Below are 135,767 nucleotides of genomic sequence, written 5' to 3'. Positions count from 1 at the left end.
AGGAACTTTGTCATTTCACTGTGGCCACTTTAGAAGAAATGAACAAAGATTCTTGGTAATACTGGTTTACTGGAGTTTTGTATGTTAGAGAAACACTTATTTTCATCATTTATTTGCCTGTCAATGTTTTTTGGTTAATAAATTCCACTCGGTTCTTTAAATAGCTTTGTTTTACTGACTTTCCAAATCCTAAAGATGTTTAATTTATAGTGTTACAAACCTCAGAAAACCAACAAATTCTCACATTGTAGAAGCAAGAATTGGAAACTAAAAATGACAAAAAAATGACAAATTCATCAACAAAAATATTGATTTATGTACTAATTATTTTAGCACTAAGGTGTAGTTTACAATGTTCACTCTCCATACACTCTGTTCAAACAGGACATGTTCAGCCATGTTTTTAAGTCGTCCATCCAATCAAATATGCTTCTATTTTATTCAATGCAACTTATTCACTGGCCGCACGATGGCCCACTTTCCATCTGCACACTTGCTCGACCCACTGTGTTTTTTTAGCTTTCAAGTCAGTGTCCCACCCCCGGCGGATCCAGTGTAATACACATAAAAACATGCATATGAAGTTACACACAGCCCTCTGCTAACTCAGTGGGTCACGTATAGAGCTGACACACGAGGACGGCACAGATGCACTCTGGCCTCCTGCAGAGATTTTATGAAGCTCAGTCAAACCAGAAAGTGGAATCAAAACCTGCTTTCAACTTTTAATGGATTTACTCAGCAGGAGTAGCCTGTACATGTGTTTATTCAACTATGTTTTGCTTTTATTCGGCTGAAGATGGGTTGGCATAACAAAATAGATCAAGAATGACTCATATTTGTTACTGCATAAACAATTAATTGGCTAGTCAGTCAACATATTCAGCAGCTATTTTAATAATCAATGATTTATTTGAATTATTTCAAGCTAAAATGCCAAACATTCCCTACTCCCAGCTTCTCAATTGTGAGGATTTTCTGCTTTTTGTGATATAAAGTTAAAATATTTGAGTTTTGGAGTGTTGGTCGGATAAAAAGATTGTGATGGGCATTTTTTAGCCATTTTGTGCCATGTCAGGTTAATTGGTAACGAGAATAATACTTAGTTGCAGCCCTAGAGCATAATGTGATCAGCTTAGCCCAAGACCTCATGTAGGTTGAATCTTAATAATGCATGTCACACACACCTTAGTGCTTAGTTTGTTATATAAACCCTTCAGCAGTCTCAACCTGAAATGAAAAATACAGCTAGAAATTGTGTTCTGTCATCAGCTTCAACATACCTTTGTTTGTATTAGTCAAATATTTGTATTTAATAACAGTATTAGTGCTAATATATTCTTTTGCTTGTTCATGTCTTGTTTTCAGGTACTGTGGTGACCTTCATATTAGTTCCTGTTTCTACCACACTTGTTGGTTAAGACACTTCACCCTTCATTTGGTTTTTCACCATCATCTCAGGCAAATAAATCAGTTATTTAACCTCTCAGTGCGATGTGATATGAACACAAACCCATCAGTTTCATTACGAACCTGCATCTTATTTCAGTTGCAAGTAAAAGTTCAAAAATCTCTTACAAAAAAAGACAACTAAAGGAAAATAGTAAAATGAGCAGTTTTTATTCCAGTCCTCAAGGTGGTGAAACAACAGAAAATTTGAAGGCCCATGTAGATATTTTTTAATGTTTGATATCCATCATGTATATTTCTGTTTTTCGCCCTATTTGCTTGTCTGTCTTCAACGTCTGAAGCTCTCAGTCTGGTTGTCAGTCATCTAGCTCAGTGTTTTTCAGTCCTGGTCCTGGAGCAGCCCTGCTCTGCATGTTTTTAGATGTTTCCCTGCTTCAACACACCTGATTCAAATGAATAGGTCATTAGAAGGCTTCTGCAGAGCTTGATGACAAGTTGATCATTTGAATCAGGTGTGGTGGGAGAGGGAAACATCTGAAACATGCAGGGCAGAGGTGCCCCAGGACCAGGATTGAAAAACACCGGTCTAGCTGTCAAACTGTCTATTTGTCTGCAGTTGGGTGTTGAAAGGAGCGAGGAGCTGAAAAACAAGTGAGGGGCTGGAAACAAAGACTGAAGGAGAGAGAGAGAGAGAGGGAGAGAGAGGGAGAGAGCAATAATTGCTCTGGGGGATTGTATCCACATTCTACCACTACTGGGGAGATTGGTGACATCCACCATATTGATCAGTGCATTTAACACCGACACACAAATACTTACACACACACACACACACATCCATGCTGGTATGGCAAGTGATCCCATAGTCAGATCTTCCCATTGTAAACATGGCACGTTTCAATCATCATTATTCCTGTATTCCTTTTTTTCCTCGCCCTCCTCTTCCTCACCACATCTTCATCTGTCCATTTCTTCCTTCTCAAATGTTTTTTTTTCTTTGTGCAGCTCTCAAGGTGACATGAAAAACATGATGTTGACCGACTTTTCTGGGTAAAATGGACATTTAGTTAAACTGTATTCTGTATTCCACATATATGCGACTGTGTTCATACAGACAGGATGACATTTCTAAAGCCGCAACAATTAGTCGATCAACAGAAAATTAATCAACCAACTATTTTGATAAGCGATTAATTGTTTTGAGTCATTTCTTAGAAAAAATACTAAAATTCTCTGGTTCCAGCTTCTTAAATGTGAGTGTTTTCTGGTTTCTTCAGTCTTCTGTGATAGTGTAGACTGTTGGTTGGGACAAAACATTTTAGGTTCCATCTTGGGCTTTGGGAAATGGTGATCAACATTTTTCAACATTTTGACATTTTGTGGACCAAACAATCGATTGATTAATCAAAGAACTGATTAAGAGATTAATTGATAATGACAATAATTGTCAGTTGAAGACCTAGACATTTTGACACATCATGGCAGTAGTGTTAAATGTCAACTGGCTGTTGACACACAACAGAAGGTACTAACAAACCAATATAGATGGCTTCCAGATAAAATAATTATTATTATCAGGTAAACTTCATATAGACTAGTCTATATAATAATATGTGTTCATAAAGTGAGACACATGACATGCTGGATTCAACAGTTTTTGATAATATGTGCGCCAGTCAAAAGACTTAAATATTGTGCAGGAATGTTGTATTTTTTAGTGCTTAAATATAATATATAGATAATATTAATTATATATTGTTGACTTGTACTTGTATTTTATAGATAATGCTGTCTGTACAGTTGAAACTTTAACATTACAAACATAAAGCAATGCTCTGTGTTTCTGTGAGGTACTTTAAGTATATTTGAAAAGTCCTGTTGTTTAACTTTGAGATGTAAAATGTTGATCTTTCAGAAATCAGACAGGATAATTACTGGTTCAGAGTGAGTTACATACAAGTTAGAGATTGTTGAAGCAACAAAAAAGTGAGAGGTGTGGTTGTGCTGCTGTGTTCCTGTCCTAAAGCTTTTATGATTGATGGCACATTTGTCCCCTTCTTTTTGTTTGCCCTGTCTGACTGCTCACAGCAGGCTCGTATTTATAGACACTCCAGGACAGGAGGGGAAACAACTCTTCTCAAATGGTTGAGAAATGTTTCAGATGCTTTGTTCAAACTTTGATTTTACTGAACTCATAGTACTCCTCTACCATTTTTTAACCATTTCTATATTTTCATTATGGCTGGCAAAATTTGTATAAGACTTCTTGTCTAAGGATTTTGAATATTATTATGCATTTGTATGTTTGGGCTTCTGTTACATTAATATGTTTCTCAAAATTATTAGGCTACTTTTATAGTATTTTATTTTATGAAGCTAGCTACTTTAATTTAAAGCTGCATTAATCAATATTTTTATATCAACTAAAGATAAAAACACTGTTTAATGTGAAAAGGGATGATGATTATCACCTGACTCTGTAGTTTCCCTCATTTCTACAGACCGTTTTAACATCTTTCGGCTCATTGTTTTGGTTTTATGCCTTGCAACTTTACTTTTTTGACTTAGTCAAAAAAGCTCTCTGATAACTGTACACTACCTGCTCGGGACTCAATGGCAGACAAAATGTGTGACTAGTTTGATGGTGCATTAAGCATCCAAAGTGCTACATATACTGGATATTGGTGGAGACCAAAACAGAAAACAGAGCTAGAGGAAGAGTGAATATTGAACTTGGAATTGTCAGGGTGCCAGAAACAAAACTTCAGATGGATGCTAATGTTGTTCTGAGTCTGCTGGATGTGCAAATAAGCAACTGTTTGCTAACATATTCGCTATTACAACTTAATAAGGTTATATTATTTCAATGTTGTGCTTACAGCTTGTTCTGCTGCCCCCAAGTGGCTAAAACAACCATTTGTTTTTTCATTTGAAGAGTTCTGTAGCAGATGATGTGGTCACAACTGCAGGATTGTATTTTGTCCTTGTAAAAGAGATAAAAGGTGCAACAGTGAAGCATCTTTGAAATTATTCAATCGCACATTTGTCTGCTGAGTGTTTTTCAAAACCACATAATTATTATTATTACACCTGATCTTCACCCACTGGGCCCACAGCTAATGAATGGCGAGAGGTTGTAAACTGAGTAAGTGAGGGGGGAGTCACCTGACTCTCACATGCAGCTGGAATCATATTGACTGAGCTGTCATTGAGACATACAGACCTCCCATGCATTTGATATGCACATGTCAGGATCCACGCTGACTTACATGATTGTCTCTCTCCTTTCTTCCTCTCTGGTTTGGTGAAACTCCTCATGTATTAATGACGTGCCGATAAAGAGCTCTCCTATTACACCCACACCCATCTTTAACCTTGATGCTGATCTGTGTTTGTGTGTGTCTGTCCTCTGTCATAGCTCTTCTATTATTTACCACGCGTCTCTGTCTGGGAAAGGTTTGTGTGTGAGGCCAGCAATCGCCTCTGGGTAAACAACCACCGCCAATGACACAAGTGACCCTCAAACACACACACACTCATACCTTTCTAACCTCATCCCTCCTCCAACCACATCTCATTTCCAATCGATATGTTTTAAGCGAAGCACCATCCGCCCAAAACAAACTTTGCTTGCTTGGTTGGTGTGTGTTTGTTTTATTTTATGGGGGGAGAGGCAGGTGTCATTTTCAGGGTTGGTCCACGATACCCTTTAGGTTGTCTTCAGGCGACAGTGAGAGAGATCCATCATCGCTATCTTTGACACCTCAGCTTGCCTGGACTCAAATAAGTTAGTGTATGGTAGGAGAGGCTTTAGATGGTTTTATACACCGATGCAAATGCTTCACTGTTATCCACATCACCTGGGAAGCTCATTTTAAAGCTAGTATTGGATTCAGCAAGTCCTTGTACCTAATTGATAAAATAGATCTTTTGTGAATGCTTTCTAAAAAGGACCCACAAGAGCTTTTTAAGGATCTGACGATGGATCTAAGTAGCAGGTAAAGAGACGAATATTTATCCCAGGAGATGATAGAGACTATTGTGTCATAATAATCAAACAAAATCTAGAATCAAACAAAGAAAAATAAATTGAAGGTGACTGCAAATAAATTGGAACAAAAAACTTCAAAGGCAAAACTCACAATAAAACTATAGAGGATATAAACTGCAGAATTTTTCAGTTTTAGTTCTGATTTTTTTTTGTTTCAGCTCTGACACAAAGCACTGATGTGGGCAGATGTTACAGGGCTGCATCCCCATTGGCCGATTACTTTTGGAGGGACAGGTCAATGGTTCAATGTGAAATCTGCATACCATAATGCCTGGAACTCATTAGAACCAGTTTTATGTGAGGTAACATGAAGCCAGTGATTGCTGTGGCATTAATTGAACTGAATTGGTAGTCCACTGTGACTGTATAAATGTAACTCAAAATTTTTCACATTTATAAAGACACTATATTTAATCGGTCACATTATGGCCAATACCAGATCATGATCAATAAGGTCAGTATATGCACTGATAATGCTTCAGTCATATCTGTGCATTCCTCACATTCACTGAGTAATAACACCAAGCAGAGTTTGACTTTCTGTAATGCAGTTTTATTCATCGGGACATTTTGCAATAGCAAGCAATTACACATTTTTTTCAAAACCAATTGGAGCACAGCCAACAACCACTAACTACTGCTCTACATGACTCCTGCAAACATGAGACTACTGGTTTGTCTGTTGATCCATTTGCTTCTTTCTTTGCATAGCACAAAGCATTGTATTTAAGGGGCAATGACTCTCCTACCAAACCATAGCTTAAAATTTTGCACATTTCTATGAACTCTCAGCACTAATAAGTTGCAGGAGGCTCATCAGTGTCTGCAGGCTGTGAATAGCCGAGGCCTTGCTTCCAATTAGGTCCATACTTAGGTGGAGTTAGGATACAGAATTGAGTTTGCTGAATCCAGATCGGTCTTGTTGTTTAATGTACTAATAATAACTGTAATTATTAGTCAAGAGTCTTTACTTTTTTGGCCATCCTGTACATGTCACGGTTGTATTTGTATTCTAAAGATACAACATAAATAACATAAAAACAACATTATATTGTTATATTATTACTAATGATTATTTAGTCATGTTAAAAATAATCGGTACATTAAGGATGTTCTCTGTGCCTTCTGTAACATATCTTGTTAAAGTGCTGAATTAACTGAATAAAACACAGAGAAAAACTACTGCACAAGGTATATTTCTTACTTTGTAATACATTTAATAATTGAAGCTTTCCAAGCTCATAATTTATCATTATACTTGCATGCATTGCAATGCATTTAAGGCTGACTGTGTTACATTACATTCATGCATGTTTTATACAATTGCTTTGTCAGAAGAAGCCTGTTTACATTGACGGAAGTCTTTCTTATTCAAGTCTGAACTGAATGTTTGTTGAGTTGTGATTGACCTTTATAAGCAGGTCTTCCACCTCTCCACATGGCTTTCAAACCTCCAAACAAACTCTCCCCAGGTTCAGCCATGAGGACAACCAACATCAACACAAGAAAGATCATAACACACTTCATCCTGAAAAACAAAACACATCGCAGCGTGCACATATATAGAATCATCTCTCTTCATTCACTTCATGAATTCACTGAACAATAATAACAAGACATTTCTTACATTTCCACAGATGTGTCAGAGACAAAACAACTGTTGTCGAAGAGAGCAAGGTTTAGAAACAGATCCATAGATGATGTCAGTCTCTGTGCCTAATGGTTGTGAGATATCTGTCTTTTTATACTGTAAGGGCATGGATGAATTCATTTTCCCAGCAAGTATAGTATTTGGTAATTTTGCATCTGTTATTGTATGTTGTAATATCAAGTTCTGTATATGGATGACAAAGTGTTGATTTAATCTCAATTTGTAATTTCATGTCTCAGATTTTTGAGACTTGAGGAAGTTATCAGACTAAAGATATTAGGGGAAGACACCTTTAAATAGAACAAAATGTTTCAAAAGGTCCATTTAACTATATTATTACATGTATTGAATGCAAAGCTGAAGGTTTAGGATCAATGAGTTTCTCTCATTTCTACTGTTAAATGATTTGACTATTACAAGTCTACAGCATTAACAGGTTACAAAAGTTTAGGAGTAACAGTATGAACTTGATAATCATGTATATTAATCATTGTAAACAGTCCATTCACCATTAGTTAATATTCAATGACTATGACTTGATGCTTAATAAACAACTAATTTATGATATGATAATGTCTTTTTAAAATATTGTAAAAATTAATTCAATTAAATGTAGTGCCCGAATAATACCTCACTGTTTAGAAGATTCTTTAATGAATTAGAGCATTTAAAAATATCAACCTTGATGAAATGTAAAGTGTACTGTTTCTGCTAACACATTCACACCATCACATACAGTACTACTTCCTCCTGACGTGAGGGTGTGCACCACATGTCACATCAACACTAGTACACTCCTGGCCTCCTGCGTTATTGTTATTAAATGACAGCAAGTCCGCAGTTAAATTCATTAAAATCCTCTGTTTGTGTCACCATAGTCTCTTTATGTCCATCCACAGCAGAGAAATAAATGGTATTGCATTGTGCACTTGTTATTGACTTTTCAAAACAATTTCCTGCCTGCAGCTGTCTTGGTAATTATTGGCAATAAGAAGTATTTATTTTTAAAACCTAATTCCAGGAATTTTTATACTGTATGTCATATCTGTAATAGCAAATTATCTTTGATATGAAAATAAAAACTATATTAAGTAGGAATATCACTTTCTAGTTTAACACACTTTTTATGCTTTTAGACCTGATTATATGGGTTAACAAAATGGGAGTTCTGCCCCATAACTGTGTTTAAATTACTATACTAACAATTCATAATCTGCTTTATTTTGTCATCTGTTGCATTTTCAACAGCTGCAACAGCTGCAGTACCTGCAAATATGTCACACTTGGTTATTCTAGATTCAAAATGGTGTAGACAGCCAGTAGACGGCTCTAGGCTGCCACCTTTAACTTTTTTAACAGTCCTTTTTAAAATAAAAAAATCATTATTTGTTTTAAATATGCAACACTAGTCACTAGCATGTGTAACATACATTAAATATAAATCATTATTGCCAGGGGGAAATACTGCAACAGCTCATCTGGTGCAATAGAAACATCACCAGTGTAGCAGTGTATTGCTAACTCAAGATATTCACATGGCCACATTTTAGCCAATCAGCGTCCTCCAATCTGATTCATTAAGCCGAGTCAACCAGCAGAGGAGTAGTGACACTTACTGTCATGAGTGACTCAAGACTCAGGTCTTCAGCCTTCTAATTCAATAAAATCTCTTCTTGGCTAGACAAAAATGTGAAACATACATGGCTTGTAATTGGTACAGCAGATAGGCTTGGCTAGCTGGATCCAGTCATGTAAATCCCTTATTTTGCTTTCCTTGTGTACTTTTTAAAATGGTGGGACAGATACAACATGAATTCTAACAGGAATTAGGGACATGAAACATTTATCTTGAAAAACTAAACATGAGAGTGCCTATCAGAGCATGTTATCATTTCGTAACTTCTAGCTAGGGCAGATCACCAAATACTGTACATTATTCGACCAGTCAAAAGATTGAGTTCAGCTATTTGGTTTTTTTTAATATATTCTTTCCACAGTATGAAATGTCCCAGAAAAATGATATTGGCCCATATATCTCTACAGATAATTGTATAATTGTAAGTCATTTGTTTTCAACAAGATAATTTTTAATCTTGTAAATTCCTATGAGATAATTACCCAAATTAAAAAACAGGTAGCAAGCAGGTGTATTCAAACATTTTTATTGGTGTATATTTTTTCAAGTCATAACAATATGTGTGGACTATATTTGTTTGCATTTGTTTGATACCTTGCAGTTTACATTAAATGACATTGAGATGGATATTATGGATATTATGAGATGGATTGGATATTATACAGCCCTGTCTAGAAATGTTGTCACCAGTCACCACTGGCGTAGTCTTTATTCTTCAATACAGCCACTAAAACTGTGCTTTACTTGTCGTTTACAAGCAGTGGTTTATGTATAGTAGTTTCCTTTATACTATACACTCAGAAACAAACAGAAAGACTTTGCAGGAGGGATTATTTTATGAATTTATATTCAAAGTTAACACAGACATTTCCCAGGACTAAATGAACATCATTCCTAATTGTCATTGGCAATCGTGATATAACATTACAGGAACTCATTCACTTGAATAATAACACACAGTAGAGTTTGACTTTTTGAAGTGCAGCTTTATTGAGCAGGACAGTTTGCAATATCAAGCCATTTTACATTTTTAAAAACCAATTGGAGCTATACCAAAATTACTACATCTCAAGTGCTTCATGAAAACCTGAGACTGCTGTTTGTTAGCTGATCCACCTGTTTCTTGTGTTGCAAAGCCCAAACAGTATCTCCAAAATGAATAGATTCAGCCCTGATATTCTGGCTGATCATAGTCTGGTTGTTGTGAGCCACTTTGCAGTTTCAGCAGTCCTTTTGCAAGCCTAGTTAGAGAAGGGAATACAAATAATAAAAAATTAATTGATTCAATATCTGTTGGATTTGGTTTGGCCAGACAATATAAACTGAGGTTTAAAACAGCCTTTTTTTTTTTAAAGCTTTTTTAATTTTTTAATCTGTCTTGTTGATATCAACAGTAATTACTAGTCAGAATTCCTTACCGTGGAACCGCCTTCTTGACCCACCTTCTGCCTCCTAAACAAAGAGATTAAAATGACATAAAATAATAATATTATCTTGTTATTACAGTCAGTCCATTTATTTCTAAATATGTTTGAAATACTAACAGAACATTATGCTCACAGTACTTAGGGTTAGAGTTAATTCGTGCTTACAAATGCAGCTGAGATGCCCGGTGTAATAAAATATTTAATAAAAAAACAACTTAATGAAGTTCTATGTAGTTATTTAGGCTAGTACAGTTAGTGGTGAAACTGCTGTGTTTACAGTGTATTCATGCTCATGTTTTACACCAGTTTGTTGATGACAGACTGAAGTATCCCACTTTTTGCGTAAATCCGAGGTCTATCTATTGAAGTCGGCACAAAATGTATGTTATGATTTACCTTTCCAAGGCAACTTGAGCCCTCTCAATGGAGGCTTGGCATATTTCACTATTTTTTTCCAGCCTTTAAAGAAACCCTCCCCAGGTTCAGCCATGAGGACGACCAGCGTCAGCACAAGAAAGATCATAACACACTTCATCCTGAAAACAAGAACATCTGAAGTCAGCTCCAAAAAATTAAATATATATAAATATAAACAGCTACCCTGCAATTTTGTTCACAAAGTGAGCCATCATTTGTATATTGCACCTCACAGATATTCTCTGTGTAAATCTTTTTTCTAATTCCATTTTATTTTACTTTTTAAAGTGAAAAGTAATTATAATCTTATTTTAGCTGTCACAGATCTCTTCACTGACTTTATGAATTAATTCAACGATATAACCGTCATTGTCACATATCCTAAAGACTTTGCATTAAGTGAAGTTAGATATGAAATATTTGCTCCTTACCTGTCCACAGACTGATAGTCAGAGTCTAAAGAATGCTGTCAAAGAGAGCAAAGCCGGCAATATGAGTGAATTTCTGTGCCACATATTTATGTAATACCTGTCTCTTCAAGTGGGTGGGTCTGAATTCAGTTTTTTCAGTAATCATGTAACATTTAGCAATATTGTACTATGGCATTTTCTTACATTCAGTAGGTGGTGATCTTATCTCAGCCTCTAATCTCACATGAACAAAGTCAAGTTTTTCAAGCCTCAAGAAAGTGGTTAGTGGTCAAGTTACTTCATCTGCAAGGAAAAACAAAATGAAATATAAGTTACGGCTAGATGTGGTATGAGCCATATGTGTATGTTGAATGCAAAGCTTGTAATCACTAAGTCATGTATGTAAAGGTCAATAACTGGATCCAAAGCCCTCAAAATCAAAGACAAAACGTTTTTAAGCACAATTTCCTTGATGGGACGACTGGAAATATGAGGCCCATTAAAAAAAAAAAACTCTAAACAGTGGTGTTTTCCATTAGCTCTGAGGCCAAACACCTGCTGTGACATCACTGATTGGAGCAGACAATTGAGAGTTCTCATTTTATAAAACTCGATGCAGCGTAGCTTCATCCAATAACTGAAGGATTTTTTTTTTTTATCATATCATGTCAACAGCTTTATCTTTATTTAGTCAGGAAAAAAGGCAGCACCCCATAATTAAAAATCAGCAAAAAGAAATCACCTTATGTATTGATCTTTTAGATCAATTTATTTACAGTCAATAGGCTGACAAATCAGCTGACGTGTTTCGGCATAAAGCCTTCCTCAGGGCAGGAGGATCCATTTTAACTGTGGAGGGCCAACTTTTTTCCTGATTTTGTTGAGGAGAATATAAACACAGCTTTTTTTTTTTAAAAGGCAGAGCACCCAGCTGAATCTCAATCCAGGAGAAACACACCTGTTTTGATATCTCTATTCTAGGTCATGTTGTTAAAATTGACTGAAAATATGGTTGTACAACAAATAATTAGGTTTGAATGCTTCTTCGCTTGTTGTGGTCTGATTAGAATTTGGTGTTCTCTGTGTCTAGCAGTTATGATTAGTTTAGCCACATTGTAATCTAGCATACACACAGAAAAACCCCATTTACTATTCATGTAATAACTTAAAGGAATAGTTCAACATTTTAAGAAATACTTTTATCAGCTTTCTGACAGAGAGTTGGATGAGAAGATCTATACCATTCTCATGTTTGTACGTTAAATATAAGTAAAAGATAGTAAATAAAAAGGCTACAGCCAGCAGCTGGTTTGCTTATCTTATCACAAAGGCTGTAAACAGGGAGAAACAGCTAGCCTGGTTCTATCCGGCCCCCTTTTGGTATAATCTCTACAAACACTGAAGTATTGGCCCCACCAACGGGACCCCCCCGCCCCTCTTGAAAGAAACAAATACATTTATTGATATCATTTACATAATTTATGTGCGCTTGTTTCATTTTATCTCAGTGTATAGAAATACACTGATACGAACAAACACCTTACTGTGCATGTCTATGATGACACTTTTTTCACAGCGCTTAAGCTGAATGAACAGAACAAAACTATGCTGGGAGTCTCTGCTGCCTTTTAGTGTCATTTACAGTCGTGCCGCGTCTATCCTCCCCTGTTCAACAAGCATGAACATGTAGAAAAGCAATATTTTCAACTGCTTTGTCTGCATGTTCCAGCCATTGCTAATATGTTTTACACAACAACAGCGCACTGGTTAGGTTAACAGCGAATTGTTATGAACAAGCTAAAACCAAAGCTGTGTGTTTGTAGCCGAACTGTCAAACCCTCCCCTGCAACCGTGGCACTTAAGCCCTCCAGAAACCCAGGGAAAACCCTGCACTCCTGCCTCGTGACAATTTGTCCTGTCAAAGTAGAAAAAAACACAAGTGTAAATAATAAGATGAATCACATATATAGTATTCACTTGTGAGTTATCTTTTCATCCACTATTTGCACCTCTCCAGAAAGATTTGATACCTCCAAACAGGTTCAGCCATGATGATGACCGATGTCAACACAAGAAACACCAAAACACACTTCCTCCTGAAAACAAGAACATGGTGGCCACAGAATCAACTGTCACAGCTCTCTACATTCACTTTATTATTCATCCAACATTGTGATAACTGTGCAAGTCACAATTTTATTAAGTGCCAAATCTCATCACATATCCTAAGGATTTTGCATTAAGTGAAGCACAAGGAAGAGGAAATATTTGTCTTGCCTTTTTCCAACTGTTCGTACCAATTGATCGTCATCAAAAAAACATACAAACAAACAAACAGACAAACAAAAAAACTTTAGTCAAAGAGAACAAAGTGAGCAGTTGTGAAACCTACAGGTGATCTGTGTGTCTAATAGTTGTAAGGTACCTGTCTCTTTATAAAGCCAGTATTGAATTCATTTTCTCAGTACTGGTGAATCATTAATAATAATTGTATTTCTCAATGTATTTTGCAATGTCAAGTCCTGTAGACAGATGATAAGGTATTGATCTAATCTCAATGTCTCCTGTTGTCACTTCTACATGTTTTTTCAGCCGTGAGAAATTATTGAAAATTTTTTGTGGAAACAAAGTATTTTGTAACAAATATGAAGAACAGTCTAACCTAAATGTAGTGGTAAAATGACTTTGTTAATCACACACATGTGCCAAATACACTGCTGAAGGCCTAAGGCCATTGCTAATATGTTTTACACAACAACAGCGCACTGTTTAGGTTAACAGCGAATTGTTATGAACAAGCTAAAACCAAAGCTGTGTGTTTGTAGCCAAACTGTCAAACCCTCCCCTGCAACCATAGCACTTAAGCCCCCCAGAAACCCAGGGAAAACCCTGCACTCCTGCCTCGTGACAACACTAGTAGTTTGGGGGGGCCCACCACTCCCCCTGAAAAAAATCCTAGGATGCAATCAGTCACTGAATGAATCACTTAATTTTCATTAACAATACACAGGTGTTTTCACTTATTTTGTCTGATTAGATGTCTACTCAGGACTATGTGGGCATGTACAGACTCAGTTGATTGACATCTGTCTCATTTTTATGTTAGTGTTGCTGAACTTGTCATGGTGGAACAACTTACACATTTGTCATTCTTATTAGACATTTTGTCCTGTCAAAGTAGAAAAAACACAAGTGTAAATAATAAGATGAATCACATATATGGTATTCACTTGTGAGTTATCTTTTCATCCACTATTTGCACCTCTCCAGAAAGATTTGATACCTCCAAACAGGTTGAGCCATGATGACGACTGATGTCAACACAAGAAACACCAAAACACACTTCCTACTGAAAACGAGAACATGGTGGCCACAGAATCAACTGTCACAGCTCTCTACATTCACTTTATTATCCAACATTGTGATAACTGTGCAAGTCACAATTTTATTAAGTGCCAAATCTCATCACATATCCTAAGGATTTTGCATTAAGTGAAGCAAAAGGAAGAGGAAATATTTGTCTTGCCTTTTTCCAACTGTTCGTACCAATTGATCGTCATCAAAAAAACATACAAACAAACAAACAAACAGACAAACAAAAAAACTTTAGTCAAAGATAACAAAGTGAGCAGTTGTGAAACCTACAGGTGATCTGTGTGTCTAATAGTTGTAAGGTACCTGTCTCTTTATAAAGCCAGTATTGAATTCATTTTCTCAGTACTGGTGAATCATAATAATAATTGTATTTCTCAATGTATTTTGCAATGTCAAGTCCTGTAGACAGATGATAAGGTATTGATCTAATCTCAATGTCTCCTGTTGTCACTTCTACATGTTTTTCAAGCCGTGAGAAATTATTGAAAATATTTTGAGGAAACCAAGTATTTTGTAAGAAATATGAAGAACAGTCTAACCTAAATGTAGTGGTAAAATGACTTTGATAATCACACACATGTGCCAAATACACTGCTGAAGGCCTAAGGTCAAACCTAAGGTAAACTCTCTAACTTTTACTGAAAGCATTCTCTTTCCAACAGAGAAAAACAGAAATATATTCTTCTGTAGAGCTGCCAAGCACCAAATTGTCAAGTAGCTAAGTCTGTATAGCTAGCCTGAATCCAAAAGTGCACTCAAACATGCTTTTAAACACTATCTTGAAATATAAAGGAAGTTGGTTGTCTTAAAAGATGCCTGGTCACAGTAATTGTATAAGAACTTTTATCAGAGATCAACACATTGATGCTCATGAACACTGTGACACGTAACATCCAGATTGAACAAGAGAAACACACAGAAAGAGGCAGTAAGGACTCGTTCACACAAATTACAGCGCAGTTTTCATTTTCTTTGATCAGAATTGTGCCAGAAAAGGGAACAACTACTCCATGGGAGAAAACACAAAGGTTTATTTTGGTGGCAGACATCAGACATGCCGCACCTTTAGAAGGAAAAAACAGTTTAACTTCAGCAGCACTGTAAATGTCCATAAGAGTCAGTGAAACAGGTGTATTTCAGTTTTGTGTTTTTTTTTTGTTTTGTTTTGTTTTTTGTGTGCGTCTTTGATAGCAGTGAACTGACAGGAAAATGAAGCATTACATGCAGCAAATGTCCCGAGCCAGACCCGAACAGGGGACACTGCAATCACATGTTCAGTATCTAAACCTGTCACACACTAAGACACCCCTTCTTTGCAATCTCTGGAATTGTTCAGTGACTAATGCTCCTTGTTATGCTATCTGTTAATGCTGTATCAAATATAAAAACTCCTGAGTCTGGAATTATCTCATTGATTGTGTATTTATCAGGAGTTTGTGGTGCTATTTATGCAGCGCTGTTCCATTAACCTGTTTGCAAAATAATTGTACATATGGAGATAGGGAAAAGAATGAGGTGGAGACCTTATATGTTTTTTAACCAAGTGAATGCGCCACTCAACTATATATTATACACTACTCCACCAAGAGGGAGGGCGATGCATTAATATCAGAGCTGTGCTGTTACTTAAAAAGTCATCCAGTATCCAACCATCTCTGTGCCCAATGATTGAAAGGTCCACCTCTTTATAAACTGACCTCCCATCATGTACCTCTTATATTCTTTAATAAGTTTACTTAACAGAGTACCAGCAGCTCATAAACAGACAAGTGAAGGGCAGAGAATGAGAGAGGCTCACACTCAAGTTCTGCTCTTTTGTGGAGGGCTCTAGGTGATGATTGGTTCCTTCAGATTTTGAATCAGCCAATGACTTTTTGTACTGACACCCACAGCTGGAAATCAATTTGCTGACGGCACCTGGAGAGAGAGCAGGAGCAGGAGAGAGAGAGAAATTGAGGGAAGAATATACACACAAAAACACAGTGCCACTGACATAACATATTGTATGTACTCAAATGAAATGATGCAATCATGATTGGAGGTACAGTAATACAGAGATAACATCTGTGGTTTTACAAGACCTACAGTACATGGACCAGATTACTATAAATCTGAGGCATTTCACAACATCCTCATCTAATTTTAATCAGAAACTGACCACACTCTTTTTTCCCATTTGCCTTACTCACTGCAAGTCACAATCATGACTCTTAGTTATTAAAATGAAATTATGCAAATCTGTCAGTCCTATGAGAATGTCAGTTTCGGCAAAATTAATAAATAAGTAAACTTTTATTTTAAGTGATTTTGATATTGCCACAAGATGACAGAATGTGGCTTGACCACAAGATGTCTGAATTATTTACAGGTATGGATCCAATTTAAATCTAGAAACTCCAGGTGACTCATTTATTTATCATACTTTACACTTTTGCCATACCACATATTCTTTATGGATTTACTTGTGGCTGAAAATATAACTGTTCCCTTCTAGTAAGATATACCAAAGTAAGCCTGAGGGCAGAATCAGGGGTGAATCTTACTGGCAGAGACTGTGAAATGTTTGAGGCCCAAAACACAGCAGATGTGGAGTGTTTGTGCAACAACTCTTACTTTTGGTAGTCCATGTTAAATAATTGCGTGCATGCGTTGTAAAAACTGTTATTGTGGGTTACACACAGAACCAAATAACAGCTCTCAGAATAATAATATATATATTAATGTACAGACACACTGAATTCATAGAAGTCTGATTCAAGTAATTCTACAACACATATTAGTTAAATAACTGTGTATATCCCCAAGAACTTACACATGTGTACATGTAAGGGAGAAAGAGTGAATGAGTTAAGATAAGACACGCTTTATTTATTGTCCCACCCTTTTTGAATTGCCTTGACTTCATTGTTGTCTTCATATATAGTATGTCAAAAATAGTAGTTCATAATGTCACTGTGTTTGGTGGTGGCAGAAAAACAACACCAGGTTCTTCTGGTGTGGTGTAGTGTGATTATTAACAACTTTAACACTGAAATTAAAGCAATTAATTTGGTCATTTGGTGTCAGTGGTTGTACTTTGCTGTGTGATACAACTATTTTACCTGTCCTTGATATAATTCTGCCGTGTGCTCAGTTACCTCAGTGGAAGTGGGAGCTTTGTCAAAAAATATGCATTACGAAATTTGACAAAATAGTGTTTGTACTGGTCTGTACAGTACTAGCTAGTCTTAAAGGTTGGTTTGTCTATAGCAATCTATAGATTATTATAAGATATATACACTAAGATCCCTTTTGTAAAGTAATTTTAGAGAAAATGTATAAATGCCTTTCTACTGTTATTGACACTTACTGTAGGTATTAACTTAGAGAGGTCATGTATTAATTATACTCTTTAGTGACCAAAAGTTTTCTGAAATTGTTAAAAAATCTTTATAAATCTTTCAGTTTTACCTTTCTAATCCCCTTCAAAGCACTCTCCTTGAGATGTGAAACACTTTTCCCAGCACTTTTTCCATGTTGGTGAATCTTCTCCCTTTCGTCCCAAATTTTTTCCACAAGGCTGTAAGCATATGCTACCTAGTGACTGATAACTCCACCCTTGTCCCACACTATCAATGGCTTCTGGAAATTTTTGAATCTCCCTCGTACACGTAGCAGTATTTTCCCAGACTGTGAGACATGTATCTGTATGGTTTCCAAGATAACATTCTGTACATCATGGTCGCCTAGTGTTGAAAAAACATTTCACGTGTAGGTTAAAAAAAGAAGTATTCCAGTAGTACTTAGTGTATATACATACTTGAGTATATACACTAACTTGTGTGTCCTACATTAGGACTTTAAACATTTTCGCTTATAGTGCCAATATGATATCTGAGTTCTGATATCAAGTCAAGTTGAATCACATTTATTTATTGAGCACATTTAAAAGCAACGCAAGCTGACCAAAGTGCTGTACAGAACAAAATCTTGCAATAAAAACGGAATGGAAGACTAAAAACAAGACAACCACGTAACAAGTCGCACAAATTAACAAACATATTTGAGGCATAGAATGAGAGCCTATTTCAAGTGCATCAAAATGGTAAAGAATAAAAGTATGTTTTGAGTCTGGACTTCAAGGAATCAATGGAGGGGGGAGATCTGATAGAGAGGGGGGTGCTGTTTCACAGTCTAGGGGCTGCACGAGCAAAGGGGCAGCCCCTCCTGAGCTTAAGATTTGTTCACGAGACAGCCAGAAGCCCCAGGTTAGATGACCTGAGAGTCCTGGAGGTGGAATAAGGGGTTAAAAGGTCAGAAATATACAAGGGATATACAATTGATCCTGAACTGCACTGCAAGCCAGTGGAGAGTGGCCAGAATGGGGCTAATTTGGTCTGCCCCGTGTACAGGGAATTGCAGTAGTCTAAGCAGGAGGAAATTAAGGCATGGATGACTTTTTCAAGGTCTTCGAATGAGAGGAAAGACTGGATTTTAGCAATAGTATGGAGCTGAAAGCAGCTAGCTTTTACTACTGCATTGACCTGCTTGTCAAACTTTAAAGCGGAGTAAAATATCACCCTGAAGTTTTTAACATGGGGTTTGACAAAGGTGGACAGGTTGCCTAGGCTGTTGGAAATTGATTTGGTGGAGTCAGAGGGGCCAAATAGGACAACTTCAGCCTTGCTTTCATTTAACTGCAGGAAGTTTTGTGCAATCCAACACTTGATGTCCTCAAGGCAGTCCATAAGACTGAATAGATTGCACTGGTCATTTGGTTTCAGGGGGAGATACAACTGTGTGTCATCTGCATAGCAGTGGAAGGAAATGTGGTTCCTTTGGATGATTTGACCAAGGGTGTAAAGACAGAACAAGATGGGACCTAGGATGGAACCCTGTGGGATACTGCAGGAGAGACTAGCTGGGGGAGAGGAAGAATTGCCTATGCTGACAGAGAAGCTTCTATTGCAGAGGTAGGATGCGAACCAGTTTAAGGCAGAGCCAGTAACACCAACCCCATACCTGAGGCCGTTGATTAAAATGTTATGGTCTACTGTGCGCTGAGGTCAAGTGGAATCAGGGCGGCACAGTCACCTGAGTCAACAGAAAGGAGCAGATCATTGGATACTTTCAGCAAGGCAGATTCTGTGCTACAGCGGGCCCTAAAACCAGACTGGAATTTTTCCAAGATGTTATTTTGGTGTAAATGGGGCAGGAATAGATGTATGATAACCTTTTCAAGAACTTTTGATAACAATGGGAGTTCAGAGATTGGTCTGTAATTACTAGGCAGGGTTGGGTCTAGGTTGGGTTTTTTCAGGAGGGGCTTGAAGCAGGTTGGAACAGTACCAGTGGCCAGGGAGCTATTGATTATGGAGAGGATACTAGGACTAGCTGTGTCAAAGACTTCCTTCAGGAGAGAGGTGGGAACCATATCAAGGGGCAGCTTACGGGTTTCAAAACAATCTTTATAAGAGGAGGGTAACAAGATGGATTGAAAGCTGTCCAAGGTGGATGAACAGACCACTGAGAAAGCTAGGTCACGGGTGGAGGGGTCAAAGTTGGGCATGATATTTGAGAGAAAGTCAGCAAATTGTCAGATAAAATCTTTATGTATTCTTGGTGGATGATAGACAAGTGCAAATAAGAGGCAATTAATTTGCAGGCCTACTTTAATTAATTGCACCTCGAAGCTGGAGAAATGATCAGGATTTAATAGGTGACAGTTAAAATGTTTTTTGAACACAATGGCAAGACCCTCACCTTGTCTATGACAATGGATCTAGGTGTGCAGAAAAGGTACAGTCATCAGGACAGAGTTCAATAAATGGGGCAAGCTCATCAATGTTAAGGCAAGTCTCTGTCAGCAGGAACAAATTAAATTATTTACATTTGCTTTTCTGGGGGGTGGAATGTAGTTTTGATCTGCTGCAATTAATTCTAATGGGATGGTTGAATCCACTAGTGACAGAGATAGCAGAGAGTATATTGAGACCACCATACACATAAGGGGAGCTAAAGGGGGCAATAACTGTAAATGGCTGCATAGAAGAGGAACTGATGTCCAGTGAAGAGCGAGTGAGCTGAGCAGGGACACATGTGGTGGTGATTACAAATGGTCATGGACGTTGTGAGGACTGGACCACATGCTGAATATTTGCCAACAGCATTCGGCTACCCCACCTGTTGGGATGAATCCCGGATCCCAGAACAAGTTAAAACTGTCAACTGTTGTTTATCCCTACATGCAGCACTATTCTTGTGATGGAAGTTGGGAGTGAGGGCAGTAAATCAATGAGTTTGTCCAGAATGACAGGGACTGTGACACCAGGGAAACAGAGTGTGATAGCATTAATGAAATGGATCTCCCTGGTTATGGAATCTCCAATGATTAATGTGGTGGGGTGATGAGAGGATGAGGAGGTAGTGTGCAAGCTGGACTGCAGGGGCATCACCAGGATGGACTGGAGCCTCAACCATCAGGGATATGAAGTGGTTAGAGAGAGTTTAAGGAGGTGGTGGAGAAACTCTCCTCTAACCAAATCCCTCCTTCGGCTGCGATGAATCACCTTAGCCCAGGACAGCTGTGATGGCCTTGGAGTGGAGCTGTGAACCGGGGTTATTCCCATGCAGAGCTGGTGCTGGCAGCTTCAGTTTAGCGGTGGAGGTTGTGGTGTCCAATGCCCCTGCAACCAGCTCTCGTTTGGAGGAATGGCCGCTCACTTTAGTTGCAGGACTCTCCAGGAGGGCTGGCCCAACGCCAGTGTGTATCGAAGGCAGCCGGGGAAGAGTGGCTGCAGAGGCTGAGACTGATTATAGCCATGAAATCCTTTACTCATTGTTTGACCAATATTTTGCAATATAGGAAGGTTAAACAGACAGTGTAATTGCATATTGCAAGTCAGGGTGAAGATGCTGATCTAATATTACCAAGGAAGCTGAAGTCATTCCACACAGGGCTACATTTTTCAGTTTAGTTCAACCCAGAGAGTCGAAAAAGACACCCTAAATCATCTTAAATCTGAATAAAATGTGCTTTTTTCTCATTAATTGTTAACTGTTTTTATGAGATTTTTGAGGAATAAAGGGAAGGATGGAAGAATTACCAGGCTGCTATTAATCCATGGCATTAACACCATATTAAGACATCTTCTCAAGTTTGATGTAATTTTTTCTTCTCTCTAAATGTCAATGTGGATTCTGTAATCTTTGAGCAAACATTTTTTTCCCCCAATACACTTAGGTCACATAAAAACCTTTCAGTTTACTCCTGCTGGGTCTGACTGCTTGATTGGTTTGAGTGATGTGACAGTTTTAGTATTTCATCTGTATGGAAGGAAACAAGATGTTTCATATTTGGGTTCTGCAAAACCTTGCTTACATTATGGCAGTACAGGCAATGTTGGACATTAGCATCTACCCTAAAAACTAACCAGGTCTCTCTCCAGACTTGTACTTAGCACCAGCAGGCTAACAGTGTCTTTCTGTTGGAAGATGAGATTATTTGAGCAGCTATGGTGTCAGGGGTTTCCTGGCTTTATATTTTCAAACTGATTCTTAACACTCTCATGAGACTGTTGGTTTGCATCATACTGTGCTTTGGCACTGGACCCATCAGCCAGTTTGTCAGTTATTTAGACCAAAAACAAGTCATTTTTACTTTTTGTTATACCTTGTCTGTTATACCTACTGGTATAGACGCAACAGAGATGAGACACACTGATATACTGCAACAGGTAAATGGTCTGCCATTAGTATAATGCAAGGAGGGATGTACAGTGAAAGCATACATTCTGTTGATTCTAGCAGTGAATGATTACAGGCAATATTGGCTCTGCTTCCAGAGGTGCAAGGTTGAAAGAGATAATTGATTCACTCCCTGACTGACTCATTCATTCATTCATTCATTCATTCGTTGGATACACTGATCTGTATTACAGCTACACAACAGAACGCCCTATCTGCGCAGAAAGATGTATAGCTACTGATAAAAAATATGATCAGTTTATGAAACCACAGCATGCAACCCAATAAATAAGAAAATCACCATAAACTGTAGTCTTTAATGCAATCACATGTAAAGTACTTATGTATAGCCTTTCATTTAATATTTTCCAGACCATTTCTATTACTTGGAAAAATCAAAAATCAAAATGACAATGGGACGTAACAGCTGTTAACTGCCTGTCCCAATCCAAATCTAATATTTCATTTAGAATCAGCAGTTTAATAATAATAATAATACTAATAATAATACTAATAATAATAATAATACGAATAATAATAATAATAATAATAATAATGTATTTGTATAGCGCCTTGCATACAAAAAATGCAACTCAAAGTGCTTTACAAAGAAATTACATGCACTAAGTGCTTCACATCAAAAAAGACATAAAATGAACATAAGAACATGTAAATGTACATAAGATGGAAAATAAAACCCACTTGATAATATGACTAAACATAATATAAGATAAAGTGAAAATACAATACATAGAATGTGTACTTCTGTGGTGGTAATTTGAGAATTATTGAAGATTTTGCCATGTGTACACAATCTGTGAATTGGTGCCTAGATATTTGAAGCCATAAGCATTTGGTACAATTCAATACAATACCTGAATATCACGTCATAGGAATATAAACATGTTTAAATGGGAATGTAAATAAAACCCTTTTTGTATTTGACCAAATACACCAAACCTCTTAAATGCATTTGTATCTATCCTATATGGCTAGGATTCTATGTGTGCACATAATACTGTATGTACACCCATGCATCTACAGTATGATATTACATTCATTCACTCATGAAAATCAGCCTCTTTCAATCAATTGTAATTAATAACCTCAATAAGGGCTGCATCGGCAGTTCTGTTGAAATGTGGTGAATAAAACCCTCTCTAGGTTCAGCCATGAGGACGACCAGCGACAACACAAGAAAGACTGCGATGCACTTCATCCTGAAAACAAGAACCATGAAGTGTACAATTGTTTTTATCAGTGTTACAATGGAAACTAGACATAATGCTGTAGATATGCTAACAATTTGAGCAGATGTCTAAAGATTGCTTTGTTCATACTGTGAGTAACTGAGGATTGTATATTTAGTGCTTACCTTCCCACCGATTACAGTTGAGAGTCAAAAGGCTGCTGTCAAAGAGAACTATGTGAACATTGTAGTGTAGATCTTTAACAGATGGAGGCTACACACATGGATGTAGATTCAGTAATGGATTCTGCACAGGGCTCCCTTTTTCATCATGCTTTATGTTTTTATCTTCAGTTTTTTAGTATAGCTCAATCTGTGTTTTTCACCAAAAAAAGTATATTGAGGCACTCATCAGATCAGATCCATGTTTATACCCCTCTGTTTGATGGCAGGGCTGCTATAAGTCCATGGCATTAACACTACATATAGACATTATCTCTAGCCTGAGTTATGTTCTCTTAACTCTTAAATATATTTCTGTCTCATTTGTGTAAACATTTTACAAAACTCCCTGGCACAAAGAGACTTCAGTTAACTGCTGCTCTGCGTTGCACTGGCTAAAGTGACATGTGAATAACAGTCTCTATGCTGCAGTGCTGGCCTTTGTGTTTCTTGGAAGGAAAATGAGTCAGCAAGATGGTTCATCCTTGACTTGTGCTCCCTCCTTGCTTATAGTATTGCAGTGTAGTATAGTAATGCTCACTTCTAGTATATTATACCCACATTTCTGATTAAACAGATAGTAAGTTATGGTATGGTTAATATTAGGGATGTCCAAATTGAAGTTTTTCTGGCCCCGTGTCTGATCCGATACTTATATTTACATAGCAGCAGAAGATAAGCAATGTCAATTTAATATGTATCTGACACATATAGACTACTGACTTTGGCACACACATTTTTCATGAGCTACTTAGTCTGAATACCAAAGGTCCCGGTTCAAAACTAATACATTCATCAGTGTAAATGATTGATCTGAAATGAATGGAAGTTTAACTGGGAGGAAGCAACTCCTGAGATTTATGTGATGGGATCCACGAGAGAAAAGACGTCTCCCCCCGTTGGAGTTATTGGAACTACAGAAAAACTAATTAGTGACAGCTGATATGACCTGAGCAAATGGGAAATAGAGAGTTAGAGTCAGAGTTTAATGAATCACACACTAATATTCACTTGCATACACAAACAGAATGCTCACACTGTAGGCTGTTGTAAAGGAGAGCAGCACTGCAACAGCAGGCTGAGGTGCGCGGTTCAGTAATGAAAGGGTCTGCATTTGATTGGCTTTATTTTAGCCAATATCCATCTTTTAAAAAATGTCCTGGCTTGGGACATTTGTAGTTCATATAGTATGAGATTATAGTTAAAAGTAAAACTCTGTCATCACCATTATCAAATAGCATTTTTGAATAAGACAGAGACATGTTCTGATGTGTTATAATGCAAAGCAGATTTATTTGAAATTCCAAAATTCATTCAAATTTCCCAAAACAATATATCAATGCAAAGATATATGTTCACCAATGTTGTATATATCAGTTGCCCTGGAGGGTCAATATTTATAGGCGGAAATGCAACACACATTTTTTTTCATTCAAAACATATTTCAAAGGGGCCCCGTTAGTGAAAACCAGGCTGCCCTGGGTTGTAATCGATTGAACGTTTGTCTCGCTGCTCTTCCTGCTCATCAAAGACATCACGTCCATGGCCTCTGATGAGCCTGGTGGAGGGAGAGAAGATTCAGAATGACAAGAGAAGCAACAAGACACGTTGTCAATAATAATAATAAATATGATAGTAGTAGTAGTAGTAGTAGTAGTAGTAGTAGTAGATATGAGAAATATATATATATATATATATATATATATATATATATATATATATATATATATATATATATATAGTTAAATAATATTCACTGTAATTTTTAAAAAAGTTGCATTAAATATTTTTTGGAACATTAGTGGTTTAGTAGATGTGAAAACAAGTAACAAGTTCTTACCCATGGATCCATTTGCCAACTAAATAAAACAAAAAAAATAAAACAATTACATAAAATCTGAACAATACAGTATCATAACACATTCCATTGTAGTACAGGACAGCAACAATAATTAATGCAATATAAACACATTGTATGCTAAAGGATTATAAACTGAAAAAAAATCCCAAGACTAAAAAAGTCCAAAAATCTTTAAACATAATTTCAAAATATAAAATTAAAATTTTGAAAATGGCTAAGTAATTTCCCAAAACAGCTGAGCACTGTAGTTTTTTATTAAACTTAAACAGGAGTAAAAATGCATTTGTTGGGGATTATTTTCTATGGCACTTAGTTATATGAGACTTTGGCAATACAGAAAACATTTGTTACTAGAATCAATTCATTGCTGATTTTGGTCTTGAAGGGATTTGTTGACTAAAGGAAAAATATAGAATATCACCAGATACTCTTTAAATTCATGCATCCATATGACGTAACAATAATTTGACATTGACAAATTGTCTTTATTAGGGGTGTTCCCCGGAGATAAAGCTGAGCTACTGACACACGCAAAGTGCTCTCAAAGGACTCTCCATAACCTGTTGTTCTCCTTCTCCTTTCCACAAAGTTAGGTTGTAAAAAACAGGCAGTAAATGAAAAATGAAGAATCGCCTTTTAAGTTCTTCTACACATTTTACATGCTGTGCTGTCGCTGTGTTACGGTTGTATAAATAAGTACAGGTCTGTCTGCACATTAGCAATGCACTCAGTTTAGGTCAGTAGTCAGCGCAGTCGTCTATGATTTGGGAGACTTGAATTCAAGACCTGATGTGGAGACCTCCTTTGTAAGATAGTTTATTTATAAACATTTGTTTTAACACTTTAATATCCTAAAATTAAAAGCACAATAGAAACATAAATTGGAATTTTATACCTATTTCCACTTTTATTCAAATACAAATACAAATAAAAATTGTTTTTCTGCTTCAACAAATATAGATAGAAATACAAATACTGGGCTCTCTGCACATGCCCAGTAAATACTAACATTAATGATGAATGCAGTAATGTGCTCTGTTACTAAATGATAAACCTGGATGTGCAGTCATGGAAGTAAAGTGATTTGATTCTATTTTGCAAACATTATTGTTATTAGTTACACATATACTTTTCAAACTATCTCATGTTAAAATGTTTGGCATTGAAAAGACCATTGTTTCCATGACCATACCGTGAGTGATCAGTCCAAAAATACACTCTCCAGGTTCAGCCATGAGGACGACCATGGACAACACAAGAAAGACCACAATAAGCTTCATCCTAAAAAAAAAAAAAAAAAAAAAAAAAAAAAAAAAAAAAAAATGAATAGATAAATAAATCAGAACAGTTTTGTAATGCAGGCTACATGATCATGATATACAATAAAAATACTCTTTCTTGTTCACAAGTAAATGAGGTTGAAATATTTCGTTCTTACCTTTCAATTGATTTAGACTAAAAGTCTGTTCTCAAACAGAGTAAAGTGAGCAGTGTGAGATTCACAGGTGATGCTGATAGCTGTGCCTACTGGTTAGCAGATATGCTTCTCTTTATATATGCAACCCTGAATTATTTCAGTCATTGTTTGTGTCATATTTAGTCATATTACAGGAAGGGCAAACTAATAATCTCATTGCATTTGGGAGGGATAGATAATTGATCTAATCTCAACCACAAAACCAAAGTGAGTTTTCACATAGCTCCCTCCCCCCATCACTTCCTTGCCTTCAAGTTGCAAGTTGGACCACATGGGTGAATGACTAGTCCTGAAACAATTAGTTGTTTAATTAATTGACAGAAAATTATGAATTTCTGGTTAAATCTTCTTGAAAATGTGAGAATATACTTGTACTTGCTCTTTTTATAATGGTAATTTAAATATATTTTTGGACTGTTGTAACCAATTTGAAGATGTCTCACTCACTATTTCATTATTTTCTGCTGCTGTTTCAGTAAACAGAGAGGATGAGGAAGTTAGTGCCCAGCATCTAATTTTTGCCAACCATCCTGCCATGACTGAAAGAGTTGCATATTTTCTAAAGGCAATTGTATAGAGTCAAGCACAACAGTATAAAACAGTGTCATATGCATGAAGATTGATATCACAAGTGTACAATACAATATTATTCACATGAATTGTAAAAAAGAATTAGTCCAAGTAAGTAAGTAAGTAAGTAAGTAAGCTTTTTTTTATACAGCACTTTTTAAAACACACAGTCACAAAGCACTTTATAGATACATGCACATGCATGCATCTAACCTCGAGAAAATGAATGTGTGAATTTGTGCAGTTAGAAAGCACAAATGCACATACAACACATGAAGCATCTGTGCTGACAGTGGTGTTTCCTGCCAGCATTAAACACACATTTCAAGATAGACTCACAGACACACCCATTAATGCAAGGATTGCAAGGTGATTTCAAAAATAGTTAAAACAGTTTTAACATCTCACATTGAAAAGATAAATCTCTGTTAAAGATATAACATTTTTCATAGTAACTTGCATCTTTGAATAAGACCATGGAGAAATATTTTGGCATGCAGATTTATTCCAAATGACAATGTTTCCAAAGTTAAGTCAGTATTCCTGAATCAATTCAATGTAAACATATTTTGATGCGATTGTTGCTCTGGTGGGTAGATACTTATTTTAAACTTGTGTTTAAAGAGCAAAAAGCTTTTCTTTTTATCCAAAACACAGAGGCTCCAGTCTAGTCAAAACGCTGACGCCCTGGGTTGTAATCAAATGAACGTTTATCCAGCTGCTCTTGCTCGAATCCCCTTCCGCGGTGTTTTCTGACAAGCCTGGTAGAAGCAGAGAAGACTCAGCATCAGAACATAACACCATGCAACAAGTGGAGTTCAAGTAGTAGGAATACAGATTTATAGTTATATGACATTCACTGTGACAATTAAATAAACGTTACTTTCTCTTTGATATGTGTTGTAACATTAATAGTTGTAAAAGTTGTAACAATTGTAGAAGCATGTCCTTACCGATGGATCCACTTGCCGGCTAAATAAAACAGAGAACAAGAGAAAACAACTCTGTTAAAACTCTGGACGTTTTACTGTATGAGGCATCACAAGAATACAATATCCTTCACAATAAAGTAAATGCATACTTTAAATAGTTCCACCTACACAGATATATTTTATATATAAACATTATACGTAAGTTAATGTATCCATATGATTTTTATTCATGTGAGATTAAGTGACCTTTTACACAATGATTATTTTGACATATCTTAGTAGAAAACCAGGTGTGATTAATAACATCAATAACTAATAATAACTAATGTGATTTTCCTGCTCAACCTGGATGGTGGTCATTAAAGTGAAGAGACTGTATGCCATTTGGACAGCAATTTGTCTTTGTAACCATTTGTTATCCATTACTGTTACATGTTTTATCAAAATGATTTTGTAATGGTATTAAAAAGACCCATTGCTTCCATGACAGTACCGTGAAACGCTCCTTTAATAATCAGTCCCACAAAACTCTCTCCAGGTTCAGCCATGAGGACGACCATGGACAACACCAGAAAGACCACGGTACACTTCATCCTACAAAACCCACAGTGGCCACATTTAACAGTAGTTTGTTAGCTTTATTAACTGGATGTAGCAAATACTTTGTCTTGTTCATTAACTCAACTAAACTCAGGTTGAAGTATTAGGTTCTTACCTTTCCAATGATTCAGTCACAGTCAAAAGGCTTTTCTCTGAAAGAGATGATATTCACAGTGGTGTAAATATCTGTGCTTACTGGCTGATAAGTACACCTCTCTTTATATGTACAGGGCTGAATTCCTTCAGTTATTGTGTAACATTTCGCAAGATTGCATAAAGGTGAAACATACGTGTTATTGATCTAATCTCAAACACGTATCCAAAGTCAGTTCAGGCACATCTCTATTTTTTCATTGCAACATCACATTCACGGTTTCAGTTTCAGTGAAGTATTAAAAAATAAGTAATTAAACAATAAGTCAGCTTACAACTTCTCACATATGAGGATCAGCTGCCTTCTCAGTTACATATCATTGCAATTCAAATTTGGGGTTTTTTGCTCTACTGGTTGGACAAAACAAGCTATGTGCATATGTCATCTTGGACTCTGGGACATTATGATGGGCATTTTTCAAAATTTTCAGATTTTTTTTAGACTGATAGATTAATTTATTTGTTAAAAAAAATATATCAGTAATGATAATACTTGCTGGATGTAGCTCAATATTAGAACTGTGTAGTTACTAGATGACGATATAAACAAACGTCTCACTCATTCAATAAGTGGACTTTGCTGTAAGATGTTGCTCATTTACCCTGAAGCTTTGCAAGAATTCTACTATGCTTAATACAGATTGAATCATTTCTAATTGACACTGGTGAAGACACTCTTTACTTAGAGTTTTGACACAGATACCAAAAGGATACTTATTACTCAGCACCTCACTTTAAGTGAGTATTAACATATTTTTCGAACATTTATATTTGAGAAAAAGACGTTAAAAAGAACTTTGCTTAAATAAAATAAAAATTGTGGTTAAAATTGAATGTATTTTACAGTGCTCGGAGAACCTACACACTAAATCAAAGCTCACATTAATTTTATTTTGCAACACTTCGACCAACTACAGGTTATATTTTGCCTGTACTCCATGCATTGTAATTTTATTGATTTTGTATCCAGCACCTATCCCACTGAGGTACCATGATGTGCTCACAACTACTTTGATTTATATCAGGAATTGTCTGATAAAAATAAGCAAGATAACAGATAAGACCAGACATTCAATACCAGCTTTGTCAATGCAGTATACAATACCTGCGTGGGATAAGGACAGGATAAATACCACTTAAGTTGGTCCCAGAAAGTATTGAGGTTCAATATCCAGGCCTAATTAGCTCTTGTCTGGTTAATGTGCTCCTTGCAAGCCAGTATATATATATCAAGCCAATATTATGTAGAGTTACTTTAAGTGTATTTGGAGAGGTGTATCATCTTTGCACATACAGTATGGACTTTGCAATTTTTCTCATTCTTCTTTATGCTGATCAGACTCTGACAGTGTGGCAAACAGTGAACAATGTGACAAGTGCTGATTATTTGCCTGTTGTTGGTCATTGGGTTAACTCCATGTTTAAAAATGATGTGATACTATCAACAAGACTGTTGAGCCCTAACATACATACATACATACTGTATACTGTCTCACTAATCAATTCCACTGTTACTGTTACAAATAGGGCCGCAACTAACAATTATTTTCATCATTGATTAATCTATCAATTGTTTTCTTGATTAATCAATTAGTCTTTTTATCTGTAAAATAATGGTGAAAAATGTTTATCATCGTTTCCTAAAGTCCAAGCTGCAACATAAAATATCTTCTTTTTTGACCAACAATCCACAACCCAAAGATATTCAGTTTAAGATCATACAGGACGAAAGAAACGAAAGCTGGAACCAGAGAATTTCAACATTTTTTTTCTTAAAAAATGACTTAAACGCGAAATATGTAATTTCAGCCGCTAGGGGTCTCTCAATCAAAACAAGAACAAAAGACGGAATGTGATGGCGGTGTGAAGTAGCAAGGGATCATGGGAGTTGATGTCTTCGTTGTTAAATAACCAGCTTCACTGGGATAGGATTACTCTAGTGTTAATCATTCGGGATGTTCTTACCGGGAGCCGAATTACCCGCAGAGGTCTCCTACTCTCGAAAACACAACAGACCTGGAGATTATAGGTTAAACACTGAATAAAGCTGTTTCACCTAAAAAATCAGCGTTTCTCCGACGATGTACAGCGACAGACGTCCGGTACGGGCTGTTAGCCGAGCTGCTGCTAACACTTGTTCGGTTTATTTCTCTTATAACTTTAGATCCAGACGTTCGGCCGGTTTCTCCCGGGAGCCGAATTATCCGCAGAGGTCTCCTCCTCTCCAAAAACAAACGTACACGCAGATTAAAATCATTAAAATACTAATTAAAGTTGTTTTACCTAAAAAAAATAACAGTGTTTCTGTGACGATGTACGGCGACGACCGGACGTCCGGTACGGGCTGTTAGCCGAGCTGCTGCTAACACTTGTTCGGTTTATTTCTCTTATAATGTAAGATCCAGACGTTTGGTCGGTTTCTCCCGGGAGCCGAATTATCCGCAGAGGTCTCTTCCTCTCCAAAAGCAAACTTACACGCAGATAAAAATCGTTGAAAATATTAATTAAAGCTGTTTCACCTAACAAATCAATATTTCTCCGACGATGTTTGGTGACCACTGGACTTCCTGGAGGTCTGTTAGCCGAGCTGCTGCTAACGTTTGCCCAGTTTATTTCTCTGATAACTTAAGATCCAGACGTCCAATGACTAAAATCCTTCTTCCAGCTAAAAGATATAGTTAAAAGCGACCTAAATTTATCATGAAAATGTGGCTTAAAACTTAATAAAAGTCCATTTATAACAGTTTCTGTGGAACAACCACAACGCTGATGTATTATCTCGTATGTGTGTAAGTTACTCTTTGGTAGACGCCATGGTAGCGGATAAACACAGCGCTGCCATATGCATCTTGTGTGTGTTTACTCTTTGGTAGAGGAGGTATGACGCCATTGACATGCAACCAAATGAAACGGTCCATTACTTTGATTAAATTACAGATTTCTCTGGGTTTGAAAATTGTTGGAAACATTTTGGATAATGTAAGTACACAACTCATCAAAATATATAACATAGGTCTAGTTGTTTTTACACATTTTAATGTGGAATAATTACATATGATACCTTTAAAACGATTAGTTGATTATCAAAGTAGTTGCTGATTAATTTTCTGTTGATCGATTAATTGACTAATCATTGCAGCTCTAGTTACAAACATGTCAAACATAAAGACCTGGAGGTCTTGTTTATACGCTTTTTAATCAACATTATATACCACCATCGCTGAGTCACCACCACCATCATTGCCAAGTCGGGACACTTGTGTTTATTTCTTTTTCTTGGTTATGAAACAATGTGGGTATGAAGCAGAGGATGAGTCATAATTAAGGCCTTGTCTACATGTATATGGATATTTTTCTAAATGGATATTTCCCCCCTCCATTAAAAAAAAATCTGTCCACATGACTGTCGTTTTACAAAATATTTCTGTACACACAAGAACGCAAAAACGACTCAATTTTGCAAAATATCCGCATTAGTGTGGACAGGGTTTAAGTGGACTGACGCTCTGTGCATTGCAATATGGACAGCAGCCTGGCAGGATAAAGGTTTACTGATTACATTAACATTGTTACTTCCCAATAACATTCTCTTCCTGTAAAAAAACAAAAAAACAAACAAACAAACAAAACAAAAATAATAAACAAACAGGATTTACATCTATGAATAAGGTTTAATTTTTAACACTGCAAAAAATACTCATGAAATGCCATTATATTTGTTGGGTTGCTTGACGCATGGAAGTATAGTTCTTGGACATTTACTTATACAATGTTCACAACACTACTGATCTAGCATTTTGACATGCATGTATCCAGCATGCAGACATGTTATCAAAGTGCAGCAGCTGCATTCACTTGCTGTAGTCCGGGACAATTTTCTACAGTTCAGTTTTGTTACTCAAGTTTTTATTTTTCAGAAAGCAACTTTTCTGTTCATTGTGAAAATCCATATTTTTGTGTTCTATACAAACAAAGTAAAGACACAAGATTGAGCCCACTTTTATTTCTTTTGATTTGATTATCTTATAGCAATAGTATATCTGTCTTGTCATCTTAGAAATTGACATTAAGGAAATATTAATTTGGTCAAGTATGGATTGCAGTTTAATTCTTGTATCACCCTCAAGACTGTGCTATAATCCTAATGAAGCTATGGCTCTGTAAGATGTAAGAGAGACAAAATAATAAAATTTGTTCTGGAGGCCTGTGGCAGCACATCTAGAACTGTTTATGTTCAGCAAAGTGCTGTGTAGGTGTGTGTGCATGCACGTGTGAGAGTTGTATTTCTACACGTGTGTTTGTGTGGTGTTTTTCGATCTGAACGGGGCAATGACAATGCAAAGCCCTGCTGTATCAGTGTTAACAGCTTGATTACTATCTTATCACTTCCCCATGTTGTTTCCACTTTTCTTGTCACTGAGAGGAACTAAATGTGAGAAAATGCACAAGAAAAAAAACGAAATAGGGAAGTGGTTGTTACTGAGTTCTTTTTTGGCCTTTTTCATTTGTACTTATGCTTTTTTATAACGTTCTTAATTGGCAAGGATTGTCTGACAAAATAATATTTCAGATATTAAAGTGATAATTCCTGAAATTTCAAATTTTCCTTCTTTTTGCTGCTTATTACTGTTGGTTGTTTCCCTGCACATTCTGAAGCTTATTTGTCCTTTTAATGTCATTTACTTGAATCTTCTGTTGGAGATTCTGCAGGTTGCATGCATCTCTTTTTCTATTCAGCCATGGTGGTTATACCAGTTTATTCTCAGCAGACCAGTAGCAAATGTTTCTTGGGAAAGAGCCTTTGCCTTTCCTGAAATGCTTATATACCAAATGTAAAAGTTTGCATAAAAAAATATGACATGAGGGCTCATTCATTTACTGCTTTCAACAAATATACGTCTTGTGTTTTATGCCTTCAGCTGCACATTGAACAAATAAGTTACGTTCAGCAGAAAAAACAAACTAGCATGCACAAAACAGTGGCATCAGGCGTTTAGTAAGCTCAGTGAGTACCTCTGTTTTCTATTTCTGCCCCAGTGGTTGTCCTTTATGCACTTCAGGATAAAATACATACAGTACTGTAACTCAGCAAAAATACACAGAAGGATAATGCTGTGTGCCTTTACTGCAGTGTTGCACTTTTAAATTAAAAAACAAACAATTGGCATAAATATATATCCTCACATTTGAAAAGTAGATAGCTCACCCAATCAGAAGGCCTTAACTGAAGCTACACTATAAATGGCCCAATCTAGACAGCATATTGATTTTATTCAATTGAGAAATTTTCAAGTTTTTAGTTTTTTCTTCATGTGAATGCACAAGTGTGCTATGTAACCATGTAGCTCCAGATTAGGCACAGCTGTGTCTCCATCCAACCTTCAGCTCTCTGAACTGGTTCCACCTTTCTGACAGTGAGATATTTGAGGGTTTTACGTGATGTGGAATGCCAAGAAACCAGCATCTCACCATGATCCTGACAAATCAACAGACAATAAGGAGCCACGAGCCGAGGGTTTGACTTTGATCCAGGTGTAAGGCCCCTCTCTGCTGGCTCAGAGAGCTCAGTTAAGTCATACTGTAGCACTAAAGTCTCAGAAGGACGTGAATTCACTGCATCAGCTAAAAGAAACCATCTTAACCATCCTCAGGCCCCTGCTCTTTGTTTTATTCCATCCTGCTTTAATACCTCTGTCCATCTCTCTTCCAGTAAGTAGTCTTGTTCATTTCTCTCATGCCTTTGCCACACTCCTTTTCAAACTCAGACACTTTTGATTTATCCACTTTGAGATGACTCCACGAGCACTGCTTCATATTCCTTAATATACACATGCACACAGTCTTCTAATACTGGTCACTCAGCAGCTCCACAGTTAAAAGGTTCAGTAGCCAAAGCACCTTGGTAGTAATTGTTGAGGAAGTGCAGACTGGTACTCATTTTTCAGTTGCTCATTTTCACATCTGGTTATGAGATTCAAATGTGGAATCTCTGCCTTTTGAATAATTGTATTTTCTCTTTATTAAATGTACTCTTACCATTAATGCTTGCCCCAATACTAATGGTAATAATAAAGAACAATGGCTGATGTAATTAAAGATGGGTTGTTATGGAAAACTGTTATCTACTACAGTTGGGCTGGATTTTGCTGTTATAAATGTTTTGTTATAGCATGAAGCCATATTCTTCACTGTTTTTTGTTGTGATGACACTTGAAAAAGCCATTCTCAACTGCCCCACAGTGTGATGTTGCAGCTGGAAAAAATAGGGGAGGGAGCCGAGCCAGCAATATCGCAGCCAATCACAGTAGCAGTTTTTGAATAATGCAACTAATGTTTTAATGTTTAATATACACTCACAGGCTACTTCATGAGGAACACTTGTGCAATCTAATGCAATCCAATACAACAGCTCTGCCATCAATTCTACATTTACGAAATATCAATCAATTCAATCAATCAATCAATCAATTTTTATTTATATAGCACCAAATCACAACAAAAGTCATCTCAGGGCACTTTTCACATAGAACAGGTCAAGACCGTACTCTTTAATTTACAGAGACCCAACAATTCCCCCATGAGCAAGCACTTGGCAACAGTGGTAAGGAAAAACTCCCCTTTAACGGGTAGAAACCTCAAGCAGAACCCGGCTCTTGGTGGGCGGCCATCTGCTTTGACCGGTTGGGTTGAGAGAGAGAAAGAAAGAGGGAAACGGGGGGGGGGGGGGGGGGGGGGGGGGCAAAATAACAACAATCATAACAAAAACAATAAGTAGCAATAGCAGAAGGTGAAGGCTAGGCCACCAGGGTTTCCTGCGAGATGAGAAAGCACAAAAAACTCTGGGGAAGAAGCAAAGTTTGTGACATGCATTGATGTTACATGAATGCATACAGATGGAGAGGAGGAGGAGGAGAGAGGAGCTCAGTGCATCATGGGAAGTCCCCCAGCAGTCTACCATCCAGGTCTTTATGTCCTAAAGGCATGCTTGGAGTTTAGTTAACTGATTGGTTTCATCTGGCTTCATTGATAAATATAATTGGGTATCATCTGCATAACAATGAAAATTTATGGAGTGTTTCCTAATAATATTACCTAAAGGAAGCATATACAAGGTGAATAGTATTGGTCCAAGTACAGAACCTTGTGGAACTCCATGTCTAACTTTTGCCTTCATGGAGGATTCATCATTAACATGTACAAACTGAAATTGGTCTGATAAATAGGACTTAAACCAGCTTAATGCAGTTCCTTTAATGCTAATTAAATGTTCCAGTCTCTGCAAAAGGATTTGATGGTCAATTGTGTTGAATGCGGCACTAAGATCTAACAGGACAAGTATGGAGACAAATCCTTTGTCCAATGCAGTTAGGAAGTCATTTGTGACTTTCACCAGTGCTGTCTCTGTGCTATGATGCACTCTAAATCCTGACTGAAAATCCTCAAATAAACTATTGTTATGTAGAAAGTCACATAACTGATTAGAGACTGCTTTCTCAAGGATCTTAGAGAGAAAGGGAAGATTAGATATAGGTCTATGGTTGGCTAAAATGCCTGAATCAAGAGTAGGCTTCTTAAGAGGAGGTTTAATTACAACCACTTTAAAAGACTGTGGTACATAGCCTGTTACTATAGACAGATTGATCATATATAGTAAAGAAGTGCTCACTAAGGGTAAGGCTTCCTTAAGCAACCTAGTTGGGATGGGGTCTAAGAGACAGGTTGATGGTTTAGCTGAACAAATCATTGAAATATTAGGAACACCATTCAATAAAATGCACTCCAGTACACCACCACCACCCACTATGACTTCAATAATAAACATAAAGTGGAATTATCACCTTTCTGACTCTGTCAACAAAAACTGAAAATGTATAAGCTTCATAAAAGTAGAATTTATGGCAGAGCTGTTATATAGCATTAGATTGCACAGGTGTACCTAATGAAGTGTAAGTTGGTGGGTGGGTAATAACCTTTTTAGTTAGCTCTTTTCAAAAAACATGTTTGCAAGTGATTTATAGATGTTAAGATATAAAGTATTAAAAAAAAGGATCAAATCTGCAGTTGATTTGAGCTTCTGACTCTTTGTCTCCAAAGTCAGTAAACATACAGAAGTATGAGCATGATGTGTTGTGTATGCAAGAAGTGGCCACAATTGATCATTATCATTGTGACATCAGCATTAGTCAGCGTCTCTGTAATTGTACATTCTCACAGGAAAAGAAAAAAACATCAGAACCACAGCAAAACTGGTAAAGAGCTGTTGTGCAATCAAATGAATTCAGACACATGGAAGTTTTTAAAGAGTGATGCAGACCAAGCAGAAAAGAAAATTATGTGATATTGTTCTAAAGGCCTCTGAAACAGCAACAAATTCAGTGGTCTTTAAAAAGTGTTTTGCTTGTTTTTCTGCCAGCGTTACAGCTCTTTACATTCAGAGCAGTCACCTTTTGACTTGTTTTGCCACTCAATGATTGTGATGTGATAGTATAAATGTGAAGGAGTCACATCATCTTTAGGGGAAAAATACTATGTTACTTTTACTGCATACACTTTTAGTCAAACACTTTAAAAGTCTTGTTCTTAAACCTTCCAGTTATTACTTCCTCTCTACTTTAGCCTTAGTGTACAGTGTTGATTTTCTACACTGGCTCCACAACATGCTTATTACAAACCCAGGCTTGGATTTGAGTTTTTGATTTGAGGATTTGATTTGACTGAATCAGATGTGACAGCTGAGCATTTCCTGAAAATGTATAATTTTCAGGAAAAATCTGCTGCTGCCGTTAGTTGGCATGCTTAGCATTAGTAGTAACAACTTAATAAAGTTACTGTAGCAGAAAAGCTTACTGCAGCACATATGATAACCTGTCAGGGTGTCAATTCACTAAATATTTGCATTGAATGTAATTTGTCACCAATTATTGAACTATTTTGAAATAAAACACTTAGGTCCACTACATTTCAAGGACTGAATGAAGCTGTTACAGATGACTGACAGTGTATTATTATTATTATTATTATTATTATTATTATTATTATTATATGGTAAATAAGATACATTGACTTCACTAGCTCACTCACTCAACTTCAAACTTTTAAGGTGGCATCTTTCACACAGCATGTTGTTGACTTTAATTTCTTTGAGTTTCAATGAACTCCAAAACCAGTTTTCAAAACATCCTCAAAAAACACTCACAGCACTCTCTGAGTAATTTACTACTACTATTCCTTCTTCAGATTTAAGTTTTCTAAAGTTAAATTGGTTATTATCCCAAACATTTCCATAACAATGCAGCATCAACACACACACACACACACACACACACACACACACACACACACACATACACACACACACACTCCTGTGGTCTCTTCCTTTCATTACAGATGGAGCAGTCTCTCTCAGCCTGCTCTCTGCAGGCTTGTAGGGGTCCTGATGCCACTCACTGGCTATTGAATAATGACCCTGAGAGACCCAGCTTTAGCCTAATCCCTACTTGAAAGCTATCCTTCCTCTAATTCAATCCCTCTTTAAACCCTCACTGGAGACAGACAAGTGGCACATAACACACACACACACACACACACACACACACACACACACACACACACACACACACCTGGATTAATGCTGCCTGACTTGAGTGGCCGCTCCAACAACATACTGGAACTGAATAATGACACAAGCTTCAAGGAAATCAGGATGCAACATTTGAAACAAGGATTTTCCTGCTTGCGGTTGCACTGATTTGAGGACAAGTGTTCTTTACAGATGACATTTATCCCCTTCTATAGTTTTTACTTTTACAATTTGGAGTCATACAGCTAATATTGAGGAGTGAGATGATATGACAGGAAGGGTGACTTTCCAGCTAAGTGGCTGCAGGGTCTTAATTGACCAACCATCAAGCACCAAATGCTGGTGGGGTTTTGTCTTGTGTTTATTGATTTATAAGGGTTTTCAGAATTAAAAGCCTCAGTTACAGTAAAGGGACAAACTGCCCGATAATCCTGCTGGTTAGTGTACTGTACACTGCATTTTGTGATACAGAAACACATCATGGAGCTGCAAGATGAACCACAAAATCCTGTCCCATTGGCTATGTGATTTGGAGAGGAGTGCTGAGGATCATCTTTTTTTAAAGTCAGCTGGTCACTGGTCTCTATCACTCCAAGATAATTAGCAAGTGGTTTGCAGATATAAATTGAAGCTAATTTTTCTCTCACTAGAGTTTAGGGCTGCAACTAATAATTAGTTCCTTATCAGTTAAGCTGTCGATTATTTTCTTGATTAATTGATTAGTTGTTTGATCTATAAAATGGTGAAAAATATCAATCATTGTTTACAAAAGTCCAGGATGCAACCTTAAAATGTCTTGTTTTGTCCTGACCAACAGTCCACAACCCAAAGATATTCAGTTTACTATCATAGAGGACCAAAGAAACCAGAGAAATATTCACATTTGAGAAGCTGGAACCGGACAATTTTGCAGGTCTACTGGAATGGTTTTTCAGTCTGTCTTTTGAAAATATTGAATAAATAAAAGAATGTCCACTATAATATAGTTTGTTTTTAAAATTTAGCATTAAAGTTCATTCTTGACTTTGGAGAGAGTAGTTTAGACAAAACAATCCCAACTCTGAGCTTTCAACCATCATCAGCAGATAAGAGTCTGCTCAGCTGTCACATCTGATCTGTTGACATGCGAGTTCAGTAGCTGTTCTGATTTCATCTACTGCACTCGGATGAGCTACTGAACTCGCATGTCAACAGATCCATCTCCATGACAACTGAGAAAACTCCCTTTGAGAAAGCTGGTACAGTGAGTGGACCTTGAGTTGGGGTTGTTTTGTCAAGCTGTTTTTCGTTCCACTGGCTTTGAATGATCAAGTCATCAATAATTTTCTTCATGACAGTTGAATAAACTGTAAAATATATTAAGTTTTATATCTTAAAACATACTGCTTTTGACAATATTATGTTTGACTTTATGTTCTTAACTTTAGATTCATGGTGGTGACATGACTCGTGCATCATGTCATATTACCTTTAGTAAATATGTCATAGATTTTAATACATTTTTCATTGAACCAGGTAAAATTTTCATAAAATTGGCTGTTTTCCAGACATTTTATTAACCGGAACATCTTGCTCATGACAATATTTCATGATGTTCACAGTGCAATGACAAAGAGAGAGTGGGTGTGTGTTCAAACAGATGGTCTTATAGAGAAGAGAAAACCTCTGGCATCATAATTTGCACCTCCTTGCAAAGACGGGATTCACATAAACACACACGCTGTCTCTCGAATGTGAGACCAGATGTGTGCTTACAGTGCAAGAGACACTGCAATGTCCTATATCTCCTTTTAAAACAAGCCCTCACTTATGTTCACCATTGGATTAATACACAAGTTTACCATGAACCTGTTTGTGTGCACTAAGCATTTATGGTGTGAGCATAAATGTGCTGTGGATAGAAAATGTTTAGAAACTATCATTTTGACTTTGATCCTACTGGTTGTGAAAGAGTTGCTCCTGATATTCTGCTTTGTTTAAGTTTGGATTTTCTGATGATTTATTTGGAGTTCCTGCAGGTTTTGGTCTTTTCTGAACCAGGATGATTTCAAAAAGAGAATTTTAAATGAGCTTTAATATCTTTTTTAGTCCCCAGTTGAGTTTAATGTAATGAAATTTCAATAAGAAACACAGGAGATTTGAGTATTTATATAACAATACTATATATGTGTTCAGGAAGATGTCCCCCAAATAAATCAGCATGAAAAACAAAACGCTGTGGAGAGCACAATAAAACCATCTCAGGACTAAACAACCCAACAGAGGCAGATCACTGAGATATGAAAAAGAAAACAATATTTCTGCAACAGTTGTACAAGGCTGATGGGCTGCCAGGCCAACAACAGCAGCTACTGAGATCCATCAGAAACACATACAAGACATTTCTGATGCTTTGTGTTTCTTTTCTTTGAATTGCCGCATGCTGCAACATGGAAAGAAGATTTATTTATTTAAAATTGAGGTCATCCAAGTATCCAAGTGTGTTTTGACAACACCGTCGCTGAGAGGAGAGCATGTACAAAATATGAGAAGAACTCCTTTATTTTTAAAATGCTTGACATCCATATTGTAGACAAAATCAAAGTCAAACATGGTAGAATAACAATTCACATATATTTTTATGTGCCACCTGTCCCTCCAAAGACAAACAAATACATTTACAGATATATTTTGAAATGTGTGTCACAGGTAAGTTTAATTTAAAAGGTGATCTGGTTAATGCACAAAACGTATCAAAAACTTAGATGCACTTTGAGAAACATTCTGTTGTTGGTGTGTGTCTTATTGTTTAAAAATGCTATGAATTTATACAGTGAATAGGCTCCCCCAAGAGGAGAATATAGTTATTTATGTAACTTTTGTACATGAGCTGGAAACAAACAACCAGCCTGCAAACAACCGAAAAAAAATGTGGAAGTCGTTGACCCTAATGGGACAACAATGTTTAACATACTGTTAAACACACTGAAAGTACAAAATATCAGTGACATTACCTTTTTATTGAGCTGCAGGCTCTTATTTGTGAACATCTATACATTTGTGTCATAAATTTAATAGGGGAAATCAATAAGGAATAAAGCCTTTTATGTGGAATCATCGTATCGGCGGACTTAGAGTCTAGTACTAGATTTTTTTCATTTTATGGTAAATACAAATAAAACACAGAACTACTTTGTAAACAGTTTTAACTTTAGGTCCTGATATTACAAAATTACCACTCAGCCTCAATTTTCATTCATACTTGATTTCTGTGGGTCTCCTTTGAATACCAACACTTGCCTAGTTTGTTTTCTTCTTTTTTCTTTCTTTCACAAGTTCAGAAATTTTTTTTAAAAAAAAAGAAAAATTCTTTCGGTGATGACATCACTGTCAAAGTCAGAGAATCATTTCTTGGAAATATAGAGAGCCAAAATGAGGCGGGAGGCACAAGGAATGGATTCTCAACGCCGCCTAGAAAACCCACTGCCTGCTCCTCAGGCTTTTGATATACAGCTTGAAACACACACACACACACATACACACACACACACACACACACACACACACTAGAGCTCTACCTCATCATTGCCACAGAGCATGGAAGATGAAAAACCCATGAGTGTACGCATTTTGATTCTTAAATCAACAGTGTTTTGATTTTGGTTTTGCTACAGCAGAGCGTGAAGCAGCTTATTATCTGCTTCATTACTGGCAGGAGGAGAGGGACGCGCCTGTTTGTGTGTGTGTGTGTGTGTATGAGACGAAGAGAGAAAAAGAAAACTGTGTGTTTCTATGTGTGTGTTCTATCTGTGTGTATGTTTATGTGTGTAAACATGTATGAGCCAAGAAGTTAACCAAGCCTGTCCCATCATTGGTTTATTAGGAACTTACAGTAAACAGTTTTCCATGCTGCAGAGCTGAGTGTAGGGACGTCTTATATCTTATATCACATAAACAAAGCCAGATATTGCATTTAGAATCATCTTCTGGCATTCAAAGACACACAGGCAGTCACTATAAAACACATTATTAACTTACTGAAGTTGCTGCACTCCTTTTCCATTTTTCACCATCAGGAGCGTATGCAAATGATTGCACCTTGGTGGGTGACAATGCACTCATAAATCAATATAAAGGTTTAAACAAAAGCTGGTACTAGGTTACAGAGAGCATATTTACAATATTCGTGCACATTAGTATGCATATTGGAAACAAAACAATTGTGTATACATACACAAAACCTCTGTGGGATAGGTGCTGGATCCAAAAAACAAAGAATATTTCAACCGACAGCAGACCTTCCTCAGGCAAATACCCACAAGAAGGAAATGAGGCATATATATATATTGTAAAATGACCAGTGACCAGGAGTCAATCAGAATTGCTTTCATATGGAAATTGATGTTTTATAGCAAACGGTTAGTTAGATTTATTGGAAAAGGTTCTGCTCTTTAAAGGAGCTCTCAAAGAATCTGAGCAGCAAGCAGGATTTTGCTGGAGAACTAATCCGACTCAATAAAAATATTTTAACATTAAAACTTGTTAAACTAACACTATGCGCCATAAATTCCTGTGTGGCTGCGGCCCAATCAAATCACAATATTAGTAGTATTGGGTATTTTAGTCGGTTCACTGTAAAACAAAGAAAATTCAATTTTTTTTCAGGTTTTTAAAAGAAATGTGTATTCAGTGTCTTATTTTTTCATGGAGGCTAATAAATTTAATAAACTATGCTTATACATTTAATGGTACAAGTGTCTTCTTCAAAATAAGCCAGTAATGATGGTTCTGTGATGTTCACAGTAAACAGAGGTAGGTCAAATCTGGCAGAAATAGGCTTAAAACTGCTAAAGCAGAAAGGGGATAATGATTGCAACATTATCTGAGAAAATAAACCTAGACTTAAAATAAACCTGGGTTTAGAGGCAACGGGAAGTTGTCATTAACTTTACCACAAAACAGCTTCCAACCAAACTGACAGATATTGTTTTTAAAAAGTTAGTTTTCTTCATCCACAGTAAAAGTCAAGGTTAGAGTTTTCAGATTTATCCAGTATGGAGACTGTTTTAAAAAAGCTCAATTTTCAGGTACGAGCTTAGAGTTGACAGGAGGCAAAAATGAAGCCTTTTCAATGTAGCCAGCTTAGTGTGGACACATCAGTTGTGTATATAAGGGCCCGTTGAAACAGAGAAACACAAAATGCACTAAAAATGCTGTCACAAGTGAGGGAGAGATGGAGAAAGAAGGGGAGAGAAAATGTGAACAACTGACATTCTTCCATGGAAATATATAAAGCTTAAAGCATTTATCCTGAGTGACACATCTGTGTGTGAACACGCTGTGACATTTAGGAGTGACGTCAACTTTAGGTCCCTTAAAGTGTCTAATCGTGGACAATGGTGTGTTTGCTCTGTGTTGTTAAACCCTCTGCACTTGTGTGTTTGTCTAAGTGTGTGTGAGAGAAAGAGAGAGACAAATGAAGGACCCCACATGACTTCACTAAGAGGTTTCCTGTCTGAACTTGAGTGCTCAGAGGTCTGCTGTGGCAGATAGGACTGCTGCCTTTGTTCACATTACAACCCTAATTAGGCAGAGCATTGTGTGTGATAAATAGGAGAGCTGTTCTCAGTGTGTGTGCAAATGAGTGTGTGTGAGGCCGTGTGTTGTTTGTGTGTGACTGGGATATTGAGAGTGACAGCTGAATGTTGCCACCAGCACGCTCCGCTTGTCTCCTTGTTTCACTTCAGACCAGTCAAGTGAACTGCTGGCAGCAGGCCAAATGGAAAACACACACACACACACACAGACATTTTTGTCCTTCTATACTTGTGAAGATTCTCACTGAGGCTTTATAGGCTAAACCTATTTCTTACACTAAACCTGTAAACAAGTATTCACCCTCAAACAGCCTGTTGAGCAAGTGACGACCAGCCAAATGGCCATTTGTCCTCACAATAACTGAAATACAACACACACACACACACACACACACACACACACACAGAGACAGAGAGAGAGAGATACACTTAGGAATATCCAGATGCGTAAATAGAAATAAACTAATAAAAACGCAGATGCCAAACACAAGCAAATACTTTGGGCCTATACATAATCTGTACACATACAGTGCAAATACATATACAAATAGAAATATTCAAAACACACACAAAACAAACAGATTTTTTGTCACAAGATCAAGATAAAAAAAAAACACTAAAGGTAAAGAAAAAGAAAAAGAAGACCCACAGAAACATGTACCAATGCAGAAAAAATATACATGTGTGCTACATGTACCAAAACCTTGCCTACACATGAAAACACACACATCTGGAGCAGTGCTCTGTCTAATTACCCTGCCAATACAAAACGTATTATGACGTGGAGGGTGCAGACTTTCTGAGGCGCTTGTATTCAAATCGAGCAGCTGTTTGAAATGAGCTTCTCCTCAAACACAATAAGGCAGAACTCCAACCCAAAAGCGGGCTTATCATGCAAGGCAGATGTAGTTAAAAGGCACTCAACTTCCTTGTCTTACATCTGCCGGAAATCACCTTTAACAACTAAAACAAACAGAGCCTACATGAAAATGAAGGTCACACGCAGCTCAGAGTAACACCCCCTGAAATTTTTTTTTTTTTGCTGACTTCCAGTGGTTTAACTTCTCACCTCGCTGCAGTGATGTACAGATGTCCTTCATCCCATGACTTCACCCACAGTGATGCTGGATGTGGTCAGGAGTGAAACAGGCTTGAAACTTTAAACCAAAAGGGCAGCAAAGCACTGTGCTCAGCCTGGTGTGAAGTTACTGTTCATCGACTTGTCTCCATACATTAATTCTACTTGAGAGGTGGCTCCATAAGACTAGCTCTATTCAAAACAGGTCAAGATGCACAAGAAGTCCTGTAAATTAGAAGACCATATAGTTTGAATGACCATGTGACTCCAGAGCGACAAATGGGAGCATTTTCTAATCTGGCGCCCCTATTGGCAGTAATCAGCAGGACATCTTTTGTCTGTGCTCTCCAAAAAAAACGTTATACACCACTGTTAAAAATAATGATGTTTTATGATGTGACCCTGCTGTGGTTAAGGTCTGGTTAAGTTTAGGCACAAAAACCACTTGACTAGGTTTAAGGAAAGAGGTTGGGGGACGATCCTAGTTATTAGTGACACTTGACACTCAAAATGGGAAACAAACAGCGGTCCAATGGGTTACTGCCTTAGGCAGTGTTTGCCTTTTTCTGGCCTCAAATGTTTTCAGAAACATATTTTTGTGCACTGTTTAGCTGTAATTTGAGTAATTTTGTGACATTGCCGCCATCATTGAAAGACATGTGGAAGACACAGAGGGACTCCTAACCCTAACCCTAACCCTAACCCCTAACCCTAACCATTTACATAGCAAATACTTGTTTTCTGGCATCTAGTAGGGATGAATATCAGTTACTGCACCTTTGAATCTGTCTTTTTATCCTTCAATCACTTAAAAGTGAATAGAAATATCATGCAGCTACTTAATCCAAGTAAAATGACTTAATATAAATATCTAGTGAGTGATCTAAAGCAGTCTAGTCCAGTATCATTGTCAGTGAACCAAGGAGAGAAAAGGGTGACTATCCAAATAACAGTATTTGTCACATATTCCAGTAGGAAATGGGAATAGCATATTCCAGCTGCAGTGAGCATTTCAAGTCAAACCACAATGTGGTTTTTAAGTGAAATGAAAGAAGGTGAATCGCTTCTACATTTGATGCTGAGACACTGATTTCTGTTTGCGGGTATGTTTCCAGAGAATGTGATTCTCTCCCTCTCTGGCCCTGTGGGACGCCGTCACTGTTGAAGCCAGAGGCAGCATATGAACAGGCCGCCCACCACCAACTGTGTACTTGTTTGTGTGTAAGTGTGTGTGTGTGTGTGTGTGTGTGTTGGTGCAACTGTTGGAATATTAAAGTTCTTCCCTGGTGAATGGCAGGCATATCAAAGACCAGAGTCTGCCAGCGAAGCCTGTGGCATGCACACACACACACACACACACACACACACACATACACACACAGGCACGAATATATATTTAAATACAACTCCAAGGCATAACAAAGTGTGCTTATAGCATTATACTGCCCAAGGCAAGTTTATGTAATTTTTATGTTTTACTCAACACTGTTCTTAAATACTTTAGTATGCAGACAGCTTGGCTTGCGGCTTGTACTGTTGTTAGCCTGAAGCCAAACTCACAGCTAAGCCACCTGGCTGTTTAGTGGATGCAACAGATCTGTGGATTAGAGGTTGACATTTTTTCGGGAATCCTGTGGGTCACAGAATTCCTATGGGATAACCATGGGAATTTCAGTATTCATCACATGACTGGGATGGGACAGGAAAAAAAGTTGAGAAGTGACTTGAAAATCAATACTAGCTGTTTCTTTGTATAACTTCATGTTTGTAATTTGCATAATAACTGATGCTCAGTCAGCCAGTGTTTGTACATTGACACTGAATACATTCAAACAAATCACTTTTTTTTAAAAAATAGATTCAATACTTTATTGCCATTTCAACATAGTTAAAGTTACTACAAGGAACTTTTATTTTGTGTAGATTTTAGCAGCCCCTGTGGACAGAAGTGGTATTGTTTCCTGAAATGAAGACTGCATTTCCCATGAGCACCAACGCCTCATGTTGTAAAAGATCTTGGCTAGTGTGTGCATTTGTCTTGGAAGTGAGTGAAAGAAAGAGCCACTTATTTTTAATATTATTTTGCTTTTCTACACCACCACTCTTCATTCACTCTCTACCTCACTCGACCACCGCTGCTCTCTCTCTCTCTCTCTCATGCTCTCAGCCCACTTATGCTCTCTCTCTCTTTTTCGCATCTTTTTTAAAATGAGTTGGGAAGCTGACAAGTCTAATTTTACTTTTAACATTCTCAAACGAGGAGAAATGTCCTCCCAGTACTCCCTCATGCCACAATGCTACATGTAATGTAAACAAAGGCTCTTCTGGTCTGCGTGCTGTAAATCATTGGTGGCAGGCATTTAGAATAACTATACAGAAATAGCCAATCTTCTTGCTGACTGTCTTGTTTGCTTATGTAGGTTATATAGAGGCATCATGAGACTGTTTCATAACCAGTTAAAAGTTCCTTGTAGTAACTTTAATAAGTTTGGTTTGGTTTGGTTTGGCTCACGTAAAACAAAAACTTCACATGACTAAAAAGTAGTGGTGGAATGTAAGTAAGTACCCTTACTCAAGTACTATACTTAAGTACAAATTTGAGGTACTTGTACTTTACTTGAGTATTTACATTTTATGCTACTTTGTACCTCCACTCCTCTACATTTCACAGGGAAATATTGTAATTTCTACTCCACTACATTTATTTGCCATTTTCAGTTTTTAGTTAATTTTAATATTAATATTAATATTTTACATAAAATAATAATTTATATTGTTCTAATCATTTAAATAGTCTGCTCTTTGATTTTCTTTTTCAAACATCATTATGCACTTTGTGTATTAAGATGATGATGATGATGATGATTATCATTATTTAAAATACACACTGATGAACTATTATGAACTAAAAACAAACAATAAAATATACTTTGACACTCTAAAAGAAGTCAGTCTGCATAATTACTACTTTTATATTTGATGCATTTTCCTGATAATAGTTCTGTACTTTTACTCAAGTAACATTTTGAATTCAGGACTTTTACTCGTAGTGGAGTATTTTTAAACTACAGTATTTCTACTTTTGCTGAAGTAAAGGATCTGAATACTTCTTCCACCACTGGCTATCAGTACCACAAACCAGATAAGATGTATACCATTGTATACATAGCATATTAATAAATTAGGAATGAAGGGCACAAACAGCCTCTGGGTAAATGCTGTTGCAGCACCTGGCTGTCCTGATGCTTTTCAGTCTTTTTAAAGAGGGGAGGAAGTTAAAAAAAGATGGTTAGCAGGATGAAAGGAGTTATGAAGGTTCTTGTGTCTCTTTTCCAATAGTCTAATGGTGGAGATTTCAGCAAGGGGCAGCAGCTCCTGGCCTATGATTTTTGATGCAGTGTGTACCATTTTGTTGTCTTAGTTGTCTTTCGTGCAAACTTAACGTATTAAAAAAGTGACAGGCTGCCCTGCTGAGAGGAGAATCAAGAAGTGAAACTTAACAAAACATGTCATACTCTCTTGTGGATGGTTAAAACTTTTTGTGTAGTGTGCTGCGGCTTAAAATATTTATTTACTGGCCCCGTTGTATGCTTCTCATTGTTGAATAACAAACACCCTAAGAGATTAGATCCAGACTCAAGCCCTTTTACTTTAGTTTACACCACGAAGTGATGGAAATTTTTCTTTGACTTGGTTCATAAATAAGTAAAAAGCACATGGTACACATAGAGAAGAACTTGTTACTACAAGACAGCCACCCTGAGGAATAGCTACAGTGGGTTTCTTGTAATGGCTTTACTGGCAGATTCCCATTTTTGAATTCCTCAAATTCACATCAGGGATTAGAAGAACAGTGTCATCCTCCCTACAAAGTGTTGTCTCCCGTTCACTGTCTCTTAGCCTAACATACCTTATGACAAGCTGCATGACTAATGTGCTGTCCATGACTTAAGGCCTGGTCACACCAGATAGTGGTACAACTAAGTTAATCTGTGCCTGTTTGCAAAATATTTGGTTCTGGCAGTTTGGTGAAGCAGTTACAGTGAGATGCATGCCAGATAGCAAAATCCAATTGAAACAACACTGAAATGTCATCATGCAGAAGTAGTGAATCTACATTGACGTCTGACATTGAAACCAAATTAAAAGCGCTCATTATGATTGATGTTGAATAAACATCAGGCTAGTTGGTGAACTTCTATAGCTGGCAAGCTAACTTCTACTGCTAACTTAGCAGATAGCTAGTCAACTACTGTTTTGTTCAATAAAAAGTTATTAAGGAGAAAAAATAAAGTTCTTCAAGCTAACGGTCAATTAGCTTGTTAGTTTAGCTTGGTTGCTAAAGGGACAATAAATTCAGACAGATTATTCAAAGATGTATTTGTACCATTGACTCCTGTCTCATAAAGGTCACTTTACACAGTGCAATTTTGGGCTGTCTTAGACGAAAGTTGTCAATTGTGAGAGAACTGTAGTCGTCGATCCAAAAACGGTGGTCCAACAACTGATTTGGATAGTGTCAGCAATTTTATACCGAATTCTCTCAATGTGACTACTGGTATGACCCACATCTACACACAAACCAATCAGAATACAAGACACAAATAAAATGACACAGAATAGACTATCTGGTGTGACATTTTGTAAGTGCAGTTTTTAAAAAAAAAAAAAAAAGTTTAGGGGGAAAAAACACTTGTTCATGGCAAACAAAAACCAAAACGATAGAGGTGAAATGAAAAAGAAGTTTGCTGCATTTTCAAATCATATGAGCAGCACAGATGAATGATGGAAGATGACGACATGCCTCTATTATATTGATATCATACAATCTGACACAGATTGTGACCGAGGTTTAATTATACGTGTGACATGCAATAAACTTACACAATCATTGTTGTCGCACAGTCTAAAGGCACTTTAAGTCTTTGCAATCCATTGCTCTTCTGTGGAACATTTTTTACTCAGACAGAAGGGATTACATAAAAGCGAATGGTACAACACAGCAAGACGGCCTGCAATTGTCAACAGCGTGAATTCTTTGGGTCCAAGACCACTTAGACTACCTTTTTGGTTCAACAAGCACCCCCATCTTCATCGTCTCCTCTATTCTATAAACATCCCTCTCTTTTTCTTGCCATAAACTTCCTTCCTGCTTGTTTTTCACTCCATAGCCTCATTGGTACGTCATCATATTCACCTGTATACTATTTACTCTATGATTGATGTAATCTGTTATGCATTACGCACTGTGAGCCCACTTTCATCTGGTATTAACATGTGTTTCATATCCTCATTATGTCTCAACATTCTTTAGCTTGATACACACTGACTCCAAATTTCTGTTACTCTCACAAAAACACTAACTGCTGCTTTCCACGTGTAATGTTTCGTTATTTGATAGTACAAAACTTGCCTTGTTTTTCCCCCATCCATCAAGATCCCAACAACGTATCTGACAACAATTTTAAAATCTGACCTGCCAGATGCATGTTTGTGTTATCTGATAAAGTTTATTCATGTATTCTAACATGGAACGTGAAACGTACTGCGCACGCTTTGTTCTTTTGTTGCTCTATTGCTTCAAAGGTTGTTTGTAAAATCAGAGGTACATCTTGGGTGAATTTACACCCACATGTTTGATGTATTATTGAGTTTAATGCAATATAAATGAAAGTGCAGCTTTTTTGGTTTGTTTGTTTCAAATTGGGATGCCTTTCTTGTGAACATGAGTGGGGAAAGAAATCCTGTTTGTTAATATCAGAGAGAATTATAACACTCACTCATAACAATTTTGTGGTTGCATCAGGAATGTGATGTAACAATAACAAAATAATTTGCCTCATTGAGGCAGACAGCTCACAAGCTCAGTTTTAACTGTTAGATTGAAATTTGATGCAGAATGGATTAAACTTGATATGTGTCAGTCCAGCCAGTAAACACTGGGGAGTCTAGAGATGACTGTCCAAATTGTAAAAATGTGAACAAAGTGAAATTTTCTCAAGTGAAACAAGTTGGGTATAGTTTTTTTTAAAAATGTGTTTTGATGCCTATTGATAATGTCAAAAAAAATAATCTTTTTTTATAAACAACATATATTGCCATTTAAATAATTTGACAGATGTCACAATCAATAAAATGAAATAAAAAATCTTTTAACAATTACTTCACACCAATGTAGCCTATGCATGTGTGAAATGTATACTTCAACACTGATTTAACGTTATTGTCACCAAGAGGAAATTTGTCCTGCAACCAGGTGAAACACCGAACTCACACTTTGAAAGACCAAGAGAGCATATTGTGAGGATTAAAGATTTTTTTTCATTTGTCTAAAGAAAAATGGCTTGAGATCTGAAATAAGCCAAAACTTAAAACATATGGTTTACTGAAAAATAAGTTCAGTACTGAAAATTATGTGAAACTGAATCTTCCGAGCTGAAATGTGGTATCTTACCATCACATTTGGAAACAGGATGTTATGTTGGTATTGAAGAACAGGATCGGCTTTGTCAGTTATGTGAGTTAAATGAAGTAAAAAATGAAATGCATTATGTTTTGGCCTATGTATTATAATTACAGAAAAAGATTATTTAGTAAAACTTAAAATTATTACTTCTTTTTGGAAGATATTGAAATTATGAAAACACTTGTGTGAGTATTTGGAGAACTAGTCATTAAGAAAACATTTTTTATATAGGTAGGTATTGTTTTTTTTTTTTGTGTGTGTGTGTAAAACATGTTTTTCCCAGATGACATACAATATGGTTTGCAGCAATGATTAATTTCTGTTTGGAACATGAATGCCAGTTGCCAGGATTTATTATTTATATGGTGTATTATTGTGTGTCATGTAATCCCATGATGGATCATTTTTAATGGTATGACACAAAATAAAAATGTGTTCATATATCCATTCATAGAAGAATAATGAAACACATAAAACATACACTAAAACACCACCACACAAGCTTAAATAAAACAATATACATCAAGTACACTGGGGTGGAGTTGGGTGCATAAAAGAAACAGGAGAAAGCAGGAGAACACTCCTCAGAATGGTTATAACCTTCTTTCCGCTCTTTCTTCAAATAATCTGATGCCTCTGTGCTGCTGCTGTTCAAATTTGAAAAGGGCACATGTGACAAAAATGTCAGAAGCTGACGTCCCCCAGCACCCATCTGATTACGCCTATAGAAAGTCTCATTCTACATGAAATTATAGGACACGTATAAATAAATCAGAAACAGTGTATGGCTGCTGGAGCTCTGCAGGGAACACCAGCACCTTATTATTTTCCTATTTGTAACATGTTATATTGACCTATATAACAGTCAGGATTAATAAACCAAACCAAAATACTGGCAGGCACTAATGTTAGTGTGTGAAATGGGTACACAGAGCAGTGTGCGTAGAGAGCCTCCACACAAATGCAAGCACACACACATCCCAACACACTGTTGCCTGAGGAGACAGCTTGCAAACAGCATGATTTAGGAGCTAGGCCTCTGGCAAACAGGAGTGTTTAGGAGAGAAGGAAAGAGAAAAAAACAAAGGAAGGATGAGAAGGAATGGAGGACAGAAGACAAGATAACCGGCCCCATCAATTACCCTGTTAAATGAACAAAGAGAGGCGACACAACACTGGCTTACTTTAATCAATGGAGACACATGGCGTTCAGGGGGCGGGCAGCAAATTAACACTTGGAACAATTAATCTGGACCTGAGCACACTCTTTATCTGGAAGAAAAATACAATAAAGATTCATTCCTCATTCAATCACGCCGACATAATTGATCTTTACTTGCTTAAGGGTGCTGCCATGATGGTGGAGTAATTATCAAAGATACATTACTTCGAACTGTTTTTTAAATATTTGCATGAAATGTTTCTAAAGGTTCTGTGTTTGAAGGCTGAAGGCGTTTGTAGATTTACTGTGCTTGTCATACTGAGAAGTCATGCTGATACACTATGAATAGATTTTATAATTAAATTCACAGTCAAAAGTAGGCCTGCAACTGATGATTATGTTCATTTTGGGTTAATTTTCTGATTATTTTTCAATTAATTGATTAATCATTTAGTCTGTAAAATGTCAGAAAATGGTACATACACTGTAAAATCTTAATCAATTTAATTAAATTAACCCATCTTTATAATTAACTCTATTTAAATAGTTGGTCAGTTTCCAGTCAGGTGAACTTAAATAGTCACTTTCATAAATTATGATCATGAGTTCAGTGTTATAACTTAAAATGAAGAGCTGACTAAATGTGCAGCTGATTGTTTATCTACCCCATCAAATTAAGTTGTTTAACTAACATTGTTAGCTTATTAGTATTATTAGTATCCCAGTACTGTTAATTTTGTCAGCTAGTTTTTTGTTTAGTCTTAGTCCTGTGTCAAATGTCCTTGTTAGTTTTTATCATATTTAGTCAACTTCATCCTGTTTCTTTTTTTTTAGCCAAGTTTTAGTTGACTAAAAGTCTGGGCATTTTAGTCTTATCTTAGTCAAAGAAAACTGTAACTATTTTTAGCATAGTGTCTGTCAATGAAAATCATTGACATTTTAGTCTTTTTAGCCATCAGATTATATTGAACATTTCAGTCAATCTACTATTTTTTTTTTTTTTGTCATTTTAGTCAAACTTATTTCACATAAGATTTTATCTTGTCATCATCTAATGAGAAACACAGTTTGAATGGGTTGAAAAATGTTGTCTAGTAAGCTAGTTCACAGGAAAGGTGCAAGTTTAAAGCATGTGTGTGTCTGTGTGTAATTGTTTTGTGTTGTTGAAAGTGAGAAAGAGAAAAAGAATGTATTCTGAATTATACACTCATAAATTTTGAACCAGTGAGCTACAAAAAAACCCCCAAAACTTTATCCAAAAACCTCTGTATCAACTGGATATTGGCAAACATGCAATTGTCAATTTACATTTCCTAAAGAGAAGTTGTAAAGGTTCATGGTACATTTAAAAGAATGAGTACATTTGAGCATCTGCTCTCTTGCTCAAGGAACCAAAGTCTTTTGTTTCAGTATACTGAGAGAAAAGCCTTTGGTCATTTATTCTAAACTGTTATAGTATTTAAAGCTGCAAAAGTAAAAATGTTAATGTAAAAATACAGTCGGTAAATCAGCATAAAACACACATGTGTGTGTCTGTGTGTAATTGTTTTGTGTTGTTGAAAGTCCGAGAAAGTCCAGAAATCCATCCCAGATTCCTCAGTGTTAACATGGGATAGCCCTTCTTTGTATTTTGTAATTTGTATCCTTTCTATTGGCGAAAGGGTTGTCTCTGAGTCCTCTGTATCCCCAATTTCCTCTTCCTCATCATCAGTCACCTCCTCTTGCAGTCTTGATGACACACTGTGAGTAATGTAGTCTTCTGCCTTATCATTTTCAATAAGGGCTTCAGCTGATATACTGTGGTCAACAAAATATGTAGCCGCAGCAAGAGCAGAGAACTTGTTGGCTGTGACATCAAGGAAACAGCTGAAGCATTGATCCATATTTGCACTCATCTTCTGTGCCAGTGTAGCTTCATCCCTGTAGCTTCTGTCATGAACTAGGAAGAACCCAGACAGGTGACTCCTCAAGTCCACTAGTGCAGGCTTAACAAGGGATAGGAAATTGGTGTCATTTTCAAGCACCTTCGTGTGTTCTGCAAATGAAGGAGCACGTCTCTGAGGATAGCCACCTTCTGCCACTCATTGGGAAGCAGGCTATGCCAGCCCATGGTGTCAGCTACCAATGTAAGATAGTCCTTCACTTCAAGAAAACGAGAGATCATTAAATAAGAACCGGACCATCTAGTTAGACAGTCTTTGATGAGGAGTCCACACTGTTGCAGCAACCACTCTGTGGCAACAGATGATTTGAAATAGTTTCATCAGGTGCATGACTTTGTCCAGCAGTTGTTTGATTGTGTGTTCCCTGTGGATCATGTTGTCTTTTTTTTTTTTTTTACAATCCTTGTTAAGAAATCAGTAAATGAGAACCATAGCAACATCAGCTATCCAGACGTGTACTCATGATAGTCTCCTGGGCTGTAATGAATTAGACCAGCAGGAGGCTAAGGGCTGATTTATGGTAGGTGGCTCGACACTTTTGAGTTTCAGTCATCTCCATGGTAATCAGATGCTGTCTTCCAGCTGGCTTGTTTAGTTACATTGTGTCATCCCAACTGAGAGGGAAGTTCAGTGAAAAGTACAGTCTCCATGGGATGTTAGTAACACTACCCAATCACATTGTGTGACAAAATATGATGGTGTCCGCGACATAACAAAATTCTCCAGGTGTGCGATATGAAAGGAAACTGTCGAGCAACACTTTTTTCTGTTGGAAATGTCATTTCTGTCAAGTGACATTCATCAAAAGTGTCGAGCGACCCGCCATAAATCAGCTTTAACGCTCCAAGAGAAAACAAAGACAATGGTGAGGTCTCCTACGGGTTATCAGCACACAGCTAGCTGTTAGTGGAAGATATTGGATGTTCGCAAATATCAAGCTAATTTATATTTTTTCTTAATGTGAGTGACATTAGGTGAACAAAACATTTGAGTTTTTTCTGTAGTAGTGGAAAAACTGGTTATGGGTTAGGGTTAAGGTTATGTATGCATGTCAACAGTGCATGTATATGGCTTTTGAATAAGCTGTGTGAACCTATGCTGACTGAAGCTAACTGCCAGTTATGTTACCCATTAGCTCGCCAGCTTCAGTCACTGACCAACTAACCCTGCAAGTTGTCCCAACTGTGACTGAGTGTTCAATTATGTGGCTTAATGATGATGTTGTTAGAAACATACTATGACATAATTTACAGGTAACATCGTCTGCTAACTTGGCTGTGTGGTCGTCAGAGTGAATTAAACTGAACTGTAGATACACCAGGGAGAACATTTTCATATTTGGTCTGAGAGGACAGTTACTAATTACGAAGACCAAACCTTGGAAGAAAAGAGGATCTTTGAGGAAATAGGTCCTCTAAAATTTAAAAGATAATGTCAAAAGAGAGAGCAGATCTTATGGAGAAGGAAATAAATCTTTGCAGAATATGCAGAAGAAGATATTTGAGTAAGAGGAGGCCAGTTCTCAGAGGGAGGAAAGAAAACACATCAAAGTGGAACAGGAGATACAGGAGAGGATCTACATAGAAGAGGAGTATCTCAAAGAAAAAGAAAGTTCTGAGGAGGGAGAGGAACAGCACCAACAGAGAAAACCAACCAATTATCCAACATGAGAAATGCCGGCCCATAAACTGTGTCACCTCGGACAGCTCACATTTCAGCTTTTCTTTCTGTTATAGTAAAATTGTACTTTTGACGTTTCCTATAACTGACGATGTGTATAAATAAGGCCTCTTCTATTATAATACATTCTCCAGTTTACTGTGATTCTGGCAGATTTATCGCTCACTTTCTTCTGTTTAATTATAGAAGTGTCTACTCATTTAATTATGTCGGTTTTTCCTTATCTCAGCAAACAGTTGTGATTCTTCATGCACAATGAAATATTTAAATACATCAATTTATTACTGGGTTGTACTCTCTGACCACAGCTGTGTTTATTGATGTTTTCATGGGAGGTTTTTCCTGTTTGTGTTAGCAATGTGTTAAGTTGGACAGTGTCAACTTAATTTATCTACTTCTTTTGTGTTTATTTTTTAATAATATAGGAACTCTGAAGCCATTTTAGACTATAAAGATGATCAAAGGCTGCATGAAAAAAAACACTTAACAATGACAAATACTCTATATCTGAATTAAATATCCCAAAATATCTTGGATTCAAAATTTAGGATCTAGTACATAGTTGCACTAAGTAGTAGATCAGCTATCTTTTGAAAAGTTTCTTTGCAAATCAATGTAAAAATAATCTTTGATTTGATTTATGAATCTTTGTGGATCTACAAACTACACTGAGTCTAAGAGATACCATTTTAAAGTGAAAGCTTTTACTGTATTTCCAACATGGTATCAAAATGTTAAAAGACAGACACAAACATCAGCACCAACTAAACCACAAAAATTCAAATCTAAAGCAGAAACAATTCATATTTTACTCGATTGATTAATTGGAAACAATTTTGATAACAGGTTTTGTTTTTTGTTCATTTTTGTCATTTTTACAGCCAACATTAATATCTTTATCATCACCACCTTCTCCTACAGGTGCTTCTTTTCAGAGTTCACTTAGAAACTACACACACACACACACACACAGTCTTACACACTACAAGGACACACACGCGCGCTATACTACTCCATCAAAACTGCGTAGCCACAGGCCTCCCCATTAACACTTGTCTTTTGAAAAGAAATGAGAAAAGGGTAGTGAGTAGGAAGAGGTATGGCTTTTCTCTTTTTAATGTTTGAGAAAAAGAGAGAGAGGGAGAGTGATTGAGAGAACCAACTTCAATTATGTATACCCCAACAACTTCAATTAAGCATGTGAGCAGGAAAATCAATATGGGAACTGATGACATCTCAGGCCTTTCATTCCTCACTGAGGAACTGGTCTGTCTACAGGCAGCGCACACACACACACACTGTATACAAACACTGGCGGGGTATAAATCACTCCACAGCCAACAAGAGCGCAGCCTTCGATCTCATGCCCTGGGCTTCACCATCTCTGTTTCTCATTCATCGATAATGAGTAATGATCATCATGTGATGTGAATAGGGGAAAACTGAGTATTGTTGTTTGGCTGGGTCAGTATTGTATGACCTATAAGCAGATACAGTACAGTGTACAGATGATACACAAAAAGAGAGCATGATGGGAGTAAATATCTTTAACTCCAGTTGACAGTGTCAACTTAATTATAATTTTCTTTTTATGCCTCAATAATTCGACAGGAACACCTTGAGGGAATTGCTTTAAATTTGACACAAACTTGGATGGATGGATTGGATGAACTGATTAGATTTTGGTTGTCAAAGGTCAAAGGTCAAGGTCACTGCGACCTTACGTCTGTCCCATTCTCGTGAACACGATATCTCAGGAATGGCCGGAGTCTTCACTACAAATATTAGATGAAACTGAACAGACATGGATGTAAACTGCAACTTGACTGGTTAGCAGAGGCATACAACCGCAAAGCGTTATTTCTAGTTTTCTAATAATAAGGGAACTCTGAAGCTATTTGAGATTATAAAGTAGTGATTAAGGCCATATGGACAAAAAACAGTAAACAATGACCTGAAGATCCTGTTAATACTTTTTAAAACTTAGTTTCTTTGTAAATTAATGTAAAAATAATTATTTGATTTGATTTATTTATGGTTCCACAAGACACAATTTTGATTTGATTTTGACTATACAAAGTAAGAGAACATAGAGGATGCCAAGAGCATAGTTTTCACCTGTTTTACTGCAATGAAAAGTTGATTTAGAAGTGACTTATTTAGCAGCTTTTGGAAATTGTTTGAATCCTGTTTTAGAATTGTATTTTGAGTTGAACCTTTTACACCTCTTTTTTTATTGATCAAACCTTTCTCACTTCCTCTATTGTCAAGATCAGCAGCAATGAAGAACCATTCAACAGAGAGGTATTCAACAAACAACACGTTTAACGTAGTTGTATGACATATTTCCACCCACATCTAAAGGCAAAAGAGTTTCAGCCTTTTTCAACAAGCCAAATGCTTTACGTCACATCCTCCTCCTAGCTGCATCCCACTGCCCGAGCTCTTATGCATGTTTTTATAGTCTCAATGCAATGACTCATACAGTGCAAACAGTGTACACACTTTCAGACTCTCCTCAAAGGCATATAGTGAGTAATGTTTCAATTGGTTATACACTAAAAAAGTGACAGAAGTAGTTTTGTGAAGAATGAAAAGTTCACACCCAGCGAATTGCTGCTCAGTGGATTGTCATTTTAAGAATTTTGCAAAAATTATTAGACGCCTCTAATGCCAATGGTGGGGGTGGGGGGGCATCAGATCAGAGTGCATTAGTAAATACAGAATTTATAGTTATTCCAGTACTAGTAGATGAGGTCCTGAATTCCGGACCTGCTGCCTGCATGTCAACATGCTAAAGATCGAGCAGAAATCTGGAAAGACAGAATACATTGAGATATTAAATATGCATGATTTCATTAGAGACAACCCTACAGAATGTAACTTGTGGTGCTTGCCTACTCTTATTTTTTTATAATTCAGTATACACTCTAACACAACAGCTTGTTGAAGGTAATGCAGGGAGGATGAGTAGCAGCTTCTAGTGATACAGGAAGGTTTGAGATATGTGTTTCAGAGATTTCTCTTTCCATAAATAATGTCCTGGTTACTCTGGATAATCTACAGACCTCACTGTGAACAGTTTTCAATGGAACTACTTTTCACAAAAAAGTAGTGCCTACAGTATGACAACTTTGGAAGATTGTCTGTGGTATCCAGAGTAACCAAGACACTGATTCTGTTGTTATTGATTTTTTGAAATATAGTTTTTCAGTGCTGTGAGCGGCATGGAATTCTATTCACCTCATTGTTTTAGAGTGGAGGCCTGAGTCTCATTGGCAGATGTCTCAAATAGACCCACATAGTTAGATACCACTCGGGTAAAGTGATAAAATACTTAAATATAAATATAAAATACAGTCTTTTGTCATTGCTGTTGAATCGAAATAATCATCTTATCTTACGTGCAAGTTGGAAAACCTTTTGATGATGATAATTTGTCACATTTATTCATTGTAATGTTTTACTGGCAGCTTGTATTGGTGATATTTGCCGCAAAGCCAACTGTCCACTGCTGTTGAGGTAGACATCACAAGAACAGATTGAATAATGAGAGAGACACAGAGAGAGAGAGAGTTGATAAAAATACAATAACATGTTGTCTGGCCATCTCTTATCAAAGTTCTTATCAGCATCCCAGCCTGAAATTCCATATTAGTGTGTGTTTGTGCATCTTAATGTGTGTGCAAGTTCGCTACCTTTGTAGCTTTCAATAATTCAGCAGCAGGAAGAAGATGTGGTTGCATCTCTGATTTCCTCCTGATGTTGTTTAATGCCTGTTGCTATCTCTGGAAACAGGGAGGACTTGGAAATGTTCAGCATTGGGGTGGGAGCGTGGATTACTTTGACTCACCCGCTCTTCTACCTCACTACTCCTCTTTTCTGGAACGAGAGAGATAGAAAGGCAGAGCGGGCGAGAGTTAAGTGGCATGTATTCAGAATTATTGATTTCTGGCTGCCTGCACTGAGGGTAACCTCGCAAGTTTATTTTCCATCATGTGAGTGTGAATGGTGTGTGTGTGCGGTCATGAGTGGATCTCTGTGGCAGACTGGTGCCTGCCACGCTGAATTAAACTGAAGCTTTGTGGTTAAACCCATATGATACAGTAAACATGATGAATTAAAACTAAAGCAGGTGCTGAAGAAGGTGTTAGCGATGGTTCCTCACTGATAAATCCTGTCTTTCAAGCAGATGTTGGCGCTTGTTCATATGTTAACTTGTGAAAAGTATACGGACAAGAGTGTCAGCATTTCATCATGACAATACCACGTGCACGAAGAAATGGTTTTCCAAAAATCTGTGTTGAAGAACTTGACTGGCCTGCACGACCTCGAGCCCATCCAACACCTTTGTTCACACACAATGGGCCTCATGCAAGAACATTTTCACATTCGTATGTAAAACTAAGGTTTGCTCCAAGTCGGATTCAACAAAGTTTCTTAACTGCCCAAACTTTTCGTAAATTGCTTGTTTCAGCCTGATGAATGCTGCCTGTTCATGAGTAGGTGCAAGTTCGTGAGATTTGATCATTAGCATAATCAACGATTCAAAATTGCCATATAAGGCTATAAGTTCCGCTCCTTTTGTGGGCAAGTTTCACTCCAAAAAGAGTAAAAAGAAGAATTTCACACCACAGAGCTTCAACGGGAGATTATACTGGACTGAGACTTGCAGAAAGACCCAAAGGTAGCTGTTTCCAATAACTACTGAAATGTAGAAGCTGCTGCACCAAAGTATGCCAATAGCAAACAGAAAATCTCAAAAACATCTCAGTAAATTTGCAGCCACGATGATAATAATATGGTGAACAGATTATTAATTTTGCATTATGTTTGTTATAGATAGACACCTGTTTTATTTTTGTTCATTTTGGCATCACATTTAAACTCGAATTTCATACAGATTAAGATATTATAATTCTAAATCACTAAACAAGTGTTTTTAATCTGGACCAATGGTAAATTGGTCCAGATTAAAAACACTTGTAAGTACGAGAGTACGAAAAAAAATAATTTATGTCATAATTTACATCATGACTACACATGATTCTTTTGAGACATTCTGGGTGAAAGATTTGGGTGTTAAAATGCTTTTACTGAATATTAAAAGTATTTCAGTCTTCACACTGCCACTCAAGCTCAAGGTTCCCTGTTCAGAGAAAATATTCATCAGTCAAATGTCAGGAAAATGCTGGACGTCTTACTGTGCTTCAGAAATGTACAACAAAGCAGAGAAAAACATTACAAGCAATGTAACCATAGATTTGAATTTTTATTAATTTGCATCTTTAGAAATGTTTTCAATTTTAGTTCCACATATTCCTATCCAATACTGAATCTTAGCAGTAGAGGCAAAAAAAAGGCCATAGACCACAACAGAGAAGAAGGAGTGAGACTGGTGTGTTAAGTGCTTTAACACACTCAAAGACACACACACATACACACACACACACACACTCATCTTCCTTCATCCTAGTTCTCTGAAACCTGAATGAGGCGCATGGAAGGTGCTAATGGAGCCTCACTGGAGCACTCCCACATTCACACACTCCTTTCTGGGTTTGTGTGTGTGTATGTGTGTGTGTGTGTGTGTGTGTGTGTGTGTGTGTGTGTGTGTGAGTCAGGAGTATTATTCATCAGAAGCAACTAATTAGATAGATAGATAGATAGATAGATAGATAGATAGATAGATAGATAGATAGCAGCTCAGTGTGAGTCCTGGAGTCGGGGAGAGCAGCAGGTGAGCCAACTGTCAATCACAGCTGTCAATCAACACCCACACAGCAGACATCTAAGCTACTATAAGTTTTCAACTCTTACTAATGGAGCAATAATTTCCTAAATGACCACCAGCACACTTATTAGAGGCCCGAATTTAGCGATTGAGATCACAATGAGTAGTTGAAAAAAAAAGATTGTCGTAGTATTTCTAAAGTGAAGTTTTTTGAATGGGAGTCAGTGGCATTGCACTTTAAGGAACTTCCACAATGGCTTCAGTCTCAAGATGTGGTAGTTGCCACTTGATTATAACAAACAAATCCAAATGATCAAGCCTATATAGGACTATGAATATTCAGTGTGTCAATTATCAAACCTCACTACATCAGTAAACAACAATAACAACAACAACAAAAAACAGCAAATGTCATGAAAAGTAAATATAGTACATATGATTACAATGATGATTATTGTTTTTGGCTGCACCCCAATCGGACTCTCTGGAAGTCTGCAGAAAGTCTGCTTGTGGGCTTGATGAATTGTGGATTTGACAGCCCTCAGTGCTCGCAGACTTCCCGCCTACACTCCTGTTAAGTCTGCGAGTCTGCAAGTGCAGTGAAATTTAGACATTTGGATTCAGACTTAGTAGATGAAATTTTTGTACAGGAATGATATCAGGGGATGATCCCCCGACTGTCCTTCTAGCACCATTATGGCATTTGTGGTTTTGGGTAAAAATGTCTCAAAATGAATGGAATGGCTTGGATTGGATGGATATTGTTAAATGTCACATCATTTAAGACCAATCAGAACACTGCCTAAGCACAAAATTACTTTTGCTGTACAGTCTTACCTCAACTCACCTCTACATTCTGCATTTGACTCCTAACAAAAAGGTTAATGTTCATCCTACTTCTGATAACACAAAGTCTCACACAACGTATGCTGATAACACACACAATAACAGTCCTCCTCTGTGATTTGTAACTGTCAACCCATCACTTGCTGATTTGTGCTCAGGAAAAAGAAGAAATGATGTTTGCAGCTTTTTATTTCTTCACTTTGAAGGGATTTTTTTTTTTTATCTGTAGCGCTGTGGGAGCAAGATGATGTCGACCCTGAAAGGTCACAGTTGATTGGTTAACAGCACAAAGCTTTTACCTGTCTTGTGCAGGAATGTCTGCCAGATGACAACATCTCATGTTCAGCCCACTTGAATGAGATTGAATACCACTGAATTCATTTTACATGTACCTAAGGCCAAATACTCTCTTGTTATTGTGACACACTGCCTGCTGCTTAGGTGAATTTAATAAAAAAGAAGTCAAATTATAAAGTCAATAAAAAAGGTAACAAAACAGAAAAGAGCAACTGCTTTTGAATATAGACTGTATTTAAAATTAAAATGATAAGGAATAAAATATAGATTAGCGACAAAAGTGAAATAACGGTGCTGCTTGTGCAAACCACTTGTGTGCAGTAGAAATCCAGAGTTTATTCCACCTCTAGATCTTGCAGATCTAACCACATTAAATATTTGATTAGTATTCTGTTTCAGCTTGAATAACTGAAACCCATTTTCATAATTCCTAAGTTTATAAGACAATTTACTAGCTTAATGACTGTAGCATTTTTAACAGCATCATTAGAATTGCTTTCATTGTGGTAATCAAAAAATTAAAATGAAATAGATGAGTTGCAGGACATGTGTGATAACTTCATTATTTGGATGGTTCTTTTACGGTCTTATGCATTACAAATCATAAAATGTATGAACATTAGGGTGTCAGTCTAAGAGTTTGGTGCTGAGTGAAGTAGCAAAGAGGTTTCTCAGTTTTTCATACAATTGTTCTCATGTAAATAACATTACAGCTTGAAAAGACTGCTAGCGTGGCTACTTTTGGTTTTGTTTAAGGTCTATCTCATTTCTGAGCAGCATGTTCAATTAAACTTTCAGATTTGGATACTGTAGTTGACATAGAGATACCCATAAATAAAAGTGTAAATAAAAAAGGTTTTTTATTGCACTGAATTGATGTTTGCACACTTCTCCGAACAAATCAAGTGTTGGCAATGACAGGACTGACTGACTTAACAGAATAAGGCTTGTGTCATTCTATATTTTTCCTATTGTCAATAGATCTCACATTGGTCCATCTCTCAAGTTAAGTCAGTTTATATATTTTTATAGGCCAATATCACAAATGGAGCCTTACAATCTGTACAACTTAGAACAGCCTCTGTCCTTAGAGTTAAGAGAACACATACAATTAAGGAAAATATAAGTTATCAGCCTTATCCTTTAAATGCAGTTTCTTGTCAGTGTCAAAATTCTGTTTTTCCTCTGTCAGTTACATTCATTCAATCACGGCAGCCCAACGGCTGCCAGAGCTGTCCCTGGCCTCACATTACCTTACAGAAAATAGACCCCAATGATTTCCATGCAGTGTATCTGGAGATATATTAGTTGTAACTATAATAATTGTTGTTGTTGTTGTAGTAGTTGTTAAAGATTTTCTGCTCCAAATCTGTAGTTGCAGCTACCCAACTGAACAATTGTTTTCTTCAAACCATACAACCTCCCTTTAATATACATTTTCTCTGTTTGTGTACCGCATACTGTATTAGCTCTGCCTCTGTGTTAGTCAGTGTGCATTAATATTCTGAGCCAGACCAGTCTGCAACATTAAGCTTTAATACCAGCCCAGAGACCTGTGTTTCAACTCAGCTAGAGAAGGGAACTGTCTCAACTGTGATGTTTACGTACACACACACACACACACACACACACACAGTGATAAATATGGAAATTTCTCTCTGTCTCAAAGACACACTGACATAGCGATGAACATGCAAATGATTCTTCCTCACACACACGCACACACACACACACACACACACACACACACACACACACACACACACACACACACACACACACACACTTACTCACTTGAAGCTAAGGTGTTTCTGTGAAGCTGTGCCATCTGTCCTCTGGTATTTTAATGGAACTTGACAGGAGCAGACCTCTATAATAACAATATTTTCCCTTCAAAGTGGCCGGGGTGTAAAATAGACTTTGAGGAACCTCCTCTGGGACTCCACCGCTCCCTGACCTCTGCCTGGCCTGCACTCCCAGAGACCTCTGTAGCTGCTTATGTTTGGATATGAAGGTTAAAAGTGATGCTACTGAAATTTGCACATACTTATTCCCAGTGTGCAGGAACACAGAAACATACACATGAGTTTATTTTTTAACAGTTTTCACTCTGAGTTTGTTTGTTTGAGTCAGTAACCAAGGCTTAATTTTTTCCCCTCTCTGACCCAACTGGTCTGCTTTCACCCTTGCTTTTAGCCATTTGTTGTTCACATGAGTAGCCTTTCTGTTAACAGTGTAAGGATTATTTTCCACTGTTGGCCAGGAAATGATGTTGCTGCCCTTTCTGACTATAAAGAAAAATAGAGAAGTATGTACAGACAGGAAAACAATTTGAGCAACAGGGAGCGTGAAAATCCACACAGGAAAAGGAGTCAAAAACAAGTGCCCTTCATTTATTACTGTTCTTGGGAAAATATTATGTGACATGAGTAAGGCACTTTATCTGTCCTGTTTTCTTGCTCGCAATATAAAAATGCCACTTATGATGTTATCATCGCAATTTTCTTCCTGTGGGATGACTTTATGGAGTGTGTTGTGACCACTCAACTTAATATCAGACCACTTTATACAGGTGGACTGTTTTCTATGGAAGATTTAAAATGCCTAAATAAAAACAGATCAAACAAAGAAATAAAGTGAAATACAATACACATTGTTATTTATATTTCCTTTGTATGTATGTTTTTATTGTTTCATGAGTGAATGTAAATAAAAAACATATCTTAAAAGGATAATAATTTGCCTTTTGTCTTAAATAACTGAATGAATTGTTTTTCATTATGACGTGCCATATTTAAAGCAAATCACAACACAAAAAACATTTCATTTCAATGTTGTCCAGCAGAGAACGGCATAGACCTGCCAATATTTAATACAAAGCATTGTCATTAGTTTTCATGAGGAGATGCAAGGTAGCTTTTTCTTTTTTGAAATGGAGATGCACTGTTCATACCAAAATGAAATACAATCAACCTTCCAATCATAGCTTGGGGGCATTTTAAATCTTCCATAATTTCTTGGTCGACTCCTAGATTCATACATATTCATATTACCAAATTTTTAGGTGAACAACCTCCTAATTGAGGGTGAAAGCACCCTTAATATACATGTGAGCACCGTCAGTGAATACATAACCTAAAAACCACAATGGAGCTTAGTGTTTGTTCAGGCAGGGCACTGAAGTCGAACTTACATTAGCAGATTGGCATCAGCTGTTTCATTCATGCTTCACAATCATTCATCAGCTGTTTAGCTATCAGCTGACTAGTCACATCCAATCATATTCATGCAGGTGTACAGCACAAGCATTTTAATTTTAACACATCATATCATGCTTTTTCTGATTTTTGTCATTTATATACTGTTATAATGTTGGATGTCTTTGTTAAACATGGTCAAAGTTCCAAAACTTGATGTGAACATATAAAAATACTCCCTGAAAGTTAAAAGCCAGGACTTCAGCCTGCTCTGAATGCTACATTGCAGAGTTACCTCTACTTCCCCATCAAACTGACGCTGATCTCTTGCACTGTACGTCCCATAATCTTTGTTGCTAAGGCAGTTCCACGGATTGTTTGCATTGTGTTCCCTTTGAGTGCAAATTAGTCCTCATTACAAAATCTTTGTGCTGCTCAGATTCATTGAGTGTTCCCCCCAAAGTGCAGAGACTTTGCCTCCAAATCTACCTATATACATATTTCTTTTTATAAATGATCAATTCCTTGACATGAATGTCTCCTGCTAGAGTAACCATAACACTCTTCAGCACATGTTTACATCAAACCTCAATGTAATACCTTATAGAGGTTAGTCAAAATCTCCACAGTTTTGAGGGTTTTCCTGTCCTTTCTCTCCTTACATTTTCTCATCATCAGGACAAACAAACATACACACAAACTAGAAAGCTTCAAATAACTAATGTGCAATCTACTCACCCAGATGCTAATTTCTCCCCATTGTTTGCCAAGCATTAGCCATTAAAGCATCAAACATTTTCCATATGGCCTTTGCATTATGTGATTTGTTGACTACAGATTGGAGACAATGGCAGTGCTTTTAAATGCAAAGGCACTCCTCTGCACTAATGTGGACACACGCATTTGCAGACGTACCCGATGCCAGAAAGCAGCAGCTCATTCTCTCTCATACACACACACACACTCATCTCCTGCCACACTCTTTCATCATGGACTAAATAGCTTGTTGATGCTTTGATGAGTTTTTAAACAGGTTCCAAAAGACTCCAAAGAGCCAGGTGCTGATATACTTGACTGGGATGTAGCTGCTTAGACTATTCCCCTCAGTCAATTTTTAGCCTTGATCACAATTTTCTTCATGGTTTTATCAAGAGTGATGCTCTGTTGTGTAATTTGAATTGTTTTAGTAAGTTGAAGTGTGACACACTTTCCTGCAGTGTCCTGATTTCTGATCTCTTCTGCTTTTTTTAAGCTTCACATGGAGACAGCTAAGAAACATATTTAAGTATTTCTTCACTGTATTGAACTGTGGGGCCATTTCCACCACTGTACTTTACATTTTAATTGACGACAACTATTGCCCTACCGTATATACAGTATATACAGTATGGGATTAGTGCAGTACTGATTAGTGGATTTACTGAAATTGTCAAAGAATCACATAGAAGCCTGGGTTTACTTTCATTTCATGGGGAAAAAATCAGGCGAGCCAAATGTCAGATATCTCTCTCACATCCTCTTTCTAAGTTGGACTGCATTAACACCCGTGGAAAATAAATCCACCTCACTCCTCAGCCACGGGTGCTTGACAAGGAAAAATAAAGCAAATCTTGGAACATTCAAAGACTTTCATTTGCCCCCTGATGGGTGTCCTTATTAGAGTCTGCAATATTGTTTCAAGCCCACCGCTTGTTCTTCCTCAGAAAACTAGCGTCTACAACCATGCTAACTGCTCTGCCAGATTGCACTTAAGCACAGCAGACCTTTGAGCTAAATGCTAACGTCGGCATGCTAACATACTCAATGTTAAAAATCTTAGTTAAGTATGGTAGCATGCTAACACTTGCTTTAAACATTTCCATAATAATTAAAAAAGAATGAACAATATTAAAGAAATAAACAACATGCAAGCTAATATATTTCTTTTTATTTTACGCAAGAGTTTAAGAAACTGTTGCTTTGTATTATGAGTCACTCAATTTAGTACAAAGTTTAAAGGTGCTTTCAGACAGCGAGCTGTCAATGTTAACACATAGATAGCCATGCTGCCAAGGAGAGGGAGGGTGGTTGCCTCTTTCATGAATGTGCACAGCTCTTTGCTGCTGCCATGAGTTCACAATGGTTCAACTTTTTCAACCACTAATCATTGGGTGACTGGCAGCCACAGAAATTACAGCAAGGGAAACGCATTTGAGAAACGATATATTAGCCGATTTTACTGGTAGGCTATCTGAGTTTCCTGAATGATACTCATCTTGACCAGCAGAGACACACAGATGCAAGGAGAAAAGGTATTTAATGTCTGATTATCCCGTTTGAGACACTGAACAACATTTATGGTACTAGTTGGCAAAACTTTCTATGTTTTGCTCACCATATCCTCTATTTTAAGTCACCACCTGCTCTATTTAGCAGGGTGATGAGATTGTACAAGGTGGAGAGCAGCTGTCTGTGGTGTACAGACTGGCAGGATTGGAGGTAGGCAGGTGCCGCGGATTCAAAATACAAACATCAATGTTGCCAGGTGGGGGCCGCAACAGCAACCGTTCGCTGTCTGAAGGCACCTTAACACATTGCCTCCAACAAGGGTGGTAACATAACTTGTGTTCCCAATGAAAAAAAGGCCAGGCAATCTAGTGCACTTTTCCCAAATCAACATCTTAGACACACATGCGTACACAAACAGACATACAAAACCCGTCGGCTCCTGGCCTGACTTAACAAATCACAACTGTTTCACATCTTGAGCTACAGAGCGTGCCTCTTCTTGTAACTCCCATTTTGAAAGAAATTTATCAAACCACACACTTGTTCTTTCTCAGTTTCTGTTGTTGTGTCGGAGGTGTGAGAGAGTCGCCTCTTTGAGGAGGAGACAAATTTTGGGAGGCAGCAAGAGAAATCTAATGAAATGATTATTCCTTGTTGCCTCAATGCATATACACTCACACTGTGACACCTAATGTGGCAGCATAGATCTTGAGGGACTGAAGCAGATATACCCCCCTTTTATTCTAATGTAATTCATTTTACATCTTTACACAGCTGAAATTACAGAGGAAATGAATTTGAAAGATTTTGACATTTTTACACTCTTTGCTCTATGTATCAGACCCCGAAGTTTATTAATGTCCAATTTGACCCTGAAGTGATCAAACTGGACATCAATGAACATATTTATCTTAAACTGTGCAACTCTGCAAGACTGCCTGCAACCAAATGACACTTCTAATTTCTGATGTGACAGTGACTTGTAGATCTAGGACTGGAAATAAGAATTTTCTGCTGTGGTTTTCCACTTCAAACTGACCACACATACAACAGTATTGAGTGAGGAAGTGGATCAATCACCAACCATTGCCTGTAAGAAGCATGAACTGGTTCATCCCATTCCCAGTGTTATGTATTCATGTGTATATATGTTGGAATTTCAAAAAAATGTTTTACCGATGTTTGTGTGTGTTTAAGCCCTTTCTCTAGATCATCCTCCACCCTTGTCTTGCTGTACATGCTGTTCTAACGCTCTTTGAATTACCTTTGTTCATTTTTCTCTCCTTTTTTGCAACTGTTATAAGGAACACATTTTCCACTGCAGGGTTCAAGGGTTCAATTTATTCTCATTGTCTTATAAATTGCCAAAGTGAGCGACATTTTAGCCACGTTCGCTCTTTTATCAACAAAGGTTGTTTGTTTTCTCTCCAGGAACATCCCTGTGTGTGTGTCTGTGTCTCTGCTTCATAATTAATGGTTCTACACAATGCATGTAAAGCCGCACACACACACACAGAACAATTACACCTAAAGGGACTGCTACTCTCTGTGAGACAAAGCCTTCACTTCCTTTTCTTACCTGAATTTGTGTTTGTATTTGTGTTTGTGCCTTTGGGGTGCCTGTTAGTAGTAATTACTGGTTATGCCATTTATAGTTTACATAGTACATTACATTTATGGTGATAAATGCTGGGAGCCTGGAATCCCTAGACTACAGTAAAGTTAGACAAGTGTCCTGTTTACAGACTCATACTGTAACAATAGGTATTGTTTGAGTACTGATACCCAGAACAATTTTTCCAACACTTTATTAAAACCCTTTATTGAGTTAACAAAATATGCTGAACTTTTCAATCCATAATAATTTAGAGAAGAGTTGATCAAAGAATAAGTAAACATACAGATCTGACCAAGCATTTGATGCCAATGTGTTTAATAAGGACACATTTTGGCTGTTACTCTGAAAGGATTCAGAATTGACACCCGAACACAGCCCAGTTCAAACGTACTTTTAAAAACCATAACTCATAGAACTTAAAGAGGCACTCTGAGGATTTTACACATCAAAATCAGTGCTTCTGTGCCTCTGGTGGGAGCTTTCCAGATAACCCTGCTGATGTCTTTTGGGCTTGGAGACAACAAGGTCTTCACAGAAAATGTGATACAAACTAAGCATGTGGAGTTTGAATAACATTTGTTGACATTTATAGGGCAGGGATGGCAATCGAGTTACATTGCAGGAATTGTAGGATGCAGTGTTTTGGATCTTACCAAGTCAGGATTGGTCTCGGCTGCATGGATACACGACTTTTATATAATTGAGATATGATATACTAAAATATACGACCCCCAACTTCATGGAAGTGCAACACTGGAGTACCCCTTTAAAAATGTGTTGTAGCATATGTTCAAAAATGAACCTGAAAGTCACTGATTCAGGTGATGTGATCAAGTGAGAACTAGCATCATTCATGTATAAACTTTCATGCATTTCAAGCTGAAAATGCACCACCCACCACCCCAGCTTTCACTCATCAAAAACAATTTTTGTCTCTCCTGTTTGTTTTGTATGTGTCTAGTGTTTTGTTTAGTGGATTTTGACTTTTCTTCAGATATAGAGACACACATTTTTCACTAGTGTAAACCAGACCTCAGGGTCTGTTCTGTGAGCCCTCGTATTGATCCGTCACTCCTGAAACTATTTAGTGTCTTCTACTGTGAGAACCTCTCTACGTTACAGTGAACAACACTCGTTCTTTTGTTTTTCAGCTAAAATGTTCTGAGTGATTCTCTGTGGCACGTATTGATTTTTAATTCTCTCTCGCTGGAAATCATGCAGCTCTGCCTTTCCCTTGTCTATCTGTCTCTCTCATGCACACACAGTGAAAAACACCCAAATGCACATATTGCTCTATATAGTATCAACACACTACTTTAATATAAAGCTCATAGTTTTATATTTTTGTATGCATTTTTACCAAAAACAGCTATTTTTTTACCAGTTGTTGCTGATTTTCACAGATATTTTGTCCGCATGGTCATAAACGTTACTCCTGCTACAAGAAGAGGCTGATTATAATAGTTTAAGATAATCACGGTCCTGTTGCGACAAGCACAGCTCAAGGAAAACATTGTTAATTGAAAGTGAAGAGGAAAATGAAGAGAACACAGCCTGCTGATTGTGCACCAGAATCCATCTACTTAAGTAAAAAACAAGCAAACTACAGAGAAGTAGTTAAACTTCAAAGTGCTTACAGAGTGTGATTTTAGCAGATCTTTGTAAATGAACAAAATATACTTTTGGACAAATAAAAGCCAAAAACACATTAAATCATATAAAGTTTGCTCTCACATACATCCAACACAATCACATGCATGTAATCACAGTCTAGGAAAATGCAACAGCTCTTTGTCTATGTGTACACATTCGTTTTGACCAATTTAGGGATTGCACACTTGTAAAGTGCACATTCACTCTTGCACACACACATAAACATAGTACATACCTAAACACACAGATAATGCACACAAATGGATGTAGAAACACAACATTCATACACACATACAGCACTCACATGCACATGTACATGCACAAGCAAACATACAATGAATGCACAGACATACTGTTTTTAAGAGCATACTGAGCTTTTAGAGCAGAGATGTGAAACACGCTGAATTTCCTTCACTGCAAACACTGAAGCAGGTGGCTGAGGAAGCATGACAGATTAATGAGTTGAGAAAATGTGCTCTGAGAGGATCAGCCAGCCAATCTTGAGTGTGAGGGTCCAGTATCTGAATAAGATTCAAACTACATTGTTTACTATTCCTGTCACTGTTATCTCTCCTGTCTTTGGGTTTATCATTTTCTGTTTGTTTTGTCTATTCAATCTGTTTAAATGGCCTTTATGTATTTACCAGGAAAAAATCCTTGACTTGGATCATGCAAAAGGAATCTCTTTACAAAGGTTTGTTGTTGCACTAGTCTCAATAAGTTAGGAGTGTTATGGTGCTATAAAAGTGCCAATTAGGGGTCATGGCAACACAGCTTGCAGAGTAGCCCAAACTGCATGTCTTGTTTGTTCAGTAAGTTCTTCCTGCTACTCTCGGGGACAAAGTGATGACTGCTGACCTGATTATGAATATGTTTTGGGCATGGTGACTGATTGGACTGAGTTGGAGTGGGCCTGTTCCAGTCTGGGTCATCTGGTGTTGACAGTCAGCAGTTGAGTTGAGTCGAGTTGAGGAAATTCCTTGTGTGTCCATGGGGATTGTTAGACAAACAAAACAAATCTATATGATTGTGTTTTGAGTCTACCCATCTATAAAATGCTAATAAGACACCTCCGGTTGTCAGAGGCTGATTATATGGATACACGTCCATGCACAGAACTGACTACAACAAATATTCTGAGACTTGACTGTAAGTGGCAAAACTGAAAACTCATTGTAATGATCCTTGTGACATAACAATATTTTGATTCTCTTAACTGAGTTTGAGCAGATTTGATGGAGCTTGGGATGCATCCTGAGGACAAATTATTTTCTTGTTCAACTTGGAATCTGTGAGTAACAGCCTGATGTATAAAAATGCTGAACATTACCTTAGATCCTGACCGATCCTGTCACCACGTCGGAAGATTTAAATAATTAATGACGTTTCCTCTGCTGTGCTATTTGCAATAGAAAATCTCTAGATGAAACACACATATCATTCCTGCTGCTGTGTGATGACTACAGCTCGTTAATAAACATGAAAAAGATCTGACATTCTACAAGTTGTTGTGGGAAATGGAATCAGACAGAACATATTTCTGAATTCCAGGTCACCAATTTACACTTATGTGGATGATATTATTGGTAAGAATCTTCCTTAAAAATAAAATTGTGTTTTGATTCCCAGGTGAATCTGCAGTAAATGAAAAGAACAATCTTAGAGGGGCCAAACTTAACATATATGAGAAGTATTTTATGATTTTGAAGACATCTGTGTGCGTGCGCCTCTGCCAACTGAAGCCATGAAAATTGCCCTGCATCTGCGATAAGTGGTGGTCTGAGCAGGTTTTATTGCAAATGGAATTTCATACCAAAGTGAGCATCAAAATTGCACTGTGCTGCCTAATCTGCATGAACACAGCTTCAGCTGCGCCTCTCCTCCCACGTCAGCGCAAATGCGCTCCTTCAGTGCCCGGAAATTACCAAACAGGAACAGACGCATACAAAGAAGACTTGCGCCCCAGGAAAACTGCATAAATACTGCATATGGACCAGCGTCGGCCTTGTGCCTGCGGAAAAATAGAGCCCCATAGGTGTTATGAATAGCCACAGCCGTGTATATTGGTCTGCATTAAGGTTACTTTAGTTTTTTTTGCATTTACAGAGAGCATATAGAAAAAACCCAAAACCCTTTATCTCACACGAGGAAGAAGAATTGGTGGAGTTGAGCAGACAGTTAGCTATAAATGAACATGTCTGACCATTTATAGCTAACTGTGGCACTGGTGTTGGTCTTGAACCTCAGGAGTTTATGTGTGTGGTCATGTCTCTGTGTTGTTTAGTAGCCTTGTTGTGCCTTGTTGTTGGTTTACTTAGAGGATCCAGTCCTCCCATGCCTGGTAGCAATCCCATAGCTGCAGTGTCAGCTTCCAGCTTGGCATCACTATCGCTAGTCCTTATGCACCTAGGGCCCCTGGGTGCTCAGTATTCCAGAGTCAGGGTACATGCTACAGCTCAAGACAAAGCAGCTCTGCTTCCATGGTATTGTGCAAACCTTGCTAAAAACAAGAATTTTAACAGAGGTAATGCCTGTGGGAAAGGAAGAGAAAGCTGCTGGACGGATGGGTAGCAGGAAAATTTTGCATCATTACTGACTGCACAAATAAAGATGACATTACAAATCATGTGAGAATTGAACTAAGGTCACACAAATAGGATTTTGTCATTAAACCAAACAACAGAGGTGCTGTGAGATTTAATTGTAGTCAAACTGTTTGACTTGTTTTCCCAAATAACCATCTTTAAATGTGACAAGCTGTCTCTTTCTGTCTGTGTCTCTCTCAGCGGTGGTTAGAATGACCTTGTCTTTGGCTGACAAACTGGACACCTGACATCTTATTTTGCTCTCTTCTTCTTTCACACACATACAGACACACACACATAAACTCACCCACACACACACACACACACACACAGGTGCAGTGACAGTAAGTGATATGCCAGATGATCTCATCACAAAGACATATCTTACACATATACACATTAGGCAGACTTTCCAAGCACGTTGACACACACACACACACAGACATATATATATATATACACACACACACAGACATATATATATATATATATATATATATATGTCTGTGTGTGTGTGTATATATACACACACACAGGTGTCTGGTGGTGAGGTTGTGGGGACAGTTGATCCCCAGACAGATTAGGTTGCAATCTGAAATCACCTCAGGCCAGCCCTGGGGTCACACACACACACACACACACACACACACACACACACACACACACACACACACAAACACACAGCATCACTTGAAGTTTAAAGTCACAGACTGGTAAGACAGAAAGTGACTTGCTACTTGAAAAATTCACCAATTTTAGGGGAGTCTGGAGTAGTCCAGCCATGTGTACAGACATTTCTATTTCAACTTTGAGGAAATATATCGTACATGGTACTCAGTGTTGGCTTTCCAGCACATGCTGCCAATATTGCTTTAAAAACAAGGCGATAAGTCTAAAAGTTGTGCTTATATCCCCTGGAAGATGTGCTGTTGTTTATAGCCTTTGTGGTCAAAGTGTTTTGATCTGAACACCTGTGCTACTGTGCGACTGACCGGCCAACACATGGTACACTGCTTTCCTCTAAGGGGATTATAGTGTCCTTGTTGAATAAAGGAAAACCTTGACTGATGGTTTAAAGCTGTTGAATTGAACAAACAGAAGGTAACACAATAAATTAAAACTCAGTCGGACCATAATTCCATCACAGTAATTAGCAAATAGCACCATAAAGTAAGCTAAATTAACACATAAAATCAACTCAAAATCCTTACAATTAAATAAATATATTAAGCATACCTTGTTGCCACTATCAACTGGAGCTAAACTCAAATAAACTCTCTCTGTTCATCAGAACAATTAATTGTTTATCTCTGTGAGCTCTGTGTGTTACAGTACTGTTTACCTTTATATTACTTTTTGACTGCCAATTTCCGTCACATAAGGTAATGTCTTTTCAAATAAGGTGCATCTGTGTATACGAGAAATAACAAAATAAAAGTCATAAAGCAAGATAGACTTATCAACGCAAACTTTACAGATATGAACCATAAACCACACTGTATATTGGGGTCATTTACACGAATAATCTAATGAAAATCTATATCTTGAGAATGAAACACAAAGGGAGGCTCCGACTGTATGTGTGAATACATATGTGGTTGGGTGATAAATAAACTTGAACTAGAATTTGAAAACTGTAGCTTTCTTTTATGCTGAGGAAGCCTGTTAGCTTGGCTTAAAACAGTTACAGTTCTCTTCTTCACATATCTTGATCAGATGAACTGTGTTAAGGGCCACTGGTGTTTGATTATATAAGAGCTGTGGACTGCTCTTGTTCCAGCACATTCCATTATTTATCCACCGTGTATCTTTTGATGTGCAGAAGCTACTACTCTGCCTTCTACAAAAACATATTTTATGAAAGAGATCGAGTCCTTGGAAAAAGTCTTTGCTGGCCATTTAGAAGCTGTTTTTGATTGTTCTCTGAAATTAATGTGTGTGGATACTGAGGAAATGGCAAAGTGGTGACATAGATTCAGGTTTTGACAATCATTTGTCACATTGCCCTTTGTAACTTTCAGCTCTGTAGACCTTATTGTCCCCAGGAAAATGTCCTGAAAAAGGCTTCACCTTTGGATTCTAAGAAATTACAAAAAGGGATAAAAGCTGACAAGTGCTATCTGGGAAGTTGGATTATCCTCTCCTCTCTCTTTCTGTTTCTGTCTTCTTCTTTTCTTTTTCAGAATAAGAGACTTCTTTAGGGGTCCAAGCCACGAAGCTGCTGAAACCCGATTGTATCTGTTAGGATTATTTTTCTTCTCACTCTTCCACCCTAAAAGTATCTGGGCCTCAGAAAGTGTAACAGCTACAGTTCTCAAACTTGGCAGTTAGGTTTGAAATCTCACCCACTACTCAGACAAAAAAAATTATACCGATCAGTCAGATGGTGGTGCTATAACAACAAACTTTATGTTTTGGCCTATAACTTTTGAGCCGTAAGTCTTACAGACAAAATTCTTTTTTTTTTTCCTGAATTCTGTGGGTCCAGACAAATCTATTCATATAAGTCATGCCCATATTTTTCTAGATAGATTTTCCATGATTTTGAATTTTGTCAAAATGTGTTTTTTTCGCTATTTCTCCTACAAAGTTTGAGCAATCTGCATAAAATTTGGCACATAACATATCTGGACCAAGCAAGAAAAAAAGTAGATGTTTGATATTCCATTCTATTTTGAAATTATACATTTTAGACCTGTGTCTTTAACTTCAATTTTACATAAACACTCATAAATCAAAATTGGCTGAAGTGATTGTAACCAAACTTGGTACATGTGTTTAGATGCTAGGTCCAAGCTTTGCTAAGCAGTCTTGGGATATTCTGCCTGTAGGGGGTGCCAAAATGCAAAAAGTTTATATCTCATAATCGGTACATGGATTCGTATGAAATTCAATTTGCACGATCTACAGTGATGACTCAGTCGATGTGTAAAATTTCATAATGACTGATTAAAGTGGACGTGACTTATTGCAACTTATCTAAATTTCTAGACATTTCACATTCCAAACTTCAAAAAATCAAAATAAATCACTCGTACATCCTACAGAGCTGAAATTTTTTCAGTACATCCACTGAATTGTGTTGTCAAGTTTGCCTCACTGAGACTCATGGCCAATTCAGAAGTCTGTCACTCTATATTTTTCAAAATATGCAAAATCAATTAACATCTATATCTCCATAAGTCTTCATTCATATGCTACCAAAATTGACACTGACTTTTTTGGATACTAGATATCAAGTGTTTTAAATACTATTCAGATCGGTCAAACAGTGAGGCTGCAGTAATATTCAATATCTTGCTGTAATTTGCACTGTATGTACAACATTTTCTGTTTCATCTAATTTTTAAACAAATTCCAGCAAAATATTTGACAATACACCTGAAAGCAGCAGAACGGTGCATGATTTTTTCATTATTTTCTCACCAACATTTTGACTGTTGTAAGTGTTTTAAGTTTTAACAGACAAACTTGCCAGCCATGTAGCAATTTATGCATGTGGCAAATTCTTCTGAAGGTCATATTAAGTTGAAGACTGCCCTCTGTGCTTGGACCCTGTTCATTGCCACTTGCGGCTATAATTTTTGGGTTTTTTTTTAATTGAGAATACATAATGTACTAATGTTCTCTGGTAATCCATTAGATTATGTTGTACAATGAAAAAAGTTGCTCCATGCAACAACCCCCCTATTTCTCCAGTTTTTGGTTTTTGCTTCTTTTTTACCTGGTGATACACACTTCTCTTATTTTCTAATCAGATTTTTTTGTGTGTGTTGGTGTAGGTACGACTACCAGGAGCTGCTCCATAATTCCAGTTTCTGCCTGGTGCCCCGGGGCCGACGTCTTGGATCGTTCCGCTTCCTGGAGGCCCTACAGGTTTGTGTGTGCGTGTGTGTCTATAGACAGATCTGGGTTGTGATGCAATGGCACCTCACTTGCAAACCCACATATATCACACCTTCACACATCACATCTTTTGCTAGCTTGGTTCTATGTTTCCTGCACTTTTATAGTGTCACGTATTTCAGATTTTTATTAAATGACGCATTTCCTCTGATTACAATGCAAGATATCATGAAGTTTAAGTTAAAGTGGCAATCTCAAAGATTTCTGTTTTGTTCTCTTTGGCGGCACCGTATGGTGTTAAGCAGTAATTGCAGCTGTGTTTTTTGGAACTCACTCAACCTCACTCCCAGAGATCCAAACAGTGTCACTGTGTGATGTCATGCTAGCATAAACAAATTTAAAAGTGAATCTACTACGTTAGGTCCACCTACCCTTTCTGGCAGATCAACCACTGGGTGATGAAAAACACATCACTAACCGCGCTGCTTGTGATTTGAATGCGTGGTGGGAGAGTCGCCACCGACACCTGGTTCGTAATCATAATACTGCAAATTCAAGAGATTTCATCAGCAGGCCATAGGCTCAATCACCATTGTGTTACCTCATTCAGCAATAGATAGTGATTTAACAGACATTTATTTAAATGAAAATCTTCAAGATTATAACTAAATCATAAGCTAACAAGTATTTCCTGCTGGCTTTGATTAGCTACTCCACACAACACTTACACATGGTTAATGTGATTTTTCACAAAACCCATTTCATAACCAATTTCAGACTAGTGTTCTGAGACTCAGTAACTTCCACATTCATACAGACTACCTCCATCTGGTGACTGTGATTAATCCAAATACTTCTGCCTTCACTGTCAGTGTAAATGTGTTCACTGCCACTGCAGTAATGGTGACACCGTTTGACAGTGCAATACATAATTTAGACGGCATATTCTTCTATATAATATGTGTGTTTGTGCTTATATGGATATTCTTATTATATATTGTGTATCTTTCCATGAACTGTATGTGCAAGGTGTGAACATACTGCTGCTAGGCCAATGAGTGAGAGTAAAGGATTTAGGATGTTTGAAACAAACCAGGTCGTTTGATGTGTTGTATGATGTTTTGTACATCTAAAGGCAAAAGTGTTTATATCAGATCTGAATGGGCTGTGCAGAAATCCTACTGTCACAGCCTTCTGCTGGCTGCATCCCACCTCCTCCCTAATCTTTCTCCAAGAATTCTGTCTCTTGCGTTTCTCTGAAGTCTTGACGTAATGAATCGTATAAATCGGGATATGGGCACACACTTTGAAGAGACAAGTCTTTTTTCTCAAAGGTATTCATCGTATTAAACCCAGTTTTAAACACAAAAAGTCAGAATTAGCTGTGTGAAGAATGTTAAATGAAAAAACCCTGCCAACTTTCACACCTCCAAACACCTGGCCAGATATTGTGTATACTGGCCATGACTGCATAGTGCCTCCAAACCCTGGAGTCATGAGTCCAAATTTCCCAAATGCGACCCCGCCTGCCCAAGAACATTTTCAAAATGAAAAAACTCCTGTGAAAGTTTCATATTATTATCACCTCAGAGCCTTCTCCATAGTGTCGGAATGTAATTCTGGTGGGGAGATCATTTTTTATATTTGTATATTTCATGCCTAAAAACAGTCAAATTTATAGATAATCACAGGACTCCAAGAGTCTGACGACAGCTTCCTTAATCGTATTACAATTGACAAACTGTCATCTCCCTGCCAGAGAGAAGGCCTGTTTCTGTAGATACACCACAGAGAACAGAAGGGGACGTTTCTACACGTCCTCAGACCACAGATGTGTTCAGCTTTCATTAGCACTTCTATCTGTCTCTGTGTTGTTTTGACATTAAGTATCTGGCCATATTCCTGCTTCTGGCTGTCTTGTTTTCCGTGTCCGTGTCTTGTTTTTCTTCATTTCCGATTAGATATTCTGTTGAACAGACTGCACACTTAATTTTAGGGATAAATGGGTTGTTCATGTTTCCATCTTCTGCACCCATTAAGGGCAGTAGCTAGAAGGATTTGTATGCAACATTTTGCTCAGTGCTTGAATGTTTGCTGAAAATCTAACTCAAAATTGACTTCAGCATTGTTGAAATTGTGGGTCACCAAAAACTCAGGTATCAGCAAAGGTATGCCAGTAAACAGCCAGTGAGTTACCAGCAAATTTAGATAGGAGAATAAGTAGTCCAGCCTGTGGTATAGAAGGAAAAGTGGATACTTTGAGTTACGGTCAGGGTTAGGGTTAGGGTTAGTTGATGCCTCATAGGCATAGGCTCCATCAGCCTCTCTGTAGTCTTTTTTTTAGCACTTGATGGCACCATAATATTCCCAGTTTGTAATCAGACATATACTGTAAGTAAGTGCTTGTACAGGCTAAACTTTCTGGTGATATTACAATAGAAAAGCTAAGACATTTTCTTAAGAAAGATGCATAAAGGAAAAGGAAAACCAATTGGAAATGGGCAATGCTTTTCATTTGAAATACATTCCAATTATTTTAATGGCTTTTTAAGCAAATAGGACCTGTCTGCCAGAGGTAAAAAAAAAAAAAAGAAACAAAATGAAAAAAAGAAATTAAGGTTTACTAATCATTAAAATTCAAAGGACAGCAGAGGATAGAAGAAATAAAACAAAGAGACATGTAAGAGGATGACAAGGGAAACACGAAAAGAAAAGAGAAAGTCATCTCACAAAGCCAGACTAATCAAAGCAGTGAGCTTTTGTGTAGACAGGTCACTGATCATGCACTCGGCATTTTGTGAATCTCCTTTAATCTCTCAGCTTCACTTGATTGAGAATCCAGTCAAACTTGAACTTTAAATGAAAATACCACACTTATTGAGTTTTTTTTCATCTTTTTCCTCATCTATGTCACTCCTCCGCTGATCAGAGTACATATACAAATCATATCATATGTCATTAAAGTACAGCCATGTGGTTTACAGTTCACACTATATTCTCTAGTATTTCACATGAGAGTATAACACAGTTGTAATCACATAGAATGAAATATAATACACACAATGAGTTATATTTGTTGACACATACATTAATAAAGACTTACAAGGTCTTTATATCTGCTATTTATATGTGTTGTAAAAGCCGTCTTTATGTACTCCCTGTGCTGCCTGTGAAGCTCAAATTGATTTCAACTGACTCACTGGACAAAGTACTTAGCACCAAAATGCTTTTTTTTTTGCTTTTTTTGTGTACAACCATTCATCTTTTATGGAGGGAATGATGGTGCATCTAATGTATGTCTTGCACATCTGGAACTGCTCAGAGTCCACATTGTTTGAAGTTTTATCTTTGACACTCAGTGTGTGTTGTCACCACCGGATTGGACAGTGAAGGTAATGCTCGACTGTTGTCTTTTGAAAGCTCCTCTGAGCTTTTTCCTACCAACGTAGGGTGAAAAGAAGTAAAATTATAGCCTTGCAAACTTGCCCATTTCCCATATTATATACCTTTACTGTTCAGAGTTATAGCTAATTCCTGTAACTATTAATTTAATATGATTTCAGATGAGAATAGAATAAAACAACACCACAGACTTATAAATGAGGCATGACATATGTGATGTGAAAGAAATAATATAATCATAATAATAAAAATCATGATATTAATACATTTAATTTGTACCGCACTTTTCATTCAAAGTGTAACTCAAAGTGCTACAGTATTAATAACATAGAACACACAACATAAAGAAAATAGTAATAAGAGTCAAGATGAAAAAGACTTCCTGAATAGAAAAGTTTTTAGGCCTTTTTTTTTTAAAGAGTCTAGGGTTTGTGCTGCCCTCAGATGGTTAGGAAGGCTGTTCCACAAGCGTGGTGCAGCAGAGCAGAAGGCTCGATCCCCCATGGTGCAGAGCTTAGTACTGGGGGCCCGGAGAAGCAAGCTGCTGGCAGTTCTGAGGGTGCGGGTGGAGGTTTGTAGTACAATCAGCCAAAGGACAGTGTATTTTCCCTTTAAATGAAGTGTAATAGTTCAGTGGAGGGCGCAATCAACTCTTGTCCATTAACCGCAAATGATGGTCATTTTCTAGAGCCTCGTCATGAAATGAATTTGCTGCAACACAGAGAGAGCTCCTCTGGGAAATGGAATAGCTGCTGACAAGTCGCATTAATACATCCTCTAAATATTGACGCATATGTGGAAAATAAATAAAATAAACACTTTTTTTTGTTTTCTTCTTAATCTTTTTGGCAACTCTGTTTCTGCAAAACTCCAATTTGGAACACGTTAAAAGTGCCTCATCAGACAGAAACTACCTAAGAGGATAAAACCCTCAGTGAAGTGGAAAAAAGAGATAAAAACAGATCCCTCCCAGCGCTCCACTTTAAACTTTTGGTTAGACTTTATGTGTTAGTGGGATTTCTCTCTCTCTCTCAAGCAAACCATTTTAAAGGACATTTTCTTTATTTCTTTTTTGAGGCAAATCTGTTCTCTGACAGAAAAATGCATTACAGGATCTGCTGCAGAATTGAAAGTTATATCAAACTCACAATGAAAAACAATATCTTAAAGAGGGACATGTCATGCTTTTTGTGATTTTATGTTGTTTTTATACTCTTATGATGCTAGATGTCTATGTTAAACATGGTCAATTTTCCAAAACTTGAGGTGAATGTATGTAAAAATGCTCCCTGTAAGTCAAAAGCCTGGGCTGTGAATGTATCATTTGCAGTTACCAGTTACAAGTTACCTCTACTTCCTCCTTGTGATGATGTCAGTTTGTTGAATGCCCACAAATGGCCATCCGTTCTGTAGTCTTTCTTGCTAAGGTTGTTCCAAGGGTTGTTTGCGTTGTCCACTAACATATTTAGGATTGGATTCAGGCTCAAACAAGTACAGATGTATTTTAGAAGTATCCATTTTGTGTAAAGAACGGGAAAAAGAGGAGAAATCCTACTACTACGTAGCCTCCGGCCGAGGGGCAGCTTTCAGGAATTGGCCAATCAGAGCAGAGTGGGCTCATCGTGAGACAAAACAGCCTGTTTCAGACAAAGGCTGAACTGAGGGGCTGCATAAAGAGCCAGTATAAGACAAATAAGGAGTTTTTTAAACTGTAAATCATGTAAAGATATTCCAGAAGAGGCCGAGAATAAATATATGGACCTTTAAATGTGCATGATATGTCCTCTTTAACTTTCAAGTATGATCCAAGTAAGGATGGGCTCTCCTTCCTTCAGAAAGCCGATTATGTAAAGATCATTTGTTGCATTAATCATTTATTCTTCTCCATTCCATGCAAAAAAAAAAAACTTCTTGCCATACTGATCCCTCTGTCTCTTTCTGTCACTTCGTTCCTCCCTCGCAGGCGGCTTGTATCCCGGTTATTCTGAGTAACGGCTGGGAGCTTCCCTTCTCTGAAGTCATCGACTGGAGGAAAGCCGCCATCCTCGGAGATGAGAGACTGCTGTTACAGGTAGAAAAATACTGGGAAATGAATTATGGAGGCATGGGAGAATGTAGGATGGGTTTTGTTACAAGTATACAGGAGGCTGAACAGACAAAAGCATCCTTTAAACGGTAAATGTGGACAAAATGGAGGAATGAGGAGAAAGAAATCAGTTACTTTTTTATATTATACAATTACACCAAACTACATGGATGCAGGTAAAGCTATCTACCAGCCAGTATTCTGGATGATGAGGGCAAACCTTCCTCACACTGTATAGCATCAAGCATCAAAAGATAAAATGTGCCCTTTCAGCAGCGGCTAATTCAGTGTCTGGGTAGTGAAATGCCAACATCTTCCCAGTTATAATTGTCATCTCTGGCTGCAGATCCCCCTGGACAATCACAAAGATCCAGCAGGGGCTGAATCAAACATCGAAACAAACCGACTACATCAGCAATGGCTATTCAAAGCCTAAACTTGAATGTTAATGCCTGTAAATATTTAGGTGAGGTGAAGATTAAAGGTGACACTTTTATTTGATTGTAGGACTTTTCAGTAGAGTGAAAACTGTGGACTGAGAAGCTTTCCAACCTCAGACAGTACAACCAGTAGCCTACAAGACCCGTAAGGCAGTGTTATTAAGCTAAATACAGGCTGATAGGGCATATTTTTTGAAACAGCTAAAATATGCAATACATTTCACTGAATGACGTGTATGACTCAGTTTGACTGCTAAAATGTGGTTTCATTCTAGTATTTCATTAATATTGTTTATATCAGTCCTTGCTATTACAGAGCACATGTAGTCTAATATTAACCTGGAATCTCCTGTCCTCTGTTTATAGTCAGTTAGAAGCAGAAGTAGTGTTACTTAGTGATTTACTGTTGAATGTGTAACCTGGTTGTTTTCTGTGGATCTTGTTTGTCTCTCTGAAGACCACACATAATCTCATAACTTTCATTAAAATGGTAAAATGAAGTTCTGAATCCTGTGTCTGGTGATGGATATTACAGCTGAACCACTTAGTTTCTACCTACGTGAACAGTGCAAGTTTTTTCAGGCTCAATGGTCAATGCGTTGGTGATCAGTTGGACATGTATCAAGAGTTTCAGTGTGTGACTTGGTGACAGCTGATAGAGGTGTAAAATGCATGATGATGTTACCACTATAGTTCAGGAGCAGAGTCTCTTTGTGCCATGTTTAGGTATGGATGATAATAACACTGATTAAAATGGTATTGAGTTCTAACATATGTTCAGCGTCTGCTATAATTTGATGGTAGACAGCAGGAATTAAATACATGCCAGCATGACTTGTGTTAAGGGGGCTTCTGTGTTCTTAACTTGTGCTGCCAGTTGATGGTTTGAGATACTGTCACAGTTCATTTCTCACTACCTGCATGAGAGAACGTTGTGCAGTCTTGGTTAGTGTTGTTATTGCTAATAGCTGCCATGTCTTACTGGATAGCCAATACATATCAATGTGAGGCATGTAATAAGAAAGGTTTGTGAATTGCGTGGACAAGCACCACAAATTTACCTTTTAAAAGCGATTTTAAAAGATTTTACTGGTTTCAAGCAAGTTGCTTCACTTTAAATACTGAAAAGGTCCATATAAAGGCTATCATGACATTGTGGCGATATGTTTTAGGCTCCTGCTTTTTTGATTGTTTCTAAACCTGTCCATGCTTAAGCGTTACTGGGCATATCGAAATACTCTCTGTACAGTATCTGTTGTCACTTCCACATTTGAGGCTCTGGTATTGTTACTCGGTCATTACATGTAATAGAATATTGCAAATTTCATCTCTTTGTACCCTGTTAGCCCGAATTATAGCCAAGATAATTTGACATCAAACAACAACTACTTCTTCTAAACTAGTCAATTCTTTTAAAAAGTCCCTGAACTGTTTTGGCAGATATATACTTTTTGACTATTTAATTTGTTAAACTAGGCCTCACATTGTTTTTGCAATATACAGAAGGAAAGAAACTGGCACACATTGCCAGTGGAATCAGTAAATAGTACCATATAAGTGGAAACTCTGAAAACCACATGACAGAAGAAATAGCTGGGTAAAACGTAAATATGTCTGTAGGGAAACTGGGCCAAAGTCTCATCAGAAGTGTAATCTGTCAACACATCACTGACGTGCAGACATTTGGTTCAGCTGAGAGGGGAAAACTTAATTGTGGTCGTGTGGATTTTAGTACATTCTATTTCACTTTGACATGATAGCTGTGATATTCACAGTCACTCACACCTCAGCCAGGGACTATTTTTATCTGAGATGGATTATTCTACAATTCGATCACCTTCTGTTCCTTTTAATTACAGCAGCAGGAAGAGCTTGTGATATTTACATTCTCTAATTACTCTCTATTACTACATGCCACCTGCATGACCTATACTGCCACCTGGACAGCAACACTGATACGCGAAAGTGTGTGTGGAGTTGGCGGGGGGGTTAGGTTGCCTTTAATTAATGTGTCCCTAGTCCCCTATCAGCCTTCTATCAGCACCTAGTAATGATGATAATGACATTTTTCTTTGTGAATAACATAATAGCAGACAAGCCATCATTAAAAGTATTACAAACTTGCCTTTTAGATAAAATATGGCAGCCTTTTTTTATCATTAAACATTACTGAGCTCCACAATAGTAATGTTGTTAGAGGTTTTGTTGTTTGGTGTGCTTCCTTTGAAAAAATGAAATCTAAAAGCGTGCTAATTGTTGGCTAAGATAATATGTGTGATGTGAGAGATATGTTTTGACACCGTGAAACACTCAGGGGTGAATTCACAATGAATGGATTGCAGCCGCTGATAGCAGCATGAATTGTGCATCACTTGCAACTGCTATCTACCCGATCTCAATGTCCAAAGATATCCACAAAAGATATTGTGCTAATGATGTTATAGCACAAACACGCCCATAAAGTTTAGTAGCTGAGTGCAATTTGCCCTTGTTTTGCATCTGATTGCAATTATCCATGTGGCAAAGTATAAATGTTGCCTTTGTGCAAAGAACACATTAGGCAGGACAATGGCAGAGAGAAAGAGAAAAATCAGATTTTCAGACCGCGAGCTACAAGTCCCAACTAACGAGGTGCAAAGGCATTCCTCAAAACTTCAGGCACGGAATTTAAACGTGACAGAGAGAAACCGTATTTGGGATTTAATATCTCAGTCTGTCAGTGCTGTTGTTGTCTCAAACGCTCACCTTCAGACTGCAAAAGAAGATGCGCTTCAGTTCCCACCAGCTCTCTGAAGACAATGATAATTTCACTCTAACTGCGTGTGGCTATTAGCGCTGGTCTTTGTGAATTGGACTGTTTTTGCAATGAGGCTCACCTGCATAGAAAGGGGCCAATTTTGCGCCAAATGTATGCATATTATCTAATTTACATACGGGCAAATAGCAAAGGAGCACCAAGATGCTGTTTGCTTAGCAGAGCACTTAGAAGTGCATTTCACTCTTTGTGGGTGCTTTGTGATGGTTTCTTTTAGTCTTATTTGTGCAGGTTTAGTAGCTGCAAAAGCCATACAATCCTTTTGTGAATTCACCCCTCAGGATGTTAACATTTATAACAGAGGTTGAATGAAACAAGCATTTCTCCATTTATTTTCTTATTCTTGATGCGGATGTGAGGAATGAATCAAAATATAGGGGAGAGGATTGTTGGTGGTTGAAGATAAAAACAAATGATTTCTAGGCTTTTAGGATAATGCCTGACATTTGTCAGTGCACATGGTAAAATCAATTGTTTTTCAGCGTATGGCGTTAAGAAATATACCACTATATACAGGCCTGAAGGATCTAAACACACACTATGCAACCTCCAGTGCATTTTAACCCTCCAATCTGGTAAAGACTGGACAGTTTGTTCCACCAATTACGACCATATTGTTTCCACCTCCTCACTTACTAACACTCTGCTACCAGAGAATAACTTGAACTTGGAAGTGAGGAAAGCAAGGGAGGGAAATGAATGAGAGAGGTGAACAGAATTTCTTCACAGTTACTGAAATTCTCCTCTGTTTTCTAATCTTTATTACATTTTAAATGGCATTACACAGAAACTTAAAATATAAGAAATGTGGGGACAAAATTAGAGCTGAATCAATTACTCAATTTCTTGATTAATCAATGGACAAAAAATTAATATGCAACTATTTTGATCATTGATTAATTAAGTCAATTATTAAGCAAAAATGCCAAAAATCTGTTTCCAGCTTCTCAATTGTTGGGATTTGCTGCTTTTCTCTGTTTTTATCATTGAAATTAAATATCTTTGCATTTTCAAGACATCATCAATGGGCTGAGGTTTTATAGACTCAATAATCAATTGATTCATTGAAAGAATGATTGATAGATGAATCAATAATGAAAATAATTGTTAGTTGCAGCCCTAGACTAAATCAACAAAAATAATATAAAGCACATGGGTGATAAGATTTGCTGCTAAATGAGATTGTAAATTGTAATCAATTGTAAATTAAATTACAAATTTTCTGCAAATAAAGTATGACCAAAAACCTCATCTGAAAAATATGTTTCACATAAACAGAAAAACATTTCACATATAAAATCTTTGTCAAATTATTATATGTGATTAACTTGAATGAAGACTACTCGAGCAGGTTAATAATGGTGTACAGAATTCTTCCTCTCTTTTACCGAGGTTATTCTTGTTTTGTTTCGTTTTATTCTTGATCAAACTTTCCTTGACTTTGAGGACACCTTAAAGCTACGTAATCTGATTCCTGCGGTATTGAGACAGCTGTCAAGATGGCAGGAATTAAATAAAAGTTCAAGGAGGTTTCAGAGTAGATACTTTAAAGCCCAAGATTCTGGCTTTATTGTCAAATCGAACAACCACCTTTAAGTCCCACTGAAATCACATTTAGTCATCACCTTTTTGCAGTCAAAACTGATGTGTTTTTTTAATTGTATTGTTAATAGTTTTTTTATTGTTAAAACAAAGAAAAGAAGGTCATTTGGGAATCTTATGAAATAATCCTTTTCTGTTTCAGTGGCTAGAGGGGCGTGTCGGTGTCTGTGTTTGATTGCAGCTGGCAGACTGAGCTCCAGTAGGGGAACGAGAAACAAAGTAAAGAAACTTGAGCTGTAGCTTACAAGCCATGGGCAGACAGTGTGTTGTTAGCAGCGGTATTGAAGCGTAAGGACCACAGCAGCATCTAACAGGATCGAAGTGACATTTGCAGGTTTACATGCTGTTTAATGTGCTGCAGCTGAGCAGCTAATTACCATCTAGCCTGCTAACTGACATTATTTTCTTTGGTAGATTGCTGAACAAGCTAAGGTGCAGGACAAGATGTGTGTTCATGTTTGTAAGTCAGATGAGAAGGAGACCTTAGCAGGAAAGTTAATGTGGGTTGTTGTTCAGTCTGTGGCTCTTGTGCTGTGCAGCAGGATGCTATCAGGCTCAGTGTGACCTATGATCGAACGCCACATTATTGCTTTTGTGCGATTTGATTGGTTGCATGGAAACAAGTTATCTGTCTAAATAGACAGAAAATGGTTTGGATGAATTAATGCAAAAATAGGAAGCATCATCATGACACCAAACAATATAAATACACATTTCTCCCTTTTGGTTTCTGATTTGTTTCTCAAAGTTGAACACAGGACATGTGATTTACAGAGCAGATATGTATGCTATGCTGTAGCAGAACAACAAACATGCAATATAATTTCAGTTGGACTTAGAAAAAAGCACATTAAATGCATTTTAAAAAACCCAGAGAAAATATTTTGTCTAAGTTACAGCATCTGTACAGTTCAATATTAAAACAAACAGAAAAGCATGTTTCTGGTTGGTTAACAGATTCTGGATGCTTGCCCTATTTGTCTCCATCTTTTTTTCCTCAGTTACAAGCACACGCTCACACAGAGACTCACTGTTCAACACAACATCGGAGCTCTAACACCTGCTGAGAGAGTTGAATCTCATTACTTTCAATTACATCACTGAGCAGTGCAATACCTGACTGTTTAATATGTAGAGTTTCTATTCCCCCTGTGGAGAAGAGACATGCACAACACATAGACACCCACACACACGCACACACAAAACACACACACGCACGCACAATGCCCCTGCTGAGAAACATAAACACTATTAGAGTCAATCGAGGGGAAGAGAATTGAGCTGATGTGATTGGTGTTGTTTATATTCCACCTCAGAGAGCTGAACAATTAAAGCTTGCTCTGCTGTCGACAGATCCCAGTGACGTCAACTGCCACACAACCACCCATACTGTGTGTTCAGACTCCTTGTGAATTTGAGGCTTCCTGGGAATCTGTATCAAATCAAAAGTTAACATCTATCGTGTACATTTTAGTTGTTACAAAGGGCGTAAAAAAACAATAATCCTAAAATTTAGACAAAAATAAGATTCAACTGCAAACATTCTGTAGTTTCATTGTTGACTTCGTTTATATATAGTATTTATTTAAAGGGACTTCAGTGCACACTCACTGGCTCAATAGCTAGAGGACCTTGTTTACTGTAAAGTGTGGTGACCAGTGTGCTTTTGCAGCCAGAGACATTACACAGGAAACAATTTGCCAGCCAAATCTTACTGGCATGCTAAACTAAAAAGCAAGCGGGACAGTGGGGGGAAAAAAGCATTGGAAGGCTTGTTAGCATAAACTGCAGGGGCTAACACAAATTACATTTACATATTGTCATTTGGCAGACGTTTTTATCTAAAGCGACTTCTAAGCGAGGCAAATTTAGTCGTACAGTGTTTTATCAAACACTTTGGTGTCGTTACCCTCTATTGATGTCCTTGCAGTCACTGCAGCCAAGCACCAAGCCTTCTTCTCTGCTGCTTGTATTATTTCACCATTCAATTAAGCTATGTTAAAAAGGATATACTGTAAACAATCAGTATTTCCTGAATGAAAAGGTCAATCTTTCAACACTTTTCTCACACTGGCTGAACATTGGGGAGGCTTGTGAGTGAATAGGGAGCAAAACTGAGTGCAACCTGTGAGTGTGTGGGGACATAAAATCAAAGTCAAAAATGTGTTATTTTCAAATATCTGAATATCTTTGAGTGTAAAAGTCAGTTAAAAACATCAAGAGACACGTTCATTGTTGCCTGCAGCTGCCTCATTAGGCTTCATGGAACATTATAAGAAGCTTCTTGGTCACAACTTCAGAGATGGAGCCAAACAGCTCAGGACTGTTTGATTGAAAGTCTTTCTGCTTGATCATCTCAACAACCTTCTCCTATATAGAGACCTTTATAGAGTAGATTATAGAGTCTTTTAGACTACAGTGGTTTTTCTGCTAGCTGTGCCTGACAAGTTGGTACTATAACTTTAACTTGAGAGGCAGTTGGTTGTAGCCAGCACACCAGGTTCCTTGGCTCCAGATCCACCACCACCCCTCGAGGGCTGATGAGAACAGGCTCTTCAGGAACATTGGCTACAAAGCTGCTGTCAAGTTGAGGTCAAGCTAAGGTCATGTATTACCTCATCAAGCAGATAGTTTGTTTTTCTCCAAACTGAGTACCAAAACAGCATCCTGCTCCATCTTCCTGGCACATCCAGATGTTTAGCTCCCTGGTCAGACTGGCAGAATCCTCGTCTCCCTTGATTTCATCCTTCCACGGTCCCTCTCCCTCAGGGTGTTATTTTTGCAAGCCACAAGCCAGCTGCTCATGTCTTCCATGACAATGTGAGCTGGGACCTTGTCTTGCCTCTGGTACAGCAGGAACAGGATATTTGGACTCCTAGCAGCTCTGCAGAGTTTGTTGGTACATTTTCGTTGCAGAACTCCAATGAAGCAGATGGGCAGGTTTAGGCACAAAAACACTCAAAAACAGCTCCATCCAAAGGAAATTAATTAACAATAATTAATACCTTGCTGTGGTGTGTATGGAAAATTAACTCTACAAAAATGTTAAAAAAAAAAAAAAAAGAATCTACAAATTAAATCTTTGATATTTTTAACATTTCTGTTCTATCTCTATGCAATGACGTCACGTTATCATATAGGAGAAATAACAACTGGAACGACTCAACAAATGAGATCCCCTGTATAGTGCTGAAATGATTAATGGTTCAACAGAAAAATGAATGATTGATTTATCATTTAAGTTATTTAACAAGCATAAATGTCAAATGTTTGTTGGTTTCACCTTCTCAAATCAAAAGATATGATGCTTATTTTCTGTTTTATATATTTAAATATTGAATATATTTGGTATTTGAACAGTTGGTCAGTAAATTACAGGAAATCGCAATAGGCATTTTTACAATTGTCTGGTATTTTATAGACAGAACAGTTGCAATTCATTCATGCAAAGCATTCATTAATTTGAATGTGTTTTTCAAGGGGTCATATTATGCTTTTTGTGGTTTTCTTTTTTATATACTGTTATGTCATTGGATGTCTATGTTAAACATGGTCAAAGTTCTAAAATTTGAGGTGAACATATGTAAAAATGCCACTTTAAGTCAAAAGCCCAGGCTTCAGCCTGCTCTGAATGCTTTGTTTACAAAGTACCCTGTACTTCCCCATTGGACTGATGCCAGATTGTTCATGCATGCCCACAGACGGCTGTCTTGTCCATAGCTTTTGTTGCTAAGATTGTTCACGTTATCCACTCATATTCCGGATCAAATTCAGGCTTAAATATGTACAGATGTATTTAAAAAGTTTAGATTTGAGTATTTCGAGAAAATAAGTGAAATCAGACGGAGGCTGAACTAAGGGGCTGCATAAAGGCCCAGTATAAATAAATATAAATAACCGTTTTTTAACTGTAAATCATGCAAAAGTATACCAGTTGTGCTTCAGAATATAAATATAGATCTGGAAATGTGCACATTATGTCCTCTTTAATGGCCCATTCTAGTAGACACCTAATACCATAAGGTGTGAATGCAGTAGGCTTATTAGAGGGGGACAGCAGGTGGTTCAGTTGCCAAACTATCCTGGGGATAAGCCGGTTGATGGACAGAGTAAGATGTGGGGGAAGCACAGTCTTTAGGGGAGGAAGAATTTCATTTAATCTTTTCTGCATGTCCACAAAATTACTTATGGTTCCTCCACCTGTCTGCCCGACTTTACGCTTCTCTTCCACACACCAATTCTCATCCCCTCACTCAACTTTGTTTAAAATCTAACTTAATCTATCTCACTGTCATTTTTGTCTTCTTGCTTTTCTTCCTCTCTTCTTCCCCCAGGTTCCCTCCATTACCCGGTCTGTGGGCCATGACAGGATCTTGGCTCTCCGCCAACAGACTCAGTTCCTCTGGGACGCCTACTTCTCCTCTGTAGCCAAAATCGTCTTAACTACTTTGGAGGTAAGCTTGCAAGAAATAGTCTTAATGGGAGTTTTGGATTTAGTTTTGTCAAGACAGCTTCATTTAATCAACCTAACTGCTATTTTTGTTCTATACTGTAAACTGCCACAGGCTATGCATCACCTCCCCAAGATAAACTTTTAAAAGAAATCTTTCTCAAGATCTTGGTTATGTTTTTTTCATTATTATTATTTTTTTTTTTTTTACCTTTTTTATCTAAAGAAATTGAGTTGGTGTGCCCACTGTTTTCCAGCAATGTTCTGCTTTATATTCATACATTTCTATGTAGATGCTCAGTACATGAAGCAGCTCCAAGACCATGAACAGTCATTTCTGATGGAGTTTCTGTTGAATGAAGGTTATCTTCTGACTTTACAAAACCACGTTTTAGGACAATTTTTAGAAGTCATATAAAGACTTTTTCATATGGTATATTTAACAATTAAAATAACACATTGCACTTGTTGATTATACGACTTGCAAAGTAGTTCTTGTTGTAGGTTTTTTAGTTGCTGTTGTAATTTTTGTGCATCACAACTGACCGGATCAAGTTGGGTCAGTTGTGAGATAAAATTAATAAATGTATGTAAATAAATGTATTCAAAGGATTTTAAGAATTGTCCCTCTGATCTATTAGACGCCAATTTTTTACTTACATTTTTTATTATAAACACATTTTTACAGCAGGAATCAAGACAGAAATAATCATTTTTAAAACAGAATTATAAAATAGTGCCGTAAGTGAGAATAACTTTATAATCCAGTTCATGAGGTTTTACTGCAGAGCCACAGCTCAGCTGAAGTTCACCTCACTTACATAAAGTTTAGTTTCCTCCAGCGCTCACTGCAGAGTTTACTGTTCTTGTTGGCCTTGCCTCTCCAGCCCCCATCTCATTCAAATGTAACATTTTTATAATTCCTGTGAAAATAACTGCTTAAACTTTAATAGAACTGAAAATAGTCATACTGTGTGTATACAGTATGTGTCTGTATTCCAAGCTTGTCATTTATATATATGTATATATATATATGTATATATATATATATATATATATATATATATATAAACATAATGCTTATAACTAGACTGAGACATATGATCAAATAACTTATTATATTATATTATATTAACAGTATTTTTTGCAATCTACTTTGAATTAAAACAAAAAAAAACAAATCAAATAATTTGATGTTTAAAGTATGCTATTGGGTTTACTGTTTTATGGTAACGCAAAAATATGAAGAGAAAAAAGAGAGAATAAAAGTATTGTCTTCTTTGGACACAGAAAACTGATGTTTTACAGCCAGTTTTGGGACATTTTTTACCACATTACAACAGCCTGGTAAAGGTACAGTATTGTATATGAGCTATGAATTAACATTAACACAAATTTATCCACCTCAGTCACATAAAATTAAAATTAAACAAACACCCGGGGAAATAAACTTTTTCATGCTTGAAATCTAAATACAATGTGAGCATGAGAGACAGTGTGAAGGGCCAAGTGTGAAGGAGGCCAGTACTGTCTGGCAGCCCTCAGGTTAGAGAGGCTCCAGTACTGTATGTGTGTGTGGATGTATATGTCTGCTCTCAAGACTAGAAAACTAGAGGCTGGCTCATTAAATGACCTCACTAGCCGGAGTGTAGAAGATGAACTGTCTCACTGGCGTATAAGAGCCATTTTATTCTCTGTTGTTGTTAGTTGACTTCCTCACAGCCTTGATTCAGTCCTCAGGGACTATTTGCTGTCTGTAGCATCTCTAAATACAGACACAGTGAAAGAAAATAATCCTCCTCATCATCACCACCATTGGCAGCAGAAGCAGTAGCAGCAGCATCGTACTCATCACCATTATATAAATATCAGAAAAATCATTATGATTTTTCTTAAAGCACTTATTATTGCATTCATCACCTCACAAAACCTTAAATACTTACTGCCACCACTTTTTTTATCATTACCATCATTGCAATAACACTACAGTCATCACCAGCTTTCAGGACTGTTCAGATGTCAGAAAGACCATAGATTGTAAGAAATATGGTTGATCAAGAGACCAATCTGTATTTTTAGGTTAATAATATTAAAAATTCCCAAAGCATTTTTCTTAATCTTAAAAGCTCACCATGAACTAGACCTTAGTGACTTCACCAAATGCCCAGTGCTGGCAGGGTATGAAATTAGACAGAGGCCTACTGACAGCCATATACTGCTGGCCAGATGTGCTAAAAACTCAGAGCCAGCACGCCACCAGGCTAAACGGGTGAAATGAGGCGTTGTTGATAACTGTAGTGTCCCACATACTGAGAGCGCGACAGTTGGTGTCAGGAGCTGTGTGTGTGTGTGTTTTTGTGTGTGTGTGTGCGCGCGTGCGCATGTGTTAAGAGCCTGCTGTAAGTGCCAAGCCAATTCTCCACAGATCAGTAAACAGCTCTTGAATCAGAGAGGGAAAAAAAAGAAAAACAAAAACAAACAGCCTAAAAAATGTGGTCCACCATACTTTGTTCTCAGTATAGGGTATCTGTTTATTTCAATACAAAAGATGTTAAAGTAAAGTTAGAATAAGATTAAGGATTAATTATTTCAACTTATTCATGTAAAAATGGTCATATTTTTATCATGTATGTATCCAAAATCATTCAAATCAAGTTTGTAGATTAGCATGTTTTTACTTTTACTTTCACAATGAATTGCTTTTGTGGTCTCTGCAATCAATTGAGTTAAAATGACTGTCGATTATGTACTTCATTTAAAAGCTGTCATATATTTCTGATTTTATTCTGTAATCCTCACTAAATGACGTCAGAATGTTTTTTGTTTTTGTGTGAGTTTCTTTAAGCACAACTGTGGCCTCCAATTCAATTCAATCAATCAATCAATCAATCAATCAATCAATTTTTATTTGTATAGCGCCAAATCACAACAAAAGTCATCTCAGGGCACTTTTCACATACAGCAGGTCTAGACCGTACTCTTTAACTTACAGAGACCCAACAATTCCCCCATGAGCAATCACTTGGCGACAGGGGTAAAGAAAAACTCCCCTTTAACGGGTAGAAACCTCAAGCAGAACCTGGCTCTTAGTGGGCGGCCATCTGCTTCGACTGGTTGTATGAGTGTCTTTCCAATCACTGTATTGGCTGTTGCAGCAGCATTCAAAAAAAAAAAAGGTTAGTGACGAGCTATGAAAATCCCATATAACACTAGCATTCACACACTCATGCTCATCTCACGCAGACTTAATAAAACATGTCTTTATGGTGTAAAAACACTTCTTTAGCACCTAGAAAATAAAGCCATTACACCTCCTGAAAGTCAGTTTAGGTTTATTAGATGAGGACCTGAATTCATTGTCTGGATTGGTGACAAATGGAGAGAAAATGAATTAGAGGAAATCAGAACTACTGGTTTTCCTGGCAGATTTTCTTTTTTTTTTTTTGATACCCACGAAAGCTTTTCATTGAGCATCTGGTGCCCCAGCTTCATGATCAACTCATGCCACAGTGTCAGTCACCACCTTAAAGAAAAATAATAAAAATGCAGTATGTCAGTTTGTGATTACAGTCTTTCATTCCTGCTATCCTGCTCTTCATTCCTGAAATCTCTGTGTTGTGTGAGTGCATGCATGTGAACCGGCGGTAAAATGTAACAAAGTGCATTTACTCAAGTACTGTGCTTCAGTACAAATTAATTCAAAGGAAAATGTTCTTTTTACACAACTACTTTAATTTGACAGCTTTAGTTACTTGTCATTTTATAAATTCATATTTTACATACAAAACATATAAGCTTACAAAATATGATGAATCATTATAGATTCAAATATAAAACAGCAACACGTTCTCACTCCCAACTCGTCACATATCGAAGCTTGGTCAGTACCCCGTGGCATCACTTTTTAATGCAGAGGGTACCCCTTTAGCGTTGTTTTTTAATGCGCAGTATCACCGTAGTCACTGTTAATATATATAATAAATAATTATATTCTATGGTGTGACAACACAATGGTTAAGGTGTGTGTATCTGTGGTTTGCAGAAACGTACAATGCCAACATTTTATTCTGGCAACCAGGCTGAAATTTGTCACCTTATATACGTCATCAGGCTCATGGCATCTATTTCAGACATTGTGGGAGCTCAACAGAAGTCTATCGGACTACCCCGCACATTAAAAAATGACACTAAGTGCGTTAAAAAGTGACGCCACAGGGTCCTGACCAAGCTACAATATGTGACGAGTTGAGAGTGAGAACGGGCTGAAAACAGTATATGAAATAGTTCAAATCAGCTGTACCTTACATTAAAACATCAATGGTAATAATCCAGCAATATGATATATAATAATGGACCTTTTTTCTGCACTGAGTACTTTTACTTGTGACTGTTCAAGTACAATTTACTAATAATACTTACCTCCTTTTACTAAACAAAAATTTTCAATGCAGGACCATCCATTGCAATGGAGTGTGGTATTGCTACTTTTACTTGTATAATAAGCAAAGAATCGAATTATTTCTTAAACCGCTGGTGTGAATGAAGACCACAAGTCCTTATAGAATCCTCACTGAAGCTTGTAAAATATCACTATATAATTTTCAAAGAATAGTGACACCTTAGAATAATTACGTTAAACAAATGAAATCCTTGTTGCTGAACTCAAGACATTTGCTCATTCAGACGCCCAGGAGCAGCTTGAGGTTGTGCTGTTGGTCTTCCTCAAAGGTCCCCAGAAGACTTGGCTTGTGCTCACAACACTCGACCAACTAACCTGACCATTGATAACAAGCCAGATGGATAATATTAGCTCAATAACTAATGGATTCCTCATGTTGGGAGCAAGTTTCTGCCCCAAGGGAAGGAGTTTAAGTATCTTGAGTCTGTTTTGTGTAGACATTGCCCTTGCAGAGAATTCCCCTATGGCACCAGTTTCCAAATATTAGTAAATTTCTGCAGATGTTAGCATGTCCTTGTGCTCATATGAACAATTTATAATTATAGAAAATAGATTTAAAACTTAAACTTTTCTAGCTTTTTTTTTATTTCTGAGTTGGCCATAAATTAGACTCCAAATAGGACTTTATGTGTATATATGTGTGGTTTCATATGACATTACGTGGTTACTCTGTGACTGACATTCAACTCAGTTAAATTTTGGAAGGTGTGTATGAAAAAAAGATTTTAAAAAAGCAGAAATAATTAATTAACTAATCACATATTTTTTAAATTTTCCTCTTGCAATGCCTTCTTTACTCCCCTCCTTTATTCATGCTCCCCATATTTTCTCTCCCCTCATTCTGTTTTCTCCCCTTTTTGTCTCCTCTCTTTGTGTATGTGTTTTCACACATTTCTCATTTGGCCTATCAATACATTTTTACCTCAACCCCTTTTTTGTTCCTTCTCTTTCTCCCCACATGTTTTCGTCTCTCTCTCTCTCTCTCCTCTTTCTTTCTGGACTTTCCTCTGTCCCACCCTCTCAGATCATCCAGGACCGTGTGGACTCCCATGTGTCCAGAAGCCGGTTGTTGTGGAATACCCTACCTGGTGGTCTCTATGCACTCCCCCAGTACTCAACTGACCCTGCGCAGTTCCCTTTTTATTATGCCATACTGGGTAAGTCTTAATTTTGTCAAGTTGTTGTTGTCATACGGTGCTGTTGTTTCACATGCATCTTTAGTCTGAACATGAACACTTCAAAAATCTTGAAACATTTACAAAACAGATATATGTGAAAACTAGACAAATGTGATTTTATTGATAAAGTCAAGTAGGAAAAACTAAAAGAAATATAAAAGAAAGAAAACAAATAAATTTTTTGTTTGTACAAATAAGAAACTGATGTGGTTTTACACTGCTCTTGTCAGAGATCTTCTGTCAGTCACAGTGTGTGATTTCTTCAACTGTAGATTTTCTAGATTTTGTTTTTTGGTCAGTTTAACCATGCAAGTTTTTCTTTGATTTATTCCAAGTAAGCCATTGCTTCTGCCACTATGAGCTTCCCTGGGAGCTGTTGTTGGATGTTAGTTGCACCAACTAATATCCAGCAGATCTGGTTACACCAGTGTTTAGACCAACAAACATAAAAACAGCAAATGTAAAAGCTCTCCTTGTGATATAGGTTGCATCACAACTCATCAAGATGAGCAAAATGTACATTATGTTGCAATGTTACAATTCATTCAGCAGACACTTTTATCCAAAGTGCAGTACATCTGAGAGTTGATACAATACAGGCAACAATCTGGTAAAATGCGAGTAAGTGCCATAATGCTAAGTCTGAGTCCGACAGGACATAGTTGCCCACAGGCAGTGCACAGAGGCAATGCATAGATTGCATAGAAGCAGTTTTTTTTCAGTCCATAAAATGCAGAGGTGTTTTTGAAAAAAGCTTGGTCTTTTGTCTTTTCTTAAAGATTGAGAGGGATTCTGCGGATTGAACAGAGTTTGGTAACTCATTCCACCACTGAGGAACTACAGAAGAAAAAAGTCTGGCTAGCCACTTAGGGCCCTGTTGTTTTATAGAGGGACTGGCTGGAATGACAAGGAGCTCAGTCTTAGAGAGGTTAAGTTGAAGGTTGCGTTCTTTCACCCATGCCGAGATATCGGCAAGGCATGACGAAATCCGAGCTCAGACTGTGTGGTCCTCCAGCAGGAACAATAGGAAGAGCTGGGTATCGTCAGCATAGCAATCGTATGAGAAACCATGGGAGCGGATGATTGCACCAAGTAAGGTGGTGTATATTGAGAAAAGAAGGGGACTGAGCACTGACCCTTGAGGGACCCCTGTGGATAAGCTGTGCAGTTTGGACACTTCTCCCCTCCAAGATACTCTAAAACATCTCCTTGAGTGGTAGGACATGAACCAGTGGAGGGCAGATCCTGTAATACCAATCTCAGTGAGTGTGGAGAGGAGGATTTGGTGGTGGTGTCAAAGGCAGCTGACAGATTTAGGAGTAATAGAGCTGAAGACTGACCAGCAGCTCTAGTCAATCGCAGTGTTTCCATTACCGACAGGAGTGCAGTCTCAGTAGAGTGACCTCGCTTACAGCTAGACTGATTCGGATCATACAGGTTGTTCTCAGAAAGGAATTCAGAGACTTGGTTGAAGACTGTGCACTAAAGAATTTTTGATAGAATGCTTGCATGGTATTCAAAGGAAGAGTTGTTGCGTAGTGGAGAAAGCTTAGTGAATTTCCAGGCTTTGGAAATGCACCCAATAGAACAGGGTGTGTGTGAGAAAGTGGAGTCAATAGAGAGTGCGGCCAGTGTGGCAGTGTTTTCTGGATGGATCAGGGCTAGTACCTGAATGTCTGACAGATTAGAAAATACTTGGACAAATTCTGTTTTGTTTACAGCCGATTGGCAATTCCATAGGCCAAGACTAAAGGAGGAGCGAATAGTGGAGGTTTTTCTGAGTAAAGGTTCTCAGGGTTGCATTGTCTGCGACAGATGCAATTTTGTCAAAAGCCTTGGATGACAGGGATGTCTTTGTGGCACATGGTGATTGAGGCAGGCTACGTGAATAGATAGTAGAATAGGAATAACCAGTTGGTGTCCTTGCTCGGTGGACTCGCACAGGTAGACTTGCAGGTCTTTACGCAGTTCAGTCTTCACACAATGAGGGCTGACGCACAAGGGTTGATGTTTCCACTGATGCTACAGCGCAGCTTGTGTGTTGAAGTACCAGTAAGTATCATGGCTGAACCCGCCCCTTTCAGATTTTCACAGCAATGCAACACAATAGAGGGTGTGATCCACGTCAGCTGACCCACCTATCAAAACTCAGAGAGTGAAACCAGTAAGTGCTCTGCTCCAACAAAGCCTGACAACAGCCAGACAACAGCTTAAATCCAAATCAAACTTAAAAACAAAGTTACAAAAACACGTACCAACCAACTGCTATCTCCTATGCTCAAGATCAGAGCTTGTTTTCTGATCTAGATAATAATGTTGAAAAAATATCTACAGTATATATGGTGTGAGACTGCTGTTGGAGAAGAGTTCAGAAACTTAGAGCTGCAGGGAAAGAGTGAAGAGAAAATGGCTTGATGTATGTATATGTATATACTGGTGTATATAGATATGCATGCAGACCAGAGTGATTCTTAATAGATTGAGACTGTAACTCAGATCGATGTTTGTCTTTCTCTGAGGGATTGTGGCCACAAGGGTTAGAAGGATGAAAGAAGGGAAGGATTGAGGGATAGAAGGAAAAATAGGGCAGTTTGGCTTATGTCACTGCAGTAAATCACTATTTTAGCTGCTGCCATCTCCAATGCTGCTGCTCGGGGAATAACTTGTCTTCAATGCTGTGTGTACGATGGTCACACTCTGCTACCTTCCCATAACTTTTGATGGCAAAGCTGTTGTAACCTTTGCTTGGAGGTTTGAAAAAGTTTGACTTACTGCTTGGATGTAGTGGCCTCAGCAACTGTAGGAATGTCTTTATCTGATGGCTCAAGCTACAGCTTAACTTTAGTTTGTGAAAAGTTGTACCTCATGTGTGCTGTGATGCAACTTTGAGCTATACAAAACAGAAAAACAGTGTGACAGTATGCAGAATGTAATATCGTCATAGATTTTTTGTTTAGTTTACAGCAGTCACATTTTCAGCAAAGATTCACTAACAAGGATTTTTAAAATCACTTTTGACAAAATGGTATGCCATCCTGAGGAGGCATGCATGGTTTATGTATGGTGTATGTGTGTGTGTGTGTGTGTGTGTGTGTGTGTGTGTGTGTGTGTGTGTTCACTGCCCACTGTAATTCCTGTTGAGCATCTTGCTGGTTTGGCACACACACACACGCACATACACTCACACACATCACCTGGCTTTTAAGCTGCACAGGACCAGTTACAGGTATATTGCAGGGATGCATAAAGAATGGAACTGCATTGATTTAAGAAGGGAGAACAATACACATGTGAGATATGGTAATCGTCTCTCTTGTTAAATAACATATATCAATAACACGTACACATTCTTTGTTCCTACCTGTCAATGTCTGTGTTGAAAATAGAAATTCTCAGAGGCAGCATTTGGATTGAAAAAGATTAAATGCTTTAAAATCCATCTCCATTTGAAACATAAAAATCTAATTTTAAGGTTGGCTTTTGATTTTGTTTTTGACAGAGTGAAAAGCTGATGATGGCAGTCACAATGCCACTTTTGTCTGATGCATAAATCAAAATGTATGTCTCGTTTAGGACAAGTGTGCTGTCACTTTTTGTAGCAATCTTCTGTCATTTTGTCAAAATTTACATTATAGACCTCAATCAATCTTCACTATTGGTTTAAGTTTGAGTTTTTTATATCTTTCGTCACAGTTTGTTGGACTTGAACAGACTTTTGCCATTTGACCATGAAAAAATCACAGCTCTGTATACTTTGGTACCATAGAGTTTAGCTGACTTGACCATTGGTGTTCACCACTTTGTAAGAAATTTCTTATTAATCCTGGGTGCGATAACCTTGGAAATCTTTGTTTTAGTGAGCTGACAAGGATCACTTGAACACACCATTAGACTCTGTGAAGCAAGATCATCTCATTTGGAGAGTAGGTGCAAACTCAGCCCACCGTTGTAATCATTCAAAAGAAACTTTTGTTGGCATAAAATCTTTGAAGGAATTGAGACACAGCTGCAGTCTGTCTCTCTCCTTGGTGCTGAAACAGTCAGATTGTCTACCTCTTTATATCCCTGGTGCTGAAACATTCCAAACTAGTGTCTCAGTCTCTCTCCATGGTATATTTCACATCCCATCCTTTTTCTATCATGTAATCTTCTACCAAATACAATGTAACATCTGTCTGAAAACTTTCTCATTGTCCTGTGCTTCCCACAGTAGTGGTGCCACATACTGTGACATATACACCGGTGCAATCACCTTTGGCAGTGATCCGATCAGTAGTTTTTGGTGAACTATTACAATGAAACACCTTTTCCCATAATGAAAAAGGCTAAGGAGGTATGCTTCATGTTTCATTTGATATTCAATCATTTGCTTTGGAACAATGATTCCTTGCTTTTGATTGAACAGAGCAAAATCTCTTCAGTGCTTGACTACTTTGTGTCAGTTACTTGTTTTGAGGGTCAGGAGACTGGCAGTGTCTGGTACAGTACCTCTTAACGGACACCAGCAGATGCAATAGTAATAAGATACTGACACTTGTCCCAAACAGTCTTAAGAATAAAGAAAGCTTAGCTTTTAGCTCTAGCAATTAAGTCCACCAACAGGCAGGCACATAGCCACATATCCTGATTTTCACTCAGATTTTCTTGTTTTTACACAAATGTCTATTTTTTAAAGGCATATCAAGCTAAGTTGCATTTCTGTATATTACACCAAGGTTACTTTATTCTGATTTGCTGGAGTGTGCATTGTACAACAATGTCTGACAACATGTACATAATAAAAGAGGCTTATGTCATTTAATAAAAATGAAGGTGGCGCAGCTCTTTCCAAGAAAGCACAGTGGAAACAGAAGGGCCGCGCTTATTTCTGTGACCCACACAAGGGCAGACCTTGTGCTTCCATAAATACCGCTAAGCCCACCTGAGATGGCTGGTCAGGGGGCCCAGTGTCAGAGAGATGGATAGAGCAACACTAAAGAGCACTCTGGCTCCACTTATCCATGAAGATGTGTAGTCCCCTATTCCCATATCCGCCCAACACTTGGCATGCCATGTGCCTGCAATCCTTGCCTCCTTTGGTTGTTCTGAATATCATGGTTCTGTGTGTATGTTGCTGTATCTGCCCCCATTTACTAACTCCAAATACACATTTTGCAGTGTGTTTGAGCTGCTCACATAAGGATGTGCAACTTTTTGCAAATAATTTGTAAAGATGTTTTACATTAACATATAATCATCATTAACCAGGTGTTTAATAAAAACTGAATCTCAAATTTTAGTCCCATTGCTTACTGTTTGAGAGAGATGTTGATAGTCTCTGTACAAAAAGTAATTTCAACATTTGCATGCACATTATACCCAGATTGTCGTGAAAAGACAAATTAATAGTTTAATCAAAGTGTTAGCACAGTTTATAGTTACTGGATATCCCCCCAGTATCCTGGGTTTAGATAGTTTGTTTGATAATCAGATTAATATTCAGAAGAAAATCACCATCAGCACTCACGCAGCATGCAACAAAGCTAACTATGCTGCCGTTTGTGATCTTGTCTTTCATTTAAATGCAATGAGTGAGCTAATCACATTATTCGTACACTGATCACAAACATAATGCTATTTACATTACATATTCTATAGACTGCATCATCTTAATCTGATTATAATCAGACTATTACATGTAAACATATTGAAGTAGCTCATGTAACGTGACTTTAGTTTTGCATCTTATGCTCTTTTTATCCAAAAGTAAGGCATGAATAAATGTATTTATTATGGAATAGAAAATGTATTCAGAAAACAAAATCCAATTGTATAAACCAATGCTTCATAATATTGATACATTTCTTTTGCATAAGCTGCCACTGGGAGAATCAATTCCTCAACTCCATTTACCCATTGTACTGTACTGTATGCTGGAGATCATTTATCAAAGGTAGTAATTTAAAGTTCTGTTCTGCTTCATGGCGTCTTTTTTTTCCTGCCTCAGTAAAATCCCAAAAAGTAAATAACAAGAGCTGGTTTACTGTGAGGTGGTAGGAAATAAATGTACTCTTAATAGGAAATCAGCATCAGTCACAATTCACTAAAAGATACACTCAAAGCAAACTGTTCACTCTCGGATTAGACATGTTTACCCATGCTCAGTCATGTGAATCGGGGGTATATATCCTGTCAGAAAGATGGATGACCAGTACAGCGCAGAGCACTCTGTGTCCATTTAACCGTGATAGAGGTTTATGGAGAGCTACATCTGCACAAATCTGGGTTAAAAACCTAAATACAGTTCACTCATGACAACTGTTTCTGAAATGTGTGTGTTTTCAGGTAAAAGCCCATTGCAGCAGTTCACAGCAGTGATCCATACGGTTACTCCTCTGCAGTCCCAGATCTCCCCTGTCGTGAAGCTCATCATCGCTGTAGCCAAGTCCAAGTTCTGTGCACAGGTGGGAAGCATGTGCACTCTTCACTGTGTTTTAAATATAACCAGTCAAATACAAAGCAGATTATGACTGTTAAAGGACCAGTGTGTAAAATTTAGTGGCATCTAGCGGAGAGGTTGCAGATTGCAACCAACTGAATACCCTTCTCCTTCCAAGCATGTAGGAGAACCTACAGTGGCCACAAAACTCATGAAAAACACGAAAGATTTGGCAAAGCACAAATAATGTTTTGTTTTGTTTTTTTTTTTAAACAAATATTTGTTTCATTCAAACATTTTTAAAATTATTTGTATTCGGGAAGAAAAAAAGACGTCAAATACCAGCGTGCAGGTCAGTTACACCCCTATATCAATCTCTCTCCTCTGCTCCGCTGTTACGTCTATCAGCAGCTCTCAACGAGGGGAGTCACATCCACCTGCTACATGACGTACATTTCCTAATTTGGACATCACTCCTGGAGTTGGGGGTGTTCGCCAGAGATAAAGTTGAGCTACTGACACACACGAAGTGCTCTCAGGGGACTCTCCATAACCTGTTGTTCCCCTTCTCCTTTCCACAAAGTTAGGTTGTAAAAAATAGGCAATGAATGAAAACTACAAAGCAAGAATTGCCTTCAAAGTTCTTCCATACACGTTACACGCTGTGCTGTCTGTGTTATGGGTGTATAAATAGGTAGAGGCCTGTCTGCAATGAGGTGAAGAGTAAAGTTTTAGCTCAGTAGTCAGCACAGTCGTCTATGATCTGGGAGACTCCAGTTCGAGACTCAGTGTGAGGACCTTCTTCTTAAGGTAGTTTATTCATGAACACATTGTAACACTTTAGTATTCTAAAATTAAAAGCATAATAAAAACAAAAACAGGATTTTTAAGCCTCTTTCCACTTTTATTCGAACACAAATAAAAATAATTTTGCTGCCTCAACAAATACAGATACAAATACAAATACTGGGCTCTCTGCACATCCCTAGTAGAAACATGGCAGTGCAACATGGTGGGCTCTGTGGAAGGGGACCCAATCCCCATGTAGATATACGTGGGCTCAAGAGCTCATTCTAAGGTAACAAAAAGGCAACAACTCTTATTTTCATGGGATTATACACTAATTAAAACATACTTATGAATATTATATTCCATTTCGGCCAAGTCTGTTCTGCTAGATGCCATTAAATTCTACACACTGCACCTTTAAAAGATGTCAATATCACTTGTAATTGTTTCTTTTGCTTCCTCTTCTTTTTTCCTCCTCCCTTTCTACTCCCCTTTCTTCTTTGCTAAAAATGTACCTCAGAGTTGTAAAATTTGGTGGGTTTTGCAGCCTACTGCCAATTTCAGTCCTCTAAATGTTTAATGTACATACCTGCTTTACCTCTGTGCATGATAATGTATGACCATGGCCTGTAATACTAATTAGTCCCCTAGCTTCCAGTTAGGACACCAAGGTTCTTTTTTCTTGCTAATTTTGAGGTTTTAGCAACCTGCAGGGAGTTTACAATTGAAAATGTATACATGATGGTAATTTATGTGCTGATTCCAGTATTTGGCTCAACCTTTTTCAGTTTGACTATACTTTTAGGTCAACAAATAAATAACTCATAAAGGTTTAAGAATTCCACCCAGAATTGTATTCTTGACTATATAGAGAAAGCTTTGAGAAAGTATTGAGACCCTTATGTCAGGAAATAAAATTTGCAGTATTACTCTTAAACAATTAAAAGAAATACAGTAATAGATGAAAAACATCAATAATTACAAATATGCCAGATCTTCCTTTTGGTTTCTGTTCAAGATGTTTTGAGGGTGATGGGATATGTGTTGTAGGCCTCCAAAGATTTCTAAACCCTGGCTACTGCCCTGAAACTTAATAATTTGCTGTAATAATGTATACAACCCACCCTGAAATGATCCTGTACCAGAGCAAGTACATAGGGACTACTTACTTGACAGTGAGCTTAAATATGAAATATATGTGATAAAGACAACCTATACATACACCTACATACCTATAAAAATACTGTATATATCACCTTGATTAAGTAATAGCATTTAAAATGAACTGATTGATAAAGACTATATTTAATACTTAATGCAAAAAAGAAGATATCAGGAGTAGTAGCACAGCTAATGTGAAGATACATTTTTACAGTACATTAGCACGACAGACTGTGCATTTCCTCTGAAAGTCTGTTTGTGGAGCCGAAAACCCAGACTGGACTGAATTTGCTTCTTGAAGATGAATTACTGCATCCTGAAATAGATTCCACAGTATCTTCTACCTTATCAAAAGATTCCATCTGCTTCAAGAATCTCTATGCAGAAACTAATGTATAAGGATGTTGTTGCTTACATTCTACCATTAGCTGACTCCTTGTACTTTTCCTATACAGATTGTGGTTTTGTGGAACTGCGACAAGCCTTTACCCCCTAGGAACAAGTGGCCCTCCACCAGCGTGCCTCTCACTGTCATTGAAGGACAGACCAAGGTAACAGCTGCTTGCTTTTTTGCATCCATTATGTTCTCAAAGATAATTTGTTGCTTAGTAGTGAGCACATTTATTTATCTCCCCATTTATGAAACAGTCCTGCTTAAAGGTACTTTGTCAATAGTTGTTGGCAGTCTATATCGGCAATTCGAGAATCTAACCTTTGACTTCTAATTCCGAGAAACTTGAATTCACACACTTGAATCATGATAAATGTAAATTGTTAACTACAATGCAAGGATCCCGTGATCACACACATTTGATTTATCAATTATGTTATTCTCTTTTAGGTCTGATGATAAAGCTTCAGTGAAAGGTAGAAAAAGGGTCCGAATAAAATAAACTAACACTATGTCTACACTGTCTGCATAGCATTAGCAGAACTTTAGCAGCAGCAGCAGTAGCTTCAGTCCTCCATCTGTGTCTACACAGGATGCATTCAGGCACAGTATTGAGTATAGGTCACCTGTGTTTTGCAGGGCTCAGAGCCCAACACACAATCACTGTAGTTATGTGTGTAAAACAGAAGAAAATTTACCCAAAATGTAAATATAAGCTTTGGAATGCGAAATTAAAATGCTGTTCTGTGATGTACAATATGCAGCTATGGCTGTTTGCACCAGTACCCTCCCAAAAATTCAATTTATTCTTTTTTGTGTGTTTCCAATACTTCTATTTCCATGCACTGAGACACAAAAATCTGCTTATACTCATAATTATGCTACTGCTTCTGTTCTTAAAGATGCCTCTCAAAACATTTTTTCTTAAATCTTCCCAAGGAATTCCCACAATTTTGAGGTTTTGCTAAAGTTTAAAAACTTGGCCTGTTTTCCAAACTGGGCACTACTCCTCCTACATACTATCAGCAGCATACTGTAAATACAAGACTACTGAAAATACAAGACATTTTACTCAGTATATTCTGATGGATTTTAAAGACCCTGAGTACCCACACAGGGGTTTTGAATTATTTTGGCTGATTTAACCTCTCCACAGGACTGTGTGGGTGTGTGCTCGGTTGACATATCCCCTAATTGTTGTCTGTTAGTTTTGTCACCCCTGTTAGGATGGAACATTTGACACATTCTCTTTTTTTCTCAAAATCAATCTAAGAAGAGATTAAATCTTTTAAAAGTAAGTGAAAACATCTGTGTGGGTGCCCACACCTGAAAACTGTCCAGTGCACTGTTCTCACAGTGGACATTTTGGCCAGTTTCTGCCTGCTATGTCAAGTCAAAATGCCTGTCATTAGAAAAGTCTATACCATTTGATGGTCATTAGAAATGTGTGAAAATTTGTTCTTAACCAAGAAAAAAAAATTATCTCGAGGACCTCTTACTAGCCTTTTCCTGAGATCTCAAGCTCAAGAACCACACAGAGACATAAAGAAAGCATTAAACATTGCTTCTTGTTGAAGCAGTTGTAGACATTGAACAATCCATCACACCATCAGTAACAATTATACAAATGTCTAAACACGAACAAAAATACAATCATCTTGTATTTTTGTATTTACACTTCCACAAACTGTTGCACCTTCTTACAAACAAGTATGATCATACGATCTAACAGAGACCTCATGGTCTATCCGTAACTTCAAACATGGATATCCTTCAACTTTAGCTTGTTTAGGTACCTCATGATACACACAGTCTCTAAAACAGTAGGCTTAAGACAAAAATATCTCTAGCTAACCCCAGAGGCCAGCAAGCAACCCTCAGATAGAAACAAAAGTCAAAAGTTCATGGTTCATGAGTTATTAGCGAAATCGTAATAACTGACCACATGCATTAAATCCATCATCTGCACCAAGTTTGAATTTGAATTACTGAAGCAGAGGAGCAGATAGTGATACAGAAGTATTGTGTATAGTACATTGGATAATGGTCTTTCTTTTGTTAATTAATTGTAAGGTCGACCTATTTCAGTTTTAAACAGAAATGAATTGTCCAACAGCTTTTATTTCCCATTATTGATTATGGTGACTTCATATACCAGACGACCTCTGAATCCCATCTTCAACCTTTAAATATTGTTTAAAATAATATTTGTAGATTTGTCCTGAGTGCTTACCGCATGCATCACTGCTTGATGTACAACACACTGAACTGACTAACACTTCACTCTAAGAGACATTTTCATTGGTTACTCTTTGTTTTCAAATGTATTTACTTAAACTATCCTTTATACTTAAAACATCTTTTGGTTCCATTCAGTTAATCACATTCACTCAGACACACTCAACATCCTTTTTTGTTTTGTGCCTAGAATATTTAAAGAAACTGGGAGACATGCTTTTAAGTTTAAAGCACCATTAGATTGGAATAATTTACCCAACTCACTCAGATCGATACTTCTTTCCATGACTTCTGGACTTTGTTGCTTATCCACCTTAACTCCTCCTGTTCTTGTTTTTGATTGCATGTACTTTCATTTCTGTTCATAAGTAGACTTTATACTTTGACATACTGTTATTTGATCTATTCATATATTTGATTTCATGTTCATTCTTTGTACAGATGACTCATATAACAGATGTAGTGGGTGGGTTTTAGGATGGTGGGAGAGCTGATGTATTTTGTTTTGTTTAAGTACTGTGCCTGAGGACCCCCTCGACAACAAGATGGTACATCTCAAGGGGCTTATCCTCTATTTAAATTTTGAAATAAAATAAACAGATTCTTTAGGGTGAGATTGAAGTGATGTGAGTTTTTCTTGTCAGCTATTTAAGTCAAGCCAAGAGTGTGACTTTGTTGGGATTGTTCTCATTTCTAGTATTATTGGGTATCTGTCACATACTTTGCACATGTAAACTCCCAACTGTTGTCTGATATTTCATAAAGGGAAGGAAAATTGTCTCATGTTTTTCATTTTACTCATTTTCACACCATTTTAAACAATTGAACTTAAAAAATACACTTAATCACAGACTCGCTCACTGAATGAACGTCTACGCATGCCAACCTCTCTCTTCCTCCATCTCTCTCTGCCTGTCTCAACTTCTCTCACTCTCTAACCCTTTGCTTTGCTTTGTCGTCTAATTGCTTCTCCTTGTTTTCATGTAAATGTCTTGCACGCCTGAAATAGAAGAACAATGTTTCCACTGGTGACAATAAAATGTGTCACATAGGCAATATGCATGTGTGTGTTTGTGCCTGTACCCAACAGCGTCTGTGGTCCTATAATTAGTCATGTGTTATATTGTCACGCAGACAAGACAGATGATCCTCAGTGTATTTCCTTCTCACTCAGCTGTGTTTATGTGAACTTAAACTGTTCACTTACTTGTCTCTATGTAGGAGACATAGAGACCCCCCCCACACACACACACACACACACACACACACACACACACACACACTCACTCTGTTCACCTGAGCTTTTCCCAGCAACTGATTGGCTGTGGGCTTAAACTTGCACTCAGCTATGATCTTGGGGGATGAGCCTTAAAGGGAGGGTGCATAAATATAAAAGGGGAACAAAAAAATGTCTTTTTAATGTCCTCCATCACTTATTGTAAGCGTCTGGCCACATTTGTTTCCATTATAATAACAATACACACACACACATACACACAGAGCACAGCAAGAGTAATTTGCTGTTGGTTATGAGTGTATCTGTTCTGTAATGCTGTGGATGCACGGCATTGGCAAGCTTTTACTTCCTCTCTCTCTCTATCTTTCCGGTATTCAGTGTTTGTTCTTCTCAAGTTACATCATCTGAAAATCAACACCAACATAATTACCTTTTCATATCATACATTTCCTCTTTAATTTAACAAGTCCTCATAGCTGAACAACTAAATAGGTTGCTTGTCCGATTATAAAAAAAAAAAACCCACTTGATTTAAGTTAGGAAAAGATTGTGATCATAGTTAAAAGAATCCAACATTGACTGCTTTTAGGTTTTGGGAAGCGAATGGCTGTCTCCAGTGTAAAACTCAGAGGTGCCATTGACCACCCCATCCAAATACACTATGGCCACCTTTGCTTCTGAGAGAGGATAGTCATTATTTGCACAGCTACAGAGGTCAGAAAATGTAAACATACTGTAGGTCGTTTCAAGCATTCAAACAAATCACCGATGTGGTTGGTGTTTCAGTGAAAGCAGTCTCCAAATGCCCAAAAGGATAGGTTCACCGTTTGGCCTTACTAAAAATCTTAACCATCATTTAAATGTTCAATGGGACAGTTATTTTGAATCAGAATCAGCTTCATTGGCCAAATATTAGTCAAGCATGGAAGGAATTTGAAGTTTCTAGGCCAACAATTGTGATAAATTTCCAAAAAGATTTAACTAAATAGGATCTTTAAAGAGTTTGAACAGTTCAGAAAGTGATTGCCTACCAACTTGCAGATGCCTTTACTAATGAGGCGATGTTGAGCAGTGAAGGTGTAAAATGATGCAGTGGGGACAAGCATGTCATCTTATCAGATGAAATGTGACTATAGTAAATATTTCAACTGCTACAGAATATGACTTCTTGACATTGAAAACAGCAGCTGACACAGCAATCTCCACTCAAGGTCTAAATATTCTGTTCAGGAGGTTTTGATTGTATCATGAGGTCTTCATTAGCAGATGAAGTTAGCAAACTCAAGATCATGTGATACGGTTGAAAGCTCCAGAAGAAATGAGAAAGTGGACCTTGAGTGGAGATTGTTTGTTCAACCATTATAGGACAAGGTGTGCAGGCCTACTCACATTGGGCCTCATGCAAGAGGCCTTATTCTGAAACCTAAATCCTAAAACTTTCTTACTTTTTCTCTGAGGTTTGTTCACATAAGTGTTTGAAGTTGGATTTAACAAACTCTCTTGTCATAAATCAGAATAATCAACACCTCTAAAGTTGCCATATAAGGCTATTTTATATTTTGGCCAGGCCTACTGTACCCATACATCACATTTATAAGAGTGTAAACTTTCCATTTAAGCATTAGAGTTGGATGGAGACACCAGGCAAAAGAAAATCTCACAGAAACAGATGACATTTTAGAGAATTACTTCCACCTGATCCACTTGTATAATGAACCTTTTTTTAATTTCCACTAAAGGCACTTTGAAAGATAAACTATGCATAAGATAAAATCGTGTGCCTTGGAAAGGGAGAAACTAAATGCCCTCGTCGGCCTTGCTTTCTTACGGTCTGACAAAGATACTCGACAGCCAGTAGGTTAGGTTTAGGCATGGAGAGATGGTTAGGGTTATGGTAAAAAGATCAGGGTCAGAGCCAGTCAGAGGCAGAGTAGGGACGGTATACTGGGTAAGCATGTCCGACAAGGGCATTTTGTCTCTCTTGCCTTGGAAATCCTGACCCTGATATATGCCCCTATTCTTTCCCTTTCCTGTTTATTGTTAGTGTATTTGTTGATTGTAAGCTGACTGATGTAGATACCGTAAAACACTCATGATGAGGTTGATTCTGGTTGATTCAGGGTATTTTTCTTTTAAACCTTACCAGCTGATTAAGCTCAGCGTTATGCTCACAGGGAGTACAACTGGTTAATCATATGAATCAGGTTCCTCATTTCTTGGCTTTGCTATAACAGAGGGCCTGCTTACTAAGCAGTTTTGACCCACACATCAATATTTTCAAAGCATGAGCTATGGACTACTCACTATCCCTGTTAATATGTCGACTATATTTCACCTTCATCAATCACCTTTCAATACTGCCTGTCGTGTCCTCACACCCTAAGTTTTATATTGATGGGTTAATCTTAAACATTGATCCTGACTCTTTAGGTATCCTTTTAAATTATACCAACGGAGCATAAAAGTGAAGAATTCAAAGGTCAAGTAGGACCTAATGTTGAAACCCAATAGAACAGAAGGTCAGGGCAGCACACTTACAGTAGAATTGATAGCCTTCTGTTGACTTCAACAAAAGGCTACGTGGACTGTCATTACTTGAAATGTCTGTATGTTAACTGTGCTCAAAAGAAAACCATTAACACTCGATGCCGGCTTGTGGTGTGGCTGCCACATGGACCTTGAGTCAAGATGTTTTGTCACATTAGCAGAGTGTTTGTTGAGCACAAGCAACAAAACAGAAACATTATAACACTCATGCTCATTTTGCTCAAACATGATTAGTACCTAGCTTAGAGTTCAGCATTGGTCATCAGCCCTTCTCCAACCTCATTCCTGTTGCCTAGTCTTCTATATTCCATAATTTTAATTGTTACAGCTTTCTTTTGTAACAATTACAAAAGAAAGCTGAGCAGTAAGTCACTAAACATCTACATCCTGACTTCTCAGATATTCTGGTGAATTTGGATTTTTTGGGCATATTCAGACCTGTTTTCTGGTAGAGTATACTATTTATCATGAAATTCATATCCCATATCCCTCTATCCCAACCAACTCTATACAATTCTTGAAACAGCTGGTCCAACTGTTCAGGTAATCGTAACCAGTAATAACTAATGGCACAGTCTGACTTTGGATCACTTTTTGTTTAGCAATTTAGATTCACTCTATTTCAAATAATCATCTTTATCACTTGTTTGGCGAAAATAATTGGCTGCATATCTGATATCTTTTCTTAAAAGCAACAACACATTTTAGAGATTTTAATCAGGTTTTTAGGGCTCTGCACTACAGAAGAGGATTAGGGCCATATGTGAAAAATTTATCTGAATTCTGACTTGAAATTCAAAACTCAGAACTAACATTTTCACATGTGGCCCTAATCCTCTTCCATACTGCACAGCACAAACACTATAACAAGTATCCAAGCAAGTAAAGCTGCCACTACCACGTCTGCTATATTTACTAATGCTATTAAAAACAAATATATTTGTGTTATATTAATAAAAATGTGCGTGGATAGTTTATAATGATGCTGCAGATAGCTATGTGATCTTTGATTTTAACTTTAATGTACAACCATCTCAATATATCCACAACATTAAGACAGGCCAAGTATCTCCAAAGACTCCCCTTGAAGTAGCAGCAGTCATGGCCAATATAAAGAGAGGAAAAGGGTGGAAGAAGAGTGACAAAGATAAGGTTCAGACCATTGAACCACCAGAGATCTCAGTGGGATCTAATCTCTGTCCAGAGGCAGAAAAAATTGACACCAACCAGAGGGAGGGAAGGGGAGTGATGTGGTGGAGAGGGGGATGGGGGTCCCTCAGAAAGGTATAGACAGACACACTGCTGGTTTCAGCCAATATAAAGTTTTGAAGGCCAGCCACAATACTGACATTTACTGGCATTACTAACTGCCAGTGGGCAATATCTAAGTCAGTATTAAGTATCCTTCAAGCCAAAAGATGTTGTGTTTCAGAGTGGAAAAGCATGTCACACAGCCTTTTGTCCATCTTGGGATAATATCACTCAATTAAAACCATGGGGAAAAATGGATGTGATTGGAAATATAAAAAATCTTGATAAACATGACTAAGAGTGTACAACCATGCTAGCAGCTCTGTGAGGCTGAACTTTGTAACATCGCTGTTTTGACCTAAATGCTAACATCAGCACACAAACATGTTCACAATGACAACCCACATGATCATCATTCTGATGCACTAAATACAAAGTACAGCTGAAGCTGATCATTATTTTTGCAAATGTCAAACCATAGTGGCACTAGATGAAAAGTCAGGGGATCACCAATATTGTTAGGATCTTTCCTCTGGGAACCATGAATGTCTGCACGTTTTGTGCCAATCCATCCAGTAGATGTAGATATATTTCACAGTATAAATGAGAACTTTACTCTGCTGGTGGCACAAGAGGAGAAGTCAGAGGATCACCAAAATTATTAAGATCTATCCTCTTGGTACCATGGATATCTCTACCTAATGTCATGACAATCAGATCAAGAGTTGTTGGGATATTTCAGTCTGAATCAAAGTGGTGGACCAACCAACTAACAGACAAACATTGCCATCCAAAGAGCCATGCTGCTAGCAGGGCTAAAAATATCCAATACAAGGCTAAAGGATAAAGCAATTTTATGGTCCATCATGTAAAACAAAACAACAACACAAATAAGATCTATTGACAACTCAGTCCATCATCTCCATTGTTCTGGAGCTTTTGACCATGTCACAGATATCTCATTTGCCATGGAAATGTAGATGTTCCAACTTTCATTGATTCTGAGCACCGTTAGGACTTCTCATCCATGTTGACATAAAAGTTGAGCTTAACACTTAATTTTTGACCGTAGAAACAAAAGTTGACAACAATTTCAGCTTTAATCAGCATATGAGGACTGTGTGCTACACTCAAATCTCCAGAATAAGCAAGTAAGTGGACCTTGAGTTGAGAATGTTTTGTCAGCAGCTGTTTCCAAGGTCAAGGATGAACTATCAGACCAAAAGATCTGAACTGAACAATTTCAGGTTCAAACTGGGTTCAAAGCTTACTACAAACCAGCAATGTAATATCAATTATGTAATGAACAGGAATTGTTTTAAGGCATAATAGCAAGCCATTGCATTAATGAGATGACACTGATTGATTAAAAATTTTATGAAAGAGCGAGAAACAGGAGAGAAGAAACAACTACAGGAAAAAACAGAGGCAAGAATAAGGGAACCCTTGAAGTAAACCTCTGACAAGGTCAAGAGGAGATGAATATGTGAGGAAAAGCATACGTTCCTTCCTTCTCATGCAAATCTTTGATATTATGATTTTATCACACTCAGAACATTAGTCCAGGATGAATGCAGTTGATTATCAGGCATGTGGCTACTTTACTACAACTAATTACTCTGCAATGGTGGTTTTCATAAGGAAGTTGAGGGACTGTTACACTACTATGAACGTCATCCTGACTGAACTAATTACCTGCCTGCTGATTATGAGGCATCCATCCAAATAAAATACATTATCTACCAAGAGTTCTCACTTTCAGCAGTGATTTAATGCAGTTTTTTATGTGGCACTCTCCAATAATTGGAAGAATTTAGGGGATTTGTGTTCATACTTGTTTGATGTTATGCTTAATTTCTTGATGAATTTGTGCTCAGCGTCTGTCGGCTCATTAAGCTGAGATGGAAGTAGACATTAACCTTGCAGATATTTGTGGTCTTACTTTGCAAAATAAGCCTCTTAATATTACCCCCGAGGGGTGTAAATTCAATTTACTTTATTTCAGACAGTGAATCCATGCTAAACGTCAACTGCAGTGACAGCAGCACTTTTAACAAACTCCATTGCAGCAGGTTGTTCAGGAAAACTTGTCCGTAATCAGCTTCTGTCCTGCTCCAGTGAACAGTGTATATGAACTTTGACAAGCTGTTCAAGCCGCCATTACTAGATACAAAGATGGCAGCCAAAAATGATAGCTTAAGTGTACATTGAATAGATTGCATTTATAGGGCAGCTGTGGCCCAGGAGATAGAGTGGATTGTCCATTAATTGCAGGGTTGGTGGTTCGATCCCCCACTCCTCCTGTCCACATGTCGAAGTGTCCTTGGGCAAAACACTGCACTCCAAATTGGCACTTGATCATCAGCCTCTTGCATGGTAGTTCGGTGCCATTTGTATGAGTGAATGAGAGAATTTTTGGGCACTATACAAATGCTGTCCATTTATCATACATTTGCAAAGTCATATGATGACATAAGGCACAGAAACTATTGTGATTCCCATTTCATGAATAAATTGGCCAAAATTCAAGTACAACATTTTCTCATATTTTACGAGTTAGCCTCCTTGTACTGCGTACATTTTTAGGCTTCACCCACTGAAGTTTGATCAAACCACTGCTTATTAGTGAGACTAAATCCCTTAGCTTCAGCCCAGTTTGGATGTTTTTTTCCTTGGAGATGGTTGCTTGAAACCCCCTGCTGAACTCTCTTCTACACAGCCAGGCTGTCTTTTTCCTTTTACTACACAAACAGTTAAATAATTCACACTTTAATTACAAGTCAATAACATCATCAGCAGCCCTCTTTAGGCTAATGGATCAAGGTCTACTAAACTTTCAGTTAGGCCAGGCATTGAATTGATAAAGACTCGCATAAAACCTATTAAGTCAGCTCGGTGATCAATAGACACACAGCAGGGGATGAAACAAACACATTTTCTCATTGGTTGTTTATTTTGCCAATAGGTTTTTTAGTAACTTTATCCCAACTCTGTACCTTTAACATGCTAATTGAAGTACACATATTTCTTTGAACAAATAAGATTTCTTTGGCCCCCAAATTCCTCTACTTCATCATGTTTTGCCATCACTTCTGGAAAATGTGATGTTATATTGATTGAATCATTTTATTGATAAACGTTTGTGGATTTTGAAATTTGTAATGATATAAGTTGCTTCTTTCTGTCTCCCTCTCCAGACGATGAGCAATCGTTTTTTCCCCCACGATGTCATCCTCACTGATGCTGTTCTCAGTCTGGATGAAGACTCGGTTCTCTCAACCAATGAGGTGAGTCACTGATAGCTTATCAACCAATGAGCAAGACACTGACGTTTCACGAACTGGTGAACTGAGACACTGATGCTTTATCAACAAAATGAAGTGAGACGGCCACAGTCCCAAGATACAAGGCCACCAAAACATCATTATCAAATATCTGGATTAGAATCTAAATTACTGAATTATTCACCAAACAGTTCAAATAAAGAAAGCGAGTCACTGTGGCTGCCTGCCTAAAAACAGGCTGACAATAGACCTTTTTCTATCTCAAATCATTGTGATTTTATGTCCTCTCTAATGTTATCCATTCAACCATGAATACACTGTCAAATAGAATCTCAATATTGAATTTGAGTAACATCTGATAAGACATATTCAACAAACTTTTCAGTGAGTGGCACTTTGGCACAAAAAAATAAATGATTGTTTTTGTAACTCTAGGCAGTGAACGATAATAATGGAATATTTTTAATAATGATATTATGGAATAAAGTCTGCGCTGCATAAAAGTGCTCCTGACTCTTTGCAAGTTTCTTTGCTTGTTTGCTGCCTACAGTTATCAAGATGTCATGAGTTAGAGCACACCTACCTGCAGGTTTGAGTGCGGAAGCTACACAATGTTACTGTTTTATACTTTTGCAGACAATTCTCAAAATATTTTTGACTTATAAAGAAAAAACACAGAAATTTAACAAAATTTTGCAAAAGCCATTTTAAAACAGCCTAAAACTTTAAAAAATCATCAAAACAACATTCTCTGCAAGGCTTTGTCCATCGAAAGACAGCCTCTGGGAATATTTTTACAACCAACTCCAGTCTGCATGGTTTTATGTCAGCCAGTGGCAAAAGGTGGTGATGTCTCAACACAGTATTGATCCTCACTGAAATGAGGCAGTCAGTCCACGCAGAGTCATGAATACTACTCATTACAAATTAATTGCCTCACTCTGCATAACAGTGCAATGGCCATTGAACTAGAGAGGGAAAATGTGATTTGCCTTCAAAGGACAATTCCAAATGCATCAGATGAAATCGGGATAAGCGGGAAGTCTGGCATAGCAACAGAGTTGGACAACAAACTGCAAACAAAGACCCAGTCTTAAAGGGGCCATATTATGAAAAACTCACTTTTTCAGTGCTTGTGCATACCTATTTGGGTGTCTGATGTGCCTACTAACACACAATCTGTGAAAGAAGACAACCCAGTCAGTTTGGTGTGGGCTTACTCTTGTGATTCAACAAGCCATTCAGATTCAATGCCCCTTCGTACATCACTTGGGACTTCATTAAAATTGTACCACCCCCTATCCATGTTTCTGTCTGAGTCTCCACCCACTAAATTTCCTGAGGCCTACCATGATTTTCTCGCAAAACTAAGGCACTGGCAAAACTAAGCTAAGCTAAGGTAAGGGCAAAAAATTCGCACATATCCAATTACCATGCAGTGAGTAGTTTTAGGACAGATACTATTAAGATCATGTTGTTTTAATTTAACCTAACACAAGAAGAGAAGAGGAAAAGAGAGAAAAACAAAGTGAAAAGAAATAGTGGTGAAGAGGGAAGGACAGGAAAAGCAGAGGGGCAGAGGAGAGTAAAGGAAAAAGTAAAAGAGGTAGAAACAAAAGGAAAAGTAAGAGAAAAATCAAAGCTCAAGGATAAAAGGAAAGGAGTAAGGAGGATTTAAGAGGGTATAATGAAAAACAAAGTGGTTTGCAGAGTCAGGAGTTTTACAATTTGATTTGATCTTTGATTAAAGTCTCACTACTTAAAAGAGAGGATGGAAAATACCCTTGCGGTTTGTTACCCTGACACTTGTTTTAGAGCAAATTAGAAACCAGTGAATTGTTTAAAGCATTGTCAATAGGAAATAATGTTTCTATCCCCTTTTTAATCAAGACTTTGACATGTTAGCAGAGTTAGTAGTGTGCCTCGGTGGAATATTAAAAAAGACAAAGGCTAAGTGATTTACAATTACATCTGGTATGTGTCAAATCAACCTACATTTAAGCCAAAGACATCCGTTTGATAAGATTTTTTTAACTGATTTTTAGGTTCAGTTAGCATAAGCAGTAACTTAAAGGAGCAGTGTGTAGGATTTAGTGGCATCTAGTGGTGAGGTTGCAGATTGGGACCAACTGAAGCCAACCAACTCAAGTCTGTTCCACTAGATGCTACCACATCTTACACACTGGTCCTTTCCCTTTCCTGTGGGAGAATGAATATTTAACTGTGAGGCTGTTTTTAGTAACGCTTACATCATTTCCTGTGAATCCCACATGTAAAAAGGCAATCTGTATTCAGTGCAGTGATGACAAACTCCGACACTTACAATGAAATAAACTTTATAGAGAGGTATTTAGAGAATGTAAATACACCGAATGGCTATTGCTGCAAAAATGCAGACCATAAATAAAAGCTGGGTTTGATCTCATGAAAATCTTCATTATAAATAATCTTCACTCACATCTGAAACTAGTAGGACAAAACATAAGCAGCCCATGCTGACCACATGGTATCTGTAGTCCCAACATTTTAATTGTTGAGGAGGTCACACTATAAATGCATAACATACAACTATAAATCCAGATTTACTTATAGTGGAAAACATGATACAACAAGATGGAAGATGATGGTCAAAAAAAATGACACGAGTCTTTAATGTAATTCCAAAATTACTTCAAAGTGGCTACAGTGGTTGAAGATCCCCTCCAGACATGTATTAAGACATACGAAAATACTCTCCTTTGAACAATAATGTGTGTCTGATACAGGGGTTTTTTTCCACAAAAAAGTATAATTACAATGTTAAAATCCTTAAAACGACATCCACTCCTTCTCCCTCATTAAAAATTCAGCATCTATGAATATGCAAATATATTTCAGAATATTAACTGCTGGACACAAGATGTCTCCTACTTCACTGTAAAGTCCATTCTCAGTGTTTGTGCAGTGGAAGCTTCAAGTTTACACATCACACTTGTGTAAGTTGAATATTGGACCAGGATTGGCTTCCAAACTAGTTGTGATGTCACAAATAATGCTGATAGGCCCCGCCCCTTAAAATCTGATTTTCAGTGAGCACTGAGAAACTTTTCACTTTCAGCAGATAAATGTGAAAACAAACTCGACATACATCATTCTGCACAGTGAAGTTCAAACATTCAATTGTAGGAACAATAATAATAATAATAAAAAAACACAATTTTGAGAGGAAGAGAACTTTAAGTTGGTTTGTGCCAACTTAACGTTCTTTGGAAAGTAAACAGGAACAAATACTGAAATATGAAATGTACATATAAATATGGTTAATTTATTGCATGTGACAACTCTCTTACCATTAGTGATTGAACCACTTTTTTATTCTGCATTTGCTGACACTTACATACGGTTACCATTAAAAATGACTCATTACCTTTCCAACATTAAACACAAATATACAGTATGTTGAAAAATATCAAAACACAAGTCGTTAATATTAACAATTTTTTTAAACAGTTGCCTATGTTTTGAACTCACTGCAGTAAAATGAACAGAAACAGTTCATCTGATGCTTAATTAGTGTTTCTAGTTGGGGAGTCATTACAAGCCGCAACTTTGTTTCTCCACAGCTTTTTCAGCAAGTAAAAGATGTGATCCATAATGGATTGTGAGGCCCAATGAGCCCAAGAGATTCAATATATCTTTAAACTCTGAGATGTTTTATTGATTGGAGCAAGTCAATGTTCACCTTTTCTACGCTTACGGGATCACAATTACACTTTATGGCACCACAATTTGTGGAACAGCAATACGAGCGAGTTTCTACAACTAAACTTTTATGGGCACATAGCTTGTTTTATGAAACGAGAGGAAGAAGAAGATGTCAGTGAAAGAGAGAGGAATCATAAAGAGGAAGTGGAGTGAATCTTTGCTGTGTTCAGTAACCCGTTGCTCTAATTGCCCTTTTAACATGGTGTGGGGATTTATTGAAAGGAGATGAAATATGTCAAGTGAGTGAAAATATGCAAGAGAGAACATTACACTTTTAATGGGACTTTCATATTATAATACCTCAGTGAAAGAATGGGCTGTGCCAATTTCATAATTACATTGTTTCAGCTCATTAAATGTATGATTATTCCATGAAGAGAGATTAGACAAGGGAATACGACTGAAAAAATCCTGACAAAGCTTTTGTCTCCCATTGGGCAGCCAAGCATGCTGCTGCGTTATGCCCTTTGGAAGACATTTTCAATATGCCGGATGTGGAAATGGTTTTCTAACAGCAATGACAAAATTGTGACCATGAAAACTGTGATTTAAAGGCATCTATATGGTGGGGGCACTTTTTGAAGCAATAATAATTTTCTTGAGTATGCAAGGTTTTAATATGGACTCTAACCAATCATCTGTGTAATCATAAATTCATAGAAAAGATAATGATGTTACTTCAGTGGTCTATTTTTGATTTGATTTGATTTGATTTATTGATTGGGACAGTGTGCAGTTTTAAACATTAAAGATGCACTGCACCGGAGTTAGCCCGAAGCTAATTTGCATCCGTAGTCCAACAACATACAATAGCACAACAACAAACAGTACAAAGCTTGGCCTTGAATGTACTGATAAAACTACAGTTCTTCATATTAAACTATGGACATTTATCATGTCATTTATATTTTGCATATATTTTCTGCTTTGCTTTGCCACAGTGTCTAACATTATCAAATCAAGCAAATTCTCATTTGTATGGCCCAATATCACAAATCACAAATTTGCCTAAGGGGGCTTTACAGTCTGTACAATACAATACAATATCCTCTATCCATAAAACCTTGATTTAAAAAAAAGAAAAACTCACTAAAACTAACCCTTTACCAGGGAAAAAATGGTCGAAACCTCAGGAAGAGCAATAGAGGAGGGATCCCTCTCTGGGCACATGCAATAGATGTGAGAACAGAATAGACCAAGAAAGCAAAACTACAGAAATACAGCATGGACAAACAGGATGACAAAATTATACATATATTGTTAATATCTGGGAAGAATCTTCTTTGGAGAACGTCAAGCAACTTCCAGGTGCCGCCAAATGACAAAATACCCCTTGATTATCAGCATAACAAGAAACTAGTATTAGGAAGTGAAGGCGAGTTCAAAAGCGCATAACAAACAAGTTTTCCTTCACCTGCAGAATGATCAATAATAAAGGTGAATAATACAGTGTGATTCAGGGAATGAAGGAAAACTGTCTGATTTAGTTCCCAACCTATTTTACTATCAAATATGTGACTGACATTGGCCTGGCTGGACCATAGTTATGGCAGTGTTGGGTAGGTTCATAGTCTGGAGTGATTACATATGGATCTAGAGCTGGATGAGTACTTAATATCCAGTATATAAAAGGCAGTATGCAGGGTTCTGAAGCAAAGTAGCTATGTTAGATATAAAAAGAGCTTTTATTACTGTTGTGAAAAAATGTTCATCCTATTTTTGTCTGTTACTGAATAAGAAAATTATCATTTTTCTCTAAGTGTGACAAGATGTTCAATATACTGGCAATACAAAATTCTTTAAAAGTGTTTTTCGTCCTTAGACCTTCATCAGATAAAAATCCCTGTCTGATGCATGTTTCTATGAAGCTGTGGGCACTTTGTAGTTTTGGAAATGAGTTCAAATAATCGACCTGCACTGCCTGATTTTTCCACTGGTTTTAAGAAAACAAGACTATATGGACTAAGAAATAGACAAAAATTGCATAAGATGAAGATTTAGTTGCAGTGTAGGACAAGCACAACACAGTTCTTAAGGTGTTACTATTGTCTCCACCTTAACCTCATGTTGACCAAAGGAAATGCCTTGTCCAAATGTGAACAGTAGAGACATGACAGGAAATGATACAGTATGCAACAAAGGTCCCCAGCTGGAATCAAAGTGGAGAAGTTGCAGTCACAGTGTGAATCTTAATCACAAGGCCACTAGAACACCTGAGAAACTCTGGAGAAAGTTATCACCAGATAATTGCAGGGTTGTTGAAAATGTGGCAGGACAGAGTCTTCTGGATAAATATTAGAGATCTGAGAGAACACTTTGAGAGCCGCCCGAACAAGACGTAACCACACACCACTGAGAGTAGCTGGTGAGAACAGTTGTAATTCAAAAGATGTTGCGAAGTAAAAACCTGCAGTAGCCACTTGTAGCCACAGTGTGGACCTTATACCCCCGCTGGTTGTCTGGAATCACACTGAGGATGTTGATAAAACTTCATCAACAGCAGCACTCTAAAAACTGCTGGATGCAAGCTTCAGTTTTAAGACACATTTTCCTTACTTTCATCACCGTCAGAAATCAAATGGAAGTTGACGGTGAAAGCACCGCGGTGGCATCATCTCACAGCGCGTAAAAATACAAAGACTGATTGAAATCACAACTTCTCACAACACACTGAAAAAGACCACACAGTGATGAGACAAAGGTTTCTAAAATGCGCTGTAACTCCTCTTCATCTCGTAACATTGGACATGTTAAACCCAGATGTCGGAAGAGATTTATAACTGATGTATTGCTGGATTGACCCTCTGCTGCATGTGTAAATTTTGACCTTGTAGGATTTATTAGTATGTATTACAGAAACACAAACACACACAGACTGTTCAACTTCACCCTCCCCTCTGTCCCTCAGCCATATCAAGCCTCTGTTTTAAACCATAATTAGGACAGACAGATTATGAGTGCAAAGAATCTGGGTTCTGTCACTCTCTCTCACTTGTTTATAGGCTCACACACACACACACACACACACACACACACACACACACACACACACACACACACACACGTCATTTCACATTATAAAGAGCCTTTTAATCTCTGAAGGCAAAATTATATTTGCATGATATCATTAATCCTTTCAGAACGGCTGCGGAGACATCTCACACATCTCAAATACACACACATACACGCACACACTATGTATGCACGCAGCTAACACGTCAGTTCATCAGGGGCTACACCGAGAATGGCAGCTCCAACCTTTCTCTCGGCTTAGCGCCGGCGCTTTACAGTAATTGCTCACGCGATTCATGACAGAAGCTGCGAGGTACTGCTAAAGAACATCCACTTTTGGTGCTCCCCCTCCTCGGCTCTGTCTCTCTAGCTCTACTATTCTGGTAATTAATTTTCTCCCTTGGCTCCTGAGGTGGTGTGTGTGTCTGTGTGTGTGTGTGTGTGTGCATGTGTATTGCCAAGTATTTCATTATGTGCTGATCCCCGTATTCTCTGGTGTGTCTGCCTGCATGTCTCAGTGGTGTTTTTGAATTCAAAAGACAGTCTTTTCTCTGGTAGTTCAAGCTTTTTCAAGGACACCAGGTGCACTAAACAACTCCACATGAAATTCCTTCTTTACTGGAGGGGGAGGGAGCCTTAGAGGAATGTGAAGTAGGACAGACACGGTCCAATCCTGTAAAACCAGCAGAAAGGATGTGCGATGACCACTATCCCAACACGTGTGTGTACTGGAGAATCATGTATTTAAAAGTAGGATGTGAAACAGTAGTATGTGTTGCATCAGGATTGATGATAGTAACTTGCAGAAGAAGAGCGATTGCATAGAGAATCCAACAAAAGACCTCAGGGCGATTAAGTAGATGTGAATAGACATGGATTCGGTCTGTGCAGCAGAAAGTGAGGCAAATACGCAAAAGCAAAAATTTGAAAGTTTTCTTCATGGACATATACAGGCAGAGGAAAGAACTGGAGATCCTGGTACTTGTGAAATCAGTCTGAGATTAAACTTTACTATTCACACACAGTTGGTATTATTTTGCTGGGGCTAACATTTGCACAGTTGGTTCTTTGGCTGAGCATTAACTACTACAGCATTTAATGAGTCCAAATCCTGTTAAAACCTCCGTTTTATGACATGCTGTTGTAATATCCTGAAAAACATTGCTTCTTTTGCAATAGAAAATAAAACCTAAACCCATGAAGCAAGAATGTAGAAATTAAATTTCAGGCCAGTTCTTGTTTAAACCTTGAATCAAAACTCAAAACAGTTTCATGTGAAACTGTTCAGGTGGGAGGAAAACAACTCAAAATGTTGAAAGGCTATTTGAAATTTCTCTTTGTGAGGCTGTGAAGAGGAAGAAAGGCTGTTGTTTAGAGGATGGCCTTGCTGTCTTGGCAGGCAAAATGCCATTTGATGTGTATTTTTTGAATAAACTGTTTCTTATCTCTTTACCTCTCCTACAAGCTGTTTGTATTCTAAATGAGTTTCAGTGCTTTTTGAATAAGCTATATACCCTCTGTATATAACTTTACTATTTTCCTCTCCCCTCACCTTTTGTGTTTGTCCGACCATATCTTCTTCCCCTCATCTCCACCTCATTTTTCCTTTCTTTTCTACTTCCTCTCTGTGTTTCTACATCATCCCCTCCTCTTCTTTGTGCTCCTCTTCTTTCGTCTCCTCCTCCCTCTTTCTTTCTTTTCTGCTCCCACAGGTGGATTTTGCCTTTATTGTATGGCAAAGTTTTCCAGAGCGTATCATAGGTTATCCAGCAAGGAGCCACTACTGGGATAGTTCCAGATCCCGCTGGGGTTACACCTCCAAATGGACAAATGAATACTCCATGGTCCTAACAGGAGCAGCTTTCTACCACAGGTACAGAAAACACACGATCTGCTGTCAAAATATCCCTCATGAGTATTGCTCTTCCCTGAGCTCACTACAAGTCAGGATTTACATCTTTTGCAAATGGAATAATGACTGAATAAATTGTTTAGTGTCTTACTCCTCATTGCAGTTGCTTCACTGATCATAGAAAATTACTATTGAGTTTTACACATCATTTATTGAAATGATTAACAATAAAAAGGTAATTACAGTGTTCATAAAATCCTCCTTTTGATGCAGTGAAGTCAGGTCACTTCACAAAATGCATAAATATTGATTACATGCTCTATATTTAAATATGCATTTAAACATTGTTAATGGCTGTAAATCATAAAAAAAAATCATAATGCCTTGCAGTTAAGACCACATTTATCATGAAACCTGTTGCTCCTCATCTATGAGAGCAAATCATTGCCATAATAATTTGAATTATATCAGCAACTGAATACTAATCTTTTACATTGAATCACTGTTGAATATTTTAATGTCGAAATTTAAATACCATTGAATTTATTGCACAAATATTTGATTTCGAAAACCATTTATGTGGTATGTGGTTACTTTGGAGTTGTGCAATTTCAAAACCTTTATTTCCAGTGTATATCTATTTTGGGGTTTTTTAATTCAAATAGAAAATTCAAAAGCTATACTCAAGTTGCTCTACTCAAAAGGGTTAATTCAGATTGGTTATATATATATATATATATATATATATATATATATATATATATATATATATATATATATATATATATATATATATATATATATATATATATATATATATAAACCCACACAGCTGAACTGTGCTGTGGTTTGCTGAATATCATGTTAATGTGTAGGTGTGTTCTCCTGTTGGGAGTATATTATGTTGTAACCTTAGTGTATACACACAGACATGCCAGCACTCACATATAGTGTAGTGTGGGTAATGATGACTGTATAAAGAGGTAAGGGTCTGCCTTCTGGCCAAATGATGTCTTAACTTTGGTAAAAGTAGTGGAAAAGTAGCCCGAATGATCAGGAATACAAGATTTTATTCTTTAATTGTAAACCTACACAGTCATATCAAGTTTAAAAGATTTTGACACTACTGCAGAATGAAATCAATCTGAGGACTTGAACTTGTAAAATGTAATCAAATTCAGGAATAAAATAGATGGCAAATCCAATGAACTCAGTCTACCCATGTTAATTACAGAACTTAGACTTTTTCAAGGTTGGCATTAATCTTACTCAGGTAAACTCACAGTGTTATAAATTATGTTCAGAGCTTTTTTAGGCGCAAAATTTGTTTCACTAATCTTTTATGATGATTATTGAGTGGACGTCATAATTCAGAATTCTGTATTTTTACATCACTTGCTGCATTCTAAATTTACAGTTTACTGATTGATACTAAATACACATTTTTAAATGTTTTTGTATTTCTCATTTCACTGATGCAACCATAATATGTATCCTGAAGTACTGATTCAAACAAAGTATCTAAAGACCCCAAACCTAATGATTATGTAATATAAAAATGATTTTGATCTCAATTGATCATGCTTCTTCACACACCTCTTTGAGGTGCAGTTTTTCTGCATCTCCTGTCAGGTTGATCTGCTTATTCCATCTTTACTGAGATACTTAACAGTCTTTCCATAAGACACAAACCCCATTAAAAGCCATTTCTCACCAGTCACTTTTTTAGCAGAGTAATAGAAAAGGAAATGGGATAATACCATTTTTCCCCAACTATCTGTTATCTCATGAAATGTTTGTCAAAACACAGTGCTACTAAAGGAAAGAAAAAGGTAACCTGAGGTATTAAGCAGAGCAGTAGATTGAACAGAGAGTGTTGCTCTCTGAAGTTGTTTAAAGCATCTTATCATGCAGATAAACATTTTGTTGTTTAGAATCTCAAACGCCAGCACAAGGCACAAAAAAATAAAAATGAGTCAGAAAGAGTGAGAGGGAAAGGTGGAAAGTGTCTATGTGTGTGCGTGTGTGTACTCATGCATCCATGCATGTGTGCATGAGTGTGTGTGTGTGTGTGTGAGAGAGAGCGAGGGACAGCAAACCTTGGCAGGGGGTTAGCAGAGTTGACAGTGATCTAGTGATCCAGTGCTCCCATGCTGCTGAGAGTGCAACACAGCAACCACACAGAATAGAACATAATGAAACAGATGTGCAGCTTTAAGAAATTAACTGAAGTAAATACCACTTCTATCTTCTTCATGTGTGTACGTCAGATATTACCACTACTTGTTTACCCACTACATCCCGGCCAACCTGCTGACAACGGTGGACCGTATGGCTAATTGTGAGGACATCCTGATGAACTTCCTGGTTTCGGCCGTTACCAAGCAACCGCCCATCAAAGTCACACAGAAGAAGCAGTACAAGGAAACTATGATGACCCAGGTACAGTAGGGCTTTCTCTTTATAACTTAACACTCACAAACACACTGGGTGTCACATACAGTACATGGAGTCGTCCTTGTAACTATTACCGGTGAGACGCTGCATGACATCCAGGCTGATTGCAGTTTCAAAGTTCAAACTGAGTCGGCAGCAGATTCATTCAGTCGTCAGTGTCAGGAGCTAACCAGACAACTCTTATTTAAAGAAAAAAGTTAGATGGAACATGAAGTCCTCAGATTTTTCTGTAGTTTGAGCTGGTCATGATCATCATTTTTACCACTGACTGTTCTGCACATGAGAGGCTCACCCTATGAGGAAACTATGGTGAAATATTACATGAATGTGATATGTGTGAACAGATTTTCTTTTCTGTCATTATCATAATTTTTCCATATAAAATGATGACAGAGTACAAAACTGAAAACTTAAAGATTCCCTCCAGACATGTGTTAAGACATATTAAAATACTCTGCTTGGAAAAATATGTGTCTGATATGATTTTTCCACAAAAAAAAGTATAATTACCACATTAAAATCCTTAAAATGATATCGATTACTTCTCTCACTTATTAAAAATTCCAGTTTTCCTTTGAATATGTTAATATATTTCATTTCAAAAGTTGAACTGCAGGACACAAAATCACTTCTTGTGTCTTGGTCTTCACTGTAAAATCCATTCTCAGTGTATATGCACTGGAGGCTTCAAGTTTCAACAACACACTTGTGTAAGTTGAATACTGGACCAGTATTGGCTCCAAACTAGCACTGAGACACTTTCCACTCTCAGCAGATGAATGTTAAAACAGCCTTCCAGTATCAAACCCAGTACACACAGTACCAGACAAGAGTACATCTGTACATCATTCTGCACAGTGAAGCTCAAACATCCAAATGAAGAAACAAGAAGAAAAACACATGTCTGAGTGGAGAGGGACTTTAAGAGTTTGCTGTTCTATTTTCAGAGCAGTCTGGCAGTCCAACAGCATAATAAATCCTGTCCTAATTGGTTGTAATGGTCTAACAATTAAAAACAGTCCATTTGTTTTGATTAAGACAGACCGCTCCTGTTGCTGAGTTAAAGTGTTGAAGTACATTTGGTCACCGTTGGGTTCCATATGTAATGTGTAGTGGCCATTTAATGGGATCTTTGATTATAATTTGTACTTACATTAAATTAATGTGATAATGACATGACAAGTGGCTCCCCAGTCTTCTCTTTAATAACTTTTGCTGTATATCCTTAAAGGTTTCTACACATAAAGGTCCGTTTACTTGTCATTGGGAGCCGCTCAGCCTGTGAAAACACTTTTATGATGTCTTTTGTAGCACAAAGCCAAGTTTTTGAACATTTTGCAACCTGCATTATTTACATCCATGTTTGTTGGCAATGTGCCTTCTTCCTCCCAGTCTTTTGCTGGCACATTACCGCCCACTGAGTTTGTATCTACATACGGTCAAGAGACTACAGAGGTACAGTTTAAAAAGAGTGTGAATGCCATATGTTTTAGAGACAATAGATTCATTTCTTGACTGCCTTTTTTTAAATAGAAAAGAGATTCACCTTTCCTCGTGTTGCATGAGCGATAGTGGAGAAGCTTTAGGCTACATACAGCCCTGACCTTCTCTTTGGGAGATCCCTATAGATATATATATGTGTGTGTGTATGTGTGTGTGTGTGTGTTTCGTGTGGCCAGACCAATGTCAGGTTGTGATTGATGGCCTGACCACAGGCAGGACGATGACTCGGCAGTATGGACTCAGTGATTAATGTCTTAATTGTGAAAGCAGCACAGAAAACCTTGATTTACGCCCTCCCTCCCTCACCCTTTCTTTCTTTCTTTCTTTTTGAGCATCTCTCTTTTCCGGCCTCCCTCTCTCAGCTCTGATTTGTTACTTTGCTTCAAGCAACAGCAGATATCTAAATGTTTAGCAGGTAGAAGAAGAAGCTGACATCTTTTGGGGAACTTTGACCAGCAAAAACAGTTTTGGTGAAGTCCTCCTTTATTTTTGGCATTTTTTTAATCAGTTATTCATTCATTTTGTATTTTTAGAGAAGAGGTGTTTCATTCAGTGCCAAGCCACTTCTTTTCTAGTAGTTTCATTTTTATACCTGACCCTCAGTACCCCCCGCTGCCACCCTCCTGCAGCACACTGAATGAATCTGCTCCAACTCCACACCCCCATGCCACAGCTTATCAAAAGGCTCTGCTGCCCTCCACCTTGCCTGCAACTGCCCCCTCACCAACTCTACTAGCAGCCAGCCAGGGACCTGGGCCCTCCATCTCAGATAACCAGGTGAGGTCGCAGAGCAGCAGGAGGCGATAGCATCATGGAGTCATCCAGCAGCTATTCAAGTGGCCTCAAATGCTTCGACCACTGAGGGGAACAATGCACAGAGACATCTAATATCTCAGTGACAGAAACGGTATTATTTTTTATTTTTTAAACTCATCAGGCCCTTCCAGATTGGATGACAGACTGGATAAAGGACTACACTTACTGGCTGATATATGAAGTACAGCAGTCTAGTTTTATCAGCTCACATCTTCATTGAGTCATATACAAATGTACCATAAGTATTTGGTTGATTAATTTTGTTATGTTGTGCCAACTGGAAAGTTATCAAGTAAATATCAGTCAAACAAAGCAGCTGCTGGTGGTGAATATCTTACCAAGGCGTCTCTGTCCTCTTGTTCCTATAAAGAAAGTTGACATGACAGAGCTTCAGTTCATATGAACAACAAGATGCAACCAACAGCAGACCCTCAGCAGACATGTGAGAAATATTCAGTGAGTTTATCTGTACTGACTGATTGACAGAGTGAGTAACAGCTGTACTATATGTGAAATATAAGATGTGAAAGACACTTCAATGTACATTTTCTACCAGTCTGACGTGGCTAATGTCACATTCTGTGCTGCTGTCGGCTGGAGTGTCAACAACTACTCGGGGACTCCCACAGAGTGAACCAGCTGGTGAGGGCGACCGGCTCTGTCAGTATGATGAAACTGGTTTCGCTGGCAAGGAGGCTCTGCTTCAGCCTTGAACCATCAAACTGCCCTCATATGGGATGCTTGGCCATCCAGGATGTTAAATGTTCTACCTATGGAGTAAAGATGGTGAGCTCATGGTTGAGATGCTCTACAAACGAGGCCACAGCGTCTCCAGTTTGATTCTGACTGTGGATCTTTGTTCGGATCATTTCCCTCTCTCTTTGCTGTTTCCCGTCAGCATCTGCACTGTAAACTGAATCTAGAAACTAAAAAAAGAGAAATTAAATAAATGAACTAAAATTTGCAGGTCACCGTCAGTGCACATGATGTTGGCTGATAAGTCTTTAAGTGGGATACAAACGGTGTCAATGGCCATTTTAAGTTTGTTGCTATAATAAAAAAATATCTCTCTGGAGAGATTAATAAAGTATCTGCCAGTCATTCAGTCTGGGTTCAGATACATCACAGAACTGCTAAGATGAATGATGTCAGTTCTTTATTTTAAATAATCATTTTCTTGTGCTGCATCATAAAGAAGTTCACCTTTTTAGGATTTCACCCAGATATTAAGCCATGGTCAGTAAAATAACCTTATAATGTTTCATTTCTCTTATTGCCCTGATAATTATTGTCAGTATTCTCTGGTTGTTATTACACGATCGCTTGCTACACAGCGGCTTTGATTGATTCCTCAGTTTCCCTCATACATGTATCCTCTCCTTGTTTCCCATCTCTTTTTCTCTAAACCAAGGGCTCCAAGGCGTCTCGGTGGGCCGACCCCGACCACTTTGCCCAGCGCCAGACCTGCATGAATGCCTTCAGTCACTGGCTGGGTTTCATGCCACTGGTGCACTCCCAGATGAGATTGGACCCTGTGTTGTTCAGGGACCAGGTTTCCATCCTGAGGAAGAAATACAGGGACATTGAGAGGCTGTGAATGCACAAGGATACACACCAAATCACTGACTGTGAGAGAGAGAGAGAGAGAGAGAAAGTAAGAGAGGTGGGCAATATGTGTGTGTTGTGATTCCTGTTAGAGACGCCATGAGAAGAACATACACACACTGAATGCGAACATTTGTGAGGCTGTAAAGCTCACACATGCACCGGACATAAAAATGATACAATACAGACATACGCATAAAGCATTTAACTGCGTATATCTATGAAAAAAAAGACTGCATTCTGTATGCGTGGTTGATAACAGCGAGTGACTGTGCATACTCGCCATCTGTGACAATACACATAAATATGAATGCATGGATACACATGCAACAAGACCTGGACCACAGACATATGTGTTGCATGGTTTGAACAAGAAAACTGTACAAGGACCTGAAAAATGTAATGTGTTTTGTTTTTTTTTTAAATCTAAGAGACATGTTTATTGTGGTTATTGGCCTGCTGACTGTAGAAGAGTATACAGTTTAAAGTTGGCCAAAAGGCTTAAGAGATTTTATGGGGTTTTAGGTTGTATCCAAACAGTCTAAAAGTCAAAGGAAGCACTCTCTGGGGTTACGTATGTTCAGTAGATACACAATGTGGACAGAATGGACAAACTGAAGCCTCTAGTTCAGGCCACATGACAGCTGTTACCCAAAATACACCCAGAGACAATGGCAATATGCGTCTTGTATACTATTGTAGATTTTGAGCAGCAGTTCCTGTCTGTATAAAGCAAAAAAAAATAAAATAAAGAGATGTTATGTTATAAGGTGAGAGGCCGGGTCTCAACATCACTTCTTGCTTCCTTCCTTACTTTATTTGTTCTTATCTTATGCTTTTTTCTTTTTTTTTTTGTTTCCTCTATAAGTCATTGAGTCCTTTCTTTCATTATGTTCTATTTTGCCTGGCTGCTTATGCAGTGGTATTTTTGTCTTGCTGTATTAATTGCTTTATGTAAAGGCTGGAAGTACTGAACTTTACACTTAAATTGTACAATAAAAATACAGTAAAGAACAAATCAGAAACTAAGTAATAAACCGATAATAAGTAGTCTCTGAAAAACTTGAAATTGTGGAATATAAAATATATAGTAGATAATGATATGTTATGGCTGGATCTATTTGTCAGTTTGTTTAGGTGATTCTTTACTTAACTTGAGGGGACACAAAAAATTGTAATAAATTTAAGAGTAATAAAGGATTACTTCTCAGTATGATGATTCACCTGATGGAGCACAGAAATGGTAAGTAATGGTAAGATAATAATGAAGCAATGATTACCTTGCTATGAACAGTAACCTCTCAGTATGATGCACCACTTTATATGAGCACAAAAATCTAATGTTGAAGTAATTAGAAATTATGATCAGGGCTGTCTGATCACGGATCCACTCAGGTATTACACATAATGTTAAACAGACCCACAATAGAACGGGAGCCATACAGGACCTAGTTGACTGTATAAAACGTGGATCTAAACCCATACAGGTCCCAGGTCGGGTCTTGGGTCCTAGGGTCCAGGTGGACCTGGAAGACTTCTACTGCCAATTAGCTTCATTGGAGCATACAGCCAAGCCCGAAGCTCTGCTGCAGGGAACTGAACCAAGGGTCTCTGCAATGACTGGTGAGTGTTGTATGAACTTGCTTTCAACTTTTTTTCAGTCATGAGGTCATGATGGGAATGTGTAACAGACATCACACATCTGAAGGAAATGGTGTTATTTGTGTCACATGTACTGGAAGATGTGACACATTTTATGACGCTGACTTGAGCTCTGTGTTGAACAAGTCTTAACTTGTTTAACCGTTTATAGAAGTGCGAAAGCAGCCATTGAAACAACCACTACTTTTTCAAGAGCAAGTGTAACAATTGCACGATTGATGTTCCTCTTGTCTTTAGTGACAATAAATATTCAGTGAAAATTATGTTGCATTTCCATTCACCAAAATTCCCTGCATTCACTCTGAAAAAGGATGCTACAGTTGTATCTAGTGCAGCAGTGTTTCTGATGGTCGACCGAGCACATCTGCCCAGTGCAAGTTGAACTAAGGTGAACCGGAGCTAGCTGGACATTTGCACTGAAACAGAAAACACACAAATTTGTACACTGGATGGGCTTCAATAGAAGTGAACGGGAAATGGAACAAATATTCGTCTGATGGAAATGTGATGTGACACATTTAGGAAAACTAATCATGGCTTCTGATTAACCCATATACCTTCCTTAACACCAACTACTGCAGTGCTGCTTTACAATTTTTTTTTTCATCAAACATTAATCTGCCAGTTATTTTCTCCTTAAATGAAAACGTCCAAGATGACGCCGTTAAATTGTTTGTTTTGTTCGACCAACATCACCCAAAGATACTCAGTTAACAGTTAATCAAATAATGCA

At 37.6% G+C, this 135,767-nt stretch overlaps 1 protein-coding gene across 1 annotated transcript; it reads left to right on the top strand.

The window, feature by feature from the left end:
- The first annotated feature begins 77,662 nt into the window (after window positions 1–77,662).
- On the top strand, window positions 77,663–134,141 carry LOC122965618 (exostosin-1a). The gene is made up of 11 exons (XM_044329776.1): window positions 77,663–77,670; window positions 78,572–78,665; window positions 84,001–84,108; window positions 93,315–93,434; window positions 98,914–99,046; window positions 105,392–105,510; window positions 107,891–107,986; window positions 118,297–118,386; window positions 126,852–127,012; window positions 129,262–129,433; window positions 133,179–134,141. Exons 1-11 carry the CDS (start codon window positions 77,663–77,665, stop codon window positions 133,362–133,364), a joined length of 1,287 nt encoding a protein of 428 aa, XP_044185711.1. The 3' UTR covers window positions 133,365–134,141.
- Window positions 134,142–135,767: the final 1,626 nt, after the last annotated feature.

The sequence above is a fragment of the Thunnus albacares genome, chromosome 16, assembly GCF_914725855.1.
Source record: "Thunnus albacares chromosome 16, fThuAlb1.1, whole genome shotgun sequence".
Classification (NCBI taxonomy): Eukaryota; Metazoa; Chordata; class Actinopteri; order Scombriformes; family Scombridae; genus Thunnus; species Thunnus albacares.
This window is presented reverse-complemented; position numbering and strand designations above follow the sequence as displayed.

What these genes read in the sequence shown, in the direction of transcription:
- LOC122965618 (XM_044329776.1), top strand. An exon ending in TCATTGAAGGACAGACCAAG is followed by an intron (nt 107,987 to 118,296) that starts GTAACAGCTGCT and finishes CTCCCTCTCCAG; the next exon opens with ACGATGAGCAATCGTTTTTT. An exon ending in AGGAAACTATGATGACCCAG is followed by an intron (nt 129,434 to 133,178) that starts GTACAGTAGGGC and finishes CTCTAAACCAAG; the next exon opens with GGCTCCAAGGCGTCTCGGTG.